The 144179-nt window shown below is 41.6% G+C and overlaps 2 protein-coding genes and 1 long non-coding RNA gene across 4 annotated transcripts; 1 reads left to right on the top strand and 2 right to left on the bottom strand.

Annotated features, from left to right (window-relative positions):
* Positions 1 to 12754: 12754 nt before the first annotated feature.
* Nkx3-2 (NK3 homeobox 2) lies at positions 12755 to 15214 on the bottom strand. The gene is made up of 2 exons (XM_076865157.1): positions 14749 to 15214; positions 12755 to 13290 (listed from the first exon to the last, which is right to left on the bottom strand). Exons 1-2 carry the CDS (start codon positions 15212 to 15214, stop codon positions 12755 to 12757), a joined length of 1002 nt encoding a protein of 333 aa, XP_076721272.1.
* A 20519-nt stretch (positions 15215 to 35733) lies between these two features.
* On the bottom strand, positions 35734 to 88338 carry Bod1l1 (biorientation of chromosomes in cell division 1 like 1). The gene is made up of 26 exons (XM_076865336.2): positions 87997 to 88338; positions 82273 to 82397; positions 78154 to 78344; positions 76378 to 76992; positions 75691 to 75840; positions 72541 to 72707; positions 70958 to 71069; positions 70203 to 70341; positions 68815 to 68887; positions 60887 to 67004; positions 58445 to 58509; positions 56755 to 56821; positions 55569 to 55612; positions 54247 to 54307; positions 52517 to 52563; positions 51849 to 51921; positions 50727 to 50806; positions 47351 to 47435; positions 46916 to 46989; positions 45844 to 45919; positions 45715 to 45749; positions 44630 to 44675; positions 41817 to 41866; positions 41635 to 41719; positions 41088 to 41241; positions 35734 to 37038 (listed from the first exon to the last, which is right to left on the bottom strand). The coding sequence occupies exons 1-26, from the start codon at positions 88231 to 88233 to the stop codon at positions 36921 to 36923; spliced, it is 9087 nt and encodes a 3028-aa protein (XP_076721451.1). The 5' UTR covers positions 88234 to 88338; the 3' UTR covers positions 35734 to 36920.
* A 251-nt stretch (positions 88339 to 88589) lies between these two features.
* On the top strand, positions 88590 to 108854 carry LOC143406116 (uncharacterized). 2 transcript variants are annotated; one of them, XR_013092172.1, is made up of 4 exons: positions 88590 to 88987; positions 92107 to 92180; positions 95079 to 95184; positions 108557 to 108854. It is a non-coding gene; the product is annotated as an uncharacterized LOC143406116 (long non-coding RNA). The 2 variants fall into 2 exon arrangements; XR_013092171.1 differs by lacking the exon at positions 92107 to 92180.
* Positions 108855 to 144179: the final 35325 nt, after the last annotated feature.

The raw sequence follows: 144179 nt of genomic DNA on the forward strand, positions 1-144179 counted from the left end.
ATTTACTGCCTGTTACTTACTAGTCATGAGATCTTGGGCAAGTTGCATTCTCCTCTGCCCCTGTGTCCTCACTGAATTGGATCCCTGAAGATACACCAGTCTCTAGGACCCTTTTCAAGCTTTGGTTTCTGCTTTTGGTGATAGGGGGCCTTTATGTTGACGGGAGGGGCCAGAGGTTGAGAAGCCCCAAAGTCAGTCCATCCAAGGGCCCCTCTGGCTCCACCCTCTGGGAGCCACTGGCGGGTGGAAGCTCTGGGCTTCAGGACAGCTACACTGAGCTCAGAGGGGAGACCGCTGGCCCAGAGTTCCCGCCGCCACATATGGTCTGTGGATTTAGGTGTCAAAAACCGGAGAATTAGAAATGGTAATTTTCCGTCATTATGGCTGAAATGCGATCTGTCACAACAACTGGAACATGTCTCCGTGCTAGCAAAAATAATGTTCGTGATTAGGAATCATTATGCACGTCAAGCTGAGTCCATTAAGTTGTAGGGAGAAATTAGCCTTGACGGGCGGAATCAAACTACAAATATACAGGCCTCGCCTTCAGGAGGCCCAGCAGCCACCCTGGGGAGGAGGCAGGCTACAGTTCGGTGTTTTCTTAGTAGGAAACTGCCCAGAGAATTAATACCCCTTCCCTGACCCCCGTGGGAGTCTCCCTTCCTCTCCCAACTCAAGTCCCCACCCTAGGAGTGGGACAGGGGGCAAGGCATTGCAGCCAGTAACTAGAGGCTTTGAAGTGGCACAGGCCCCCTGGCCAGTTCCCTGCCACCACTTCCAACTTGTGTGACCCTGTCCAAGTCACTTGACCCCCCTGAACTTTGCTCACTGGTCTGTAAAAGAAGGATAATCCCAATCACCTCATGGGGGTTCTCATGAGGAGTCAATGAAATCAGCTGTGCCCAGCACACAGAGGCATGAGAATCTGCCAGACTCCCTTCCCTTCCTAGAACTCCTATCTCTAAGCTGGGGGCCCTGGTGAGAGCATGAAGGTGATGAAGGCAGGAGTGTGTGTGTGTATGTTAGGGGCCAGTGTTGGAATGACTGAAACACCCCATCAGGTCCTGAATAACAGGACCAGAATCTGTGCAGAATAAGAGGGGTGATCTCAGAGCCACCTATGTGACCCACTTCTCCCTCCCAACCCTGGCAGGAAAAGGGGCAGTGGGTCTCCCACCCTGCCTTTCTCAGCCTACTCCCAGCTGCCAGCCTACCAGGATCCTTGATGTCACCAGTAAGCTACACTGTCACCCAGAAGGTGGTCCATAGTAAACAGAGCAGGATGAAGAAGCCTGCCTTTTCAGGCTGCTGCCCATGTCCCCTCTGAAGACTCAAGGTAACTGATTTTCCCTTGATGCCTCCCCAGCATAGAGTTTGGGGGAAGAGTCTTTCCCCAAAGACACCAGGATGGAATCTAGAAAGTCTTCTTCCTTTCAGCCTTGGGTGCTTGAGAACCTTTTCAGAGTTTGTCCTGCACCAAGCATCAATCCCAAAAGACTTTGCCTTCATCATCTCCTTTTATTTCCTTTGTTGCATGGGACAAATGAGAATCAGAAGTTAGGCAGCCAGACACGGATCTGATCAAGCTGGTCCTGCCTTCAACAGCCTTTCCTATCTTTCCTCCTTCCTAGTGGCCTTCCTGATTTTTTGCCTCTCGGGGTGTGAAAAAGAAATGAGCTAACTAGTGTGACCCCCTCTGCCTAATAGCTTTGGGATTCATTTATTCACTCGCTCTTATGCCTCATTTTTCTCTTCCATAAATAGGATCTCACCTCCTCAGCATTCCCGGTGGCCAGCGCCCACTTGTTTGAAGCCAAATAATCTAGGTTTGAACCCCAACAAGGCCACAAATACCTCAGCAATAGGGCCCATCCTCAAAGCGGGAAAACAGAAATCTGAGCAGCTGGGACAGATGAATCCAACTAATTCACCAAAAGCACTACTGCCCGGCGCGGAAAGAAAATGAAGCGTTAGATAAGGCGCTGGTTGCTCAGGTGCAATGATTGGAACACAGGTTTGGAGAAGTGCAGCTGGCTGAGAATGAGAAGTTGCCCCCAGTCCCTTCTGGAAACTTCTGAGGGTTTCTGACATCTCAGATCGCTAGTTATCTGGAATTCCGGTGCCCCCTCTAAAGGTGCAGGAGATTTCGGGGCTGCCACCCTTCCAACGCCTTCTAGTCCTCCTTCTGGCCCGGCGGAGACACGGAGCTATTCAGAAAAGGAGGCGGGGGCATGGTCTCCCCACCGTCCTGCTTTTCCAAACACAGAGTAGGCTCAGAGAGGGACCCAAGTGAAGGGACACGGTGGGACAAAAGTTGAGCCCAGAAGAAAGAATCCTTCGCCAGACAGGGAGGCAGTGATGCAGCCCCAGCGAGAGCGCACAAAAAGCGCTCTTACAAATAGTTGCCGTTCCAGTGACCTTCCTCCAAATAATACTCCGCACTAATCCGAGACATGCTTTATTTTTCTTTTCACATAAATATCCTAGTCTCCTGCTAGACGGTGGACTCCACCACAGCGGGACTTTTCTCCTGTGAAACCCTGGCAGAGAGTAGGTGTCCAAGAGATATTAATGAATATCCGAACAAATACACAAATGAGTGGGAAAGGATGAAGGAGAGAGGGGAGAGCGATTCCACAACAAAGATCCACCCCCCCCCCCCGCCGCCATTTAAAAGCATCTCTAGTTTTATGCTTCCCCTAGGAGCGAACAGTTTAGATTCTCCTAGGCCCGCAGCTTCTGAAGACTCCAGCCAGCCTCCGCAGGCTCTGAGGCTCTTTCCCTGGCCGTGCTGGGGCTGGGCGCTCCACAGGACTGAACCTGGCAGGCGGGGCTCCGCTTTCCTCTAGCCAGAGGACCAGCATGGCCAGGAAGTGCCTAGCCACAGGCAGCCTTGTGTGGACGATTATTGTAAATCCAATAAATACAGACATCTTAAGAAATAACTAATTTTAAAGGATTTCTGCAAATTCTTTTGAACAGACAGAATGCATTGGAAAGTGAAGTTCCCCTTCGACGTATTTCATATATATATATATATATATATGAGCATATATATATATATATATATATATGAGCAATTGCACTTAAGGAAATATACATATTCCTCACTTTTTTGTTTGATTTTTTTTTGGTGCTGGCATAGAACCCAGGGCCTCATGAGTGCTAGGTTGTTTTAAAACCACAACTGCAAATGCAAATGATGTGAGAAACTTGTTGCTTTGTAAAAGATATATATATATATATATATATATATATATATATATATATATATATATATGCCTGTATATATAGATAAGTATCTCTACACACACACACACACACACACACAGAGAGAGAGAGAGAGAGAGAGAGAGAGAGAGAGAGAGAGAGAGTGTTCTGTCTATGGGAACCCAGGCCTTGAGTAAACACTCTTCCATTAAGCTACACCTTCAGTCCCCTATTGAATTTTGTTTGTTTGTTTGTTTTTGTTGTGTGGGGGATTGAGCAATTGCACTTAAGGAAATATACATATTCCTCACTTTTTTGTTTGATTTTTTTTTTTTTTTTTTTTTTTTTTTTTTGGTGCTGGCATAGAACCCAGGGCCTCATGAGTGCTAGGTTGTTTTAAAACCACAACTGCAAATGCAAATGATGTGAGAAACTTGTTGCTTTGTAAAAGATATCAAACGGAGGTTAGATTTTTTTTTTTTTTTTTTTTTTTTTTGGTTGTTGCTGCAATCGCTCAGTGCTTCCTGTCCATTCTTTACCATCTCTATAAATTGTTTAAAGTGGCACATATTCCTCATTTAGCTTTGCAAACTTATCAACTAGGCTATACTTATCTAGTAACACCAGTTACTCAAGGAGCATGTGATTCATTCACAGCACATCTTTAGGGTAATTATTTTCCCAAGAGAGTAGTGCTCCCTGGGGTTCCCTGAAAGCCTGGCTTCAAAGCCAGTGGTTGTGCACATGGGAATTTTGGGGATGAATAGCTCACTGCCTTCCCTCTGGAGGGCCAAGAAGACACCTGACCTGAATCTCTGGATTGTTTTTCCAAAGGATTGCTCCTAGCCAAGTCACCAGCTTCTTGGCTCCTGTGACCTCTAATGGAACCAGACCCACCTGTCTGAAGCTTAAAAGGAAGTGTAGAGGAGTTGGTTCTTGAAATGTAAAAAGATCTACTATGTAGATCTTCCATCTAAAAAAAAAATTTATTCCTTAGTGTGTTCCAAGCCCTACACTGGGAATCCAGAAAGCATGGGCAGTTGCTGAAAAGCAGCTATCCCAATAAGGCGGGGTTTTTTTTTGTTGTTGTTGTTTGTTTTTGTTTTTGGTTTTTTTTTTTTTTTGGTGGAAGAGACCTCCAGGGATGGAACCCAGCCTTTTTAGAGACAAGGTCTTGCTTAATTACTGAGGTTGGCTTTGAATGTGAGATACTCCTGCTTCAGCCTCAAAATCACTGGAATTACAGGTGTGTGCCACCATACACTCAGCTCCCAATAAGTCTTTTGGTCATAGCCCCAACCTAGCACTAGATATGAGCCATGTGAACCTGAAACAAAGGTGTCTGGACAAAGGTACTCTACTAGGACCCTCTGAAGTCTATGCTCCCTAAGGGTACTTCCCACCATCTGGTTGACCACTGCTACCTCTCTCAAGGTGTCTTTATTCTCCTCTGCCCAGTCTCTGAACTCTGTTAGCTAACTGGCTCACACCACACTGGAGCATCTATCTAATTTCAAAATTGGACTATTTTCCTCTATGACAGGGAAATTAATAGGTTTGTTTTTGTTTTGGTTTTTTTTTTTTTTTTTTTTTTTTCAGGGCCCTGGATTTTCCAGCCCTTAGCTAGTTTGGGAAAGTTAATGTGCATTTTGATATGGCCAGGTATGAGATAGAGGATGGAATGTTCAGTCCAGTTTGCTGGGGTGGAGCCTGATGACTAGGCACGGAAAGAGTCCTAATTGCTGAGGCTGGAGCACTTGATCCTAAGGGAAGCCCACCTCTCGCACTAGGTTTTTGCCTAGAACCCATGCCCAGCTGGCAGAAGGAACAAGAAGGAGGGTTGGGCCTGGCTTTGCAGGCAACCCGCTTTGCCAGTCTCCCAGGCACTGGGAGTCTGAGGTGGGAAGAGTTGTTTTTTGTTTGCTTGCTTTGGTTTTTTCCAGGACCCACAAGGGGAAATCTGGAGGATCCTGGTTCTCATTCATGAGTCTTTTCAGCACCTCTTTGAAGCCAATGAGCCTCGGGGCCACTGGTAGACGCTAGAGCCACCCAAAGGCCCTCCCAGTCTGGTTTTCCCAGAGGTCGGCGCACAGCCACTCACAGATCATTCTGTCACTACGCCCAAGTGATAAGAGCTGGGCCTGTGGACCTACCCAGGAGGAAATTTGAATTCAAACTTGGTGTATGGGGGGACCCAGGCAAGATCTGAGAAAACCGCGAAGAACTTGAACTTAACCAGGCAGGCTCTCTTTTCTTTCTCACTATCTTTGTATGCTGTGTCTTTATCTTCCTTTCCCACGGGCCAGGGGTCCAAAGGTACCTGGCTCCACTCCCCGGATGCGGGAAGCTTCCCGGCCGCCTCCCCACAGGTCAGTCGCCCAAATGGCAGGGGTTCCTGGCTGCCTCCTGACACTGTTAGGAGTACGTGGGACACATGCTGGAGTGGAGGTTTTACTATTTGGCTTTCGCATCCTCAAGAGGACCGATTCCTTTGAAGCCTTTCCAAAAAAACCTAAGCATAAAGTTAGAGTGGGCCCACAGATTCCTCAAAGCTAGGAGGACAATTTGGTACCACCCGAGCTCCTCCGGAACCTTTGAATCCGCGCCGACTTCTAACCTGCGGGTCCACACAGAGCGAGGCTGGATGGGTGCGGGACGGGGAAGTCCGGAGTCGGCGCTGTGAACGACCCCAGCGGTTCCCACCAGACGAAGTCCCCGCTGTACTGAGAGCCTGGCACCCGCGCGCTCACGTTTGTGGGTGTGGATGCGCAAAAATTCCAACGGCACAGCTCGCCGAGTCTCCCAGGGAGGCCTCGGCGTGCACAAGGGAAGGCATTCAAAAATGTTAATAAGCTCATTAAAATGAGCAGCTTTACTGGCTGCCGTTTTACAGGGAGCCGCCCACCCTTGCTTTCTGGCTGACCGAGAATGCAAAAGCACTTGTGACATTCTCCCCCGCTTAACGCATTTTCCATCCAAGGACAAGGTACTCTCCAGTAGTTCAACGCGGTCCAGAGGTGGAATAGCCTCAAGTCTCCTCCCTCTCTGAGCGCGGTGGGTGGGGAAAAGGAAAAGCTGGACTTTTCCACAACAGCTGACCACTGAGGCCATGAAAGGCAAAGCAGAGGCGGTCCAGATAATGACATTCCAGCGGAGGCCTGCAGGGCAGCAACCCAGAACACCTCAAATCCCTAAAACAAAACAAAACCTCCTTCCCAAACGAAAACCAAAATTGCTCTGGAAGGGAAGGCGTTGTCCTTTTACCTTCTTTCCAGCCAGACCTGATTGTGGATTCCAGTTACTTAAGGGCCTTTCAAATTTTTTTAAAAAATTCTTTAAGATTCTGCAACTCAGCCGCAGGCCTGTGGAGTCCAGACCTCAGGAAGCCTTATTGTATGGACCAATGGAGCCATTGCGACTCCATCCGCCTCCCACTCTCACGTGTGCAGGACGCAAGCATCTTATCTCAAGCATCCTCCACCTGACATCAGGACACATGTCCAAGTCCTAGAGAGAGAGCTGAGGCCTTACTGATGGGTGACAGGATTGGAACCAGAAGAACTCATCTAGAAGCCCCGCACAGAACCTTGCACTAGATCTTCATTTCTGGGGGTTTAAAGATGCAATTACAGGGTTGGGGATGTGGCTCAAGCGGTAGCCCGCTCGCCTGGCATGCGTGCGGCCCAGGTTCGATCCTCAGCACCACATACAAACAAAGATGTTGTGTCCGCCGAAAACTAAAAAATAAATATTAAAAAAAATCTCTCTCTTATAAAAAAAATAAAGAAGCAATTACAGAAAGTACGGGATGAAGCAGGCGCTCACAGGAGCCCCTGAGGTCTTATGCAGAGATCATCACGCTGTTGTCCCTGGGGGCGCACAAACCGCTGGGCTGCGCCCCACTCGGGGACTACTGGTTGGGACAGGAAGGGGAGAACAGGGTGCTTGTGCGAAGGAGCGTGGAGAACCAAAGAGCTCACTATGCACACCCACTCAAGCTTGGAGGAAACGTTTTAAGTTGGGCATCTAGCTTACCAGAGGCTCCAAGGAAGGTGATGCCCTCGGTGTCAGGTGACGCCCCGCAACTCACCTGCTTTCCGTCTGAACTCGACTTTCAGACAGAACGAAGAGGCGCTATTCGTGAGGACCACAGATTCCAGCTGTGCGAGTCCAAAGTCCCCACTGCTGCCTTTCCCTGATGGCCTCAAAGCAAAAAGTCTTTCTCTGGAGGAGGGGCTAGGTGCGGCCCGCAGGTCTATTTCCCAGTTCTCACACTAGCCAGTTGCCCTTAATATAGATTTTTCCCATTTCCTTCACAGGAAGTGTAGCTAGCCTCACACATACACTCAACAAATTTATAAAAAGTTATTCAACTTAAACTTGTACCCTACACAGGACCACCCCTGCTTGCAGTCTTTTCTTATAAATGCTTTAATGATTTTACCAAGGCAATTTATTTGAATAATTCCTATGTGCCACTATAAGAAAAAAAACCAACTTATTATTAGATGATGTAACCGCTTACAATAAAACAATTTTTTTTTTTTGCAATCCTGCCTTGGGATTTTTCCATTTTTAAAACATTTATATCAGGAGACCAAAACCTCTGACAGACCCTAAGTTCAGCAGACCACAGTGCACTTAGACTCCCGCCCCTGGAAGTATGTAGGAATTCAGATCAGCAATTCAGCATTGCACAGAGGTGGTAGTAGTAGTAGTAGTAGTAGTAAATGTCAATAATAAAAAAGGTCCTACCAGTCATACAGTACTTAATGGTTTTCAAAGTGCATCCACACTTCTGTGATCCAACCTCTAGAGCCAAACCTGGGGAATGCCAGTGCTAAAGAACAATCTATTCATCTATTCGACTACCATGAATCCTAAAGCATGATTTGAATCCTATAATAAGGGCTTTGAATGACCTTGACTCCACCTCTTAGTGGCCTATGATGGTAGAAAAGTCACATTGCCTCTTTGAGCCTCAATTTCCTCTTCTGTGAATGGAGGGCAGGTTCACTAGGCTACAGGCAGCTTCAGTGAACCAGAACAGGATACAATTTGGAGGCACTTCTTCATGTATAAAGACAAATGAATGGAGTTGTTGTTGTTTTGTTTGTTTGTTTTTGCTGTTATTGTCATTCTTCTAAACATTGTTAGGTTATTCCTTTATTCCTTGTGACTTCCTTGGATTAGAAGCTCTGCTGTTTTCTTCATCGAAGTGGCTTCTGCAGCAGCAGAGTGCCCTCCCTGAGTGTGTGCAAACACCCATGCTACAGCAGCTCTTTCTGACTTACAAAGTGCTTTCAAGCATTTGCTGCCTCTCGCAGTTTCTGCATAGCTCTGTGCCATTCCCCATTAAAATAGTTGGCAGAGTGAGATTGGTGGACTACAAGGTTGAAGCCTCAGAGCCCCTTTGGCAGCAGACTGGGCCCCAGCATTTTGCTTCCCCCTAAAGAGTGCTGCCCCATGCCCCCTGATTGTCCTTTGGAGCCCAGGGCCTCCTCCACCACTTTCCAGGTTTCCCGGAAATATCTGATTCTTCCTATAGCTTATGCTCTGTTGGTGATGGCTTTCCCTTGAGCAAAGCAGGCTTTCTGTAAGTGGGCTGAATTCTGTGGACTTTGCAGGTGGAGGACAGATTCTACATTTTCCTCCATAACATCAACAGAAACTTGGGTAGAGAAGAGTGGATGTTCAGCTGTCGGTAGAGAGGTCTGGTGGCTGGTCAGGAAATTAGAGTCACAGGACCCTTTCCTGGAGGGAGGTCTGCAGGTGTGGGATGAGGTTCTATTTCTCTGCAGTATTGGCCTGTCATTGCCAGGCTTTGCTCCAGAGGTCCCCTCCCTCTGACAGGAGGGGACCAGGAACTAGGACCAATACTTCATCCTTCACTCCTCAGAAACCCCAACAGGCCACTCCTCCAGCCAACCCAGTCTCTTTAGGTTCAGGTCATGGACACTCCTGAGTCACTGCTTGGAGGTATCAGGACATAGTGTGGGAGACCATTTCCCACTGTCTCCAATGACATTAGATTAGCCATCACCCTCTCCCCTTTCTCAGTGTGGAGGTCGTGCAAGGATGCAGAGATTCACTACAGCCAGTAAGCCATTTGTTTTTGAAAACAGAATCCAACCTCAACCTCCAAACATTCTATAGAGAGGCACAGAAACCTAAGCTCTTGGAATGGGACAAAGTTTGAGATAAATGAGGCCAGCAGACCCAAATGCCTTCCTTTCTCTCCCCACCCCCCCCACTCACCAGTGACATTTGACAGCTATTGATACCAAACTTGCTGCCAGAGTGAGATCTGTGGGTCAACCTTGATCCTTGGGACTCCTTTCAGCCCCAGTCATAGTGAATTCTGTCTCCTTTCCCAGCTATTGCCCTTGCCTTGGTTTATCTATCTGTAAAGTGGGCAGGTGAGTCCTGAAGATCCCCCAAGGCCAGCTCTAATGCTCACTAAAAGACAAATGGGCAGAAGGATGAAGAAGAGGAAGAACTCAGGCACAGGTTGCAACCCTGATTGCTCTGAGACAGGACTCCAGGAAGAAAAGAGGGCGTGGAGCAGCGCGTCCGAGAGTAGGGAAGAACCCCTGGAGCAGTCAGCAGGGTGTCAGGAGCAGGGCTGTTTTCCAACTGAAAAGGGGAGTGGGTAGGAAAGGGTGGGAAAAAGTAATAAAGTAATGCCGTAATTTCCAACAGAAATCGCATCTGAAGCCCAAGACACGGGTAAAGACACCGGTCTTGTGTCTCGAAATGAGGTAGGAAATCTTCCTAGATCTAGCAGGATTCAGAGGTTGCCTCCGACTCCCGACCTCAGAGCAGTCCCCGGGGGCAACTGGAAGGGAAATTGCTACAATCCTGATCAAACTGAATTCTCTGGAGTCTTTCACCCGGCTGCTCCAGTTAGCCCAACAGGGCCGGCCCAGGCGGGGAGTGCGGGAGTGGGAGAGGGAGAGAAGGGGCGCCGCTCCACCCGGGTGGGATGGGAAGGGAAGGCTGGTGCGCGGGGACGAGGGAGCTGGGGGGTGGGGGTGCGACCCTGGAATTTCGTTCGTTCCTTTTTCTCTTCGAAACTTCCCGATTGTTTCACCTACAAAATTTCCCTCTTGGCACGCAGCAACAAACTACTGCCATTTTCAGAGAGAGCGAGAAACAGAGAAAATCAATCTCCCCTTCCTAAAAACCCACATTGAACGGAGCTCTCTAGGGAAAGAAAAGGAGGAGATTGTAACGTTATCGGAAACGTTCCAACTTTATACAAGGAACATGCATTTATGATTAATTATAAAATTAAAGTGTAATTTTAAAATATTTCAAAAAGAAACCAAATGATTGCAGGAACCATCTGGAAGCTCGCTGGGCTTGGAAGGGAGAGGGCGGGGTGTGCATTTTCGAAGGCCCTTTGCCTTTCACTTTTCGCTGTTCCCGGAAGGGGAAATCTTTTGGTAAAGCACTGGTCGCCACGCTCCTCCTCCGCTGGTACGAAGGGTTGAGGGACTCTTTGCCGCCGGCCTTCCCAATACGCAGGGAGGCCGGGAGGCTGGGGAAGATTGTGGCTGGGGAATGGCGCAAATCAGCCTTTCCCCTCCAGGTGAAGTTGAAAGAAGCTGAGGCCTGGGTTTCCGTGTTTCCGGGCTCTGGAGCACCGAATCGAGGCCTGGGCGCCTGCAATGTGGCATTAACTCTTCGTCGCTCGCCCGGGACCTTGCGGGAGGGCGGTGCTGAGACGAGCATTTTGCTCTGGTGAATTGGGTATTGGGGAGTCTGGAACGCCAGCGGGGCCTGTCCATCTGTAACGTGGAGTAATAAATAAACCTCGCCCAGCCCATCTTCTGCTCCCCCAATGGATTTCGGTACAGAGAAAAACGACGACATGTCATTGAAGGAGCAGAAACGCTTTAATTCACAGAGCACTATTTGCTCCCAGCAGAGAAAAATGCCCAAGGTGCTCCTTCCCTGGAGAATTGGTTCAGAATTTCAAGCTGGAGTGTTTAGTAGCCCGTTTGGGGAATGAAATAAAAACTGGATCACTTAAGAGAAATGCTCCGAAAATCGAAAGCAAACAGGATGGCGGAGGACTGGAAAATGTCCCCAGATGAGAGAAGGGCATGGAAATTGGCTGTGGGTTCAACTATGCCCTGGAGAAAACAAGGATTCCTAGAATTGGCTAAGGGATTCAGTGGGATTCACCCGTGACTCCTACAACTCCCCAAAGTGGCGATTCCCTGAGCTGTATGGGTTCAAGCCCTTCCTACACGGTGGGGGCCGCTCCTGGGGAGGCAAGACCCCCAGTCCAAGAGGAAAAAGAGTCTGGAAACGTGAGCTCCAGCCACTTCCAACCCGCATTGTTGGTTCCCCCAAAGCCAAAGCCGCACCGAGAGTTTCAGAGAAAACACGGCGTCAAGGAGGGCAAGTTAAACTAAAAGTTTATAAATAAAAAAAATACAGCGAATAGTTTCCAAACTTCACAAATCTTTTTAAACATAATACTCTAGTTGAGTGCACAGTGCCCTTAAGGAGGCGAAAAGCGGCGAGGTTGACCAGACAGGTAGGATCACCTGTCTTAGGAAGAGGTGTGGAGTAAAAAGGGGAGTCCCGAGCCAGAGCGCAGAAGTCCCGAGGGGGTCTGGTAGAAACCAAGGGCCAGGCGGCTGGACTGCGGAGGAGGACGCCGTGGGAAGGCTGGCCGGGGATATTCACATTGAATACAAAAATAGCCGTTATTTGATTACAAACAACTGAAAAGTGCTACAAGTCTTAACCTCCTTTGAAAAATAAAAAGAAAGAAAGGCAAGTTTCTGCGAAAGGCAGCTCAGGGTGTGCTCTCCTCTCATTGGGGGCTCTCACGCACTCCCCATTTGGGCGCGGCCCTGAACTTCCTTGGGAAAGGGAAAGTGTGGGGGCTTCCTGACCTGCCCCACGCTTAGAGGTTCCTTTTCTTACATTCAGCACCCTGTAGGGCACCCCTGTCCGTGCTCTGGAGGGATGGGCGGAGGCCCCCCCAAACCAAACCCTTCACAGTTCAAATCACCCCCTGGCCTGGGGCAGCCAGGCTTCCGCACTCCTTTGTCACAAATGCAATTTTCAAAAATAAGAGATATGTAGATACACATAGATCTGTAGCATGGATACCATGAACTAGTGTGGCCTAGCGCACGAAGCTCTCGGCAGGCCTGAATTTCCGGGGATTCAGGCTATGTGGTCTCCAGGAGTCCTCTCCGCTCCGGGGAAACACCATCCCCAGGCGAACACAATCCAAATCCGAATCCAAATCCACAGTCGTGGTAATAAATAGTGTCCCGAGGCTTACAGGCAGGTGAGGGGCAAGTAGGGCTCCTAGGCCATGGGGTGACTCTGTTCAAATTAGAAAAAAAGGTGCCCCCTCTGGGCTGACTTAGTTCAGGTCACACGTATTGACTGGCGGAGCCAGAGCTGGACTTGATTCTGCACTTGCCCCTTGGGTTGAGCGCCCCTGCACAGAGTACAACCTGCACAGAGGTCGGCGCTAGGGCGCAGGAATCACTGGGTGATTCCAGGCGGCTCACTGGGTGCCTGCGGCGGCGGCGCACGTGGAGAGCGCCCAGCCCGGGAGGCAGTAGTAAGGGTAATAGTAGGAGGGCTGAAGTGGCAGAAGCGAAGGTGGCCTCAGCACTTCGCCCGGCAAATACTGTCTCTGGTCGTCGCGCACCAGCACCTTTACAGCCACCTTCTTGGCTGCGGGCGCCGAGGCCAGCAGGTCGGCGGCCATCTGCCGGCGCTTGGTCTTGTAGCGACGGTTCTGGAACCAAATCTTCACCTGAGTCTCGGTGAGCTTCAGTGACGCTGCCAGGTCAGCGCGTTCGGGCCCGGACAGGTAGCGCTGGTGGTTAAAACGACGTTCCAGCTCGAAGACTTGCGCGTGGGAGAAAGCGGCCCGGGAGCGCTTCTTTCGGGGTTTGGGCGCTGCGGGCTCTTCCTCCTCCTCCGCGCCGCCCGCCGGCCCGCCGCTGCCTCCGCCGCCCGCCCCGCTGCACAGCCCTGGCAAGCGGGCACCTCCGGGGCCAACACCGTCATCCTCGGCTCTCGGGCTGCGGTCGCCTGCAGACCCCGAAGGAAACAAAAACAAGAGGCCGTCACATTGATGAGATTATGTGCGTGTACGAATGTGCCTCTATGAATCACACTATTCTATTATGCACTAGAAAAGAAATTAAACAAGAGAATGACAGAGTCGCAGAGTGAGTCTGGCTCAACTGCAGGGGCCAACCAGACTAGTTGGGGGCTAAATACACTTTGATCCCACCAAAACGGAGGTGAAGTTCCGGAATCCATGGGCTCCGGACCCATGTCTCAGAAGCCTATCCCATCCGCTTCTCGAATCTAGGCCTCTTCTGGTGAGGGTAAACGAATCAGCAACTGTGCCAACGCTGTGTTTCCCGTGCACTCTGAGCTCCAGGTTCCCCTTAGTAACGTGTCCCCTTAACGTGGGACGCTGGGCCTGAGCATCCCTGCAAGCCCTCGGCTCACAGCATCGAGCCTTGGAGGTCTATGCTGCGTTTCTGTGTCCCTCCTGGGGCTCACCGCCTCCCCACAATCACACTCACAAAAGTGTGTTGTCACAGCACACACGCATTGGCTACACGTAAAGGGAATGTCAGGGGGACAGATCTTGGAACCAGAGGTAAGTGGACTGTTCTTCCCCGATTGCCTTGGATTGCAGCGCCAAGACTTAGGTGGGTTTTCCGACTCTCTTCCCGAGAAAATGAGAAGAGGGATTGAGTGGTGCAGCGAGGTGTCTTTCCCTGGCTCCGGTCCTAAGTTTCTTCTCCCGCTCTCCCCGGAGCACTCCAGTACAGCGGTCTACTGTGCTTGCCTGCTTTGAGCCAGGCTAGGCCTACAGTAGCTTGCACTGGGGTCAACTTCACACCAAGAAATGCTTCAGCTTCTGGCTGAGGAGTCTCCTCTCCTGGGTGCCTTAGTTCTGACCTCAAACTCACCCTCTTCCTTCAGGTGGCTACTGAGTTTGCTCCCAGCTCCTGCTCTCCCATCCCTAGGGCTGAAAAACTTAACCAGTCTCCCCCCCACCACCCCCCAAGCCCCTTTCTTTACGTCCTGGGCTCTGGCCCACTTGGAGGTGTCCTTCACGATTTATTCGGATTAGGTAAAGGTTGAGTCGATATCCGGACGTTAGGGTATTTGGGCCACCGCCAGATCACTGTCTACCTGGGGTCTCTGGTCCCCTTTTGCTGACTTTGAGGATTTGTGGACAGACACAGCTAAGGCACTGACAATCAACTCCGAGCTCTTCCAGCGCAGAAAGCAACTGTTCACTTCCAACCCGGTCCAGGGCACACTGGCTCGAGGAAGCAGGGCTTTGAGGAGTTCCTCAACCTCGGGGATTCCAGTTCCCAGAGGGTCAGGGAAGCCCTCGCCAATGTGCAGAACCTTGGGACCTGGCCAGAAGCTGAGCCCCCAGGCTCAGTTTGCCGCAGCAGGCCCACCCTACTCCCCACGGTGACCTCCTTGTTCAGCCCCCTTCCCCCAAAGCCAGCAGACCTGAAACGCTGGCTGACATCTCGCTGTCGCTCCGGCCCGCGGCTTCCTCCTCCAGGTCCTTGGCGGCGTGCAACTCGCAGACCGGCTGGTCGAGGCCCAGGGTCCCCCCGGCCACGCCGGCCCCGCTGGCTGCCGGCACGTCCGCGCAGCGCCGCCTGTTCTCGTTGTCCTCGCTGAGAGCAGAGTCCGAGTCCCAGCCTCCCGGGGTCTCCGCAGTCTGCCCCGCAGCTGTTCTGGCCCGGGCAGGAGACGCTAGCAGTGAGTCCTCGGCGCCCCCCAGCGAACCCGCGTCCGTCTCCCCAAAGAGCCGCCAGCAACAGACAGCGGGCGCTGCGGCCACCGCCACCGCTGTGCTCCCAGGCGCCGAGCGCCCCTCCGGCACAGCCACCCCGCCGCGCTCCTCTTTCTTGTTGAGGATCGCCTGGATGGAGAAGGGCGTCAAGGTGTTGGCGCCGCGCACAGCCATCTGCGCCGCGGGCCGGAGCGGGCGGCCGGCCGGGCGGGCAGCAGGGGCGCGGGGCAGCTCCGAGCCAGACAGAGGACGCCAGCAACCCGAGCGCGAGTGAGCCGGGCGCGCCAGGCCCTCGCAGCCCACTACTGCGCAGCTCAGCAGCCCCCGCCCCTCTCTATCCAGGATCTGCTTCGACCCTCGCCCCCACCTCCGAGGCCCACCCCGCCTGGAGACCTCCGCCCCCTGAATCCAGCGCCAGACGCTCTCCTTTCCCGGCTCAGCTGGATTATCTCATCGCCTATCGCCCTTAGGGGCGGGCCAGGGTTTGCCCCCTCCGGGGAAGTTGGGGAGAATTGGTGGGGGCCCCTCCGCAGCTTCAGTCCCTAGTTCCACCGGGGCGCACGGCCCAAGTCACTTTTCCTTGGCGCCTCTGTCTCTTCCCCGCCTGCAGGATCGCACTCCTGGTCGGTCCTCCCTCTTCCCCGCTGGGCTGGCTCTTCCGGAGGCCACCCCCCTGGCGCGGCGGCGGCGGCGGCGGTGGCCTCTGGATTCCGAGAGGAGCGGGACACCTTTTTACCCTCCGCCCTGGTTTTATCTGTTTCTTCTCTCCTTCCCCAGCGTTCCACCGAATCCCCCTCCCGCCCGGGTGTCATTCCTCAACGCTGAGTGACAGCTTCAGGTCACACCCCTTCACTGGGCTGTCCGGAGCACTCCGGGCCGTCGATTGGCTGGCTCCAGCCGAGAGACGTTGACTGGGAGAGACAAAACTGGGCACGTTGAGCTGCTGCAGACCGAGTCGGATTTAACCTCTTCTCTCCTGAGCCTGGTCCTCGAAGCATCCCCCAGTAACGAGGAGGCTCACCCATCCCGAAACTCACTTTGGCAGATGTGACCACCTACTCCAGGGCTCTTATGGAACACTGATGTGAAGTTCAGTCAAAGTCTGCGGCGAAAATCCAAGATAATGCAGTTTCAAAAACGACTCGGAGTTTCTGTTCTTTAGAAAGGATCCCAAAGTCGGGGGAAAAAGTATCCATAAAGTATTGCTGCTTCCTCTGTGCTAACGCTGTTATCTGAAATAATCAGTTAAAATCGTTTGGGACATATTTTCCTTTCCTTGTCGCCTTTGATTTGGTTTGACTTCTATGGAGGAATTGATTTTTTAAATCGTATAGTTAGAGCTAAAGTCAGGCGGGAAATTGGAAGGCATCTTTGGGAGAGTTTCTGGAATTGTCCAGTCACTTCTCTGGGCAGTGAACACTGAATTTAATTGGAGCTTAAGTTTTACACCAGGAAGAGAAGAAAACCTTCCAATTCGTTATTTAAATATTTTGTTACTTGTGAATTTAATAGAAACAGATAAGTGTTTGTTTGAAGGAATATCTGGGAATTACCATAGTAATGATCCAGAAGTGACAAAATTTAATGCTGTTTAAAAAATAAGAAACACATTGTTTTTGGAGTAGAAGAAGCCAAGTAAGAAACACAAATATTGTGGATATATTAAAACATGTTGTTTTTATTCTTAAATAAAAACTTGTTCAAGAAACATTTTACTGTCTTCTACAAATTATACCAGAGGTTTAAGAACATCAAATACACAAACTTGAACCGTTAAATACATTTAAATAACTGTCATTTAATGATTTGCTGGGATTTATGTTTTAATGCCATTAAAATAAAAATAAATTCCTGTTTATTTTTTTAATTGTCTTGTTCTGTTTTGCAGGAAGAGATACATGTACAAGGCATAGTTTTCAGACCCAGAATGAGGTTTCACATTATCTGGACTTCAGCATTTTATGCACATGATTTTTTTTTCTTTGTTCAGAATCTGTCATGTACCTTGGAAAAAAATTCCCATTTGAAGAGATCATTGCCATTTATAACTTTTTACAATTATGTCAGTTTTGAAGGAAAGGTCTTTAAATTTGATGTCAGGAATTTGCATAAAAGCCAGGGACACTCTTCACCTCAGGGAGAGAACATAACATATTGCTTGCAATGTTTCTAAAGAAAGTGGCCTTTCTCTCCCTACAAACTCCCCCTATTTTTTTTTTTTAAAAATTGCCACCCCTACTGCCCACTCTAGTCAGGGGTATAGGGAGGACATAAAGTACTTTCGGAGCAGACTGAGGACGAGGTTGACGTAGGTTCCCAGACGGTAGGAGACGGGCAGGTGTAGACTTTGTACCCCATGGCGTTGTGAGTTTGTGGGCTTAGGTCTTGGTTGGACAAGGAGTAGAATGTGTTTCGGACATACAGGCGGGCCGAGATGTTTGGAGGGTGAATGTACGTCTACTAGAATAAAATTGAGAGCTATATACTTACTGGAAAATAAGAACTACTATTTAGTTGACCCCCCAAAAAATCTTTAAAAAAAAATCTATCCAATCTCGGTTGCCGCAGATTTGGGAAGAGGTTTTCAAAGCATGAAAGATGCGATCCGTGATCTTGAGTTGTAGGGGCATTTTGTGTGCCGGGAGTAGAAGAAAGTGCCTGCATTCCTCGTCTCAGCCGCCGCGACGGAGGCTGCCGGTATCATCCAGGGCAACTGCGGCGGTGAGTCGACCTTTGGCGAGTGATTGCAGGCAGGCCAGGGAGGTGGGTGTTTGGCCGGGAATAAATACTCAGATCTGGACCTACAACCAGAAGCTGCTCCTAAATGGGGGTTAGGTGGAAATGAAAGGCTTTTGGGGACCAAGAGTGGAGGTAGTCGAATGCAAAGAGATACCCTGGGGTGTATCTACGGAGTCACAGAGTCGAGGCCGAGGGCGAGGTATGCGACTGGAGCTCAGGAAGTCAGCGCGCTTTTTAGGGCCGTGGATGCTGGGCACCGCCGAGCATAAGAGCTATTGCGCCGGGAATCCCGCTCCGAGCCCAAGGAAGGTGACTTCCTCCAGGAGCAGCTCTAAGCTCCGGGTACCCGCAGACGGCGGTGTTGCCTGCCGTTTTGTTAGCGCCGCGCTGCGGCCTGCGATGGCCAGGAGTCGGCGGAGCTGGGGAGCCGGGCTGGGCGGTCGGCGAGGCTTACAGGGGGCGTCCAGCTCGCTCGGCGCCCGCGCCTTCCTCCCGGGCCGCGCCCCCTTCTCGCCCCTGGCCCGGCTCTTCCCTAGTCTTCTCCTTCGCCACCCTTTGCTTCCTCCTCCGGCGGCCTCCTCTCCTTCCAGTTCTTCCTCCTCTTTTGCCCTCCTCGGGTTCCCCCTCTGCAGTTCGGTTTCTGCGCGCCTCCTACATGCTGCGCCCCCGGATCCTGGAGATGGCCCAGGCCTCGAGCGCCGCTGGGCGGTGACGCTTCCGCCTGCAGCGGTCAGAGAGTGGGATCAGGATGGGAAAGAGGTTGGGGCCGCCGAGCTGGGAAACCCGGCCTCCGGCGCGCGCTCAAGCTGCTGCGCACGCCTTCGCGCTCCCAGGAGCCTAAGTCCGCTGGGCATTTTCCTTCTGGGTCACCGTGCGAAGCGTTCTTTCTGTCCGCCACCTGCATCCTCCCTGGCCGCTTCGCCTGAGAATGGAGACCAACTTCTCGGCCACGAGCGTCCGCAGGGCGCGCACCGGGAGCTACCCGGTTCTGCAGGCCTTGCAGGTCTCACCACTCAGTGTCGGCGACCTTGACTGATGTCACTTGTCTTCCTTAGTTTTCACGCCTTTAAAACGAGGGTTTGGATGTGGTGCCCTGGCCGCTGCAGAGCTGCTCCAATTAGGGGGAGTGGCGGGGGGCTGGCTGTAGGCTTGCCAGAACTCGATCTAGGCAGAGGTCCTGCCCGGACTGTTTCGCCATCCCGAAGGCTCTCCAATCAGCCGGAGCAACTCAGGCGTCAAGCCGCACGCTGCTTTCCCGCCAGCAGACACTGGCTCCTGCGTTCCTAAAATTATCAGCCTATGGCTGGGTTTTCCGGGTACATAGACCAGGTGTATTAGTGAGTCTGTAGGGAGAAGCTTTACTCTGACCGGCCACAGTTTTTGACCGGCCAAGGTAAACAGATACTGCTCGTCGACAATGCGCTAGAAGCCGAAGGCTATTCTGTTACTTCGTGACACTAACCACCCTCGGGATGCAATGAGTAGGAAACATTATTCTCATTTTACAGACTTGGGAACTGTATGAGTAGATGGCGGAATCAGAATTCAAATCTAGCCTCATCTAATGTCAAATCGAGTCGAATTTCCCTCTCTAACCGGTTTTTCTCATTAACTTCCAGGTGTATTCTCATTCAACGTTTTCCATCATCATTATTATCAGTTTCTAATTACTCATTCATCAGAGAAAGAACTTTATTTGCATTTAAGGAAGTCAAAGGAAAAAACTAAGCAGGCAAATTAACCATTTTTTTTTCTATTCTACGTATTTGAAAAAAAAGCACTCTAAGGCCGGTGGATCGGAACCTAAATTTCTCTTTAAGGAGAAACACACCATTTTATTTTAGTCAATAAACAAAACCATGCGTAGAGGGAGGCAGCCAAGTGATGGAAGCTCATTGGGTTCAGAGATCAGATTAAGTGTGTGAGTCCGAGATGTAGGGAAGCGACCTCAGGAAGACACTTTCCCTTCGGAGCTTAGGTTTCTTGCTTGTAGAAAGCCAGGGTGGGAGATCAGCTCTATGGGTACTAAAATTAAAACACCGGCTCGGGAACCCTCCTGGTACGTGGAGAACGGGCGCCACCTAGTGGAAACTCCTTCGGGATGCATAGTGGACCGGTATAGAGAAGTACCGAACCTAAGTAGAGGAGACAAAAAGAAGAGGTTGGTTCCCCAGAACAGAATATTTTTGCTCCCAGTTTTATGTTTCCACAGCCTTACGTGGTCGGTTATCTAATAGCAGAGATGTTCGATTTTGAAAACTCTCCCAGACACAGAATTACACTTAAGACTGAGCTCATTCAAGGGTAGGGGGAAGCGATTGGGGGCAGGGTGCTCTTGGGTAGGAATCAGTTCCAGCCCCGGGGGGTGTTGCAGTGGGGCGAACCTAGAGACCTCTGGCCTCCTTTCTAACCCATCTTGGATTCATCTGTGCGAATCTCGCAGGCCTGCACAGCTGTGGGTGTTCATACCACTCTCCCTGGGTGATGATTTAGGGCACCTGCAGCTTCGGGTTTTATTGGCGCCATAGGGATTTTTTTTTTCAGACTAATTTATTCGCAATACTAATGAGTTATTAGCTCTAAATGGAGGAATGTTCAGGCTCTACAAAGCCCATCTTCTCCGCAGGGTATTATTTCTCATTTGGGTTGTCATCAGAGGGTGGGTAGAGGAAAGTGCTATTTGGGCCAGGGAGAGGGAACTCCGAAGGGGAGCAGGTTTGAAACAATACAGAGAAAGGTGTTTCGTACTGCTGGTTGTGCTGAGTTTGAGACGATTCATTGGGTTTCTGTCTCTCAGAAATTATCCTGGGGCCTCCCTGTGTTATACCAGGGTCTCTTGGCAAGTCTCTCAGCTCGTGCCTACTCTCAGGCACTGTGCCGTGTGTTTAGGTTCAAGGCCTTGGAAAACCCTACCTCGGACAGTTAGTGGGGGTGGGGGCGGGGGGATGCCATCAACAAACAAGTGTGCTTAACACAATGGAGAATACTTCAAGTGGTGAGAAGTGCTATGGAAAAATTAAAACAGTGATGTGATAGAGACAGTAAATACTTTGTATGTAGTCAGATTCAAAGCAGAAATAGATACCTTGACAAGACTGAGGAAGTGATTTTTCAGAGAGAGGGGAAACTAACACAGAGAATATTCAGGTGGGAACAATCTTATTGTGGTTTAGATGTGGTGTCCCCCCAAAGCTCACATGTGAGACAATGCAAGAAGTTGGAGGAGAAATGATTGGGTGCTAGCCTTAACCTAATCAGTGAACTAATCCCTGATGGGATTAATTAGTGGCAACTGGGGGTAGGTGGGGTGTGGCTAGAGGAAGTGGTTCATTGGGGGCTTGGCTATGGGGTATATATTTTGTATCTGGAGAGTCTCTTTGCTTTCTGATCACCATATGAGCTGCTTCCCTCCACGTTCTTTCTCCTTGATGTTCTTTCTGCCTCACCTGGGATCCTGGAGGAATGGAGCTGGCCTTCTTTGGATTAAGACCTCTGAAACTGTGAGCCCTTAAACTTTTCCTCCTTTACAATTGTGCTGGTTGGGTCTTTTAGTTACAGCAGCGAAAAAGCTGACTAAAACAAATCTGTGATGGTCTGAATTTTTGCATCACCCAGTTCATATGTTGAAACTGTACCCCACAATTGATGCTGTCAGGATGTGGGGTCTTTGGAAGGTAATTCAGTCATAAAGATGGACCCCTCAGAATGGGATTAGTGCCCCTGTGAATAGAGACAGCAGAGAGTTTGTTTCCTCTTTCGGTGAGTCTTTGTCTCTTTTTGCCATATGAAGATATAAGAAGGCATCTGTCCCCAAACACTGGATCTGTTGGCATGTTGATCTTGAATTTCCCAGCCTTCAGAGCTGTGAGAAATAAATGTCTGCCATGTAAGCTCCCCCGTATGTGAGATCCTTGTGAGAGCAGCCCTAACTGGTGAAGGCACTATCCTAGTGTGCTCACGGACCCAACAGCATGCTCCTGTGGCCAGAGCACAGCGGAAGACAGGCAGAGTGCAGAGTGCTGGGGTCTCAGAGCCACCAGACCAAGCAGGGTTCTGTAAGCCACGTGGGGAGTGTGAACTTCACTGTAGATATGATGGGAAGCCATAGGAAGATTTTAAGCAGAGGTAACTGAATCTGTCTTACATTTTGAAAAAGAAGACATTGGCTGTTACATGGAGCAGGCCAATTCAGAGGAAGTGGAATGGAGGGTGGGGGCATAGAAGTGAGATTTACTGTTTTAACAGATTGTCAGTTTCATGAGGTGAAAACATTCTGGGGATGGATGGTGGTGAGGATGTCACAACCCTGTGTAGGATCTTAATGCCCTAAACTGAGTATTTTAAAATGACTTAAATAGTAAATTTTGTTGTGTATATTCTACTATAATTTTTTTAAAATTAAGAAGACTGACAGATACCAGATCTGTGGGTCGCCTGCCTCTCCAGGAGAACTACCTGACCCAGGCTCAGATTCTTGCACAAGCTTCTGGTTGGTCTCTCTGGTTCTCCTTTGGTTGCCCCTACCAACTTTTTGCCATGGAACAGCCCCTGAAGATGGCATTTCAAGATGTCAAGCCAGGGACAGAAATTTGGGAGCTATCAGCTGAAAGGCAGACCTGGATGGTCCTGTAGGAGAGACTGGGCTGATCCTAGAGAACTCCAGCTGCAGCCACCTGGGCCCCTCAACATCTGCAGACCCAATCACTGAGGGAGAGTCGCCAGAGCTGGAGGAGTCCCCAGTTCAGTAGGAAAAACCAGGAGAAGTTGGCACTTGAGACCAGGAGAAAAAAATGTCACACATAAGGAAGTGGTGAACTGTAAAGTGTGCTGCAGTTTCACAATAGGAGACAGAGGTATGGCCCTTGCATTTAGCAACATGGATGTCATCGGTCACGTTACAGGATCTTTTTGCAGGGTGACGGAAATGGAGCACATGTCAGGAGGAGGAGGTGGAGCTGATGGATATGGGTCACTCTGTAAAGAAGTTTGATGTGGAGGAAGCAGAGCAATGAGGCAGAAGATGGAGGGGATCCTACATCCAAAGATTCATTTTTAGGTAGAAGACAGTAGGGTAAGTGCATATCCTCTTGTAAGCACCCAGCAGAGAGCCAGTTGAAGATGCAGGACCGAGGAGGAAACTGCAGTGGTGTGAGAGGTTTGGCCTCTAGCCTGGGGAGCCAGTCCAGGGCCTACCAACTGGTAATCGAGGTGACAGAGAGTGTGGTAATAATAGGGCTGGCTGGCATTTACTGAGTGCTGACCAAGGGCTTTAGGCACATTAAATTCTCTTTCCAATTATCTCAAGGAATATGAGGTCAGCTGAGCCATAGTACAAAATGTTCTTTTATACATTGGGAAAGGAAGAGATTGGGGAAGCACGGTAGCATAGCTGAACACTATTCAGGGTGCATTCAAGCTTCACATCCATGAATCAAAAGCGTGAGCAGATAGCACAGGTGTGTGCTTTTCTCCAGTAAGGATCCCTCCACCCCTGTGGTGACGGGTGAGTTTTGCAAGGTTGAGGCACTGCTGGGCCTTAACAGAATCAGACCAGTAGGGATTTAAAGCTGTTGGACAGGGCGGAGGGTTTATTGTCATGGGTCCTTGGGATCCGAGGTGGATTTGAGCAAAATATAATGAGGAGAAATTTGAGCAAAAATAAATGAGGAGAGGGATTGAGAAGAAGGAGGTCCAAGAGATTAGAAGTCCTGGAAGAGTACAAAAACCAACAAAGATAGCAACAAAAGAACCAACCAAATAAAAGCAACAAAACTCGCTGGCGCATGAACACCAGGGAGAGGAGTTGGAAGGAAGGTGTTCGGAGATGCTCGGGACATCGGTGACACTGAGGACAATGGTTGACAAAGTGAGCAGAGGAGCTGATTCCTGAAGGTGCTCCTCTCTTGCCTCCTGACTCCTACCCCGGCCAGGCGATTCTCTGGTGCTCATGTGCTCATTTTACAACCTGGGCTCCTGCTTGTGCGACCCACGAGCTGTCCATCTTGTTTCTCATGTGGGAATCTCTGACTCTCATGGTCTGGCAAAGAACTTGGACAGGAGCATGTGGCAGGATGTACAGTGCTGTAAGGGGTGACATTGTAAAAAGGCTCTGTCCTCTACCTCAGGCTGATCTCATGAATTTGCTTAGCTCGGGGTCCTTCAGAGACTCCCTGACCCTTCCTTACTGTAACCCTTCCTTGAGCACACCCAGAGCTGTCGAGTGAGCTGCGTTGTGCCCAACCTGGGCATCTTGCCTTTCAGAAAGTCGACCAGTGGAGGCAAGTTGCCGGCCACCATACTATGACAAAAAAGATGCTTAATTCACAAGTGGAGGTTTTATAGAGTAACATGCCCTAAATTGCAGTCTTTGCACACCAATTTTCTACATTTTTGCCTCCTGTATGTATCCACGTATCATCACGATGTGTTTAATACCTTTATTTAAATGACTTATTTTTTTTTTAATGGTACAGAGGATCAAATCCAGGGGCACTTTATCAATGAGCTATATCCCAAGTGCTTTTTACTTTAAAATTTTGAGGCAGGGTCTGGCTGAATTGCTGAGACTGGCCTTGAATTTGCCATCTTCCACCTTCAACCCTGCCCTGCCCTGCCCTGAGTGGCTGAGATCACAAGTGTGAGCTACCACATTGGTATGACTCAAGTTTTAAAACTGTGAAAAAACTTATAAACTATATGTAGGCAATATAAACATGTCTATAAATATATAAATAAGTGGAGCATTAGTAACCTTTTGCCATCTATAATCTTTCCTATGTATTTTGCAGACAGAGCCATGTTTAGGAACTCTAGTTAGATGCGGCAGGATGAGTTTGGCTCTCTGTTGTGAGGACACATTGACAAAGGCCAAAAGAGAGGTTACAGCATGCTAATGCCAACCTAGGACTTTCTTTCTAGTTTAATCAAGAAGACTGAAAGGGAATAGACCCCAAAGAAAGGCAAATAAGTCCACCAAGAGGTATACCGGAATGTTCATAGTCATTACCATATATATATAATATATATATATCCAGCAGCCATATGGATGAATCTCATAAACTCAGTGTTTTAAATGACTCACTGTAGTGCCCCTAGTGCGTGGAATGGTCCTGGAACATGGTAGACTTGTAGAAAGTATTCACTGAACACAACCCTGTGAGATGAGCAGGGCAGGTATCAGAATTTCTCTTTCTAGATGAGGAAACGGAGACAGCGAAGCCTAATAATTTGTTCTTGGTCACTCAGAACATGGCTGCTCCCTAGGATGAGTGCTCCAACAGCCTGCTCCGTAGGACGTGTGCTGGCTCACCATCACTCCAAGTTGCATAGTGGTTCCCTTAGCCTTTTAGCACAAATAACATATTTTAGTTTCTTATGTTGGTGTTAAATCATCTTCTGAGACCTAACTTGGAGATGTTTGTTTCCATTATGGGATATTTTGGACTGGGTTCTGAAAGGGAAAGGGCCGGAGGGCTGTGGTTCCAGTGAAAGGGGCTTAAGGTAGGGGAGAAAGCTCTCTGGAGAGATTTATGTCAAGGAATTACAGCAAATGCTGTCATTCTGTCTGAATAAGTGTGGCTAGAAACAGGAAGGGGAAAACAGGATATTGTGGTAGCGAGTCGGCTTAATGGAATGTCAGAAGAGCAGATGGGACGCGCCGTCCTGGGAACTGTCAAAGGAAGTAGTTTGAGGAGGCTTCAGAGGGATCCCTGCACAAACGCAGGTGAACTAGGGATGGGGACATGTGTTTCCTGTAAATTCCAAGTGGGTTGTTAGTGAAGCATTAAAAAGACAAGCAGAGGCACCTTTTCTTCAGGTCATCTCTAGAATAAACCCATGTTCAGGTCAGAAGGAAGCAGGGGCCCAGAGTGAAGGGAGGCAAATGTATCCAGGCATGGCTTTTGCTGAAAGGATAGATGTACTTTTTAATTTTAAGAATCTAAAGTGATCAATTACATCCTTTTAAACTCTTACAGTGTTTACTGGGAAAAATTTTTTTGAAGGGTCAGAGGACCCCATATGACAAGAGTTTTGTGAAATTAACAATGTTTGAGGTTTTTGGTTGAAAGAAGTTTCAGTTTGACTATTTAGAGCAAGACTTTTGGAAGATCAACAAATTGGTTTCCACAAACAAAAATAGCTCTATCTGTTGATGGTAAACTTGTTTTGAAAAGGTGCCATGTTATAACAAGATCATGGCATTTGCAGGGAAATGGGATGGCATTAGAGCAGATTATGCTAAGTTAGCCAATCCCTAAAAAACAAAGGGCGAATGTCTTCTCTGATATAAGGGAGGTGACTCAAAATGGGGTAGGGAGAAAGAGCATGAGAAGAAGATTACCACTAAATAGGGAAGAGAGATGGGAGGGAAAGGGAGGGAGAAGGGGAATTGCACGGAATATGGAAGGAGACTCTCATTGTTATCCAGAATACATGTGTGAGGATGTGAGGGGAAAAAAAAAGAAGTGTGTCACATTAGATTGGGTAGAGAGAAGTGTTGGGAGGGGAGGGGAGGGGAAGGGGGGATAGAAGGACAGCAGAATAAAATAGACATTATTATTGCTGTGTGTATATATGTGACTGTATGACCAATGTGATTTTGTAACCTGTACACTCAGAAAAATGAGAAATTAGACCTCATCTGATTCAAATGTATGATATATTAAGATCACTGTACTGTCATGTGTAACTAATTAAAACAAAACCAAACCAAAAGAATAAAATAGCAATAGTGAACAAATCAAGATGTTCTATAAATAATTTTATTGTAATATGATAGGAAGTCAAGATTAAAAGTCCAAGTTAAACACACACAATATATATATATATATATATATATTCTCAAAAAAAAAAAAGAAAAGAAAAGGTGCCATTTTAAAAAAGGATTCTGCTGGTGGTCACAGGGGAATGCATTCATTAAAAACTGACTGAGCCTGATCCTTTAGGTAATGGAAACAGAAAATGAGAACATAAAATTTCCTTAGAGAATCTGCAAAATTATGCTTAGTTTCCACTTTGGATAGTATGTCACACTAGGAATCTATAAAAGCCCTCTTGCAGGGTGACTCCCAAGTGCCAGATTAACTACTTGTTTGGTCAGCCTGAGGAGCACTGCTGAGCTTATCAGGGATGAAGGGAAACCCAGTAGCCATAGTGGTTCTTGTTTATTGAAGTTTAAATATCTAGAGGAGGTGAGATGGATGTAAGGGGTCAGAATGTGACTCATGCCAATTATGAAGCTATTATCTCTTGCTTCCAAGTCCATCTTTCTTCCTATATTCTGTTTTTCAGTGGCAGTTCAGGGTCTCTGGGTCCTTATGAAGGGTTTCTCCAGAGAAACGGAATGAATTGGATGTATATAGAGAGATGAGAGTTGCTACACTAGGGCATTAGCTCATGTGGTGCTGAAGGCTGAGTCCTTTGACAGCCTGTGATGCAGGCTGAGGACCCAGGGATGGTAGCAAGGCTCAGTCCAGATCCAAAGGCTTCAGAACTAGGAAGGCCTGAGAACCTAGGGGGCCCTGGTGCAAGTCCTGGAGTCCAGAGACCAGGGAGCCAAGCACAAGAGATTACCTCCCAGCTTGTGGAAATCAATAGAGATAGCCACCTTTTCTGTTTTTATCCCCCACCCCAGTCAACTGGAGGGTGCCTTGCTCAGATGGAGGGTGAATTTTCCCCACCTAGTCCACTCAGACTGACATGCAAAATCCTTCTTAGATATACCTGAAAAGAATGCTTTGCCAAGTTTCAAAGTTTTGCTTAATTCAGTGAAATTGTAGTACCACTGGTTATCCGTGACGATTTCTGCTCCCTCACATGCTGAAGTTTGAGTATTAGAGAAGCACGCCGAAGCAAGCATATAAAGCAGGGATTATTTAAAAAGGGGAAACATATACTTCTCCTGGGAGGGAAAAGGGGGCCTGTTGAGATGGGCAAAATATGATGTCTGCAGTCAAGGGGAGAGATGAAAAATGACCACATGCTTTTGTCCTTTTCAATGTTTTATTCACTCAAATCACTCAATACAAATCCTCTCTATAGGTTCATAATCAAGGAATGACAATCCTTAATGCTGGACATTGCAATAAACATCAATTCAAAGCAAATGATCCTAAGTTAGGGCCCTAGGAGCCATGAACCTTGACCACAGGACACAGTAATACTAAGCACTGCAAACATACTTAATCATGACAGACGTATTGCAGACATTCCCTCTGCATGCTAAGCTTAATTGCTAGATTTAAAGTCTTAAGTCTCAGGTCTCAAGTCCAGCAGATGCACACTCACTCAGACCACAGCCATCAGGTCAGCAATGGCCGGAGGCTTCTTCTGGAGTGAGTTGATGGCTAGTTGAGGAGGTGGTCATAAGGAGACACTGCTGTTCTCACCACAGTCAAGAGGCTGCTGTAAAGTTTGAGAGTGGTGAGGGTGATGCAGAGGATCAGGCAGATGATGAGAAGAGTTGGGATGTCAGTCCTGGTCCTCATCAGGCTCTCAGCGTGAGGGCATCAGTGTCGGCTGGCTGAGTGTCTGTCATTTGTTCCATTATTTATACTAAATTTTGGGAGCTTCTCCTTGCCCTTTGGGTCCCTATCAGCTGTTACCCAGCTTCTCAGTGACATTTTACATCTTAGAGAGGATATATGGTCTGGTAGTCTCCACCCTGATACCCTTCTGGCTCTTGTCAGGGTTGTGGAAAGTGACTGACTTTTATCAGGCTATGCCTGATTGACGTATTGCAGGGCTCTGTGGCTTGCCTGGTGAGCCTGCAGGTTTATCTTAAGATGAGTTTTAAAATTAGGCTAAAGCCTAGGGCCATCCTTCCAGGACCATAGTTGGTATCCTGGTATCCCAAGAAGTGCGAGTGTTCTGCCTTTTTATAGGTCTTAGGCTTCCTTTGCTCTCCTGCCTCTTCCCTTTATTTGTCTCCTTCCTGCATACGTGACTAGGCCCAGGAATGCTTACTGGGGTGGCCAAAAGGAGAGAAACAGGTGGGCTGAAGGGGAGAGGCAGGATGGAGCAGCCCAGGACACGTCAATCAACAACCTGGGACAGGTTACCTTAGCAACAGGTTGGAGTAGGGGCAGGTTCTTGATAAGGGTGGAGGAAGGGATTAACATTTCAAACCCTCAGGGGACAGTCTCCAACTTCCTGGACTCAACTCAAAAACTAGCCTCCTTGATCTGACCTGACTAGACTTCCCTATTTATGTTGACCGCCTATCTAATTCTGGCTTCCGTTGCACCTCATCAACCACTATGGGTCCAGCTGTCCTCAACTTGGCACCCACGTGCATCTCCTTAACCCAGAGTTGATGTACAGATGAAGACGACAGTGGCCTCAGTCTCACCTAACATGACATAGCCAAGTGCTCTAATCCCTCCCCAAGAAGAGGAGGTGCAGCCCTGAGGTGATGTTCGCTCAGCTCTTCTGATGTCATCACTTAAATACTGTGATGTCAAATTAATAAAACTGAAATACTGATATGAAGCCAAAAAATCTTATGTTACATGTAAAAGTACCAGGAGAGGAATGGAAACAAAGATATTTGCTTAATAGATGTATAATATACCGACACAAATGAATTCTTAACAAACTAGGAAGAAAATACTCAGACGACGTAGTCCTCATTTCTGTAGCCCTTCATGTTCTTCTAGGAGCAATGGACCCTGACTACAGGACATGGTAATACTGGCCATGCCCTAAGAGATCTCCTGTATTCCAGACCTACTCTTCCTCACGTCCACTGTGGAGAAGCAGCCCAACTTCCCCTTGGTAGTCTGGATCAATCACCCAAATAGCACACCTCCAACTTGGTCATGCTGGTCATCTTTTGATCCGTGATTCAAAAATCAAACCAAACTGTTGGTGTGCTTCCTTACTTCCCAAGCTGTAACATGAAATATGGAATCTTTGCTCCAGTGGTGAGCCAGTACTGATAAATTTGGCCTGATACCACTTTATGTTCCTCCCACCACCATAATCCCACACCATTAATACCCATTTCTACACATTGTAGGTCTGCCAGGACTCAAATCTAGTTATAAGTTTGGAAGCGAAGAAGGGTGTTGGGTGGGTCCTGAGGAGAATCAACATTGCCATGTCTGGCAATTGGCTGGGGGGTGGGCATTACCATGGTCTCAAGCAACGTAGAATTAATCCCCTCAGACAGGTGGAAAAGCCACCACTACTACAGGTGAGCAGCCTCTGGCAGTCAGTATGGGAGTGAAGAGGTGACTTCTAACAAGCAAGACTCATCAGAATTTAGAAGCTCCATGCCTATGGCCTCATCAGGGTCTTCCCATCCTCGCTTGCAGGATCCCATTCTTTCCCAACCCAGGGCTTTGCTTTAACAGAAGATCCTCTGTGAGCCTGAGTTCCACTTTGGTTGTATGTAATTCAGCCACATGAGAGGGCTTGGGTGTAATTTTCAGCAGTGTTAGCTCTGTGGCTACTGGAGAGAAGATTCTGCCTCAAGGCAGGCTCAGGAACGCTGAGGTGATTTGTACAACCATAGCTCTGGGCTTGTCTATTTCCTTCCTCACTTTGCCAGTGCTGTCACTGGGAGCAACCAACCAGCGATGTCACATTCCTCAATCTCCCACAAATAATCTAAAGGATAGGGTGTAGATCACCAAATTCCTTGCCTCCAGTGAGTGGCAACTTAGAAGTACCAAATGCATTTATTTTGCATATTTCTATGTGAGAGAAATGGAAAACTTCTCAGAATCAAAATGGCCTCACTTGTGTTAACCCTAACAATAACAAAAGGTAAATAAAGTCAGAAGATTTTGAAGAAAGGCTGATATGGTGATTGCCTGTTAGTAACTATCCCAAAAGACTCTGCTGGACTACAGGTTTGCACAGAGGCCACTGCAACCTTATGCATAAAGCTCTTGTACTAGCACATTTGCCCAGCAACTGTCTGTCTGACCTTGCATTGATACCACCCTTGAATTGTGGCCAAGGATTATTTTCAAAATTTTGAAGTAATCTTCCTCACTTTTGCCTTTAGAACTTTCCCCTTGCTCACCCTCCTTGAGTACACAGAGTTCCCCATGGCACACACATTCCAATGAAGTGCTCTGCTCTGCTCTGCCCATTGCAATGCTTTTCTGAAATACTATTATTGTTTGGAGAATCTCTGGTTGAGTTTTCAATTAACAAGTATAAAGTTCGGGGGGCTGGGGAATGTAGTTCAGGGGTAAACAACAAAGCAGGCAAATGATGTGAATCAACACTTCTCGAAAGAGTACATACAAGGGCTGGAGATGTGGTAGAGCCCTTCCTAGTGAGGCCCTGGGTTCAATCTGCAGTACTGGGGCAGGGAAGGGGGAGACATACAAAAGTACATGACAAAACTGCTCAATATCATGAAAATACAAATCAAAACCATAATAAAATATCCTCTCACTCTGGTTAGAATGGTGATTATCAAAGAGAAAAAAATAATAGAAGCTGGCAAGTATGCAGAGAAGGGGGAGGTTTTATACACTGTTGGTGGAAATATAAATCAGTGTGGCACTGTGGAAAACAGCAGGAGATTCTTCAAAAAACTTCCAAAAATAGAACTGCCATATGATCCAGCAATCTCACTGTTGGGTATATGTTGAAAGGAAATGAAATTGTATTAAGGAGACACTCTTGTTTGTCTAGTAGCACTGCTCACAATAGCCACCATAGGGGATCTATCAAGATGTCCTTGCATGGGAAAAATGATTAGATAATGCAAATATGGTGTGCATGCACAATGGAATATTATTCAACCATAAGGAGAATGACATCTGTGACAACATGGGTGGGCTTTATGCTAAGTGAAATAACTCTGACACATACAGACCAATCGTTTATGGTCTCACTTGTAGGTAGGTGCCCAGAAGTGGACAGTACAATGGGGATCACCAGTGGCTTGAGGGTGAAGGCGTGGGGAGATGACTGTCCAAGGGTATGAATTTCCAGTTGTAGGATGAATGAGTCCTGGAGATCTACTGTTCACATGGTGACTACAGTTAATATTATTGTAATCTGTACACATATATTAGCTGAGTGTAGATGTTAGCTGTTTCCACCACACAGGCACAAAATGGTAACTCCATGAGGTGATAGATGTGTTAATTAGCTTGGTTTGGGACATTTTGCAATGTTTACTTATGTATTATCATCACATCATACACCTCAAATACATATAATTTTTTATTTATCAATTATGCCTCTCTAAATTATATCATTTTTTCCCTGGGGGCAGGGAATAAAGTGGCTAGATGGCCAGATCCTCTGGGGAACAGGGGATTTCCTCAAGCAGCAGCCAACCTTGTCCTGCTATTGTGTCTTTAGTGTGCCTTGTCCTTAGTGCGCCTTTTCATGTCTCACATTGTATGTGAACCATGATTTGAGTAAGTTTTGAAAGCTCTGCCTTACAGAAATTTCACAGAAATGTTCATAAAATTGTTAACCTGAGAGCAAGGCAATGACCCAGCCACAGGTGAATGGCTCAGTCTATAAGGTGGGTATGTGGAATACTATGTGGCAGTAAAAATAACCTATCTGGAGCTACATATAATTAACAGATTAATTTCAAAATATAATATAGAAGAAAAAAGCAAATATTAAATAATTTGTATAAACTGACTATATAAAGCACAATGCAAAACTTCATGTTTGGAGATGTATACATATGTAGTAAACTGACAAATGCCAATAAAAAAAAACCCCTGTATTTAGAATGATGGTGGCATTGTGGGGAAGATGAGTCAAATGCCCGGATGGGAATGGGCGTGTCAGAAGTTTCATGGTATTGGTATGTTCTGTCTTAAGCTGAAGGGTAGTAAGTGGGATTTCTTTTTTCTTTTTAGTAAGTTGGATTTCTAACAATGTGTAATATTTATCTTTTGGATATTTCATAAAATTATACAGTATTTTAAAAAAACAATACAAAAGGGTAGATATGTTAAATCCCCTATTGTAAAAGAAATCTATCTACATATTATATTAATTCAGAGACACAACTCTAGAATAACTGTCACGTATTCAAAGGTGTCTTAGAATTGCTGTGGAGTAGGTGGCAGTCACCACATGGTGAACCATGTGGTTCACCACGTTTGCCATGATGTATGAACTTGTTCAAAATTATTCATACTGATGTCAATTTAAAAGGCATCATGAGTTCTACATAATTTGATTTAAAAAACCAGTTAAAAGAGTGTACTGGGATGATGCTAGGCATGGTGGTCCCCGCCTGTAATCCCTGCAACTTGGGCGGCTGAAAAAGGAAGATTGCAAGTCCGAGGCCAGCCTCAGCAATTTAGCAAAACCCTGTCTCAAAATTCAAAATAATTAATGAAAAGGGCGAGGATAAAGCTTCATGGTAAAGCACCCCTGGGCCAATCCCTAGCAAAAACAGCAACAAAGTCCATTGTAGTTTGGCACCAAAACAAAATTACTGCACACTCAAAAGCACAGATACCTGGCCGTATCCACCCCAACCCTCCCCAATTCCTGGTCTTCTACTGGTCTACCTTCTCCTCATTTCTTCCCATGATTTCTTTCTTTCTTTCTTTCCTTTTTTGTAGTTATAAATGGACAGAATGGCTTTATTTGTTTATATCTTTTACATGGTGCTGAGGACAGAATCCAGTGCCTCACACATGCTAGGCAAGCGCTCTGTCACTGAGCTATGGCCCCAACCTGATTTTTTTTTTTTGGTGTGTGTGTGTGTGATGCTGAGGATGGAACCCACCGCCTTATGCACATGAGGCAAGCACTCTACCAACTGAGCTATATCCTCAGGCCCCATGATTTTTTAATGAGTCAATGTACACAAGTTTTGAGTGTGAAAGTACATCTCTTGGGAGGGGTTTGCTACCTAGTTATTGACTTGGTGTGACTTGGTGGTAAACATGGCACTCATGGTCTTCAGTCTATCCTGCTCTTCAGCTTCCATGATGCTCTCTTCTCCAAGTTCCAACCTTGTTTGAAACTCTATACCTATAAAACAAATATCCCCCACCCATCTTGTCTGCCAGGAGTTAATCCTGTGTCCTAACTTCTCTCAAAAGGTGATTTTCTCTCCCTTGCCATTTTCTGTGACCAGACTTGAATCTCTGCTGCCCAGTTCTTTACTTCTGTGGCTGTCATCCCTTGACACTTGGGTTCATATTTATTCCTAGTGTTGGGCACAGGGCTCAATAAATATGCATCTTTATAGGACAGCACTTTCAGTGAAAAAACTGTGGCTCTAAAGCTATTTTCTATTTTATTCCTGATAAAAAGTGTTCCTGTCATTGAAATATGAAAAAATCTTGTTCTTGATTTAGTTACACGAAGATGCAGTGGTAATTTTAGAAAAATGTAAGGTATTCTTGAACTTAGGAGGAATAATTATAAAAAATAAAAAAAAAAAAAGAAAGTAAACTCCTTCAGCATTTCTTCCTGTTAGAATCATCTCCCCTTATCTCCCATCAGTTAGGTTTTACAAGTTGGAGAGGTGCTGGGGGCAAGCACCTACCTGACCATGGCCCTAGGTCAGTGAGCATGCTGGGGAGGTAGAAGGATCAATGCTTCTCTCCCAGGGGTAGCGGACAAACCCTCTGGGCTGCGCTAGAGACAAGAAACAGCTCAGGCTCAGCTTTGCCATCAGCTCACTGTGAGACCTGGTGGAGAAGGGGATTGTTACCTGCTGGTCATTCTGAATTGGGGTGGATGTAGTGAGCCTTAGTAGGTTCTAGAATTTAACTCCAGTGGTATAAACCTGAGGAAGTGGTCTTTCTCTGGGAATGGGAGGATGATTGTGTCGATTACCAAGTGAAGAGGAATTAGCCACCTTGCCCTGGGTTGTGGGATGGTCTTCTACCTTCAGTATGTCTCACAGGATTGTGGCAGCTTTGTCTCAGCTCTGTGATGAGGAAAGCAGATGGCTAGGGTCCAGTGTGCCCATTGAGAAGTACTGAGGCAGTGGCAGTGGTGATGTCAGGAAAATGACAAATGTGGAGAGGTGTTTCTTAGTGGGGTTAGTGGGGGAACCCTAGGTTTGTCCCATGAACTGTAGGAGGTTTCACATTCCTGACCTGTTTTTTTTTTTTTTTTTAAAGAGAGAGTGAGAGAGAGAGAGAAAGAAAGAGAGAACTTTTTAATATTTATTTTTTAGTTATCGGCGGACACAACATCTTTGTTTGTACGTGGTGCTGAGAATCGAACCCGGGCCGCACGCATGCCAGGCGAGCGCGCTACCACTTGAGCCACATCCCCAGCCCCCTGACCTGTTTTTTTTCTAAATGCTAGCAGTATCAAATCATCATATCAACCAAGAATTGCCCCCACACATTCCCAAGGACCCTATGGGAGGGACCTGCTCTCTACTCAGGTTCAGAACCACTGGAAGCTGAGTGGTCTAGCTGACTTCCCCACTTGGAAATTCTTCATGCAGTTCTATTTAGTTTTGATTTAATTATGAGGCAGCCTTTCCTCAAAAACCAACTACTGAGTCCCAACAAGGTCATGCCCCACAACAGGATCTCTAAACTGAGGACAGTTTCATACTGAGAATATATTTTCAGGTCTGCACTTCTACTAAGCAATCTAAAAGTAAGCAGTGCAAAGACTGTACAGGACTGAGAGCCTTGGAACCTAGGCAGACTTCTAACCTTGGCTGACTTTAAGACAATTCACGAGATTTTTGAGATTTGGTTAAAATTCTCCCATATAAATAAAAATGAGAAACTCTCATGTTTCTGGTCTGAAGATTCCTTCTAGGTCTAAAATTCAATTCTATCGGCCATTACTGACTCATCTTTGAATATGAAAATTCCAATTACTTGTAGAGAAGAAATGGTTTGCACAAGAAAAAAAATTCAGACACAAGAAGAAAAATTCTTACCACTCAAGTTTTAGGGAAACATTTTATAATTTATATATAAAATCTCAGTAAGAAACCATGTAAAATGACAGAAATATCCACCTTACATTAAGCCAAAAAACAAAACAAAAAATAAGAAAAATCCACACATACTGAATGTAAATTTTAATTATAAAATAAGAATATGAACAAAACATTTTAAAATAATCTCAATTATTTGGCAACTCATCACATCATTGCAAGAGACAAATTTGACCTTAAGAAAAGTTTATGAAAAACTTAAATTGGACAGTTTGTTCATATGGGAGTTAAAACATGTTTAAAAAAGAATCTGGCAATAAAACCAGTTTCTATCCTGAAATAATTGTATATAAAACATAAAATCCTGAAGCTGAATAGACAGGAGTGATCTAACATTCAACGCATTTCTCTTCACTGAAAAAGATAGGGAAAGAATATTGGTAGAAGCTTTGAGCAGCGGGAGAGTGGAATGGACACCCAGAGGACCCCACTGCAGGGGTTGGGGGGGCATGTCACTTCACCTGACCCAGGTTCTCCAGCGTCAGCGGGGCTGGTGGTAAAGTCACGGATGCAAATATAATCTAAAAATGAGTTAGGTTCTTAAAAACAGTCACGACTGTGAAAAGAAAAGCAGTGGAGACCCTTCTTCAGCTCAGCTACTTTACTTGGCTACATGCGAGCGCCTGTGTTTCCTGCCAGGTCAGGTTCACACAGTCACAGGGCAGGCAGAGTCCTAAAAATTTTCTACTAATGACTGCATAGCATTTAAAACCCTTTTTTTATTAAAAAAAAATAATAAAATAAAATAAACAGATATAGTAAAGTTCACGGATAAGTTTTCTCTGTAAAATAAATAAAGTGTTCATTGATTAGCATCATACATAGAGTAAAATACAACCTATTTTTACATGTTCATATACTATACACAGATCACCAGTAGGCAGCCTGGTGTCTGATGGCTGGAAGGGTTTGCATTAGTGATGTGTCACATTGGGAAATCCCAATTTTGAATGTTAAAATATACAACTCCTTTGTTTTGAGTTCAGATACAAAGTAAACTTACTTTCCTTTATCTGAAATAAATGTACATAATATCTTCTATGAACAATAGTTTATAAAGCTGTTTAAAACATAACAAGAAAAAGCTTGCACCTAGGAACTTACAGCACATGCATATCCTTTTCTTGGTTGGGGGAAAAAAAGCCTACGGCCCACGAGGATGATCATCGCCTCTCCACTATGCTCCTCAAGCCACCAGGGAGGGTCAGGTTACCGCTTCGCCTTTTTCACAGGAGCTTCTTCTACTCTTTGCTGGCCTCTTGTCCGGGCCCCAGGAGGACTGACTTCTCTCTTGCGCTTAGTAGAAGGGGAGAGCTGTGTCTTTGATCTGCATTAAATAAAAGTCAAGGCAACAGTGAGTTAAAAGCGCTACTTCAAATAATTTGGGAGACCTTCAAAAAAGGGTTTTTAACTGGACTGCCGAGAAAAGCCCAGTGGAGTTTATATAAGAAAAAGAGCTTGAGATAACGGGACACATTAACCCAGAGTACTAGAGGAGTGTGGAAGCCTCTGGTTTCTGCTCTACCACCCCTAGGTGCTGACCTGGGCAGGCTGGCTTCCTTCTTTGGGCCTCACTTCTAGCTCTGAAACAAAGAAGTCAACTGCTACTCCTACCAATACATACCCTGTCCCAAAGTGAAACAACTACCAAGAGCAGGACTGTAACCCAGGGTCTATCCTAGTGCAAAACCATGTTTCACAGTACAGCATTACAGAAACAGCTGGCAAAGGAAGAGCAGGATGATTGGAAGAACATGCTGACACTCACAGCATGTCCTCTAGTCTGCCATCAGAACTGTTAGGACTCCAATTAATCATGTTATTGTCCTTAGATGTATAAAATCCTTGTTGGCTCTCTGAATTTTCGGGAAAAGTTAACCAGAGTACAGTACACAAAATCTTTTATAATCAGCCCTCTATTATTAACAAATGTTTTATTTATATCTTCATGCTTTGACATGATTTTTTTTTTTTTTAATCACCTTCTACCTCCCATCTGATCAAATTCCTTGGCTAAGGTCCAGTTCAAAAGCCACTCCTCTGGGAAGCCTTCTGTATCACAGAACAAGCTGTGCCTTCCTAAGAAACCCCACGGTACTTTCTATCTTCATAGAGCATTTGCCATTATAATTTATCTGTGGTGTTTATTAAAATTTCACGTTACAGTCAGTATTGTAAAGCAGCACATTAGTAGAACATATTAGAAAATACCACTGATATTAAATCTATTTAGTTTTACTCATGCAAACTTGCCTCAGCTTCTACAGCAGGAATGTTAGCACCAGATATACTGCAAAATATATTTTACTGTGGGTTGTTGTCAAAAAAGCATTCAAGGGGCTGGGGCTATAGCTCAGTGGTAGAGCACTTGCCTAGCATGAATGAGGCACTGGGTTCGATCCTCAGCACCACTTAAGAAGCAAATAAATAAAATAAAGTTATATGTAAGACTTTGAATGCTTTTTTTTATATCTTTCCCAATAGATTAGATGTTTACCCAGGTTGGATGTTAAGATTTATTAATTTTTCTAACTCCAATGCTTAGTACAATGCTCCACACAAGGAATAAGCAACACATTTCTGCCAATGAATGAAAAGACTAGGAAAGCCAAAACTGCAGAATAGGGAGAACTGGAACTTTACTGGCATAAAAAACAGTTGCTTATAAATTTTAATATTGTCTCAGACAATATGGTTCTGGCATGTTTCCTACCCATGCATAGAGAATAAGAAGCAGTGTTTGCTAATAACTACTTCAAATTGTGTCCAGGAAAGACAATGATCACATGTGATCAGAGAAGAGCTGTGAGTCAGACTGCATCTTCCTTCTGTGGGAGTTCAGTAGGTCACCCACACCCTTTCTTTCCAATGGAGAGTGTGGTCTGTGACCAGTGGCACTGGTTACCTGGGAAACTGTTAGTCAGATAATCTTAGCCTACCCAAGACCTAGAGAATTGCAATCTGTATTTTCACCAGGTGATTCCTCTACAAATTCAATTTCAAGAAGTATGCACCCAGATCTTCCAGGAGATAATGAGAAAATCTGCTTTCCTTTGTAAGACACAGGGATAAGAGCATAAACATGTATGCAAGTATTCTATGAATATCAAATTGTGGCAAGAGATATCAAAATATAGCAATACATTTGAACAATCTTTTGTTCTTAAATGCTATAGAGCACACAAAATAAGATCTCAAGGAAGAAATAGCCCCGAGGGGGAAAACAATGCCATGTCAGCAACTGCCCAGTACTGACTGAAAGTACAATAGGAAGGAGAGAAGAGAACAGGCTGAAGCATGTGCGGAGGGCACTCTGCAGAAGAGGGACTTGAAGAAGGGGAAGAACCTGCTTACTAGGGGGACCTACCTTATCAGCAGTGGGGACAAACCTGCCAAGGCACAAGCTAGGGCAAAGAGATAGGACTTGGCACAACCTGTGAAGCTGGGAGATCAACCAGGCTGCAGTGGAAGGTGCAGCTGGCAGGTGGCTGTGTCTGAAAGTAGATGCTTTGTCACCTCTTAACCTCTGCAAGGCTCTAGCTAAGCAAGATGTATGATGCTCCACCACACAGTGCGGATTTAACCAAGCACTAGACCTGGGGCCACTTGGAGAAAACACGCCTTGCCTTTGGTGATGGTAGACGGGAATCCACAACAAGGCTTACAAGTGTAAAGGATGAGCCTGTGTAGCGTGGCCTGGTGGCAAACCCACTGAAGACACCTTCTGTAGCCGTTCTTAGTCTTCTTTGAAACCAAGGATCCCCAAAGACAGTTATTTGGAGAGACAAAAATTTGGAACAAAGCATTACTCTACCAAAAATAGTCTCAGGGCTTAAACATGACTTGAAGCGTAAGCAGGGAATCACCTTCCTAATGGGGGAGGGTCACTATTTTGCTGGTAGATAACTTCTCTTTTGCTAATTTTTGGTGATTTCTAGGAGAAACTGTTTCTGGGCTGCCAAGTTTGGAGGTTGCTCGTGTAGATGGCTCTCTATGATGCTTTCTGAAACAGATTATAGAAACACTGGCAGCACTGAATACTCCCATCCTTGGGACTATCTAGAAAGGATGAGGCTCTTTGTGCACAGGAGAGTGGGGAGGCAAAATGGGGATCAAAAGCAGAAAAACTGTTGGCTTTCCTGACCATCGCTATTAAGTAGACCTTGATGTCACCCAGGACCAACACTACTTGCATGGCTCTATCCTGGCTTTTACTGTGCATGATATTTTGTCATGACTTATTTTAAGATGAATCTGTGAAAAATAGAAAATATATTGGTTGATAAAATAGAGATACCAAAACAGCTCACTGGAGTAGAATAATGGGCCTAGATTAATGAAAGCACAATTGAGAGGGCTAAGTGTTCAGGTCTCCAAAAGTCAACAGCATAAGAAAGAAATCAGATAATGGAAGATAAATTACCAATAAAAGCTCTAAGAAAAAGAACTTGTTTAGGGGGGTATGGTTCAGTCTGAGGCAAGTACTTCGTATGCATACTGAAAAACAGAATTCACAAGATGGGACAATCCTCTTCTGAATTCACTAGACCCACTTGGTGTAGGACATTTGCTTTAAATAGACTACAAGTAGAAAGGAGAAAACAGGGATAAGGAGGTTTAAAATAAGAAGACCTGGAAGTTGCCCTTAAATACTTAAGAGAAAATACTACAAGGCCCCCAAAGAACTAGAACAGTAGAAGCTACCAGAATACCAGCTTCTACTGAACACAAGGAAGAGAATGCTAAGAAGGAAGTGACTTCCCCTGCCTAAAGTATGTGCAAGAAAAGGAAGACCAAGAGCAGAGAACTGCTCAAACAGTGGTTCAGCCACTGAAGGCCTAGGACTCGAGCACCATTGAGAGCCCATCCCACCTGATAATCTAAAATTATGAAGACGACGCCATAGCCTTGGAACCAATCAACTAAAGCCAGGTAATCTAAGCCAAAGAGAAAAGAATCCATTTATAAACTACAAGTTCCTTAAGTACATTGGGAAGAACAGTGATTATCCAGGTGGTTTATCCAGATTATATAAGTTAAGTATGAGTTTTAAAGAATTACTTTTGGTGAGGGGTACTGGGGATTGAACTCAAGAGAGGCATTACCATTGACTATATCCCCAGCCTCTAGAAAAAACAAACAAATAAATAAATATATATAAATAAAGGGCTAGGGATATAGCTCAGCAGGGAAGCACTCTGGGTTTAATCCCCAGGACCAAGAAAAAAAGAAAATGGGTTCTTCAAGAAGGTGCAGAATAAGAGAAGGGTGAGATCATGTGCCCTCTGCTGAAGATAAAATGAAAGAAAACTAAGAACTCTTTCTGGGTGGAGAAGCTGGTGAAAGTGCCTGGCAGCTCTTAGCTGCCCCCATCACCTCTGAGCCTCTGATCTTGTGGTAGATCTTGTGGTGGCTCCAGGGGGCTCATCCTCTTCCTCTTCTTCCTCTTCCTCATCAGACTCCTGATCTTTTTTGTCCTCAGTTGCTTCAGAAACTGATTTCTGGCGTTTTCTTTCTGGTTCTGAGAATTCTGTTCAGAGAGAAGGATAACACCTGGATTGTACAATTCCCAAAGACACTTCCAAAGGAGAGTCATGGAGTATAGAAGTTAGGATATTGGGGACTTGGAGGCAAAAGAAGTGGTTTTCCACTTCCTTTTAGTCTTAGCACTTGCAATTCACAACTGTTTAACTTAATCTCAAACACATTTGGGATAGTTTACTTATGCAGCTCACAGCCAACATTCATGAAAAAATCACATATTCTGAGAAAAGCATCTGGGATGTACCATTTCTGACATGGGATCAGAGCCATTTCACACATATTTACACAATATTAATACAAGCTGTACCCCACTGGATTTTCCTTGTTCAAGGAAAAACTCTTAAAAAAAGGTGATTCTGAAGTATAATTAGAGACATACCAGCATCATCTGACAGCGTGAGCGAACGCTTGGGCTTCCTTCCTCTCCGACGTGCACTTGCTACAGTTTTCTCATCACCATCGTCCTAGGAGTAATAAAATTAAAGTTGAAAGGATGGTCAACTGATCATTTAGTAAGATTTTTCCTAAAGGATGCATCTTGATAAGAAAACTAACACTTACATTGCTTATACCTCTTTCTTGTAGGTTAGCTGTTTCTTTATTGGATTCATCTTTAAAAAAAGGAAAATCTTTGCATTAGTATTTTATTACTAAAAATTAATTTTAATAGTCTAGTTATTATCTGTTAATGCACCAATGCTATTTAATGCACTGTTATACAATTTATCATTATTTTATACCAGTTAGATAAAGCATCAGAACACCTAGCAGAAAGCATGTCAGAATGTAAGTTAGGAAAGCAAAGTTTTCATTTCAGATTTGCAACCTATAAGTTGTGACCGAAGCCAATTATTTACAATTTATGAGCCTCAATGTTTTCATATGTAAGATTGGAGTTGGGTTAGACTATCTTTATGGTTCCTTACAGTAAACTCATATGCTCTGAACCCAGAAAGGCAGGAAAAAAAGGTGTGTAGGGAACCTCTAAGACACACCAGGAAATGCATGCAATCCAGGATCACATACAGGATAGGCATTCCTTATCTGAAATGCTTGGAATTAGAAGTGTTTTCAGATTTCATACATAATGAGATATCTTGGGGATAGGACCCAAGTCTAAACATGAAATTCATTTATATTTCAAATATACCTTATACATACATATATCCAAAAAGTATAGAATTTCATGTTTCTTCAAATAACATAATATAAAAATGACAACAGAGGACAAAAAGAAGCATTGCAATTTGAGGATGAATTCCTAAAAGAAATGCCATCTTAATGCACAAATTTCTCAAAATATTATTTATTATAACTGGGGAAGACAATTTTATTTGTGAAGGCCATATTGATAGAGACAACTATGCTTGTGTGTGGGTTTTTAAAAGTGATAACATCAGGTGTATATAAGAAGCTAGCTGGCAGTTTTACTGATATTTCTTTAAGGTAAGTTTTCACGCGCTTTCTCCTTTCTTCTAAAGGTAATTTTATGCATCATTTTTAGTGCACCTGTGTTTTGACTGTGACCTGTCACATGAAATTAGGTGTAGAATTATCCACTTATAATGTCATGCCAGCACTTGAAAATTTTCGAATTTTGGAGCATTTCAGATTTCTGATTAAGGATGTTAACAGCAATTAAAAAAGTTATGCATTACAAGCCTTTTTGTAAGGTTGTGTATGCCTATTCATGATGCATTTGTTTTTGGTAAATGTTATGATTTTCTGAGAATGTACTTTGGTAAGAAAAATGAAGATTTAGCTCATGTACATGCTTTGAAGCTACAAATAAGGCATGTTTTTAGATGACAAAAACTCAAAGGTACTTAGTAATTATGAAGACTGTATTAATTGCCTTTCTCTGCAAGTTCAATATATTATATTACAAAGAAGAGGAAAAGTTAATCTGATAACAAGGCCAACAAAGAAGTCTGTTTTAATTTGGTCATCACTACCCAGATTCAGAAAACTACTGTCAAATAACAACCTCACAAAGCTTAAGTTGGTCTTTAAAGAACATTCAAGTTATGAAGATTTTTTGTATGGATTTAATATATTAATTATAAATTAAAACTGGTTAAAAACCAAGCATAGCTGGGTGTGGTGATACATGCTTGTTATTCCAGATACTTAGGAGGTTTAGGCAGGAGGATCACAAGTTTGAGGCCAGTATAGGAAATTTAATGAGACCATGTCTTGAAATAAAAAGAGCTGGGGATGCAGGTCAGTGCTATTATGCTTGCCAAGCATACAGGAGGAAGAAATGAACCTTAACTTACCAAGAGACAAGAAAAATTGAAGTATAACACAAACTCACACATAGTTGAATGTGGAAAAACATTTTATACAGGTATTATACTTTGCTTTATCTTGCTGATCAGAATACATACGTTCCTAAATTAGCTGATATAAAATAGCTGTCCCTCTCATCCTTTTTGCTTATGTCAATGCTTTAGAGTCCACCAGTGTTCTTCTTGCATAAAAATACAAAATTTTAAACCATGAAATTAATGTATACTCATTTTAAAGAATCTGGAAAATGTATGCAGCAGGCTAAACAGTAAGGAATGTTTTCCTCATTCTACCATGTGGAGCTAAAGATTGTCAAGATTTTGGAACATTTTTTCTTCTTGGAATGAGGGCAAAAATATTTCTAACATTTTATCTCTTGTGTCCTGGGCTCTGGAAATTGAACAGGCTGCTTCAAAATTATGATTCCTCTGAGATCAGCAGGCTCTTGAGCTGAATGTGTGCCTTTCTGGTAACTGCCCAATCCCAGGCAGCTCATCTATTTCTTCCCTATACAAATCCAACACATCTGGTGGGATCCTTCAGTACAGGCTCTTCCTGTGGATGCAGTGCCTCCAGTGTTTTGCCTTCAATTGCCTTTACCTTCCTCTAGGATGGCCCTCCAGGGTTCTTAACACAGAAAGACTCAGATCAAAGAAATAGACCATAAGTATATTCTCTCATGCTATACAAACAATTATTTTTACTAAGCAGCCCACTCATTTTACTGATGAACAGAATTAAAGTCTAAAGCCTTTTCCAGAAGCCAGCCTTCCTGCTCACCAAGGGAAAAACATTTACTTAGGAAATCAGTTTGAAACTTTCTGTGAAAGAGGGGCTGGAATTGTGGCTCAGTGGTAGAGTGCTCTCCTAGCATGGGCGGGACCCAGGTTCGATTCTCAGGACTACATAAAAATAAAGACATTGTGTTGTGTCCATCTACACGTAAAAATAAATAAATAAATAAATAAATAAAATAAAAAAAAATTATAAAAAAAAGAGTTTAAAAAAAATTTTCTGTGAAAGAACTGAAAGCATACCAATTCCTTGCAGCATACACAGAGCTAGGTGCTCCAGGTACATACCTGTTTGTATCACTTTCAGTTTGCTGCTAGGTGGAGATTGTTCTACCTAAGTTTAAACGAAGAAAAAACCGAAACCAGGAGTTTATCATATAGAAAGGCAATCTATAATGGAAAGAAGATTTAAACTTTCTACTTATTACACAGATAGAATGTTTGGGACCCATTTTCTGCAGCTAGATGCCCATGCTTCCGAACACAGTCTTGGCAACCAGTCCCTTCCCCAGTCACCCTGCTGCAAGCTGAAGAATGGGTACTGCATGCAACCACAGTGGCCACTGTGGTTAATATTTCCTAGAGTCAGCAATTCATTTTCCATGTTGGTAAATACATTCACATTGGTTCTCTGGTTTCTTTTCATTTTATTATAATTCTATGAGAAGTATTGCAGGTATCATTGCATCACTTTACAGCCAAGGAACTGCATTTCCAGAGGGTCCCCTGACTGGTGTGAATCATAGGTCTGGTATGATGAGTGGTAAAGCTGAGCTGGGCATTCCAAGTGTTCATGTTAGGTCAGTGGCCATGTGTCTATCCTCCTAATAGTGCTGTCACTGAATTGCATACAGTGAGATCTTGACACCATGATTTCAGTGTGCATACACTTTAGGGTCAAAGATAAAAAAAAAAATTCAAAAAGATAAACTATTGCTGAGAATTCTTCTGCACTGGAACCAGTATACATTTTAGTATAAAAATAATTCCACAGAAAGCAGTAAGATGGCAAGACATGTCAGAGATCTTCATAAAAAGTTACCATCTCAAAATCATAAAACAGCAAATTTCTATATTTTAGCTAAGGGTAACCATAAGAAGCTAAGTTCCAATATATAATTTTCACATGACCAAACTCTTTAGGGAGGAAGGAATGAAACCAAAGAACAGCTAATAAAACCCCATTTATATGATTCTGCTACTAGCCAAAACATTTAAATGGTTGCCCATGTTTAAGAAAATCTTTTAAAGCTTTTCAAATACTTAAAAAAAAAAAAAAAAAAAAAAGTAGTTCAAAATACTAGATATTGAAGTGTGCCCTTTCAAGGCCAAGAGCCTTGAAAAGTTTGTTTTTATGTTTTATAGGTACTTACAGTGGCAATGCCAGTATCTGTTTTGGAGTCGTCTTCTAAAGAAAACAAAACAAAAACCAAAAATATCCATTTAACAGATGTGTTTAAGAATTCACCCGTGTATGAACTTAAAACACTCCAAATACCTACTCGTTTTTAATGCTGTTTCTACAGGGTATTTACGAGGTCTTCCTCTTTTCCTTTTAATAATTATCGGCTGATCTTCCTAAGGGAGAATTAAAAAAACAAAACAAAACAAAACAGCAACAAAAGAACAATTTTATCCTCTATTATACAGTTTGTTTTCTCAACCTGAGACTTAGAGTTCCCTCCTAAGAGTGTTTAAATTTCAACTTTGTGATGTGAAAGAGATGTGTTGGGTGTAGTGTTTATTTCTCTCATTGTAGTTCCCTCACCGGATTCTGATAACTGCCTTGGGATCCAGAGAGAGGTGAGGATGTTGAGAGGATGAGGTAATGGAGATAAGTGCTGGTATCACCTCTTACTTTTGTAAAAGCTATATAAATCCCATTTGAATTGCGGTTTAGTTCAAGTTACTTGTGAACAAATTTTATTTCATATAAAAAAGAAAGGGGTCCACTGAATTTCTTATATGAAAGTATGAAAAAACAAAAGGAACTATTAAAAACGAGCAAAGTCAGCAATGGTTATCTAGACCTGGCTAGTGTACAGACTGTGTCCTGGGCTTAAGGAGTTCTGTCTCATGGGCTCCCTGAAACCTGATGGGCCTATATAGAAGATAGGGCTGATGTGGTCTGTCTGCTCCTGTATCCTCCCAGGACATTGCTTCATAAAACTGGGTCCCCCTTGGCCCACCCTGATGCTGTTCCCATTTCTGCCTGGCTGGATTCCATGGATTTGGAAACCTCCTGCTGCTGCCCTGTCCTGGTACCTGGCCTGGCAGTGTTAAGCTTCAGGGCCAGAAACTTTTCATTGCCACTGTTGTAGTGCTGGACTGACCCTATGTGACCATGACAAAAGTAGGTCTTACAAAAATGTTCTGATGAAACAAAGATGAACAAAATTAATCATAATGACACTGATAAAATGCATGCTATGTAATGGTGTCTCACTGCACTAAGAAAGTAAAGCTCTTTCAAAAATACTTAGGAAAAACCCTTGGTAACACTATTCTGCACATTCAATCTGGTTTTAGTACTTAAACAATTCTGAGCAAATAAACATGAAAAGCATTTCTCACCTCCTGTGATTTGATGCTATCATCTTCATTCTGCTCTGTCTTTTCACTAGTAGCCTCACTGCTGCTAAGTTCATCTGCAGAAAAGGCAGGGCTCAGTACAAGAGTCAGCCTTTACCAATGCCCACAGGGGTACTCATCCAGGGGACCTGCACTGTCGTGGCTGCACGCGCGCACACACGTCATTTACATGCTTCCACTATCAAAATCAATAAGCCTGAGTTTGGTTAAGAGCAAAGCATTACACTTTGGGTAGAGCAGGATCAATTTAAAAAAAATAATTCCCAACCTTATTAACCTTAAGCATGAGGTACGGTATTACACAGAGAAAGCAAATGAGCAAAATAGACATTTTTGAGGGGCAAAGCTCAGTGAGAAGATGCCGGTTGCTTTGAAGTTTTAATCTCTCAATTTATCCCAGTATATGTTATAACTCACCTTTTTCTTCTACGGCCCTTGACGCACTGCTGTTTGTCTTGAAACTTGTTCTGGATAATTCCTCCAAGTCTCCAGAGTTTTCTTCCTATAGAGAAGTTAAACAAGAGGATTCATCTTCAAACAACTCTGCTTCCACTCATCCTCTCCAAAGTTTTCCTTTCTATTTCAAAAACAATTTCCTTGATGTTTTTTAGGACAATTAGTTGGAAAATGGCTTTTAAAAAGCAACTATTATTGATGCTAGTGAGATTTTAAAAAAAGAAATAGATTCTGAAGGCAGAAAAGCATGAGATCAGGCTCAACCATAAAATAGCAAGGTTGTATTTCTTTTCCCCTGCAGAATGGAAAATGCTGTTCTCTTTCCTTTGAGAGAAACTACAAAGAAAGAACACATAGAAATTGGCAACAGCTTTTTTTCTTTGTGAAGTGGTGGAGGAAAGGATTGTGGGGAAGGGACAAATTGTAAGGTGCCAAAGGGATTTCTGAGTATTTCAAGGTGCTAACATAGAACAGTGATATACCCTTAACCACAAAAGGTTTTGAGCATGAAATACCAAAGTGTTTCATTCAAATAAAACAAATATAGTATGCAAACAAAACTATATAAAATAGGATGAGATCAGGATAAATTTAAAAACTAAAGCCTTAATTTTATTTAACAGTCCTTACAAAGAATTATAAATCTTCATTTCTATTTATTATTATTATTATTATTTACTTTTGGGACTCAAACTCAGGGCCTCACACATACCAGGCAAAGACTCTACCCTTGAGGTTCGCCCCTGGCCCTCAATTACTTTTAATATTACTTATTTTTGAAGAGGTTCTCCTGATTAAAAATACCAAAGGGTCTACAAAGAAATGCCCTCACCTGACACTTCCCTTCAGAGATTTTCAATGTCACTGGGTTTTGATTTAGCCAGCATTTGAAGGGGTATAAATATGAAAGCAAATACATCCATTTAACATCCACATTTCACACACTTTTCCTTAAACATTTGAATTTTTTTTGCCTATTTCATGCTGGTTCTTTGTACCTAGCATTGACGATGACAAAGAGTTTCTGTTACTTCCTAGTAACACTAAGTGTCAGTTCAGCCATTTCTCTTATGTATTTGTACCTGTGTTATAAATGTTATTTTTGTCTTATGGTTTGTCTTGCAGAAATCTTCATTCTGTGTCTATTTTGGAATGGTCAGTTCAATTAAAACTAATTTTTTTTAAGGTGGACACAATATCTTTTTTTTTAATGTGGCGCTGAGGATCGAACCAAGTGCTGCATGCATGCTAGGTGAGCACTCTACCACTGAGACACAACCTCAGTCCCTCAATTAAAACTAATTTAACAGATTCTGCAAATTCCTTCAACTGAGCATCTGTAAACTATCCAATCATAAAATGTTGAAAGTGAATAAAGAACTGAAGAAATTATTTTCAAGTCCTCTGTATTATGGAGCTCCCACTTTCCTTATGGTACCTTGAAAGTACTACATCGCCAGGACCAAGACATGCAATTATGGTGCATGACTGACATGATATCAGAGATAATGTTGCTGCAAGTGAGGACATCAGGTCCAATCTGTACAATAAATATTATTAGAGATTTGTTTGTTTTTGAATAAAAGGCTGATATAAATAGTGGTTCTACCATTTTATCATACACCTCAATGGTTCATTCTACACCATCCTTGGAATGATATGGTTTAGAGAATGGAATATCAGTCCCTAGGGAAAGCCAGAACTTTACTATTTACACTAAATGTGATATGAAATAAATGCTATTACAGACAGCAAATTATTTTCTCTGATCTTATAAACACTGACTAAGGCACATTATGATTTTCAGTCTAGAATTTCTTTAAGCAAGAGAGCAGGGATGGGGAAGAGTGAGTTTGTGGGCTGGGGATATAGATCAGTTGGTAGAGTGCTTGCCTCACATGCACAAAGCCCTGGTTCAATCCCCAGCACCAAGAAAAAAAAAAAAAAGTGAGTTTGTATGTTGGGGGTTGGAGCAAGCAGGAATTTGGGGGATTCCTGCTTTCAGTGTAGCAAGAACACCTACAGTATTTTTATGTCCTGGGTTGAAGAAGTTCTGCCCAGAAATTTTCAAACCATTGAATGAACTGCATTTCAGTCCTTGAGGTGGTCCTTTTAAGACCCAACCTCTGGCCCCTTAGGACTTAATCAGATCCTGAGGACATGCAAACAACTCACTTTTATTCCCTATTATGACTTCTCCAATGCCTACATTTTTTTCACATATTCAATTTCAGTCTTCTTTTAGTCTTGGCATACACATTTTAGAGTAATGATGTTATTCCTTTTATAAAGAGATACATTCTGATTATGTGGAAAGCTATAACAGGAATGATAAAATCACTCCCAACCTAGTATATAAAAATTACTATTAACACTAAATGTGATATGAAATAAATGTTATTACAGACAGCTTTCCATGTAAGAAACATTCTAATACTGAAAATATTATCTGTGTACACAATTTTTGATGAGACAAGCTGACTTATTTTGCTTAAATTTAAAATTAAAAAACATACGTGAAACTGAAGGAAAAATAAAGAGATACCCTTTCAATCTGCATCTCTTCAAATTTAGAAGTATTATCTCACAATTCCTCTTCTGGAAAGGGCAGTAAGGAATGGATTAAAAGTTGTTTATTCCTTCGACTATAATTCACCAGGATTTATGAGAATAGGCCATTTTCCTTTTTTAGTTGGGAAGTATTTAATAATGATCTGACTTAAATACTTTTGTAACAAGGTGGAAGAAAATAGAGAAAGAGAGGAGGAGATGGAGCTAGTCTGAATACACAATATAAAGTTTCAGAGTAACAAGTCTCAGAAATGGAAAAATACCCTAAATAAAGATATTGTGTCTAGCAGGAAGAGGGGAAATATGGGCAGAAGCAGAAATAAAAGTTTGTGAACTTCTCTTGAGTCATAAGAGAAAAACAGGACCCTAGGAAAAGGTGGTAAGGAAGCTGACCTTGGGGAAATCCCTGTATTTTAGGGGCAGGAGGCAAGCAAAAGGGAAGGTATAATATTAACATTTAAAGTAATACACACATCACTGTATTTCAGTATTTTGGTACATCTGCAATGAAAGCACCTGGAAGCCTTAAGAAATCAATAATATTACTGAGCAAAACCCCAAACAACCATTATTCTGAACTGTGACATTAACATAATCTTGCAATTTAAGAATTATAAAGTATAACATCTGCTCTTTTTTTGTGGGGGATTATTGTTAGGTATACATAAAGTAAAAGGGATTCAAGAATGAAACAATACTACCATAAGTATTCACAGTGATGTAATTAGGCTATCCCTAACTTAAAATTAATATGTAGAAAAAATACCTTTGTGTCTTGTGGTTCCGCTCCAGAGCACTGTCTCTGTGCTGTTTCTATTCTGGAATCCAGGACATCTGAATTATCATCTGTAAATCAGTTTAGACAGAATCACAAAGGAATAAAAGCTAAATGAAAAATGACATGCACAGTTCTATTTTAAGACAGTTCAAAAGTTCTTTTTTAGGCTTGGGACACAATGAAGTAAAAAATTATTCTGAATGTATTTACAATGTCATGTGATTTCAGCATCAAGCATTGGCCTTTGGCCCTGGCAAAGTAAAATAAATAAATAAATAAATAAATAAATAAAGCATAACATAAAAAATTCCTAAATGCTCACAAGGTATCAACAAAGCAGCAGTTCTATGGAGAGGGTTAAGTGCACACACAGTTCCCAGAGATACCTTAACTTTAATTTCCTGGATGAGTTACCACCTAAGAGGCACAGCTTAGTGGTTGGGCTCTGGAATTGGATTTGGTTGGTAGAAGTAAAGTTAGATTCTCAGAACCTTAATTTCTTCTTTATTAAACGGCAATAATACCTAACTCACTGAAATACTATGAAAAATGGGAAATGTACATGATAGTACCTGAATATAATATGAACTGAATAAATCACTATAAAATAGCTAAAAAAGCACTTAATTATCATTTTTTCTTATAGTCACTGAATAAGTATTTATTGAATTTCTACTTTGTGGCAGGTATTTGAGTAGAAAGGTCCCTATACTGGCCAATAAAGTTAGTCACATGTAGCTACTAAAATTTAAAATCAAAAATTCATTCTTTTATTCACACTAATCACAATGATGTGCTGAACAGCTACATGTGACTAGTAGCTCCTGTACTAACAAAGTAAGCATGGAACATTTCCATCACTGCAGGAAGTTCCAGCTGATGGCACTGTTATGGACATGAAAAAATCAACAGTTTGAAGCAGAGGAGCTAAAGTGCTTCACCAGCCTGTAGAGATCCTGGCAGTGTAAAGACACCACTAGCCTCCAGAGTTGTGAACTAAATAGTTGATACCCTCAAGGATTCTGTTATTGGCTTACTCTTTTGACTGCCAAATAATGTGATTTTTTAAAAGATGTCTATAATATATATATGTATATATATTCTAAATACCCAGTTCATCTTCTGAGGAAGCATAATGCTTCTTTCTTTTTCTTTTAGGAATATGCCTTTCTTCCTCTTCGACCTGGAATTAAGAATGATTATATTAAAGGCAATAGCATCTTGACCAAATCAACTGACATGGAATAAACTTATTCCTTTGGAATAAATTTCTATATTAATTTTAAGAAAAGAACCTCAAATAGCATTTTTGGCATCTAGACTTGAATTACACTAATTTTCTAATCTTCAGTCTTTCTGGTTTTGAATGTAAATCCATATAGAACATTCAAATATGGCTGTGGTAACATATTACATTTCAACAATTCTAAAATAAATTTTTAAAATTTTCTTATTTTATCATTTCTGAAGATAAGCTATCTCTTACATCAATGGCATATCATAATTTAATTGACAGGGCCCATTAAAAATGGGCTTCTTGTGGTTGATGAAAGACAGCATATGAAGACAGATTTTGACCATATAACATGGATGTGTCCAAATAATCCTGAGACCTGTGAAATTACCTAAATATTTTAACAGCACACAGATACAAGTGATATGCAGAACCTGTATTACATCCATTTAATATTATAAATAATTAAAACCTTTCTAACACTTTTGTGTACAGATGAAAATATTACATTTAAAACACGAGATGCTTTATTATGAAAACATACCTCTTTAGAGTTTGCTTCTGTGTTATCTTTCCCGCCACTGGATATCCCTGAGTGATAAATACAACAATGAAGAAAATATGTTAAATACTTACATATTTTTCATTCTAATACTTATTTTAGGGGTATATGTGGGGGATGGGGTGGGGAAAAAACTGACTTGGAAATTTTACAGAGTAACAGTAATGTTATGTAGCACTGCTATAGTTCACATATAATTTTTGATGCTGTCAGGTAAGTTCCAGTTTCTGCCATTGTTAGACATCAGTAAACTGGGCTCAAGGAGGGAAGTAACATGTCCAGGGTAACAACACTGAATTTTAACATAGTCAATGTCAAGGCCTTTTCCTTTCAGTTTGTGTTGCAGCAGCGTAATATCAGTACACAACCTGGACACAATTTAGCATACTCAGTACACTAGAGAGCTGCCTGTAAGAGAATAGTACCATGCTAGAGACAGAGGTGCACTGCGTATATTCTGAGGATCAAGCCCAACAGTAAGCAAAGCAGCACTCTCTGTATTTAGAAAAATAATGGAGAACCTAAATGTCTACCAGCAAAAGAAGCAATAAATAACAACGGCATATGCTGCCCACAATGGAATAGTAACTAGCAATTTAAATAACTAGTGTTACATAAGTAAATAGGAAAAAAATCTCAGAACATATTGCCAAGTGAGTAAATAACATGGAGATGGTTTATATAATATGTTACCATTCAATTAAACAAGGCAACATATGCTGCATATTATTTATGAAACTAGAAATTCTTTAAATGCAAATAGTGCTTCCTGTTAGAGTGCGATAACAGGGAAAGACACTGTAACTGGGAAGGGGTGGTAAGGGGATTTTACTACATTTGTAACATTTTTAAGAGATGTGGAAATCAAATATGCTACATGTTAACATTGATTAAACTAGGCTCTGGACATACAGGTGCTTATAACTATCACTGCATTATTTTTGTTTTAAATGATATGCTATAAAATTTGTGTATGATGAACAGACCCTTCCTTGTTCCCCATTCTCAGAGAACCAATAAAATCCTATCTTGTGGTTGAGAAGAAAATGATCTCTCTGGAGTTGGGGCCTCTACACATTGTCTGTAATGAGACCTCTGGGAGAAGATCCACATAAATGTGATGTCCTTGATCGGCTACTACATTTGAGACTACCTGTTAGAAGTTAACAAATGTTCTGTTGAGTATATAGGACAAAACTTCTAGATTTCTATGGTACAACCAGAGGGGACTATGGATTTTGTACCTTGAGTCCATTGTGAGATTACTGGCAAAATTCAAGTAGCTACTTAAGGCAAGATACCACACTTCTAAGCTGTGTGGCTTTGAACAAGTCAACAAGCCTTAGTTTACTCAATGATATATGCAATGCTTAACATTCACTTCAAATGATTATAAATTTCAGTGAGAAAATTAGTGAAGTAACTATTACAGAGCCTGTCACATAGAAGGCTCTCAAAAACTGGTAAATATAATTAATTTGAAAATGACTACGATAAGCTGGATATAATGGCATATGTCTATAATCACAACTACAGGAGGCAGAGGCAGGAGGATTTTAAGTTTGAGGTCAGTGTGAGCAATTCAACAAGACCCTGTCCCCGCCCCACCGCCCCAAAAAAGGAGGGCCGGATATGTAGCTCAGTGGGTTCAATCCTTAGTACTCGGGGTAAGGGAGGGGTTGGGATGACAACTGTGAAATTCATGAACTCACCTGATTTTATGTAGGATTCATTCTGAACTTCTTCATTTGCTCTTGATCCTGAATTTTCAACCTAAATATACAATATAAATGGTTACTTATGGATAGTCTCAGTAAAAGTTTAAAAACAAGAAAAAAAAAAGGTGGGTGTGGGGGATATTTAAATAATCTGGCTGTTTGTGCAAACAACAAAAGGAACTGGAGTATATGTTCTTTTTAATTTATTCCTAAACTGTTTCAGTTTAAAAGCTCTCATCTCTCAGTGTTTATTCTTCTGTCCTTAAAATGGCTTTGGCAAAAGAGTAAAAAATAAAACATTTTCTGAATTCCCTTCTCTTCCAAAGAACTCTCAAGGTATTCTTTTTTTCTTTATTTAAAAATTCTGAAGGATTTTGTCATAATTATTTGTCTAGGTAAATCATGCCAATACCACTTTATTTATTTTAAACTGAGAGGAAGGTCTCAAAATATCCTACGATATTCCAAGTTGTAGCTACAGAACTTTGTGCCTGTGTAGAAGTTTTGCTCACCTGGGGACAGGATGGTTGCTAAGTCATGGGGAATGGACGACACAGGAGGGAGCACACACTGGCGAGTTCTGTGGGTTTCAGTCTCATTTAGAATCTCTGTAACTTTTGGAGGGCAAACCTGAAGTGTGCTAGTGGGGCTTTTCTGTCTGCCCTTCCTTTTCTTTCCAGCACACTGCGTCTGAATGTTCAGTCATAGAACAGGAACACGTTATGATCCTATGAGGACTGACGGTAACTAAAGCTCTCCCAGCTCCTCTAAGAGCCTTGGGAAGAAGGTGGCTATCAACAATTTACTAGTGTTTTAGAAAATGCTCACCTCTGGAATGATAATAAGGTTTTCTATAAATATGTTAGGGCAAAAAATGAAAACAACAAATAACACTCTTTTAAGAATGAAAGGGGATTATGAGCCACATCTGGGAAAAAATATGAATGTATGGCAATTATGGTTTAGTACCTTCAGACAAGCTTTCTAAAATCATAAAGTGAACTTTAATTCTCAAACTAAAAACTGTTTGTCTATAGCACCAGGATGAATTAAGACATCGCGATACAATTTTCATTCCACTATAATTTTAAAAACCAGTAAGTTCAGATTTCTTTATCGGTGGTTATAGGTGAACAGGGAAAAGAAAGTAAAAAGCAGCTGGCAGTAGGTTGAACTTTAGTGGTAAGCATGTTACCAAATGGCCTCCTAAGTCCTCAAAAAATGCACAGACAACCCCTCCACTTGGTATCTGTTCCTCACTCTCAAACAAAATGGAATAACTACCACCATCAAAATCAAAACCATTAGTTACTTACATTTAGGGATTCATTCATCAATGTAGGCTCCTTCGGTAGTTCAGCTGTTCAAAAACAAAAATGAGACATAAGAAAAATAGTTTCTGAATTACAGAGAAACAAATTTAAAGATTTTCGGGGTAATTAAGATCGTAGAGTGGCCTTCATGAATTATAAAACTTTGACAAATTATTTTCTAGTACTAGAAAAACAATGGAAATTAATGTTGTCTGCCTTTTTGTAATGATGGCAATGGTCCTTTAAGTCACTACAGTGATTTAACTATCTTGGTGATCTGAAACTTAGGAAAAAGGTGGAGACTTAATGCAACTGTTAAGCTGCAGAATAACACTGGTTCATTTAAAAATAATGGCATCAAATGACAAGTTAGATCCTATCCCTTCAAATGGCAATGGTCTGTTTATATTTGGAGATTCAAAGTATAAGGTCTGCTGTTTCTACTCAACAATGACAGAACACACATTTTTCTTTTAAACAACTTCCTTTTACGTAAATACATCTCTTATTGAATTGTAACTAAACACAGAAAAGCAGTCAGAAATATAACTGTGGGAACAATGGATTTCAGAATTCAAAAATGTTATCTTCTCGATGATTAATAAGAGATGTTAATTATCTGAACTATGAAACACCCATATACATTTTAACTAATGTGTCTGTCCAAATTTTGGATTAGACATCTTCAGCATGAATGATATAACAAGTCTTCATGTGGTCTTCCAGGACTGCCTGATGTCATCATTATTTGGAGACATCAGATATAAGCAATTACTTTAAATAAAATTGATTGATATCTAAAAAAAAACAAAAGCATATATTAAAAGTGAAACAGTAAGACCCGGTGTGATGGCACATGCCTATACAACCAGGTACTCAGGAGGCAGAGGAAGTAGAATCACCAAGTTTAAAGCCAGCTTTGGCAGCTTAGCAAGATCCTATCTCAAAATGAAAAATAAAAAGGGTTAGGGATGTGCCTTAGTGGTAAAGCACCACTGGTTCAAGTCCCAGTACCGAAGAAGCGGGTAGGGGAGTAAAGACTCCCTCTAGACTGTTTTAAAAAATGATAAGCAAATTCACATAGCCTGTCAGAGTTTTACTATGGATCAGCTATTGATTTTAAGATGCAATGAAAGTAAAAACATATGTAAGGAAAAGTCAATATGAACAACTGCTAAAAGGAGCTTACCCCCACACACAGTTCCTGGTGGTGCCAGAATGTCCTGATGTTTCTTTTTCCCTGAAGGCACAAATGTCTAAAAAATCCAAAGCACCATAAAAATAAGTTAACTGAGGTTTTTTACAACAAGGAGGTAAAACTTGCCTCAAGTGAATTAGATAAAAAACAAAAACAAAAACAAACAAAACCCCAGAATCTTCAAACAATATAAAAACCCACTTTCAAGTTCATATAAAACTGAAAAATGAATATATCAGCCTTTACAAACAAAGCAAGAAAGAAAAATCAATCTAATCTCATTTTTCACCCATCGATGGTTTTCCTACTGCTTTAAAAGTAAAACTCCAACTTAGCACAACACCCAGCCTTCCTGATCAGGTTTATACCTCTCCACAGCTCACCCCAAGTCACTGAGAGCCTGGGAGGCCACAGGCCCCCCCTCTGAATCTAGAACATAAACTCCCTTTGCCTGGAAGGCTCTTCCTTTGCTTTCTCTTATGGTGAGCATCTATTATACTCTCAGAGTTCCCACTCAAATGTCCTCTTGTAAGCCCTTCTGTCTCTGGCCCACTGTTTCTTTTGGGTAGGTTATGCTCCCTCTGCCCTGGTAACCCCTACATTCACTGCTATCTTGTCATACAGAGTTGGAGGGTGCCACAGAATCAGACTGGAATGGGGCATGGAGACTAAATTGTATAAGGTATCCAGGCCACAATTAGGGAAAAAAAGAAAAAAGATTTTGTTCTAAGTGTGATGTGAAGCCACTGGAATTTTAAGCAGAGTAATGATAGGATTTAATTTTTTGTTTTTTCTTTTCTTTTTTTTTTTTGGTACCAGGGATTGAACTCAGAGGCATTCAACCACTGAGCCACATCCCCAGCCCTATTCTGTATTTTATATTTAGGGGCAGGGTCTCACTGAGTTGCTTAGTACTTTGCTTTTGCTGAGGCTGGTTTTGAACTTGCAATCCACCTGTCTCAGCCTCCCAAACCGCTGAGATTATAGGCATGTGCCACGGCACCCGACTAATTTGTTAAGACAACCCACACTGCAGGAAATAGTAATGTACACCTTTAATCCCAGCTACTCAGGAGGCTGAGGCAGGAAGATCTCAAGGTTGAGACTAGCCCTGGCAACGTGGGAGACCTTGTCTCAAAATAAAAAATAAAAAGGGCTAGGGTGTAGCTCAGTTGTAGAGCACCCTGGGTTCAAATCCCAGTAGCTAACTCTTTAAGTTTTAAATTTGGGTCTGCATGAATTACAGACTGGAGGAGGGGCTAGAGTAGAAGCATAATGAGTGGCTACTGAGGCAGTGGCTCAGATGAAGGCAATAGCTATAGAAATAAAAATAGATGGTTCATGTTCTATTTGGAAATGGAACTTATAAGAATTGGCAATGGAGTAAACGTGGTCGACAGAGAGAAACTGAAACTGACTCCTTCCTGGGTTTCAAGCTTGAGAAAATGGACTTAATGATGGTAATATTTATTGAGATTCTTAGCCATCCTTCCCCATAGGATATGGCAATAATGGTACTCAGTGTCAGAAATACAGGAAGAATAGGAGCAATATGCTGCTTAGGTATGTATATATTTGATATGTATGTGTATATATACACATGTATACACACACATGGATGAATATATGACAAAATGGCACATAACCACTAACAGCTCAATAATCAAATTATCAGCCATACCTCAGTTTTCAAGTTGGTTGCCAGTTCTGATCCTCCCAAAACTTTTGGTGGAGACTCTTCATTATCTAATGAAATCCAAACCATTAAAATAATTTAAGAATTTGATTGCAAAATACATTCTAAATAAAAAACAAACAACAATGTTGTCTGGCAGACCTTCCTTTGCTGGTTTATTTTATAGTAAGTACAAAGCAACAGAAAAGAATATGTTGAATGAAAAGGATCTGGATGAAAGGCAGGGTCATTTACTCATTTTGAGGTAGTAAAGCTTTCCTGCTTGTATGGTAAGATGGCTGCTCAGAAAAAATGAAAAATATTATTTGTGGAGACATCTCTTTTCCCAGTACTTTTATGCAGTCATCTTTATTGTTTGTTCTACACACACACAGACACACACATGTTATAAACTTCTCAACAAAGAAGGTAGGATTTATGAATAGATTCACTTTACTTGTATCATGCTGACACAGCAAAACTGATGGTAAAGTTAAAAAACTGAGGGGATTAAGGGGGAGACAGAGACAGGATGGTAAAAGGGAGAAACTGTGAAATAAAACTTACTAAATTTTGATATGTCCATATATGAATATATTGCAGTAAATTCCACTTTTATAGTTTATCTATAAAGCACCAATTAAAAAACAAAAAACAAAGACCAGCGGACTAGAGGAACGAGAAGAGCGGAGAGAGGGACAGAAAGAGGAAGTGCTAATGAATGAAGTAAATTTCATTCCATGCATGTATGATTAAGTCCAAATGAACCCCACTATCATATATAAATATAATGCACTAATAAAAACATTAAAAAAAAATCCTGCAAGGCAGACAAAAAAACAAGGAAAAATTTCTCAGGTGGAAACTCAATTTGACTCTGGGTCTTGCCTCTTTCTTTTCTGTCCCTGTCCTTCTGTGCCTGTGGTTTCTTCAGTTTCCTTCTCCGGCCTCACACATAAACTGCCAGAGAAACCTTTTCTCCAAGAGTTTGCAGACTTTTTCTTGCTAAAAGTGCTTCTACTTTTTCTCTTTGGGGGTGGGGGGAGGGGAGGACAGAACAACAGACTAGCAGTGACTGAGTCAAAAACTTCCAGAGTATTCAATTTTCTCCAAGCTAAATTCAATGAAAAATTTTAAAGTTACTTATTTCAGCCCTTAATATCACCTGTCTGAGTCCTTATAATGAATAGGACTAAACCTACTGGTCTCAGTTTCCTGAGGTTACATTAGATGATAGCTAAGGTTGGTTCCAGTTTAAAAGTCTAGGATGCTACAATTTATACAGCCTGAGTGGAAAAGAAGTCAGTATGCCCTGAGCCTTCAAGTCTAGCCCATGTGCTTTCTTTGAGTTCTCAGTACTTCACCGTATTCTATGTACTTGTCACCTCAGTGTCACTGCCAACTTGGTAATGATATATGGCTGAATTTGTAGCTGTCTTCCCAGATTCTCTATTTATCTTTGCACGTCCAGAACCTAGAAAGTAGTATTTTGTATAAAGTATCTGAAACTGGATAGTATGATGAATGTCATAGAAATTACCTCTGAAAGTTATCAACTATTTCTATAAGACCATCATTTCCTCTCTGACAGGAGGGAACATGTTTCCTTTCTCTTTCAAACATATTCTAAACAAACTTGAAAAGCAAACTCAGTTAAAAAATAACAGGGGCTGGGTGGAAGAGTGCTTGTCTGGTATATGCAAGGCCTGGGGTTCCATTCCCGGGCTTTCCAAAAACAAGTGCTCCCTTAATTAGGAGTAGACAATAACTGAATCATACTACAAAACCTATAATTACTGTTATAGATTATAACTATTTCTATTTCCATTTTACACAACAGAAAGGCTCAAAAGTTCACATATTTTTTTTTCCTAAGGGACCCCCAAGTGCCAAACAAATTATTTAAATCTCTGACCATATTTCTTCATTTGTAAAATGGGGGTGGTAAAAACATATGGACCTCAGAGGGATCTGGTAAGGCATTCTTCATTTTGATTGACAAGAAACCTGAAGATAGGGAGCTGAGGGTGTATTGCTCAGTGGCAGAACACTTTACTAGCATGAATGAGTTCAATCCCCAATATTGCCAAGTAAAAACGACAACAAAAAAGAAATCTGGATATGGAGGATTAGCAACTTGCAAGAGTCATCACGCAAAGAACACAGTTAACTGATTTCCTATACTTCAGCCTCCTGCCTCTTCTCTCCTGATAACATGAGGTGTGGGTCTATGGTCTTAAACTTTTAAACCTGAGTATATTTTTAGAGAAGCTCAACCTTCAGGTCTGAGAATTATTTAGCAACATTCTCACATGAGGGAAAAATATATTGAATTATCCTTCTTTTGGAATGGAACCAAAACTATCTTTTGGAAAACTGATTTAAGTGAACTGTTATATAACCATCTTTGTAAAATGCTAAAATACGAAATTACAAACAGATTCTCACCTATGTCACACACATTGGGTTCAACAGAAACAGTGTCCTCGAAGTTTCCTTCCCCTTGCAATGACCTCCGTGTGCCATTACCACGTACTGTTTTCTCAGCAGAAGATTCCACAGCTCGCTTGCTGCTACGATCACTCTTTGTGGTCAAGTCCTTCTCACATGTTGGAGCTGATGACTGAGCTACGTGCCAGGCAGCTGGAAGGTTCACTGAGTGGGAGGAAGCAATTTTTGACCCTAGGTCAGTAATACATTTAGTGGTGGTAGTTTTCAAGTTGTCCTTCCTCTCCTGTTGGTTGGGAGGATTAGAAGAATACTCTGGGGCAGTGTCTTTGACAGGTAGCATGTCATCAGCTTTTTTAGCACCAGTATTTACTGCTGACAAAGAGCAAATACTGACAGAGATGTCTCCAGCCATCTGCTGTGGTCCTCTTGAATGGATGGAGGAACTGGCGCTTTTCTCTACACCCCTTTCTGCTGGAGAACAGCTGGCAGTGCTACTGCCTCCCACTGTCTCTGTCTCTGGGCTTCTGTCTTCTCTCTGAATGGAGCTGCTCAATATCTTCTTCTCTTCTACATTTATGAGGTGCAAAGTACTCTCATTTTTTCCTCTTGCTGAAAATGAGCCCTGAACAGGACAGTCCTTGTCAAGTCTGTCTTCCTCTTCTGTAGCCACAGCCTTTGGCTGGTCTTGCTCCTTGGCAGGCTCACAGACTGACAGCCCATTGTGCCCTTCCTGGGTGCTCACCGCCAATAGCGGGCCAGCTTCTTTGCCTCCTGTGAATGGCCCAGGACATTGACAGTTATTCTCAGCAATGAGGCTTGGCATGGGGATCTCACCCCTGCTTACCTTTGTAGCTGGCAGGTCATCATTACCTTCTGGTTTGCTTGCAGCCAGCTGACACTCCTTGGGTCTGTCTAGGCTGGTGACCATCAGCACACACTCGGCTGTGCTGGTGGAGATGACGGCAGCATCACCTGAGTCTTCCACTCTTGCAATGGTGGCCTGGTCTTCATCTGGGGGGACAGCACCAATCATGACTGCCTCCCACCCTTCAGAAGTGCTTGTGGAAATCATGGCAGTGTCACTTGACTCTTCCACTGGTGTGATCAAGGGGCGGACTTTCTCCTGAGGGATGGCACTCGACACTGGGCCTTCACAGTCTTCCACAGAGCTTGTTGAGATAATAGCACTCCCATCTGTAACAGATGGTGCATTTTCACTTACACCAGAAATAGAGGCCTCACATTCTTCTGCTATGCTGGTGGAAATGAGAGCACATTCATCTTTGTCTTCCTTGCTGGTTGAGGCAAAAGGACATTCAACTTCCGTGGGAGCACTGGGCATAGGAAACTCAAAGTCCTCAGTGCTTACCAACACTGGACGTTTAGCTCCCTCTTCAACTACTGCAACTGGCTGCTGACTTTCTGCACATTTGATGGTTGTTGCACTAGAAATAGGCATTTCAAACTCTTCCCTTATACTTGTAGAAATCATGGCACACTCATCTTTCTCTTCACAATTCCTAGTTGTGAGTTGGCTCTCATCACCAGAAACTGCACTGGGCATGGGGGCCTCAAATTCTTCCAAGTTTACTCTGGTGCCTTCCAAATTTTCCTCAGTTTTCAGGGCACTTGAATGCCCTTCTCCCATGTCTACAATTGTGCTCACTTGAGGGGTATAATCATTTGTTGTACTGGGGGAAATCATCAAGCCTTTGCCTGGACTTTTACCCCCAGCTAAACTACCTTGGTTGGAAATATGGTCACCAGCTGTAGTAGCCATGAGGCCATTACATTCTTCATTTTCTACAGAGGTGATGATGCCCTCATCTTCTTTTTCACTTGGTGATGTATGCTCAACTTCACATTCTGGGACTACCCCAGATATAAGAATATCACGACTGCCTCCCACAAGGCCAGTGGAAATACTGATATCTTCAACCTTTTCTTTCCGGGTGAGTTGACTATCACTTTGATCAGAAGTTGCACTAGTCATGGGATCCTCACAACCTTCTGGAACTGGCACCACTTGACCCTTTCCAGCAACTGCACTGGTCACACTGCTTTCTACAATCCCTTTAGCACTGGAGCAGATCTCTGTGTCTTTGATTTCCTTTTCAGCACCACTCATGCTATCAATGTTACTTTCATTTGCATTCATGATGCCTGCCCCAGCCTCAGCGTCCACATGCTCTACCGTAGGACCAATCTGACTGTCCCCTTCTGCACTTTCACAAATCAAGACCCCTTCACTTTCTTCTCCTATTCCCGTGCAAGTTGAAGCATGTCCTATTTCATTTCCTCTTCCGGTACTCGTCACAATGCCTTCCCCCTCATCATCCTCCTCTTTTGCGCCTGTGCTGGTCACAATGCCTTCATCATCACAGGGACCAGTAGCAACTAATGGTACATTAGTGACTTCTTTAGCTACTGTGCTATCCATTGCACCCTCTCCATTTTCTTCTGTTTCAGAACTTATAGCACAGCCTTCACTGCTGTCTTCTGAGCCCGTGCAGCTTGCTGGCCCTTCTCCATCTTCTTCAGTTATGCCAGTGCTGGTAACTGCACTCTCACCTTCAGCACCATCATTCACAGAACCATCTCCTTCTTGGTTGGCACTTGTTCCCGGGGGTGTGTCATTATCTACTAGGACCACATCTGCCCCTGTAACCATGCGCTCCTCCTGGGGCCCTGCCTCAGTTACTGAGCAGATAGAAAAGTTATCACTTCTGCCTTCTGCTCCTGTACAAGTCACGGTGCCCTCTGTTTCTTTCTTGGGACCCATTCTTGTCCTATTTCCCTGGGACCCATCAATTTCTTCACTGCTCACAGATCCCATTCTTATTTCTGTTCCGGCACTTGTAACTGCTCCATCACTTTCAATTTCACTAATAAATGTACCAGTTCCTTCAACTATTTCAGGGTCTCTACTTGAGGAACCGTCACATTTTTCTTCGGAACCTGCGCTGGTTACGGCATCATCTTTTTCCTCTGTGACAACACTGTTCATGCTGGCTTCGCTTTGAACTGTATGAGCAGCCACAGGACCTGCTGCCCTGTCTTCTGATTCAGCCACAGAACACTCTCCACTTTCTCCTTCCTTAGTACTTGTGAGAAAAGTTTCACTTGCCGCAAATCCTTCTGTGACAACACCCCCACCCTCTTCAGCTGCAGCAAAAACTGTACATTCGCTGGCTTCTACTTGGCCCAGGAGTGGATTGTTTCTGGGGCCGGCATCTACTATGAAACCTTCATCTGCCTCAATGCTGGTGCAGGGAAAAGCCATCCCACATTCTCCTGTTTCTGAAGAAGTGGTGGTGGCATCTCCAGCCTTTACTGGATTTAAGGTAAAGCCTTTGTCCTTCTCCTCAGTACTAGTGGCAACCGAAGCCCTTTCTGCTCCTCTAGTCCTAGCTGCCACACTCTCAGGTTTTCCATTTCTCTGCTGTAAAACAGATGATGCAGCATTGCCCCCAGCACTGGTGTCTACCTCACTGATTTCACTCCTTTCAACATCAACTGGAAGAGTTTTAATTTTATCTGGGACTCTATTATGCTTAAGTTCCACAGTTTTAGCATCTTTTCCTATACTCATGTCTGCCACAAGACTGACAGCAATGCGATCCTTCTTGCCATTTTCTACTGTAGTTTTGTCTGCCTGCTTTAAACTGGGCTGTGTACTTAAATCACTTTCTTGCTTGGTTGTGTGTATCAATCCACTTTCTTTTCTGAGATTCTCAGTTTCCACAATCATGTCTGATGACTTGCTAGAAAGAGATGTGTTCACCTTTCCTTGTTTGCTGCCTAACAAAGTGGCCTGGTAACCTTCTGGAATGTGTCTTTTGCTGGCCACATTTGCTTTTGCTGGTGTATCTACAGTGGAACTTTTACCACCTTCTTTGCTATCACCTGTCCTGGGGGCTTCTGATTTTCTAATAGTCAAACTTTGGTTAGGGATATCAGAGCGATCTACAAGGGAAGTGCTGGCTATGCTACCTTCTAAACCTGCTCTGTCAACTACAGGAATTACAGCTGAAACAAGAGATTCTTTTTGAGGCTTGACAGTCATTGAACTTGAAGATAATGAGGAGTCCAAATCTGTGGAATGTTCAAAAACAGCATCTCCTTGAGCAACACATTCTTCGGTGGGTCTGGCTGTGCCTTTCAAATTCTTTTGTGGCCTCTCATTTTCTGATGGAACACTAGGGAACATTTTCTGACTTGTTTTGGAGTCCACATTCACTTCGTGAGTTCCTCGAGTAAGCTCTTTCTCCCCAGGATTCAGTTTGGATATAGCACTTTGAATATGCATTTTCTTAGTCAATGTGCTTTTATGGTCAGCATGCTTTTCAGAATTGCTAGTAACTCCTGTTCCACGCCCTGATTTGCAGGCTGTAAGTGCTGGCTTTGAATCTACTATGGAAGTTCTTAACTCATCCTTTAGAACCGTGGTAGTTGATTTTTGTTTTGTACCATTTTCAGAGTCAATGTCTTGTTGGGAACTACTATTGCTGCTGTCCTGGGTTTTAGACACTTCTGATACATTTTCAACAACTGCCTCAGAATCGATTTCCATTGGCTCTTGCTCAGGGATTGATGTGGTGTCACCACATTTTTTTGGTCTCTGAAGGGAGGAACTACTAGGAGTGCCCAGTGTGTTTGCTGCTAATTTTTCTTCTCCTTTAGTCATTTCTTGTGATAAGCTTCCTCTTCGATTTTCATACAACCTTCTACTCAATTTCTTTTCCAGGACTGAACCATTTCCTCTGGCCTTTTCATGATTACTGTCAACTTCTTTACCATCCTTGTCATCTGATTTATTTTCTTCTCTTTTTTTCATGTCTTTGCTGCCATGCTTTAAGCTTTTGCTTTTGTGCCCATCTGATAGCTTCCTGTCAAGTCTGGAGGAGCTTGTGTCCCTCTCCCCCTTAGGCTTCTCTTTTGCTAATGGTAGCTTAGCTCGGTGACTAGGGTCTCTTTGTGAACTATGTGCTGAAGCAGCAGCACTCTCTGATACAGGTTCAACACCAGTTTCTTCTACAGGTTTTTCTTCAACTTTAGACTTGCGCTGTTTTTCGGAGTCATTTTCTTCTGTGTTCTTCTCCTTATCTGGTTTTGGAGTCATCATCTGTTTTGTGATGTTTTCTTGTAATTCTGTTTCAGCAATTTTTAATTGTTTGCCCTGACCTTTTGATTTAGACTTCAACACAAGTTTCTCTTCCAACAAATTCTTTGTTCTTCGCCTCTCCTTGTGAACCACCTCTTCTGGTTTTATACTGCTATCTAAATTAGTCGTGTCTGTATCACACTTATCTTCTGAATAACTTTCACTTCTTCGCTGTAAAGTGATTCCATGTTGCTTGGAACCTAGAGAATCTTTCTGAATTTTAGAATCACTAGATCTTCTTGACTTGTGTTCTGCCTTAGTTTTCTCAGTGGACAAGTGTCTCTCTTTTTTGTTGTTGTCTTTCCGTACATTTTCATCTGTTTTTATAATATATTCAGAAACTGGCTTTCCATCTTTGCCCAAAACTGATAATTTCCTTTCATTTCTATGTTTACTTTTTCGTTCAGCTTTGTCATCTGAAGAAAGTTTTATTTGTTGACTTTGCTTTTGAGTATTTTCCTCTACTTTTAAACTTTTCTCAGAAGAGTGAAGTTCAGTCTCATCACTTGTTTTATGCATACTGTCACCTTTATATTTATGTTTTGTAGATGACTTCTCTTCTGATAGAGTTTTCTCTTTTTCTGGCTTCTCCTTAGAGGATTTCATGTCTTTCTTAGGAAGGCTTTTCAAATGTGGTGTTTCAGAATCATCTTTCTTCAAATGCTTTTCATTTTTAAGTGTGCTCTTCTGTTTCTGGGATTCTTCCATGGCAATTTCTGAGCGTTCTACTTGTCTTTTTCCATCTCTTGTGTCAGTTTCTTCTGGTGCTCCTTCCATTACCACAGGGGTAGATGTCCGTCTTTTATGTTCTCTTTCAATTTTAGATTCATTCTTGTTTTCATCAGCTGAATGCAAAGACTCTGAAAGTCTTCGGGCAGGTTTACTTGGTTCACTTTTTGCATAAGCATGCTTCGGCTCCTTTGAAGAAGATGCCTTTTCCTTTTCACAGTGCTGTAGGAAATAAAGGTTAAAATGTGAAAAGTACCACAACCAATCTTTAGACTCAAATTTAATATTTGAGCACACTATATTAATATGTTGAGTGCTGGCACATATGTGATACCTCATTTAATCCTTGAAACAGCCTGTGGTAGGTACTATTAATCTCGTTTACGCATCAGGAAGCTTAAGCTCAGCATGACTCAATAACTTTACACTGAGGCAATGAGTACTTGTGCTAGCAGCGAGTTTAGTTGGTTTTGCTGAGTCTTGCTCTTCTCTACTGTACTGTAGGCAGATTTGCAAAGACTAGTTACTTCTCCTGAAATTTGTCAATGCACTTAGGAGGCCTTCTTCAACTCTAAATTGTTAGAACTCGCTAATGCTCAGTAGTCATTAATAAATGTGAACTGAATAAATGATATTCCAATTTTCTTTTCAGTCTAAAAATATAATGCATGCTGATGAAAATATTTTAAACACTTTTACACTGAAATAAAGGTTTCTTATATTTAGAAAACCAAATCATTTAGAGAAAAGCCCTTCAATTTAGATTATTTGTAAAATATTCTACTTATGAAGTTTCATATATACACACTAACTCATAGCAATAATACCAAACATATGTTATGTTTATGTATTTAGGGGCAGATACTAAAAGATAATAACATCTAAACCTTCCTCCCTACTCCATGTCTTGGCACTGAGTAAATTATTAATATTAATCAGTAGATGTTGACCAAACCCACTTCAATAAAGATCTGCTTAATACCAGCTATAATTATTTTTGTTCAAATAATGGGGCCAAAGCCCTGTCTTCAGAAAGTCATTTGTGTCTCTGGGTCAGTTTAATACGACAACTCTGCATGTTTCAACATAAAGGTTTATGTACTTTAACTAATTCATGGACAAAGACATAGGAAGACCCTAAGAACAGGAGTCTGTTATCTATCTGATTGTACAATAAATAACTTTAAACAATGTCAATGAAATTTTATAATCCCCCCCAAAATTACATAAAATAAACACTTAAAGATATGCCAGTAAAATGTCAGGATGTACTTCTATACATGCCTCTAATTTCTAGATAAAGAAATATAAAATACTTATTGTCTATGAACAAATAATTACTGAATTATTAGTTTTCTCCCCCGGAAATGTTAAGATGTTTCAACTAAAGAACTGTAAAAATGGCTGAGTAAAGAAGATCAACGAAAGCCAAAGTTTGTCCTGAGAAAATAATCCAAAATGGGGAAGAAATGTATTCATTAAATATAATTTTACTACTTAAAATGATCAAATCTCAGATACAACCTAAGTGCTCAAATATAAAAAATGCTTAAATAAATTATGATGGATCCATTTATTATACCACAATGCAATCTTAAATAATTACAAAGTTTGCAAGGTAACATCAAATGACTAAAATGTGAAAAACAGATTACTTCTACCCTAAAATATTATGTGCACATGTGATCAAGGAATGAAAGAGTAAAATGGATTGTTATTTTATCTTTTAGTTATCTTCCCTCTTTATTCTTTCTCATTATTATTACTGGCAATTTTGTTATTGCCAATATAAGAAACAGTGAGGGGAAGGAAGAGGAATAGCTATTACTTAGATATAAGTTCATATAAATCAACTCACCAAAATGAAGAATTCAGGCCATAATATAGAATGAGGATTCAAGACTGCTTAATGTGAGGGATTTTTAAATTTAACATGGAAAATATCAAATCACAGTCAAATATTTACTACAAAAGACTAAATAATCTACATCTAACAAAAGAGCACTTGAAATGGGGTTTTATAAAGACACACCTCATTTGTTTTGAGGGTTTCTTTGGAATCTTCTTCAAACTGCTGTTTCTTTTTGGAATTCTCTTCAACATTCCTAAGGGGGAAGAAAAGTCAAACATTAACTTTGAATCTAAGGTAAAATTTCTCAGGAAGGTAAGAAAAAAAGCTTTCCTTTACTATAAACACTTGATCTAGAAATGGGACTTGCTGTACTTCAATTTAAATCCTATTCTTAGTCAACAGAGAACACAATCTGAAATGTGATATAAAATTACTCTTGGTGCTAAAGAAAAGTACAGCTAAAACAAAAATTCCTGATTTGTTGCATAAAGAGAAATAATGTACAGGCCACATTTACATTTCGGAAGTCTTACCAACTTTTGAGTCAACAAAGCATTCTTTTTCATTCAGATGAGTAGAATGAGATATAGTAATAAATCTGACAGCTGACTCACGAGTTTCACAAATTATTGATTCAGTTAGCTCCAAGTCCATTATTAAGTTACATAATTCTGACTTGATAGAGCAAAGAATTGTAGCCCAGGGCTCACATGTCCTTATGGCTACTCTCAGAAGTTTTTCTGGCTTTCTCATTCTTATAGAATTATAATGCAGTATTAGAAAAGAAATAGCTGGGCAGAGCGGTGCCGCCTATAATCTTAGCTACTTGGGAAGCTAAGGCAGGAGAACTAAAGTTTGAGGCCAGCCTGGATAACTCAGCAAGACCCTGACTCAAAATAAAAAAAAAAAAAAAAGAGCTTGAGATGTAGCTTAGTAGTAGAGCACTTATCTAACAAGCATGAGGCCTTGAGTTTGATCCCTAGCACCACCTCCCAAAAAAGTAAAAATAAAAACTAAAAAAAGAATCTGGTTCAGGGTCTGGGTTAGGGGGAGAAGCAAGGACAATGGTAAAAAGAACTGAATGAGTGCAATTATTGTAAGTAAGTGGCTACCAAATGCCCAGAACATGGATACTTATAGAGTATAGTCATGGTGTCCATAAACTCTCTCAAACTCCAGGGATAACAGTATGTTTACATATGTACACTATTTTTGAGAGAAGCTTTAAAGCTTCTATGAGATTAGAGTAAAAGTACTTAAGATTGAGATACATTACTCTAAGGGCTGGAGATTTATGTCAGTGGGAGAGTATTCGCCTAGCATGCATGAGGCCTTGAGATCAATTCCCAGCGTCACACACACATATACAAAAGATTCATTACTGTGAAATATTATAGATCTTAACACAAGAATCACCCCTGAAGACAAAAATGAACCTTTAAGGTACTTCAAAACATGCAGTGACATACACTTTCAGGGCACAACTCTTTACTACATTTTCAATGTCTCTCTTCTAAAAGTATGCCAAGCAAGTGTTTGAATGAAACATAGCCAGAAAAAATATGTACCTTGAATCCTTTCTTCTTTTTTTGCTTAAGGCTACTTTTTTCTCTAAAACTTTCCGTTCTTTAAGGACTTCTTTAATTCTGGGGGCTTTTGGTTCCAAACTCTTTGCTGATGATTCTTCTAAGTCCACAGGACTTTTCCCTAGGGAAGAAGCAATCAATAAAACATTTCAGAAAAGAATTTTATAAACAGTGTTATATTTCTATTTCATTAAGGTTTATAATTACTCCAAAAATGTAACATGACTTTAATATTCTTAAATGGTGCTGAAATAACATAACAGAATTCAATTTTGTTTTAATCAACATTCCAGATAAACATTAACTTAAGGAGCTGTGGGTATAGCTCATTGGTAGAACATGTGCTCATCATTTACAAGGTGGGTTTAATCACAGCACCAAGAAAAAGAAAAAAAAAAAAAAGTTAACATAGAGAATAGGTTAACCGCATTATTATCTGCAGAAAGACTTGATTACTTATGTGTCAATAACCCATTTTCCAGTGATAATTCAATCTACCATTACTAGAAAATAAATTGCTAACACATGGAGGGCAACCACTGGTATCCTATGGAATGTTTAATTTACTTATAAAATACAATAAAAGAAAAATAATTAAACACATCATATTAAAAAGGAAGGAAATCTTCCACACTTGAGAATATATTTTACATTATTATGTCACAATTAATTGCGCAATTAGAAAATAAGAGAGTACATAAGAAAGCTTAAAATAAAAAAAGTAACATCTACTATACCTTGACTTTTGGCTTTGGAAGACTTTGTCTTTTCTGCTTTCTGTTTTCGCTTTTCTTCAAGTTTCTCTCTATTAATCTGCCTTCTTAAAAGTCTCTCTTCTTTTTCTTTAGCCTAAAACCACAAAATACCCTGACAGATTATCAGGCAAAAGCAAAAATTACTTTGAAATAAATAGGAAAAAGTCTTAGTTTGCCCTCAGATTTCTTACAGTTTAATGGGCTTTGGAAAAACACATATGTACTAAACACATATATATTATATATTATACACACACATATATACAGTATATATGTATGCATACAGATAATATACATGCACACATTTGTGAGTGTGTATGTGCACATATGTATGTATGTGTATGTTTCAATTTGGAAGTTATCAGAAGAGATAGATGTAAAGGTTTTCCTTTACTCTTAGGATGCCACTCCTTTACAAAATGGGAAAAGTGTAATTAAGATTGTTTAGTTTTACCTGGCAGTTTTAATTAAAAAGATAGCAATGAAAATATCAATAATTTTCAAGTAAATATAGGTAGGAAAAAGTTGGAATGCTGAGTTAATGGGTTGGTTCTAAACAGAGGTGACCTGATGGTTACACCCTTGGGACACAGGCTTTGGATTTGAAACTTTTTTCTTTCATATTTTTTTTGTGGTGCTTGGGATTGAACCCATGGCCTTGTGCATGCAAGGCAAGCACTCTACCAAACTGAGCTATATTCCCAGCCTTCTTCTTTCATATTTTAAATGAACAATTCATAATCACATTACTCTCACCATGCCTTTCTGACCAGAGTTCAAAGCAAAGCACCAAAAGTCCTAAGCAGGGACAACTCCTGACCATGTAACCTTTATGAGACAAGCCTAGCTGGTTGCAGCTTGAAATCCCAGGGGTAAGGCAGGAGAATGAGGCAGGAGGATCACGAGTTCAAAGTCAGCCTCAGCAAAAGTGAGGCACTAAGCAACTCAATGAGACCATGTCTCTAAATAAGATACAAAACAGGGCTGGGGATGTGGTTCAGTGGTTGAGTGCTCCTAGGTTCAATCCCTGGCACCCACATGCCACCCACTGCCCCTCTGAAAAAAAAAAAAAGAGACAAACCTGGAAGGAAGGCTATCCATTAGTAACACTTTAGTGTACTAACTTTTCATATTTTAATGTTTCTCACACTCTAAGCCAACTTAACCTGAAGCACACATACAATGAGACAAGAATTTTCTTTAAAAAGCTTTTGTTAACTCAGTAGCACAGCTCATATTTGAAAGCATTTTCAAATCCAGGAAATATGTTGACTACATTTTTCTCTTAGTATTATGGTAACAGCTGCATATCATATTTTTCTATGACTTTATCCATATTGATCCACATTCTACACTATGAAACATTTAGAGTGTTACCAGTGTTCACTTCTATTAACAACAATGGCACAAACACCTCTGTCATATGTATACGTCTATGCCACCTGGTTAAAGGCAGAGTCAGATGTCTCTGCTCTAGATGTGCATCAGTACTGTGCACACAGACTATTCAAGTTTGTCAACCTGAAGCAGCAAGCTAAAACACTAACAAACCAACCTGGACTTACAATAGACTGTCGGCGTTGTTCTACAGTAAGCTCATCATCAGAATCACTATAGTACTTTGAGTAAAGGTATGGTTTGTGAACATAAGCATGCCGTACACTTTTTGGTTTTCCTTCATTAGAATCACTAGTTTGAGTTTTTGTTTTGTTCTGTTTGTTCTTCTCTTCATCTGGAAGAAAGTCAACAGAAAAAGAATGTGTCTATGAATTAGTAAGAAAATCAATTTGTACAAGCAGTAAAAGCAGTATCAATATAGTTCAAGTGTATCTGGTTGTGAAAATTCAGAAATTGAAAATTTTACAAGTTATTATTATTCATCTAATTTTGTAACAATCATATTCTCACCAATAAAGAAAGGAAAAGAAAAATTAATCATTACATTTGCTTATGTTGTTAAAAGAAAAACTTCAGACAGATTAAATTTAACAGAGTTTTTTGTTTTTTTCTGTTGTGGGGATGGGATCAAGGGCCTCATGCCCACTAGACAAGTACTCTACCATGGAGCCACACCTCCAGCTCTTCATTCTATTTTGGCAAAGAAATTTCCTGAATCTGGCAAACTCAGAACCAGAAGAGGTTCAGAGAACTTCACTTTAAGCTTAAGAAGGCTTTTATAGATTGAATACAGAAGCAAATTACTTACAGGGATTGGTGATGCCCTTTGCCTTACTTGGTATGGTCAGATGGCAGTCCCTGGTAGAGGTAAGTTGGTGGTTTCTGATGGGTTAAGTTTAAGTTTCATTTTACGATTTACATTGTTTTGCTCCTGCAAGAACCCAGAAACCTGAGGCACTGGAGTCATCTTAGCCTAATGCTTCATCCTTTTCCCAAGTTTTTAAAACAATGTTTTTTTGACAAATGGTTAATTCTTATTTGTCAGTGAATTTGATATGAATGCTTACCACAGTTAAGTTGAACAAAGTCACTTGAAGCTGTATTTTAAAAGAAAACTTGAACATGCGTAAATATGAAATAACAAATACCATCATTATGTACAATTAAAATGTACCAATAAAAAATGTGAATTAAAAAAAATTTAATGACCACTTTAGATTTCAAGAAGAGGCAAGAATAAATAATGGTTCATACACCAAGTATACACTACTCCATCTACACTAAGCAGGTGATTTGCTTCCATTTGGCAAGAAGGAAAGATAAACAAAGTTTTTACTTCTCACCTCTTAGCCAAAACAGCCATCTTCTTACCTTTTAGACATATAAAATCTTTCTGTATTAGAATCTTAGTTAGGGTAGAGTAAGTGGAGTGTTCACAGAGAGTGTGGCATTCTTTCAGAATGGGCACTATAGAACTGGTCTCATGAACACAAGCATGACAACTAGGAACACTTTTTTTTTTTTTTTTTTAGATACAAAGACATAAATAAATAATGGGAAAGACTGAGAAAAATATCTGTATGGTTAGAAGGTTCTACTTTGTTCTCCTGATTATCTCCATAGGTATCCTATCCAAAGTCAGCAACAAATTTACCAGATGCTATCTATAGGGAATGGCAGATTTACTTCAGTATTTTTGATTTTTTAAAACAACGTCAGAAGACAGACTTTAATCATGGGGTGAAGAACAGAACAAGGTACTGGTTAGAAGCAGTTTCAGGTTTGAAATCTGCATTGATGCTCACTAGCCATGTGACTCTTGACAAGACACACTCTCCCAGTGACTTTGCTTCCTCTCCTATACATACTTTTCAGGGTTGTGGCAAGGACTCTAGGAGTTATTACATAGAAGTAATGCAGTCCTTGGAATATACTAAGTACTTAGGAAGGGTTCACTGGAAAACAAATCATATAATAAGGAATTCAGCCTCACTCAGAGAAGTTTGGCCTTGGTTTCTGGGAAGTATTTCTAAGTCTTGGGAATGTTGTGATTGACTGGAAGGTTTTTGTTTGCATTGCATGTGAGTCAAACCAAATAGTCTAGGATGTGGTTGAGGGTAGAACTTTGGGTTATGGAGTTTTATCTTGGACAAGAGAGGTCAGAGTCTAAGATCAGCTTCATAGGCAGTCAACTATGACTATATACTAGAGTTCCATTAAGAACTTTGGAAACCAAGACTGTGATGAACTTCTCTGGTTGACTGTACTCTGTGTGTATTATCAGACATAGATGTCAAGAAAGTAAGGCTGTTCAGAACTCCAGAGGAGAGGGCACCCAGAAGCTTCCTGTTTAGAATTTTTCTAGACTCTGCCCTGTGTACCTACTCCCTTGGCTGATTTTAATCTGTGTCTCTTAGTTGTGGTAACTGGTAACTATGAGTATACCACTTTTTAGTGAGTTCTATAAGACCTGGTAGTGAATTACTGAATCTAAGGACAGTCTTGGGGACCCCTGAATTTGCAATTAGTACCAGAAAGAAGGATGGTCTTGTAGAATGTGCTTCCCTAAACATCACACACACATATACAAAAAGCATCTTTATATACATTATCTTGCTGGGAGCCATTAGTCAAGTAGGTATGACAATTTCCTTGCCAGCGTACCCCATGTTGCTTAGTGGAAGGACTCGTGGAAATAGGACATTTTGCAGTGACATTGCATGTAAGGTGACCTTGCTCTAGGACCAGGGCGGATCCGGGTTTAGGGCGTTCCCGGTTTAGGACAATCTGGGTTTAGGGCGTTCCCGGTTTAGGAAGGTTATTCCTGCTGGGAATAGGGCGTATCCTGCTGCCTAAGTTCCTCTTGAGTTCTCACGGGATTCAGACAGTATTTGTGGGAGACAGAAGCCCAGTGGAGGTGTGAATTTGGGCAGAGAACGTGGATTTCCCCAGAACGTGTTTGTAGAGGTCCGGTGTGAGATCGGGAATAAAGAATTGCTGTTTGAATCTACAAAGCTGTGAGTGGCTCATGATTTTGTGCCCAGCCAGACTGTGGCATTATCTCATTTGAATCTAAAGACAGACCTAAGGGATGGAGTTCAGAAAAGGAGAACCAAGGCTTACTTAGGGCTGGTAACCTTACCAAGCTTGCTCAGACAGTCAACATTAAAAGCTGGAACTAAGAAACAAATCTTCCAACAACAAAATCCCACACCATTGCCACAACACCACATTATTTCCCAGGACTAAGCCATCAGAATATGCAAAAAGTTCTGGATAGAAGCTTCCCAGAAACTTTAATAAGTAAAATGCTTTACCATCTGATGTAATCTCTCCTTCTTCCATGCTATCAGACATTACCACTTCTTCCTCAGTGTCTTCTTCAAAAGATGAAAGGTCACTGGTATGGACAGAACTAACTGTGATGTCTGTAAGTCCATCCACATCAGAATCTATCAAAAAGCAATCTCCAAGAAGAGAATAAAACAGAAAATAAGTCACCTCATTACAAGAACATACTCAAAGACCAATTCCTAAATTTCACTTAAAATTTGCTGCTTTAAATACATGTCAAAGAAATTAAACCTTCAAGTAGAGCTGTTTCCAGAAAATATAAAGGCAAACTAGTACATTGTAAAAAATGACTAAATATTAATTTATAGTGTAAATGATAAACACAAAAGTAAATTTCAAGTAATTGTACTAGACACCTTACAGCAGTTAGGATGTATAACTATGAATTAAGTTGCTTGGAATAATGCATATGATGAAAGTACAAGACAAATTACAAAATTATAGTTTTTCTGATACTTTTCTGTAAATACATTAATATGAAAAGAAATACATAAATGCTTATTGCTTTCTTTTAGCAAAGGGAATAAATATATTCATAGTTTTGAAACAAGTCTCGAAAAACTAAAATTTGGAGGCAAATTTGATACTCCCCTTCCCCAATCGATGCTGTATCTATACACTGCTGCAGGTTTTTGCAAATTCTCAAGTACCTTCTCTTGCCCCTTCAACAGTGTTGGCTTTGTTACTGTTCTTTTCTGAAGGAAGTTTCATACTCTCTACTTCTTTTTCTTTTACTTGTTTTTCATCTTTTATTTTTTGTGTATCTTCACTTTTTTTTGAGTAATCAAATTTCTTTTCAGTCTTTTCTTTCTTTTCTTTCTTTCTTTCTCCTTTCTCAATGATGTCTGATTTCTTTTCACCTTTGTCTGTTGATTTATTTTTTTGATCACCGTTTTCCTGCTGAACATCCTTATTGAGTAGAATTGAGCTACTGTTCTCTTTTGTAGAGTTTTTAATTTCTTCAACTGGACAAGGGAGATCACTATGCTCTTCTGACTTTGGGGCTACTTCCAGTCCTTCCCCTCCAGTGTCAGGTGTAGCTTTTTCTTTATCAGTCAAGTCCTCTGAAGTTCTCTCTTTGTCAGTACTAATGTCACTGCTTGGCTGAGATGAGAGTTTTTTTGATTGTCTCTCATTGGTCTTAGCATTGGACATTTCTGTTGAAGCCCTGGCAGCATTAGCTTCCTGGTTAAGAGAAGTTATAGTTTCCAAGATTGACATGGCATCCTTGGCTACATTAGCACTGGGACCAGGAGCAGGGACACCTTAAAGGAAAAAATAAGTTTTAGAGTACATTATGCAGACCATTTGCATTCCTTTAGGTTTTCAAATACCAGTGCTGGTACACATATTCAGAATGTTCTACTTCTTTAACATATTGGGAAAGGCACCAACAAATCCCAGAATAGTCTATTTCCCAGAAGAAGAGTATCTTCTCTATTTTAGTTACTCCCTCTATTATAATTTGCACACACACTCACAATTGCTAAAATGCTTATCATTTTATATTAATCTCAAAAAAATATTGCTTCAGTTGAGGAGTTTGGCTGATACTTAAAGTAAGTATAATTTCACTTGAGCAGCCAAGTAGGGCAATATATTTTTTAAATTGTTAATTTGTTTTAATTAGTTATACATGATGGTAGAATGCATTTATGCACTTTGATATATCATACATAGATTGTATATAATTTCTCAGTTTTTCTGAGTGTACATATTGCAGAATCATATTGGTCATGTAGTCACATACATACATACAGTAATAATGTCTGTTTCATTCTACTATCTTTCCTATCCCCACATCCCCTCCCATCACTTCCCGCTACCTAGTCTAAGGTAATACTATTCTTCCCTAGTGCCTCCTGCCTTATTGTGAATTAGCATCCACATATTAGAGAAAACATTAGGCCTTTGGTTTTGTGGGATTGGCTTATTTTGCTTAGCATGATATTCTCCAATTCCAACTGGCAAATGCCATAATTTCACTATTCTTTAAAGCTGAGTAATATTCCATTGAGTATATATACCACATTTTCTTTATCCATTCATCTATTGAGGGACACCTAGGTTGGTTCCATAGTCTAGCTACTGTGAATTGAGCTGCTATGAACATTGATTGGCTGTGTCACTATAGTATACTGATTTTAGTTCCTTTGGGTATAAACCTAGGAGTTTGATAGCAGAAATTAAAGGGATACAAATAGGTAAAAAAAAAAAAAAAACTCAAACTGTCACTATTTGCTGATGACATGATTCTATATCTAGAAGATCCAAAAAAGTTCCACCAGAAAACTTCTAGAACTAATAAATGAATTCAGCAAAGTAGCAGGATATAGGGTAATATTTTAAAGAACCAAATATCCCTAATTTGATACTCAGTTCAAGAAGAAAAACAATGAGACTGACCAAGAGTAAAAGCAAAGCACCTTGTGTAACAATAGAGGAGTCTGGTTTCTCGTCATCTGGAGCTGTGCTGCCACTTGATTCCTCTTTGTGATTTAGTGTGGCCAAAAACTCATGCACGGCTTTTTCCACCTGAGGTCTGAATGTGTGGTTGATCTTTGGATCCACAACCTGAGAAATAATTCGGTCGATACCAGACTCCAGCATTCCTGATCTGAAATAACATAATTTAGAGTAGGGTAAAAAAAAAAAAAAATCTTGTATTATTTGCACTAACTACTTTTAAATAAAACTGTACCTCTTGTAAATATGTTTTTAACCTTAAATTGTCCCAATCCATTTATCTGATTATATAGGAAGTGGAGAAGACAAAATAATTTCATGCTATAGTGATATTTTACTATACATACAAAAAAGTATGTAAACTGCTCGTCATTATACCACTGGTTGAAAACTAAAACAGACAGAACAAAAACAAAATATTTTTAGAACTAGCCATAGTACCAGAGCCCAGGTATATAGGTGATTCTTTTCTCGCTTCCACTCTGCTCATGGTACACAGGAATAAAGAATCACTAAAGTTGAGTTTAGTGTCTTAAATCAATGAACTCTATAACTTTTATTTATTTTTTTATAGAAAACATAAGCTTTTTCTAAGTCTCCAGGAAAACTGAAGAACACATGCAGAAAGTATTAGTCCATCAAATTATTAAAAAAAAAAAGAAAAAAAATACAAATAAAACTTAAGACTTTTGGCTTTTTATTATCTTCCTGATATAGAGACATGATAATTTATTCATTCAATAATCATATTACAATTGTCTTCTCCATAACAGCTGCCATATGGCTACCCAGCAGTGACAAATCAGACCTGACCTCTGTTCTGGTTGGGGAGCAGACATGAACAATTATAACACAAATGACAAGCATGTGTGTACATCAGGTACTGCAGGAAAAGAGGGGTGAGTAGTCATTTGATATGTCCAAGGTAACTTCGGAATGCTCCACAAAGGAGACATTTTGAGTTGAATGTTGATTTCTACAGAAGAGAAAGTGAAGAAAGGAGCTTCAGGTTGAAGAAATATCACACACAACAGAAAGATGAGTGGGCAAACAATAGTATCTGACACAAGCACCTTGTGTAACGATGGAGGAGTTATCTGAGCAAAAATAAGTGAACATAAAATTATTTTAAGAAACACACTTTCTTCATAAAACAGAACTGGAGAAGTGACTATGTTGGGAAATAGAGATGCGTGCAGGTCATTTCCAGGTTTTAGGCCTCAGTCTCCCTCTACAAAGTGGGTGAGAAGACGTTTCTCTTTACACTTGACAAGACCTATTTTTGAGTATAGCTCTGTCTGGAGTGGAGGATGGATTTTATTTTCATTTCCTGAGGCACACTGCTACCATGTGATACTATAATTCCACTTAAGTGGGCCATAGAGAAAAATGAGTCAATACAGCACAAAGTAGGTTACCCGCTTTTTAAAGTTCTAAGATTGAAAAAAAAGAAAGAGAGAAAAAAAAAAAACCCAATGCAAATCTTGCAAACCCTGCTGAATTTAAGGTGTCTTGAAAATGCAGGAGGAAGAAGAGAAATAGAGAGGCAATTTTAAGAATGTTTTAAGACATAAGTACAAAGGCATAAAATAGAAAATAAAGTCTACCCATTACAAAGCTATCACTTCTATGTCTGTTCTGAGAACAAAGAAAACACATTTACATTAGTCCTCTCTCCCATGGATGTCAGCTTTGATCTTAAAGAGGAATAGAGTCAGTGTTAACAATCACATTTCTCTGAGTGGGCTCAATGCTTTGAGCTGTGGCCACAGCTGCCTCACAAGAGTGCAAAGAAACCTCAGACCAAGGTTCAAGGTCAAAGCCAAAATGTTAGCAGCTGGCATTTGCCTGGTTAAAGTTATTTCCTTGTTTTTCTTTGAGATTCAGTTCAGTTAAGATCATTATTCAAAACTATCTGAGATTTTCAAATTCAGCAGTACAAATAAAAGCATATATAGAATAAAAATTTCCTTCTGATAAAGTTGAGATGAGCAATCAAGTCAAGTCATCTGAGACTGCTGATATTAGAACATTTCTGTAGAACAAAAATGGCAATTGCAGATAGCTCAAACTTACTAAATAGTACCTTAATCTCTCAAAGTCCATGCATAAAAAACTGAAATTATATATATCTGTAGAAGCTAATCTATCCCTATACCATTAGTTTACACACAACTAAATCTCTCTCTTTAAGGAAGCTTTAAAATGTTATTTTCCCTATAACAGAAAATTTTACTAATGATATTTAAGTGAAAATAGTATAAATAAATAACATAAATAAGGGAAAATTTTTAGATGTCCTAGGAAGAGCAATGCCTAAGTTATCCAAGAAAAGACAGCTGTTTTCTGCTCCAGATTTCCTCAGAGAACACCTTACCCCCTCTCCAAATGCAATTTTGTGGTAACAATCTCTCATATTGGTACAAATATTTTAAGTGTCTGATTTTCACAAGCACAAGGTTCAGTTCCTTTAAATAAAATATAATAAAACATTGTTTCCTTATGTTACAGATTCTGTATGCTGAAAAGTAAATGCAACTTCAGATACTGGCAAATGATATTAATCAAATTGTATTGCTATATAATGTGCACATATGAATATGTAACAGTGATTCTTGCTTAAGAAAGAAGTTTGCCTTCCATTTGATATTCTCAACATATAAGAAAAAGAATGCAAGAATATATAAAATATGCTTTAAAGAAGCAATGCAATCATTTGTGAAAAGGAAGGCAGCTAGTCAAAGTATTAAATGAAAGCAGCATATAACTAGTACAGCTGTGCATGAATGTAGGGGGGACACTGCTAGGGGGGGGACACTGTCCCCACTTGCCCAAGCCCCTTTCCTGTAGCTTATTTTGGTACTGTTCTGAAGGTCTTTTTGGAAATGAATAGCCCTCCAAGTCTGTCACCCAACAAATGTCTTCTGTCTCTTTTTCCTGCAACGGCTCTGACTTTTTACCCCAACGTATTATGATGCAGTCCTCTAATGAAATCTTTTGATCTCACCTGGACTCTCTTACAGGTTCCTCAAACATCCTTTAAAATGTAGACAACAAAGCTGTTGTTAATTTTCCTCTTCTCTATTCACCAAGAGACACAGTTCAAGCCCCCAGGCTCCTTTTCTAGTATTACCTGTGACTAAATGCATCCTTTAGTTACGGTGTGAATTTTTTATTTCTGGGGCTTCCTGTGGCTTGGAACTATCACACTAGACAGGTTTGCAGTTCCTACTGAACTAGAGAGAATTAAGAGGTAGCAGGTGTAAAATGACTGTTTAATTGTTTAAAAGCCAGATTTAATTTTCAAAAATTAAATGTTTCTGTGTCTGAATGTATCTGTCAAGGCAGGAAGACTAGAAACTATTTAAATAACTTACCCTTTTGGGGTGAAGAACAGGGATTAAAAGTCTTCTTGTCTTCATAAATATTTAAATTCAAAAACAACTATGACACTGTAAATCAGGTTTATTTGTTTGTAGTAAATCATTTTTCAGGCCTACCTAAACATTCCAACTCGTATTCTCTTTATTTTGTGTTCACTCAAAACACCTCTGACAGATCAATACTTTTTTCTCCCTTTCTATATCATTAAAAAATAGTAGAGTTAAAAGTCAATAAAATGATAAAGAAGACATGGTCTCAAATTATGTGGAAATATTTTAATTTCAGTGATCTTTAATGTTTATTTATAAAATAAAAATAATAAAGACTACTTTTTCGGTGTCGAGAAAATATTTGTAAATGCAGCTCTATGACATTATGGCATTTACCAGCCGTTAATATTATATGTAAAAGTTTTATTTAAAAATCATATATTATTTCCTTTCTTCACATATTTTCATATGTCAGAGGCAAAAAACAAACAAATAAAATAAAATTGTTAAAACTAATGGGAGAAATGTGAAGCAATTGGACCATATTCCAAAATTATACTACATCATATGGAATAGCCACACCAAACCTGATAAAAACTGCCAACAACATCAGGCGAACAAACTCCTATGCAATGTTTCAGCTCTCAGGCAGAGCAGGTTATTGCAGTTTAAAACCTGCCAAGAAATGCCAATTTTGAGACTTACTTAAGGACTTGTTGCCGAATATTGTTTCTTAGTTGGTTCTTATTGAGATGGGGACTCCATGTATGAGTGGCCAAGTGGTTTGCAACAAAGTTGTCAACACGCTGTCTCAAATTCTGATAGGCAGGCTAGAATGAGAAACAAACAAACATACATGTTAAGAAATCTCCAGGGTTATACAATATCAGTATCATATCAGACTCAGGAATTTGTGTATCTTTAGAAGTGTTAATAGTTCTTATAGTGTTAGTAATAAGGCAACAAAGTTTCACAACCTATGACAATCCTGCTTGTAACTTATACTTACTCAAATATTGCCTAATTTATCTAAGACAAGGTATTCTGAGAGGAGGAACACAAAGTAGAAAAACACCTTCTACACACAAAGGACTAGAAAATAAATACAAATATATTTTAATTTAGATGATGTGAAATAAAGGGAGAAAGGCAGAGGAAATAAGCCCTCACGGAGAATGTGGCATTTGAGCTACAAAAAAATCAATTCCAAAGGTTCACAACGTAGCTAGGATAAGAACCACTCTCTTTGAAGATACAGCCCACAATATAAGCAAAGAGCAAGTAGATAAGAAATTGCAGGGTCAGGAGCATTTATTTGGGGGACCCCCCCCCAAATTAATGATCCAATTTGGATGGAGAAGAAAATACAAAAAGCAGAAGTGATACTGGAGATATAGATTGGGGTCTGATGCTAGAAGCCTTTGGGCACCTGGACAAGAAGTCTGAGGTTACAAGGCTGAGAACAGGAATGCACTATACAAAGGAGCACAGTGATGAGATAGTGGTCTTTGGATGATTATTCATTCTACAGTCAAAGAGTAAAAAGACACAAAATGTATTTAGAAAAGCATGCAATAACTAGAGTGATGAAGATCTGAGCCAGGGTGGCAGAGATATGGCATCAAATGTGATATAAGGCAGTGGTTCTCAACTGTAAGTGATTTCAAACTTTCCCCACTCCCGTGGTCAAGGATAAGTTTGGCAATGTCTGAGACATTTCGTGTTGCCACGATGGAGGGGGATGCTATTGGTACCTAGGGAAAAGGTGAGAATGCTATTGAACCTACCATGCACAGTTCTTGCCCCCAAGCAAGAACTATCCTGCCCAGAATGTCAAAAGTGCTAATAGAAGGGGAGCACAGAGAGAGAGGACACATACTAGGCCATCTTCTAGAAGGAATGTGCAACCACTCACTCAGTACTGCCCCCAATCCCTAGAAGTTGCCCCTGCCACTGAAGGTCTTTATTTTTCCTTCCTATGGCTCTTAACAGAGATGAGTTTGAGTATCCTTGAATGATATTAGGAAAAAACAGTACAGCCTCCCCTTCTGCCATTTGCTACCTTTGCTTTTCAAAGTTTAAACTCCAGCAATAAATCTCATGCACCTACCAGTCCCCCTATTTGTCTGTGTGGGAAACTTCTCACCTTCAGAGCTCAGCCTAAACTGGGAAGTCATCATGACACCCAGGGTAGGCTTACGTTGCCCTTCTTCCATGTTCCTACTGTCTTCTATACATACAACATTTGAACAATCCTTCCATTGCACAGTATTTTGGGGAAGGGGAACTATTTACCTCTCCACATGGGTGTAAGCTTACTCTCTCCTTCTCTTAATCTTTGTTTTCATATTGCTTAGCAGATAAACAATTAAAAGAATTCTTAGATACTGGTTAACTATCTCCACCACAGAATGACAAAGATTGCATACCTATGAGATGTCCTTTCATCACTTCCAACACTCAGACTTCGGTTGATGCCTGTTTTCTACTCTACAGGAATGTCTCATAATCATTTCTCATGCTCCTCTCCACTTATTCTATGAATGTGAACTAAACTAATATTTCTTCTGCCAAATGATTCTAAAGCATAATACTTTTTCCCAGTATTTCCAAATCCAGCAAACATCAGTCTCAGGTATTCCAATGTATTTAGCATTATAGTATCTCCAAAATAAGCTCATTTTTTCCCCCTCTTATTTCCAAGTCCTCCTTTCATGAGCAAATGCCAACAGAACTAGCATCAGCATACACTCAGATACTGACTACTTTCTACCATCTTTCTGCTACCACTCTGGCCTAAGGAATTCTCATCTCCTGTTATGAATTCCAGTAACTGATCTGCCTACCCTTGCATACCTAATGTCTATTTTCCAACAGAGTACAGTAGATCTTCTTTTTTTTTTTAAGAGAGAGAGAGAGAGAGAGAGAGAGAGAGAGAGAGAGAGAGAATATTTTAATATTTATTTTTTAGTTATCGGCAGACACAACATCTTTGTTTGTATGTGGTGCTGAGGATTGAACCCGGGCCGCACGCATGCCAGGCGAGCGCGCTACCACTTGAGCCACATCCCCAGCCCAGTAGATCTTCTAATAACCATATAATTCATTGTCTAAAGTAGAAAATGAATGAGCATAAAAGGGTATGTTATTAATAATTACCCATGGTCAACCTTCCTAAAATACAAGTTGATTATGTCCTTTTGCTCAAAACCTGCTAATGGTTCTCAGTTCAAGAAAAAGGCAAACCAATTAGGTTGGTGTCTAAAGCTTGCAAATCTGTGGAGGGAGGTGAATCTTTTCTCTCACCAGGTTCCAAGACCTCTGATCTTCTACACTTGCCATGTCTTTACTTGGAATGCATCAGTTCCTTCAGGGAGAGCTCGAATATCAACTAATTGAAACCTTCCCTGAATGACTTGATCAAAGTAAAATGGTAAGTCTTTTCTCCTCTAGTCTTGCTTTATTTATTTTTTTCCCATAGAAGCCTTCATGCATTATTTATTATCCATTTTTCTCTGCTAGGATGCAAACTCCATAACAGGGGGACTTTTGGTTTACTGCTGTATCCTGGCACTGAAAATTATGCCTGGTATGTAGGTGTTGCTCAGTGAATGTTTCTCGGGTTAATAAATTGATCAGGAGCCATGTAAAACTAAGAAAAATCCCCCAAATCTGCCTTTATAACTTGGGGAGAGAGGAGACACACTTAACTGTTGGAGAGCTCACTGCCTAGGTCACAGTGATGGGCCTCTAGATTGTTTCTCCTCACCCTCTTCAGTTGCTAATCAATATAAAGGAGTCATAGTGGGCTCACAATCATGAGGCTTGCTCCAGAGATCTGGAAACTGGAGTCTACAATGAAGAAATCCTAGTAGTAGTTGGATCTTTGGGTAAATCAAGGCTTTAATTCCTTGCTTGGAAGAGTTGATTTATCTGCCATAGTCAGATCTCCTTGGTTAGGGACCTTCGATGATGACCCCAGGATAGCTTTTTGGGGGTTGGGCAGTTTTCTTTTGGAAAGCCCCAGGTAATTGTCTTGATTCTTATGTATGTATATGACTAACATATATTGCTGCAACCCTATATGCTAGTGGTAAGATTTTTTGACAAAAGGTCAGTCTCTTAGGGTCTGTCATCAAAAGCACCATATTGTAAGTGGTAGATGACAATCAAGGAAGCTCCTCTGCTTGGATAGGCCATCTTATTTATACTTTGGCTTAGTCATCAAATTATTATGAATAGTAAGCTACAATGAAGAAAACTTTTTTGTAGTACTTTTGATATCTTTAAACTTACTTTTTTTCCAAATAAGAAAAGGAATGCAAAATGCTACTCAATATCATAAATAAAAATAAAATCAACAAAACTGCTAAGGAAAAGAAAGAATAGAAGGAGAGAGTATCTTCAGGAGAGTTTGTGACAGCATATGAGGAGCAAGGGAAGAACTACAAGCATACCCAGAGAATTCCTGCTTTTTGCAAGTTCTACTCTTATTTTGTGATTCCCTGAACACCCACAGATTTGGTTGAACCACATGAAGTGACTATACCTGACCACTTTGAACTATTAAAGCAGTATCTTAATGTGTATATGTGTATTTTTTCTTGGGAGAAGGCCCTAGCATTCATTATACTGTCAAAGCAACTGTGCCTCCCCTCACCTCCAAGAAAGGTTTCAATAATCCACTTTCAAGGGTCTGGAAGGAATATTATAGACACAATAATAACATTTAATGGGAATGGGATAAATAAAAATTGAATTTTAGATATTGCAGCTCTTTCCAATCCATGTATTAAAAATTTCCAGTTGCATACACAAGTAACAACACACAGATTTGTGGGTTTCTGAGAATAGCAAAGTAAAATCTCTACTTACTGAATAATAATCAACTCTATGTGGGTATCATTTATCTGGATATGTCTAATATTTTTCCATTAAGTAATAATAAAAAAGCAACTGGTATCAGTTTTTTTTTTTAAAAAAGTGTAGGTTGGCAAGATCCCGTCTCAAATAAAAAAATAAAAAGGGTTGGGGATATAGCTCAGCAGTACAGCAATTACCCAGAATGTCCAAGTTCCTGGAGTTAACCCCCAGCACCACAAAAACAAAACGAAACAAAACAAACCATAAAGAAACAAAAAAGATGCCAGTGTAACTCTCCTGAATAAATCAAATTCTCTTTAGTTCTACATAGTGGTTCTTACAGGGAAAGATACAGCCAGATTTTCCAGAGAGCTTTTCCTAGAAGTGGTGGAACTGAGTGCATTTATCTCAAAGGCTGGGAAGAATCTGCAAATACTGCAAACACCTTTTTTTTTTCCCCCCTAAAGAAACAAGTTTTCTCAGACCAGCCAAATATTCTATGAACACACTCCAACATCACCAAAACACACCAGAATTGAAGCCAAAAAAATAACAACAATAACAGTTTTCCAATATGCTTCCAGCTTCACCTGCCTCCAGTTCTAGGTTCTGTTTTTCCATTCCTCTCAGTAATTGCTCCTTCCTGTTGTCTTCTGTTCATTCTCTGCCAAACCCTGTAAGTTCACCCGTTCCTGCTAAATTCCCCCTTTACTCTGACATTTGGAACAAAGTCCCTTCCCTTCCCTACCCCACCTTTTTGGGCAGAGAACATTTTTGCCGATCTTTCCGCCTTTCCCCTTATTCTCCAGAACTCACTCTCTTCTGCTTTTCCTCTCCAGTATTTGCTGTCACCTCTTCTCCATCCTTTCCCCAATGAATGGCGCCGTTCTCTCTACCTGTCCCTCACCTTAGAGAAATGACTTGGCCTACTCCACTTTAGCCAGGCAGTCGTTGCTAGACACAGAACTAAAAATCCCATCTCCTCACCCAACTTTTCGCTGCCTGGGTTTGCCTCCTTGCCCCCGCCCCCAGTGTTCAGCCAAACACACTGCAAGTAATTTTCTCAATTATCAGAGTGATTTCTCCAAAAGACAAAGACAAGGCCCTGACTGCCCAGGAACCTTCAAGAGAGAAGACGAATTAACTTGGATACAAAGTAAACCAAGGAATAAAATTGTCAAGAGACAAGAACGAACACAAAACGGCACTCCCGGCGTTAGTGCTCCCAAACCGCTCCCCCTAAGAACGACGACTCAGTCTGGCTCAGCACAAGGGCGTGACTGCACAGCCCAGGTCGTGTCCGGCAAGGAGCAGGCACTTCATAAACACGGTCGGTCAAGGGAACAAGGACAGGTGAATGAATGAACACACCGCGCCTGGCGGAGCGAGCCACAGCTGCAGCTCAAACAGGGAGCGCTGCAAAAGGACTCGGTGAGAGGCGCACTCGGGGGAGCCGGGCTGGCCAAGCCGGGGCTCCCCGGCCCCGGGGGGGGGTGCGGGACAGCACCCGGGAAGGCGCCTCCAGGGCCCCGGCCCCGCCGACCCCAGCCCCCGCGCGCCCCGAACCTTGGTGTCCACGTCGGCGAGGCAGTCCCTGCGGAACTGGTCGAAGAGCCCCTGGCTCTTGAGGTGGTTCACGATCATTGCCACGAGCTGCGGGTCCCCGGCGCCAGCCCCCGCGCCGCCCGCCCCTCCCGCTCCCGGGCCAGTCCCAGGGCCCGGCGGCGGCGGCGGTGGCTGCGGCTGTGGCGGGGGAGGCGGCGGCGCCGGAGGTGGCGGCTGCGGCTGCGGGTTGGTGGCCATGGCGGCCTGGGCCGGGGAGCGTGCGGACCCGGGCGAGCGCTCCTGGAAGGCGGCGGCTACACAGGTCCCGCCGCCTGAGGGAAGCCAACGGGATGTTGTTACGGAACCAGCGGATCCAGAGCAACCCCGGAAGTGAAAAGGAACCGAGGGAAGGAAGGAAAAGACGGTGATAAGAGTAGTGCAGCCTTGCTACGGGGGCCGCGAGGAGCCAGTTCCGGCCGCGTCCGGGATCGAGCGCCCTCTGGAGGCTGGGCTGCGACGGAAGCGGTGGCGGCAATGACCCAAAGGCCCAGCGGCGGCGGCGGGTCACAAGTCTGATGCAGAGACCCGAGTGTGGACTTCAGGAAGATCGCGAGCTCAACCTGCCGCACTCCTAGGGACTCCAGGGGCCGTCAGGGCACCTGGTGGCCGAGGGCCGGACCGCGGGGTGGGGCGCTGGCCGGTTCCGCCCACCAGGCGTTGCAAGGGCGCTCTTGCTCCGGTTTCTTGAAGCCACCGAGACCGTGGACGTTTTTGGAGCAAACGTGTGCGTCAGGCGGGTCAGGTCATTTCAAACTCCGCGAGGCTGCGCTCTGTCTCAGCCTGCGGTCCTGCCCCGTGCTCTGCCCCGGAGGTCTCAGCTGAGTCCCCCCAGTCCGTGCCACCCGGGATGTGTGCCTGCGAAAAGACCCCTGCCCTCCATCCCTTTCCCGCCGGGGAAGACACCCCCAGCTCTTAGGGTGAAGGGTTTTGCTCTTGATTACCAAAATAACAGGTAAAGCTCACGTAGCCTGCGCAGTAGGTCAACTCATCCAATCTTCAGAAAAATGCTAAGGGCTAGGTCACATTGCTATCCCCAATTCACAAACCAGGAAACTCAGGCCCAAAGAGGTTGAATTGCACAAGGTTTCACAGCCAGCAGATCACTTGATTTTGGGCTGAGTTATCTTTAAAATTATTATTAATGCCGTATCAAAGCAATATAAAAATTACAAATTTTCGTAACTATTGAATAGAATGTAAATTTTATTAGAAAATGTGCATCCATAAGATGGATATTGTTCCTTTTAAAATTCATGCATCTATGGATGAGTATTTCTTCTTCTTAGAGGGGAAAAAGGGTAGAGCATCAATTCTTTCCCTTTTTTTAACTGTTATAGTTGTATGGCCTGAGAAACCTTGTTCACATACGCAAGTTCTGAACTAGGAAATGGATGAATTTTGTTGTAGCAAGGTCATTTATTACAATCTTAACCTCAAAAAATTATTTTGGTTATTTATAAGGTGAATATTCAATTAGGTCCTCCCTCAATTTTATTGACAGCGACCAAATGAGAATCAACTGGCTTACCAAAGGATTTGTTTACCTAGTCCTTACTCTAGAAACTTTTTCAGATTCTGGAAGCTTTATCCAATACCAAATAACTATAAATTAAACGTTTTCAATGAAATATGCCTTGTTTAACTGGATATAATTAAAGTTTGGTGAAAATGTAAACATTGTTCATTTTTAAGAATAGTGTTGGATAAACGTTTTTCATTATTAGACGTTTAAGTTATGTTTTTGTCAAAACTTTTGCAGCATTGATTTTGTTCATTCAAGTTGCAAATGTTTATCATGTAACCTAATTAACAGGACCTATTTTCATGTAAATCTGCCAAATCAGATTTTTTTTTCCCCATCAGAGTCCTTTTGACTTCATCATTTCAACTTAAATATTGTCCTGTGTTTTAGGGAGCATAGTGAAGACTTGGGGCTGGGTGCCGGGTGGTGGGGATGGGAAGGAGAGAGACACAGGAAAGGGAGGGAGCAAAAATCATGAAAGTAGTCTTTAAAGATTTTTAACTAAAAATAGTCAAGGTTAAAGTAGTGTAAAATATTACACTATTTTCAAAATTAGTTTTGAAAATAAGATGAGACTACAACATGATTCTCTTCACTTAATTGACCACCAATGGGGTACAATATGTTGCAAAACTTCTGTTATTTATCAAGTGTATACTATGGAAAAGGTATGGTATTTCTGTGGTATATGTGGATGTGTATATCACGTTTATTCATCCTTTTGAGAATAACTAAGGATTGTCTGTAAGGCTTATGTAAAATTTCATAAATTTAATTAGGCATAATGAACAAACTTGGGGGAAAGGCTGGGGAGTTATATTGGCCATATTATATTGTTTGCATGTATGAATATGTAACAAATTCCATCAATACGTACAATTACAATACACCAATAAAATAACTGAAAAAAGAAAATAGTCAAACAATAAGGGATTTTCTGCCAAAACCAGAACTTGTTTAGTAGCTAATAAATATTATTATTTTGTGAATAGCCTGTAGGAAAATTCTCAAAAGTTTTTCAAAATGTGTTAATATGAGAATGATTATAAACAGATAAGGGATACCTGGCTTGTGATAGTTGCTTTATTGAATAGCACAGTCTTAGGCTAAAAGAAATAGCACATTTGTACCCATGAGTTCAAGTTACACTTGTTACTGGCAATATACTAAACACAGTGTAACCAGAACAATGTTGTAGCCTTGAAAAACATTCTGGATACATTGAAAAGAATCAAGGTCACTGATATGTACTTCTTTGGCTGTACAAAGTTTCTTTTTCTTTCCATTTGAAGATGGGTCCTAGGGATGAGCATTGCAAAATACCTGGGGTGAAGGAGACACATATTTAATTATTATTTTATTATTATTTTTTGGTACTGGGGATTGAACATAGGGACACTTCATCCCTGAGCTATGTCCCCAGTCTTTTTTATATATTTATTTTAAAATTTATCCCTTTCACATTTTTTTTTTTTTTTTTTTTTTTTTGAGATTGGGTCTTGCTAAGTTACTTGAGGGTTTCACCAAATTTCTTGAGGCTGACCTTGAATTTGTAATCCTCTTGTCATAGTCTCTGGAGTCACTGAGATTACAGACTAGGTCACTGCACCTGGCTAAAATAACTTTAAAAAAATTTAAATGTGCTGGATGCAGCGGTACACGCTGGATACAGCCTGTAATTTTAGTAATTCCAGAGGGTGAGATAGGAAGATCCACATTTGAGCCCAGCATCAGCAACAAGGAGAGACCCTGTCTCAAAATTTAAAAATAAAAGGGGCTGGGGAGGTAACTCAGTGGGAAAGTTCCCCTGGGTTCAATCCCTAGGACCAAAAAATAAAATAAAATATAAAATGTAAAAATTTTTGACTATATTAGGTCCTGGAAGAGGTGAGGTTTTCACACAAAAAAATAATCTCCATCATACCCCTACCCATCTGTATGTATGTCCTGAATTTAGAACATCCCAACAAGTCCTAATACTTCTTCCCTGAACATGATAAACTCTCATTTTGTTTCCCAAGTGAGATAAGGTCACAGTTAAACAAATTTTAGCAATACTTTGGGAATGAGGAGGCAAAGGTAGGTTTTTGTGATAGCCATTATTGGTAGCTGTCTGTGTCCTTGTGCACCCAGCTCCTGCCGTGTAGTTGGCTCCTGGGATTCCTCTTTGTCTTGCTGTCTAGCCTTCTCACCACCCCACTCAAGCCTCCCAACACTGTTTCTGGGAGGATATCTAGTGAAAGTCAAACGTTGGTGATTTCCCAACCCTGGGGAGCCTGTCTGGTTTCCAGGCAGAGTTATTTGTTTCCTTCCTTGTATCCTCACTCTGTGGCATCCCCATCTTGACTAAGTCTTTTGTTATAAAAAAGTGAATGACTGTCATTTTCTAAGCAACTCTTTATCAGTCTAAAGCCTGTAGAATCTTTTCAATGATAGCACAGGCAGAGCTCAAAGGGGGATAAAAAAGGTGTGTCATTTGCCTCTATGAGACAAACTACGTGGTCATAGCTGTTTTTCAATTTCAGTTGTGTGTTTTTCTATTTCACCAGCTCCACTTTCACAGAGATTGGGCAGAGCCTTACACACTGGTATGGGAGAAGAGGAGAGGCAACTGGAAGGGATGGTAAGGTAGGGAGGGAGAGAGGTGATTCCAAGACCTGTGACAGAGACTGTAAACCTCCTCACTCCCTGTCATTCTGGAAGAGCCCGAGAGGAGGGTGCTTGTGAAATGGTGAATGTGTGTTAAGTGGTGTGAGCTTGTGTTACTTAAGAGCTGCAGAATTCAAGATAGTGACTGAGTCCCAGCTGTTGAGAAAAAGGAAGATGGGTCTGCAGCTGCATGATAGCAGTCACAACCAAAATAGACTAGGATTTGGTTTTGTAATCCCCAGCATATTGGGGTAGGAGGGGGATCATAAAGAGGGAGGGGGAGGGAGGACTTCTTTTTGAGGTCAGACATATTAACTACTTTAGTTGTTAATATTTTAAGAAGGTTCTCTGTGGGTAATGAGAAAGTTATAGTGTTACTCAAATTTGAGCTTGCACCAGAATTTCCTAGAAGACTTGTTTAAAGACACAGGACCAGGCTCTTTCCTTGAGACTCTGATTTGGTAGGGCTTGGGAAGGACCTGGGACTTTCCATCTTTAACAGTTTCTGATAGATTTTTATCTGAGGAACAATGAACTGGACAAATTATGGCCCACAGGCCTAGTCAAATCTACCTATTTTTATAAACAAAGTTTTACTGAGACAGCCACGCCCACTGGTTTTGCTTATTATCTATACCTGCCTTTGCTTCAATGCCAGGTTCAGGCAGGGACTGCATGGCTTGCAAAGCTAAGAATATTGACCTATCTGGCCCTTTCAAGTTTGCCAACTGCTGGGTTCAAAGGAGGCAGCAAAGGTGTGTTTGTGAGAGTGATGAGTCAGAAAGTATGTGAGAATTTCTGCCTTTACTAGGTAAAAATTTGCCTCTCTGAAAAGTGGAGATTTGCCTAATTCAGTTTTAGAAGATCTAGGTCAAGTCATATAAATGACAGTGTTTATAGTATGCCCACTAGATGAAATGAATGTTAACCCAGAAAGTCCTAAGTGTTCAGTTCTGCAAATGTTTCAACAAACTTGAAACAGGTACATTAAAATAGCCTGGAAATAATAATCTAGAGTCTATATATGTATTGTCATTAATTTAAAAATTGTTACAATATAATTTTATTATTGTTAAAATTATTATAATTATGTTACTATATATTATATATAATCACATAAAAATTTTATAGATATTCCATATCTAGAATGATGGGACAAGAATGAGTGAAATTTGGACAAATAGAAAAAAGAGAAGATTTCCATGTTGAGGAAAGAACAAGGTTAAAGGAAAAGAGTGAGACCATTTGTTATAGTCTCTGGTCATGCTGTAAATGAGAATAGAAACAAAGTCCCTTGTATGTTTTGGGCACACATTATCTGCTCAGTAAACGAACATTTACTACAGTATATTTTATATCTATTGAATTGTTCTGGTTCAGCACATGGGCACCCACCTGTAATCCCATCTATTGTGGGGGAAGGCTGAGACAGGAGGATCACAAGTTTGAAATCAGCCTAGGCAATTCAGACCCTGTCTCAAAAAAAAAAAAAAAAAAAGTAAAAAGGGCTAGAGATGTAGCTTAGTGGTAGAGTGCCCCTGGATTCAATTACCAGTACCACCACCACTAAAAAGGAAAAACAAAAAACTAGTCTGTGATCTTGCCCATTTATTAATAGTAAACTTAAACTTTCCATTAACACACATGCAAATTTACTATGTTGTGAAAAAATTATTTCTGGCTTTGGTGGCTTGGCGAGATCAACTTCTAAAATCTGAATTTTCTCATCAATATTTGGAGAACCCTGATTCCTGATGGCCACTTATGGTTCATTTAAGTCTTTTTGTAATATTTTTATTGTATTCTTTCAACTTTGAACATTTCTTTTTATAAGAGGCTATTCCTTTTATGGAGTTAGTATTTCTCTTTTTCATATTTCTTTGGTTTTAGTATTAAAACTCCTACTAACAATAGCAATAAGGTTTCCAAATTCGTCTTTATTGTGAATTTAGATGGCTGGTCCCTATTAATACTAGTGATTTGTGCTGGGAGTATAATTCAGTGGTCAAGCACTTGCCTATCTACCTAGTCCATCCAAGGCCCTGGATTTGATCTCCAGCACTGGGTTGGAGGGTGTTAAATATTACTGAATTGCTCACTAGTTTGAAAACTGGGATGGTACTATTGTAGATGTCATGAAAAAAAAGATATCCCTTTATATGCTTATTAGAAAGAAGTTTTACATTTGGTTCTCAAGAAAAATATTTTTGTTTAAAAATAACCTTACTGTATATTTCCTGAATATTTTAGTTTAATAACCATTTAGTGTATAAGAAAATTGTTTTGGTTTTTAAAACAGTTTTTATGTATGTTTCCTGAATATTCTACATAGTACATGATGGCTTGAAAACTAAAGCCCTACCTACAAGAATGAATTTAGGAAAAGTAGAAATTGAAGTAAGAGTTGTAGAAACAATATTATTTGAATACCCCAAATTTAATCCAGGGCGTTCAAGAAGAAATTCTGAGAGATATGACCAAATAGTGATTATAAATAAATAATTAGATATGTGAGTCAAAGTAGTTTGATATATTTGAAGAAAGAATCCTTTCAGAGGGGAGATTGCATCTATGAAAGGGAGGAATCCAAAATGAGAGAACTGGCATGGTCTCTACAGAGAATATGCATTAGCTGCTGGGTGCCAGCCATTAAAATCATCTAATTAATTCCTTCTCTGACTGTATGGTCATTAAGTACTTTTTGGATTACATTTGGTTTCACATTTGGAAATGCCTGTAGGAAGAAAAAGTTCTGATCATTAAATAAATGAAGCTGTCTACTTGGAGGTTATATCTTCCCATGAGTGATTTTTATGCATATGACTCTAAGGACTTGGAAACCAGCTGAGATTCAGATCCTCCCTTTGTGTAGACAATCATCTCTGACATTTTAAGACTGAAGATTGAGCCCCACGTTGGTCACCAACTCCAAGTATTGCTGTGGGACCTGTTTGGGAGACCCAACTATTCTATCTCAGGTAACAACTAATTGAATTGGCCATATTTTTTATTGAAATTGTTAATGGTTACACCAGTGACAAGTTCCTTGTAGAAAACTAAGTAAAGGCAAACATTTATTGATATTGGTAAATAATCTGAAGATGAGCACAAGACCCAAACTGGACCAATCAGAACTCTTTCATGGGAGTTCTGAAGATAATTGGTAGCCCACTAATGTCCATGCCATAAGTGGAAGTCTGGAGTAGTCAGCAGCAGAGCCTTTGCTCTCTGAACAGAGCCAGTCTCAATAGGAGAAACATTTGTGAAGCCACTGGAAGTAGGGTGGACAGCAAATGCCCTGCCTGCACTCCACATGTTCCTGAAGCCCAGTTAGACTTGTTCCTACACTTCATTTGATTATGTGGAACAAATTCCAAAAATGACCCAAACTGATAGAGTGTTGTTGAATTGGAATGTGCACTGCTATGGTAACAGAAGGGTACTAAATGGCAAGGGATTGTGAGGAATGGTGCAGCATGCACAGGGACTAATGAATATCAACATTCCTCAATATTTACCCATTTGTAAACAAACCATAACCTTGGCACTTCCTGCTAATTGATGCCGGCTTGCACCAGAATGCCAACACAGAGCTGATATTCCTCAAGCCAGATGGGTTGCTCTTTTCATAACAGTGCTTCAGTTACTCCAGGGAAACCATGGATTGGGGAGTGGCATCTTACAAAAGCAAGAACTTATTGAAGAATGGTTTCTGTGGAATTTAGTGGCATGTCTCAGTGGGAGCAGTTATTTGGAAAAAGAGAAAATGGGGCCACTTCTTAAAAGAAAGTTGAATAAAAATCCCCTTTAGTAATTATTTTAGACAATGGACACCAAAATGACTATTGTACTTTCCTGGACCTAAATGAGGAACTTGTATTTAAATGTCACTACTCTGTGACAAGAGTATGAGATGATTACTAGGTGAAATTTAGATAAACATTAAAAAATCTGAGTAACAGCAAAGATTCTTTTTGATTGAACATACATTTGATATATTTTACTTTTTATCAAATTTTATTAGAATGAATGTATTTATTCTAATAGAGACTTAGCCCAATAAGTCTTTTCATAGAAAGTCCAGGGGGTAACTTTCCAGGCTTAGGATAAATCTTTACAAGAGGTGTTTCTAGGGTGGGCATAAAAGAGGCAGCCCCCTTGGTCTAAAAATTTTACTCCCAAAGAAAATTAAGAAAAAAAAAAGTAGGTTGAAGCAAAGACAAAATCCTCAAGATCTAAACAGAGTGTTGCTTGGCACCTTCCTATCTTGAATTCTCAGCCTTCTCACACTGGCTGCCTGCTCCACGTTTGAAATCAAAGGTATCACTTTTAAATCTAAACTGCTATAAGATTTAGGTGATCTTATTTGTTACTTAGAGTAAGACATCAACTATAAATAGATTTTCTTTTATTGAAGCTTGTCTAACTCTGTCTTTAGTATTTCCAAATCCTCCTAAAATACTCTGTATAAAGTCTTTGTGTCCTATTTTAAAAAGTGTAAGTTTTCAGTTGCACCTAGATTACTTGAAACCTCACGAATATTCTTTTAATAAGAGACTAAGACTTCTATTTTGCTTTTGCTTGAAGAGTTCAAATTTGGGACTGGGCTTTTGGGGGCTCCAGGAATGCCTGGAAGCAGGAATAGATGTATCAGGAATGAGGATGCTCATACTGCCAATACTTTGGAGTAAATTGGCTCATAAAGTACATCAAAGATACAACATGGGTCAGAATAAAAAGTCCCATCTTGGTGGAGACTCATAAGGTACCCTAAGATCTTTAATATCATAATTCTCTCTTTTTTAATTTTTACAATAACAGAAGAAAGTCATTGGAGTACACAATTAAAGAAAAAAAAAGAAATTGATGTGGCTTGGTTCCAATATAAATTAGGGAATGGAGATTTACTCTATAAATGGGAAGAGAAATGTACAAGATCTGATTATCTATTTAGCTTGTTTTCTCCCTGCTACCTTTTCTGAGAAAACTGGTTATTCAAGTATTATTACCTCAAGCAATCCAAGGGCTAACTCTCAAACTCAGTTGGGACTAAAGGACAAAGAGGGATCTTGCCCTTTAGAAGTAGAAAATAAACAGTAGTGATGATCAAGGCAGATTTGCCTCATGAATGACAAGTGGCCACCTGAACCATTGATTCACTGTCAGTTATAGTTGGAAAACATGGCCCTGGATGTCCCCAACTGTACAGGCCTCCATGTGTCTGTGTTCCCTATGCTATAATCTATTTCTCACATGATAGACATTTGTGACAGGCTCTACTTTGGTTTCTGGAATTCTAAATCTGGTGCATGGTCTGTTTAGTAAGCAGACTAGATTCTAGTGTACCTAAGGGTATCTGATACCTGGTTTATGCAAATTTAAAGACCAAATTTTTGTTTCTTTGTCTTTTTCCTTCTTCTGTTTCCTGAGAAACTTTCTTTCTTTCTTCTTTGTTAAAGGGGCTACCTGGTCCATTGGTGACTCTGGAAAGAAATGTTTCTGTGCCCTAGAATGAATTCTTGCTCTAGCCAATACATTAAGCACTAACAAAATGAGTCGTAAAAACATTATTGGGTAGAAATCTAATTCAAAAAGCTTTCAAAATATCAAAGGAGGCATTCCTGAGTTGGTGGACATAGTGCTCTTTGTCCTACTCATTTAAGTGCTACATTGGATTAGAAAGCAAGTAAATAGTTCTCTAAAATATAATTTTCTTAATTCTTTACAAATTTTTTTTTCATTTGTAGGGTCTACTCTACTGAGTAGTTCATAAAATAGGAAAATATATTAAATTTGCATAAAAGTCTCCTTTTTAAACCTTCTGCTTTCACTGGGCTTTTGCCTATGCCTTTCTTAGTGATATTGAGATTTTGTATATGTAAAATTTCTACCTTGCTTCAACTGAATTATATCTTTGGAAGTACAGATATGATATTAAGGATTGCTTGGGGCTATGATAATCATCAATAATCTAACTTTTTGAAAACTGGCAAATGGTGAATCCAAATGCGAGCTGTAAAATCTTTGTTTTGTCTTTTTATGTAAGTTTATGTATATATGTGTATACAGTATATTATGTGTACATGGCACCAAATTGGCTTATAAACAAAGGAGCACTCATAAATTTAAAAAGACATAACACCAAATGCCTTGTAGACCAAGTGACTTAAATATATCTTTGTTATATATCTTAAGTTAACTCAAATTTGTGGGCAAGATGAAAGTAAACTTGTCTTTAAAATTATTAATACACATTTTTTTACTAAGTTATTAGGCAATTGAGACTGTATTTTTCTGTTAAGATGTTTAGATTACAATGTCCATTGCTTTTAGGGTTCTTCCTTGGCAGGAAAAATATGCTTAAAATGATAACTATACTTGTCTGATATCTTGTTTTTCATTGGTAAGCTAAAATTAGCTGTTTAAGTAGGTAAATTAGGTTTTATAGAAATGGGATAAGCATTGGTAAATGTATTGGAAAAAAACCTGAGTCATGTGTAAGTTAAAATTCTAAATTGTCAGTCATTAACTATAGATTCAAGTACTCTTGACATCTTAAATATTTTAAAATACATATTTGGGTCTATTAATAAATGTGTTTTTATAAATTGTTGGTGTATGAAAAAAAAAAGAAGTTTACTATTGCTCTGTAAAGTCCCCTAAAATTAATTTCATCTTAAGTTCTGTTCAAAAGGATAAATGTTTGGCATAAACAATATTACAATTCCAAAATTGATATAATACAAAATTAAGTATGAATTTGGGTGAGTATAATAGGAATTTGAAAGTTGTAAAAGGATTTTTAAAAGGAAATAGAACTTGTAAAAGATTTTATGTGTGACTGAGTTGACAAATTATGGATTTTTGTATAGGCTAAACAGTCATATAAGGTACTTTAATGTTATAAAATTATGCTTTTTGGTTCAGAAATATTATACAAACTGAATATTTTTTGCTATTATTAATTTTATTTTGTATTTTATTTGTGAAATTGTTGCCTGGTAGCATTTTGCAAAAGTAAAATTTCCAACAGAAAAACCTGAGGTATTTTGAGACAGTGAGTCATCACCTACATGACACTGATATGAACTGACTCCCCAAACTAATACTGACCCTGAGGTAATGGAAGGTGTAACTGTAAAATGGCATATGTTAAATTAAAACCTACTACTCCCAGTTCATGACTGGTAGAACTGACCTCCCAGGTATTCAACAACTGAGACATGGAGCTGAAAGCCAAGGAAACAACAGAGCTAAGGAAAAATAGCCAACATTTGGGTCTTCCCTTCCAAGGTCTTTTAGGACCTGAGGAACTATGGGACCCCCCTGAAGGCCTGTCACTTTGGTGAATCACCTGACCTACTGCATAGGGGGATTTGAGAACAGGAAGTCAATCAGTGTATGTTCTGCATAGAGGAGGGTCGTTGAAAAGGAAAATATCCCTAAAACTTCCAAGGTAAGCCACATGGTCAGCAGGTCCCTGACCCATACTGACAGATGGCCCAACTGGAAGAAGAAAAAGACTGAAGGAACCAGGAGACCTCCACATGTTCCTAAAAGTAACTCCCAGGGAGTCTCAGGTGACCTTAATAGTAGAACAGAAAATGATTAATTTTTGACCAACACAGGGGTCATGTATGTGATCTTGAATGCCCAACATGGAAGTATAACTGAAGACAAATATACTCACATAAGGGAAGAAGAAAAGTGAAAGGACGGTTATGTAGGCATGAACATTTAAAAGGAGAAAGACAAGGTCCTTGTAAATATAACTTAAGATGTACACTTATGTCAGCCCTACAAAAGCCAAAAAGGTTCCGATGTATGATATGTGATAATAACTATCAAAAGAGACTGTGTTGAAATTACAAGTTTATTCTGAGTTAGCTTGATTCTGATTTAATAGAACTGCTATTGAAAAATTCCAAATCTTGAGATGTATACAGATGTAAAAGGTATAGGTTTACTTGTCTAAATTCAGACGGTTGTTACCACTATTAGGACCTTTGGTTATTGCTTTAGTCAGCTTTTTCACTGCTGTGACCAAAAATCCAACAAGAACAATATTAAGGAGGAAAAGTTTATTTTGTGGCTCATGGTTTCAGAGGTCTCAGTCCATAGATAGCTGGCTCCATTCCTAGGGTCTCTAGGTGAGGCTCAGCCTCATAGTGGAAGAGTACAGTGGAGGAAAGCCGCTCAGGACATGATGAGGATGCAGAAGGAAAGAGCTCTGCTCAACAAGGACAAAATACAAACCCCCTATGCATGTCCCCAGGAACCTTCCTCCACACCCTTCCGTCTTGATGTCCTGCCTCACCTCAGACAGAGTGATGGAGTCAGCCATCTATGGACTGAGATCTCTGAAATTATGAGCACCAAAGAAACCTTTCTCCTCTAAAATTATTGTCAGGTCTTTTGATCACATCAGTCAAAAAACTGACTAAAATTTAAATTGGTATCAAGAAGTGGGGTTGTTGCTGGACTAACCTGACCATGTGGTTCAGAAGCTTTTGGAGCTTTTTAAAATTTGGGAAGAAATTCTGAAAAGTTTAGAGATTTAAAGCTGGAAAAGTTTTAGATTGTTGTAAGCAGAGCTTTGTGGTGAGTGACTGTAGTGAGAGCTGGGAAGACCAGAGTGCCAATAGGACTGTGAACGGTGAAGTCTGAGCTCATGAGTTTTCAGAGCAGGAGGAGGACTCTATTGGACATTGGACTAAAGGTCATTTGTGTTATGTTCTAGCTAAGGAGTTGTCTATAATTTGTACATGTCCTGAGACTTTCTGTTAGACTGAATTTAAAGGTGATGGGGTAATTAATATGGTGGAGGAAATTGTAAGACAGCCTTCAGGACACCTCCTGAAGATATCCTGGATGTTGCTGGCATCTTTTAGCCAAGTTTATTCTAGTAATTAGGAGCAGAAAGCAAAGCAGAAAAATTTGAAGAACTTGTAGTTTGGCCAGAGAACTGTGAGTAACCATGGGCTAGGGAAGGTGTGGTAGTTAAAAGACATTATAGCCACTAAAGAAACATTAATTACTTTACCTAGGAACAATGGGAAAGATGGATTGAGGGGATTGCAGGAATCTGTAGAACCTTACCCATCTCAGGCTCAAAGGTGTAAAAATAAAAATTCCCTTAAGCAGAGACCAGTGAGGCGTACTTACAGAGGCGCTTAGGAAGTTGTTTCACCGTGCTCAGCCATCCAGGTACTCAGAGGTTGCTGCAATGAGGGCCCCAGGAGGCTTGACTACTGCTTGAGGAGGTGGCAGACCTTGGCATCAACCATGTGGTGTTGTTTCTGCAGGAATCCAGGGCATTGGAATTAGGGGGTCATGGAGGCTTCCACCAAGATTTCAAAGCAAGTCCTGGGATTCCAGGCAAAGTGCAAGAGAGTCAGAGTCCCTGCAGGCAGCTCCTGAAAAGGCAATGTATGGAGCTATGAGAAGGAAGCCAAAGATGCATTTGGGACTACCAAGATTAAGAAATGCCAGTAATGTGGAAACATGCAGGAATCAAGCAGAAACAAGTCGAGAGAGGCCATGTGGGCTGCAACCATCAAGGCCATAGGGGCAGAGCTACACAAGCCTTTGAAGAAAACCTCGTGAATCCATGGCTCCAGATAGGGAAGCTATAGAACTTGTTTGCCCAGCTGGATTTCAGTCTTGTTTTGGGCCTATCTCTTCTTTCTATGCTGCTGTTTCTCTCTGTGGAAATGTTTACTGTGTGCATTTTGATATTGCATATGTGTAACTTGCTTTTGGTTTTAATAGGGGCTCATGCTAAGAGTTTGCCTTGAATCTCCGTGCAGACTTTGGATTTGGACTTTTGGGTGAATTTAGAACTGTTGATATTTTGGGACTCTTGAAAATGAACTAAAGATATTTTTGCGCTGTGAGATGAGCATGAGCTTTTGGGGCCCAAGAGTGTGATGTTATGATTTAGATGTTAGTGTTCCCCCAAAAGCTCAGATGTGAGAAAATACAAGAAAGTTTATATGTGAAATGATTGGGTTATGAGAGTCTTAACCTAATAACGCATTAATCCTCTGATAGGGATTAACTGGGTGGTAATTGTAAGGAGGTAGTATGGGCCTGGAGGAGGTGGTCACTGGGGGCGTGCCTTTGGAATTTATATTTTGTCATGGCAAGGAGAGCTCTCTCTCTGCTTCCTGGTATCCATGACCTGAGCTGTTTTATCCTCCACACCCTTCTATCAAGGCACAGAGCAATGGAGTTGGCCATCTATGGACTAAAACCTCTGAAACTATGAGTGACACATTTTTCCTTCTCTAAAATTGTTCTTGTCAGGTCTTTTGGTCACAGCACTAAAAAAGCTGACTACAACAGTCTTTGACTGGAATTTGCTGAAATTTTTCTCCATTATATTTTCCAAGGACTCCACATGTTCTAAGGCAAGTCCCCACTCCACTCTTGGAACTCCTTCAGACCCTCTTCCCAGTGACACGATCACTGAAGGATGCCAAGAGGATCTGGATTCTACTATGGATGGGGAAGGCTCTACTTCTAATTAAAAAAAAAAGCATTATTTTTTTGTAGAATGGAATCAGTTCCAGAGGTGAACGAGAGCTGGCTAAATCAACTCAAATGCTAATTTTTTAGGAAATTTGTGAAGTAGGTAATGCCAATTTTGTACCTACAAGTTGACCGTCACAGTAGTATTTATAGGACAGAAATTGGCAAATGACACAAATCAGCCTTTCTCTTCCCATAGGGCTAGTTTTTAAACACTTAGTAGTACAACACTGCAAGTGTCCCTCTGGTTCTTCCTATTTTATTCCTACTTATAAACCCAGGAAAGGACATAGAAAGACAGAGGGAAGCTACCAGGGCAGACTTTGGGCTGGTTTCAGTTTCCTGGCTGCATTTTTCCCTGTCACAAATTGCCATAAATTCAAAGTTAATCAGACCCCATATCCCTAGTAACAAAACAAATTTTTTCTCCTAAGATGGAACCCGAGCAGCATCACGGCTTGCTGTGTGGGTTGGACTGTTCTGTTATACATGCCGCTAGGCCTTGGCATCCTCATCACTGCCAGCCTCCTTGGGTGTGGACACAGGTGTAGGAGGCCAGTGAGAGGTTTACCTTTAAAGTCTGTGCTTAGGACTTGGTGCATAGGGTCTCCATAAACAGGAGTTCTGATCATGTTGTGTTTTTACTTATTAAGTATTCAGAGATACTCAGAAGGCTCTGGTAAAGCACTAGTTCATGGGGGCCTCTTTGGTGAGGTCTGAAGCCCCAGAACAGCCATCTTACATGGTTTCCCCCATAATGTGTGTCTGTCTCACTCTTTGTCTCTGTCTGATCTCTCTACCTCAAACTAGGCCTGTTCTTCACAACATGGCTACACATTATAATTACTTGGGGAGCTTTTCAGAAATAGTAGATTCCTGGCTGTACTCCAAAAGACTGATTCTACTGGACTGGATTTCAGCCCAAACATCAGTCTGTTTTAGAAGCTCCCCATGTAATTCTGTGTGCCGCAAATGTTAAGAACTTTTAAGATCCTCTTATTAATTCTCTCTGAGTCTCAGTTGGCTCACATGCTCATAATCTGGAAGTCCCTGGACCCTAACAGCTCACATAAATATAAAAATGTGCCTTTTCTAAGAGACACTTTGTGACAAAAATCTTCCACTTGCTCAGCTTTGTGGGTACCCTCCCCCTATGGCTTATTGTTAGAAGCCATTTCACAAAATGCCAAAGAATATTCCCTGGTGTTCTGCAGATGAATAACAATTCTTTGGATTTTCTTTTCTTTTCTTTTTTTTGGCCTTGCTGAAACTGAGAAGTCCCTCGTAGTCTGGACAAATGCCAGCCCTTCCAGAGCTTCCTCAGAGAACAGTGGACACTGGTCATTCTCTTGGGTTACCGTTGCTTAAGGATACCATTCTCCACAGTTGGCCTCGGTTTTCAGGGACACAGCCTTTAAGAGATCAGCTCCTCCACTTCACACAGGGCAGCCATGTTTCCCAAGGCAGAGCCCAGCACCTGAGGAGCAGCCTCACAACAGACTGTAACATTTCCCCTCCCCACCTAGTGTAGCACTCTGCTCCCACCACCTAAGCCTGGGTTACCAGCCCATGCTCCTGGAATGTTTCTGCTCCATCATTCTTCCATTTCTTTTTGCCACCTGGCTTCAGGTAGGTCTTCTCTCATCTATAAGATGTGTCTTAGTAAATATAACAATAAACACCAAACCCTCTTCTCTCAGAAGTTTCCTTTGTTTCTTCTTTATGTGTGTAGGGGTTCATATGTATAAAAAATAAGAGAGAATACCTATTATCATTTTACCTACCAGCTTTTTCTGAACCCAAGCTCTTTCAATGCTCTATTTCCAAGTCCCATAAAAATGTTCTTATCCTTGAACCAATGGGTAGGGATGATCTTACTTTCTGTAACTTATAGGGGCTATTGGGACGAGTATTTCCAGAACAAAAGAACAACCTGCCCTAAAGCTAAGTTCAAATTTTCACTATGAACTTATAATACCCAAGTTTTCTTAGTTACAGCCAATTTTAAGTTTTATTGCCCTAGTCAACTTACTACATGACAATTAGATTGGTATGAATGTTTTTCTCACAGGGTTGTTCAGAATAATAAATGAGATAAGATGTGTAAAGATCAATTCAAAAGGACTAATTATTGTCACTATCATTAATTAGTTATGCTAATTAATATCTAATCAGAGTTGTTCCTTTGGGTTGTAAGAGTCCCAGGGCTTCTTTCTCCTGCCCCTGTATTGAATTCAGTGTGGTGAATTGTATTGACACCCAGTCAATACAATCCAGTGGATTCCAGGTTGTCACCACATCATCAATCAGAGGAGTCACCCTGACCCAGTGATGAGGCCTGTGCATTGAAGCACAGGGCTATGTGCCCAGGAATCCTTCCTCACTCTCTTCTGTTCCTGTGAGAACAACTCAAGAGAATAGCTCTTGGTCAGGTGGTTTGGGGTTGCTTCTTGAACTTCTGTTTACTTCTAGGTAGACCTTTAGGTCTTCAAGGAATAGGACAAAACTGGAGTAAGTCTATATTAATCTATGCTTTCAACACAGTCATACTAAGGCACTAATATGGGAGTTGTTTGGTACTTGCCTGCCTTTAGGAATACTGTGTCTTGATTCTCTCACGGTTCTTTGGGTCTGCTCTTTATTAGTTAGGAATCTGGGAAGGTCATGGCTTGATCTTAGCATCCCTAAACCTACAATAGTTGTCTCAGATAGAAAGCCATGACTCTTCCACCCTAGGGTTTTAACCACCATTGATGTTTTAAGAAATGTGTGCATGTCCCCCAAAGAGAAGGACAGTTTTAGACTTTTCTTGGTTACAGCCATGGATGATTTGGGTAAGCTTACCTAACTCTGGCTTATTTCTACCATGGGCAGTCACAAAAAATATTTAGGAGGTGGTACTGGTGGTACTGACTTGGTGGTCAGTGGATGAAGCAGGAAAGGAGAGAGGTATTCAGGTTGACAACTTCCTCTAGAGCAAGGTTAGCCAACTACATCCACAAGGTCACATCTAGTCTGCCACCAGTTTCAGCTTTTTATTTTGAAATAATTTTAAGACTCTACCTGCACCCATTTTGTAAATAAAATTTTATTAGAACATAACCATTCTTATTTGTTTATATATCATTTATGGCTTCTTTCATGCTTACAATGACAGAATTGAGCAATTGAAAATGAGAACATACAACTGGTAAAGTCTAAAATCAGTATTATTTGGCCCTTTACAGAATAAGTTTGCCAATTCCTGCTTTAGAGTCAAAGATTCTTCTCAGCCCAAATGCTTCTCCAAATGACCTCAGATTTCATAATTCTCCTCACTGTGAACCAAAGGCCACAAGAGCCCTGAAGAGGCAGAGAATGCCAAGGTTGGAAGTGTGCATTAGTGGTCATCTAATGCAATTCCTCATCTGTGTAGAATCTTCCAATGCCGCCTCTTCATGCCCTCCCCTCCTGGGTGAGGCACACTGTGCCTGAGGTACCATCACTACTATGAGCCAGAAAGTTCTGCCTGTTGGAAAATGATTTCTTGTAACAAGCTAAACTCTAGTATAGTCAAGAAACATTGGCAACATTTTTAATATTTATGACTCCCTCTCCAGCCTTTGCAGGAAGAAGACTTCATTCCTGGCAGGATGGTTTTCTCTGCCCGATAGGTAGCTAGGTGGAGGAGACTATTTCTCAAGTAAGAAATAGTAAGATACACCAACCCACAGATGGAATGGCTCTGTAGAGCAGCTCATTTCTTCTACATGGGAACAGATGCTGGGCTCCACTGGAGGGCAGATCCCAAGTAGGCTGCTGGCGGGTGTGGCTGGAAGGTGAGACAGGAGGAACTACAGGTGAGGAAGGAGTCAGAGGTGTGCAAGTCTCAGATTATTCTTCAGCACTTCTGGAGTGGCCCTTGAGTATGTGATTGTATTTCTAGATGCTGTCACTATTTGAAGTGTCCTTTAAGGGAGAATAAAGGGACTCCAATGATCCAGAGGCATTTCAGCTGTGAATTTGAGTTTCATTGATGTATTGGTACTATAGCTTCTGTTAAAAGATCTTTCAGTCATAATTGTCCAATTTCTGCTCACTGCCTTATTTTCTAACCCTAGGTTTCCTCTTCTCTGACCTCAAATGGTGCTTGAAACAAGCAGGTGTATGATATATGTATTGAATTATCACAATGTACTCCATAAATTTATACAATTATAATAATAAGAAAATAAGTAGAAAGTCATGAATCCAATGAACTTGATAGTATTTCTCAATGTATGGTGCATTTCCCAAGAGAGCTATATAAACTGATACTGATACTCAGGTGGACATTTTAGTATTCGGAGTTACCGTTTTTTTAATGTCTATTTGGGAAAAAGTATGAAAAATATCCAGTGTATGATTTCATTGATGTTACTCCCTAGGAAGAAACTAAACTCAATTAAATAATAGTAGTGATGGTATAGAAATAAGGAGCATGGCTGGTATTTAGGAAAGTAGGCAAAAGGACCTTCTGATTGACTTTCTAGAATTCCTCCCCTCTTCCCTGTCTTTTCTCCTGTTTCCTCTCTGTGGCCATGTGCTGTCCAGGAGAGGGGGTGGCACATCTATATTCAGATTCAAAACAGTGACCTTGACTGTTGAAGTCTGTGCTTAAAGGGTCCTCTCAGTTCTCCCAAGAGTCACCTCTTCTTTGTCAGGTGCAGCTCTGTTTTCCTAACTCCAAATTCTGATGAGGTACATGGAACTGTAGGGGGAAAACCAAAATGAAAACAAGAAAACCAAAGTCCTGCAGAGAATATGCATCCATACTTTACTTGGGATTGCAGGAGGTGTTCTCTAACTACATTGTCAGAAGACAATGTGTTTGAAAAGCAAATCTGCAGAATTAACAGCCAGTAAACAATCTTGAAGATTGCAGATTCTGTCTCACTTATTTTTAGTGTAAGACCTTACTTATTTTTGTTCACTTCTTGGCATGAAGATATCTATAATCTGCTCTTTCTAACTCACTGCTAATGGGTTCATGCATGTCTGCTTTCCTTGATCTGGATTCTAGATGATTTGTCCACAATAGTGGAGGGAAGAAACCAGCCACTGCATGTTTCTTTTCTGATGTTAGAGGTTACTGAGTGTCCAAAGTTGATAAAGCATGGCATTCCAAGGTGGACAAACCTGGATTTGAACTTGTCTTAGCCATCCCATCTGTGAGTTGGTGTTTCTTACTTAAATGGGTCTCACTTTCTTTGATTGCTCTGCAAATTACATTTCCCGCCCCCGACAGGAGTTTTATTGTAGGGATTTAAGAAGTATGATACATATAAAAAAATTCTCAGCCTGAGTGCTGTTGAGTTTTAGATGCTAAATAAATATCAGTTCTTTTTTCAATATTTTTATGAGCTTGACAAGTGCTAGAACTAGATGCTACAGACAAGGCAAAGATGAATACACTCAGGTCAGAGTGGCAAATTAGTCTTCTTTCATGTGCCAGCTCTCAAGAAGTGATGCAGACTCAGGGAGAGCTGCTGTGAGAGGGATTTGAAGGGTGAGCAGAGAAGAGTGTCAGTCACTTAGCTATGTCTTCCAAGGCTCAGGAAGGGGCATTTGGGAACATGAATGTCACATATGCCACCTTGGGCACAACCCTACTTTTAAGAAGTCAAAGCTAATACAGTGTGATATTTGTCCAAAACAAAAATAGCTATTGCACAAGAAGACGGAGGTAGGGGTGCCCACTGTGTCATGTCTTGAGGCCTGTTGGCAAACCAGAAAGGAATGAACAGTTCTTCAGGTGGCTTTGGACCAAACCAGTTTTTCCTCCTTTCTTGCCTGCAGGTCTCAACAATAACCAGAGAATGTCCTGAGAACACAGCATCCTGAGATAAGGAGAGACAGGCTGGACAATCTGAGCTCTGTTCCAGTTGACCTCCCCAGAAACAGGATGCCCTCTGCTATGGTTTCAATATGTGTCCCAAAGTTCCTGTGCCGGAAACTTGGCCTTCAAGGCAACAGTGTTGAGAGGTGCATCCTTTAAGAGATGGTATTAATGGATTAATCCTGTTATCATGGGCAGGTGAGTTATTGGTAGAAGTGGGCTCTTGGTAAGAGGATGAGTTCATCTGCCTTCTCTTCTCTCTCCCCATATGAAGAATAGGAAGAAGACCCTTATCATGTGCCATCTTCTAGCTTCTAGAAATCCCAGTCTTCAAAACTGTGAGAAATAAATTTCTTTATACAGTGTCCAGTCTGGATTCTGTTATAGCAACAAGACATGGACTTGGACACTGCTGATTCAGCCCAGTGTTTCTGGTGTTTGGCTTGTTCAGCACAACCCAAGGCTGCTTTCAGGATCCCTCAGCTGCTGTGCTACTGAGGACACACAGTTGAGACTACTTGTCCAGGGCAGTTTTCCTGAGCATTGGGGAACGGGCTGGCATGAATCCAGAGTATCTGTTGTCTCTTAACTGTAAATATTAAATATGCTTCATGTAAAACATGCATGTGTGAAACTTCTTGTTCCTTCTGCCATGTGAGAACACACAGAAAGTGCCATCAGTAAGGAATGAGCCCTCACCAAGCATCAAATCTGCTGATGCCTTGACCTTGGACTTTCCACCCTCTAGAACTATGTTCAGTAAATTTCTGTTGTTTACACATTACCAATCTATGATATCGTGTGAGTGTGTGTGTGTGTGTGTGTGTGTGTGTGTGTGAGAGAGAGAGAGAGAGAGAGAGAGAGAGAGAGAGAGAGAATAGCTGTGGGGTGGACTAAGACACAAGGCTTTGTTTTATTCAGGAGAAACTCCATAAAGTCAGGAAGTCAGTTCCTGTTATTCTCTCCTGTATCCCCAGAAGCCTTGGCAGTACCTGACTCAGAGTCAGTGCTAATAAGTCTTTTGGGAATAACAGAATATATTTGCAGAGTGTACGTCTTGGTCTTGGCTTCGTATTGAAGTTGTTAAATTTCAGCGAACAGAGCAGTCAGAACCTCTCTCAGAGTTTCTGTGCCCAGAGTTCCCCTTTTAAAACAAATATTTTATAATGCTTCTTGAAATGTCTTGCAATGATGTTCACAGATCATGTAATTTGTCCACAGATGTATTTTTTTAAAAAGTCAATATGATATCTTTGCCATTCTTCAAGGGAGAAAATGAAAAGAAAGTAATTTACAGTAAGGCAATGAATATTTCAACACACAAATGCCTACTCCTACTTTTAAAGACCCCATGAAATACACAGGTATTTGGAATTATACACAAGGTAGACAGAAACATGGAGAAAAAGTTGATATGTTCTGATAAGTTGTATCATGTGTGGAATTTTCTAAATGGTGACCAATGCATGGCAAGATCTCTCATAAAGTACGAATCTCCCCTCTGTTGAGTCTGGGAAATTCATTATATTAAATCTGCACAGAACTGAGGATGTAACTCAGTGGCAAAATGCTTGCCTGGCATGTGGCCCTGGGTTCTATCTCTAGCACTGGGGGGTGGGGGCAACAAAACATAAAATACAGAAAAGAAATTATATAAAAATGCTCCGTTTTTAGATGAAAAAAGGAGCTGGAGCCTAAGTTCTGACAACTTTTTCAACTACCTGAATACCTGTGGGTTATATGGGTGTGAAGCCTAGTCTTTATGGAGTGGATAGCTCCGCATTATAGTCATAGGGTACTCTGCTTGGCCCTCACCCATGAAATGCCAGGAGTGTCCTCCTGTCATGGAGCCCAACATCCCCATACATTTCCAAAACATCCTTGAGGTTGGTACCACTCCTACAAAGCACTCATTTTTTATTCTATGAAGGAGGGATGCACTACCTCCGGAAAAAAAGAATAACTCCCTAGAACACATAGGGTTTTAAAGATAAAGTGTGGACCAGAGCAACAATCTGCTGAATTCTTAGTCCAAACTGGGGTTCTGGTTTGCAGTTGGAGCTGAGGTTTGGAGTCATGTACACATAGTTTCAAATTCTGACTTTGACCTTGGGCAAATGGCTTCCTCTGAGTCTCTGCCTTCTCATTTGCAAAACCGAGATTAAAAAATAGCATTTATCTTAAAGAGTTATTTTAAGGATTGAGAGAATGTGACTGAATTCTTAACAGAGAGTTCTCAGTGAATGATAGCTCTTATCACACCGTTTATTAACGTTTAAAACCTACTTACTTGAGTGCCAAGAGGAAGTTTTGTATCATAATCCTGGAAAACTTCTTCTCCATTTGAATCTTTCTCTGAACAGAAACACGTGTTGATCTTTGTTCTTTATTTCCAACTCTTCAGTCCCTTTCCAGAACAGCTCCTCCTCCTGCCAACTCTGGGCCACCTTCAAGGATAAAGTGTCTTGGGTAGAACAGTTCCAATCACCTTATCAATTTGACTCTTAAGAAATGGAGAAAGGAACTATGTGGCTGCAATTCGGTTTGCAAAGGTGGAAGGAAGATGACACTTTCTGAGTTTTTATTTTGTACCAGATGCCTTTTGGATGGTCAGTTCCCCGCGTCGCCCATTCTCTCAACATCCTAAGGCATGTTTTATTTGTTATCTATCACCTGCATTTTACGGGTGAGAAAGTGAGGATTCCGGAATGTTGAGGCCCTTCTTTCAGGTCACTCAGAGCACGGACTGAAATCGGGTCTGTTAGGAGTTGTTCTGATTTGGAGCCTTTCAAAAGCAGGCTCTTGCGACCTAGATCTGAAAGTGGTCTATTCCGAAATTGCTGTCAATTTTTGGTCTCAGCTTGGTACCCTTCAATATATGCTCTGTGGCAAACAAAAGGATTCCTTTTAGGCTTTTCTCCTTTAAAGTGAGCCCAATGTTAAGCTTTCTCAGTAGAGGGCGCTGTAGGACATTGCACCCGGAGCCGGGTCCCCGCTGTCTCCGCGCGCACAGGTGTGAGTAAAGGAGGATCGCTCCTTCTGGGACAGAGCAGCCTCCGCCTGCTGATAACCTTTGTGCATCCCCCTCGTCCCCGGGCATGGAAAGCAGAGCCCCCAGCACAGCCTGCGCTCCCTGAAGGGCTCCTGCGCTCTCCAGTGCTCGGACTCCCTACCTGGCTGCACTCAGGTGGGTGGCGGCCTCGCCCCGCAGGTTCCTGCGTGACCTGTGCGGGGTAGTGGGTCGCTCATAGAGTTGCCGCTCCTACAACGTCCTGCCTCCAGCGCCCTCGGAAGGCCTCATGCTCTGACCTGCTCCGGGATCTCATCCTGATGGCACCCCAGCCTGCACTCCGGATGCTGGCCTAGTCTCAGTGGTTCCAGGCCACCTGCGGCCCAGCCAAAGCAGCTTCTCTGCTATCCAGTGGGCTGAACCAAACCTTCCCCTAGAAGTCTGGGTCCTTCTCAAGTTTGCTTTTTTTCCTGGGTGCTCTCCCTCAGCCCAAGAGTGCTTCCTAGTTATCGATTCTTTGTTCTAAATAATGATAATAAATAAATAATGAATAACAGGAGACCAGTTACCTTACTGTGAGGCCTCTGTCTTCTAAGGACCAAGATTATTGTAGGAGACTATCCCAGGAAGAAAACAATAAGCAGTATGCGAACAGGGGAGTCTCTACTGTGCACATTTAGGGCTCAGACCCACCAGAGTTCCTCTGAAAGTCTCTGCATGCCATGACCTTTAGCCTTGCCCTAGTAGGGGCAAACAGAAGTAGCTCATGGAAGGTTGCTCTTGGGGACAACTCCCTGTCCTGCCCTGCATGCCTGGACTGTGAAGAACATACTTCTGAGGCCAGAAAAAGCCCCAGGAAGAGAGAAGTAATTTCTTCCTGGTAAGATGTCTATGTGCTTGGGAACTGCTCACTAAAGCTGCAGTGACCTCTGGAATGGGGGTCAAAAGGATGTGGGTGGACAAGGGCCAGTCTCTGCAGACATGTTGCAGGATGCTGGGTGACTGAAGGAACTGGTCAGCTGGATGCTGATGAGTGGCTCTGATTGATTTGAGGGTGAATTTTCTGGAAAAGATAGTTGCAGAAGATCAAATGTTTTCCTGACTGGTGTAATTTAATTGTACAGTCGGTGTTTGCTGTGTATAATTGGATTTTTCTTTGACCTTGACAGTCTTGCTGGCTCACTACCTGCATTGGAAGACAGTTTTCTAACTCTCTCAAATATAGCAAGCCACACCTGGCTTCCATGGAGGACTGGCAGGCCTGCCACTGTCACAAGGTGCCAATGGCTATGGCAACCAGCCAATAAAGCCAGTGGTGTCTGTATTTTCCATTTTGCCCTTTATAGGCACATTTCAGCTGGAAAAAAAAGAGTGATTTTTCCTTCACTTTGAGCTTCTGAAGAGAAATCTTGGTGACATTCAGTCCTTTAATTCTGTGCACTCTGAAGTTCAGTGATGTCGCAGCTCTGTTCTTCTATGGAGCACAGGGGGTACCAAGATGGGAGGTTCTAATCAGAAGGTCATCATAAAAAAAACTAGGCAGGGGTTATAGGGAGTGTCTATCTGTGGGCCCAAGGAGGTACTTCTACCTTAAAATGTATAAGTCATTCATTTTTTGCAATAAACAACTCACATGGCTTCCCAATTGAAGATGTGTTCTTTTCACATATAACAAGATCATAAAAGAAAGAATAAAGATGCTTACTCTATACTGAAATGGAAAAAGACTCTGGAATCTGTTGTTAAGTGACAAGAGCAAAATAAAGAACAGTGTCCTAAATAAGTGTTGTATGTGGGGGGGTACATAGTAACATTTCTTTATATGCATAATAATGTGATAAAAGTATCTGGATGTGGAAAAGGAGGGCAAAACCAAGATTTTCCAATTCATAACTTGTGTATCATTTTGATTTTAAAAATCCCATCAATGTATTTCCTGTTCAAATAAAGACATAAGTACTGAAATGCCTAGTGAAGAACATAATCATTGTAATAATGTCCTATCATCATTCTTACAACCTTTGAAGGAAGCTTTAGATGGGAAAATGCATTGCACAACATTCAAATGTCTGCACCTGGTGAATCCTTTGCAAATATTAGGGGTGGGGATGAGCGTTTTCAGAGGATCATGGAATTTGTTTTTACATCAATGCTGCTATTTGCCATCCAGGCAGCAGGGGGAGGTGTTTCTCTGTTTTTCTTTGCACCTTTCTCCATCTCCCCAACTTGGTATGCAAAATGGACCAAGAATTCTTTAATTCAAATCTATGCACAAAATGCACCACATTTGCTAGATTCATGTTGTTACCCTCTCATCCCCCAAATCTTGAGGGGACTTGGAGCTTCCAGCAGGCTGCTAATGATTATTCAAAAGGGGCTGATTGTCGGGTTTGCTTGTATAAAGTCCTTCTTCTCTCTTCTTTCTGCCCCTCCTTATCATTCCACTCAGCTCCCATACAGCACTTGCCATAATCAAGTCACAGAAAACAAAACTTAAATTATGGAAATTCACAGCTTATTTTTTCATTGTGCAGATGAGACTCAGGATTTGGAAGGCAAAACAAACAAACAAATAAAAAGAGGGTTGATTTTGGACCTCTGTGGAGGGTGCCAAAGTTTAAAAAAGAAAAGAAAAGAAAAAAAAAAAGGTAAAAGGGGAGGAGGCTGAGTTCTTTTGGAATGTTTATCTGTGTCCTGGCATTGTGCCTGCCACAATTTCTTATATTCTAATACACCATGGTGCACCAAGGTCACTAAAGCCATTCTGTTAAGGAGGAGATTAAAGCTCAGATGGACTGAGGCACTTGCCCAACTTTATCTTGTTGGAAAATGGTAGAATGGAAATAGGAAGGCAGACCATGTTAAAAGCTGAAACATTTAAATACTTTATCCCTACACCCTACTAAACAAGTGGAAGGCAGTACCTCCCTTGTGGGTCTGTCACTTGTCTGTCTTCCCCTGGCAGTCTCTGGCTTTCTCATAAGGGTGTTCCACTTGCTCCCTGCTCTACAGAGTATCTAGAGAGAGTGAAAAGGAAGACAGGGAAACCAGCTCAGAGCTCCCCAAATGCTCAATGGAAACTGCCCCCTGTTGTATGTGGGCAGAAGTTCCTTTAGGAAAGGGAATAACATAGAACTGCCCAAGTTCAGAGATTCCTAGAGCTATGGACTTGGGGAAATGCCAGGGAAAGGACTATGTTGTTCAAAACATTGTTTGAGAGCACGTTGTACTCTTGAGTGTGCCTGCTTCTGAGCACTTTCCAATCCAAGCTTCCTGGCAATGCCTGCAGGGGAAGTACTGTGTCAGTTTGTGAGCACTGGATGAACCTAGATCACAACAGTGAACCCAGAGAACCGTAGTGACCACATTGCATCAAAGAGAAGTTCTTGGGGGTGATCTCGGGCGATATTGGGTTTCTGTATTAAATAATATCCACGCCCTTGGGGAGAGAGTGCGGCTGTTTCTGATTCTGATTAGGATAAGAAACAAGTCTCCTTCAGTGCTAGTGTGACTGTGACTTCAGCACCTTTTAACACTTGCTGTGTCAAAACAAAGTCTGTCATTTCAACAGAGAAGACAGGCAGCCAGTGGGGGTCTTCTGGCAGTCTGATGTTCCTACTAGAACTTTCCTACACTGTTTTATTGTTCTTTATGCATTATTGCATTTGTGGTAAATGATCATGGTTTTCTGTTTGTGATAGTGATAAAATGTCCCATTTAAATACATGAATTTAAGTAAAAATAAATAATTTAAAGGATAATAGTTAAATGAATGATAGGATAGTGGTATGTAAATATGGCAAGAATGATGAAGATGGCACTCAAATGATTGGAATGTGGGAATATTGTGGTGGATTGTTTCTAAACATGTCTTTTATCTCAGGCATTTTTTTAAAAAATTCTAACATCATCATTTGGGAATTAAGGGAAAATTGGAATTGTACAATTGGAGGTTGAGAAGAATGTGACTGGCCTGAGGCCATACAGTGTCTCGTTGGCTCACATTCTGTGTGTGCACGCGTGTGTGTGGGTGTGAGAGCGCATGTATGCAAATGCAAGCGCACATCCCGGTGGGATGGAACTGGAGCAGGGCAGCACATTGGCCCAGAGGTCAAGCTGCTGGGGACTGTAAATAGTCAGGTTATCTTGGCCTTGTGGAGGGAAGGAAGGAACAGGAGGAGTAGGGAAAGAGGGAAACAAACTTTTGTCCAAAATAAGCACTCAGACATAAGGAGGAGGGGAAAATCATCTAAGCCTCAGCTTCCAGGCTTGCTGCAACAGCCAGGGCAAGAGCTGGCTGGTTCCCCCAATAAATGCATCTGCAGACTTCTGTTGAGGAACGTGGCGTGAAGCACGGTAGGCCAGCATCAAGCTTGAACAAATTCCATGACTGATTAGGAAGTGAAGGGCAAGTCGGGGACAATGCATCCCAGTTGTGCTGGTTTTCAACACCCCTGCTGGACTAGCAAAGCTGCAAGCTGTACTTGCAGACTGCCAAAACTAGACCCAGATGTCCTGGTCCTGAGGCAATTTAATTCTAGCCTGGATAGTCAACCATGAGAAAATCAGGAGTCAGAGGGAGAAAGGACCCATCCACACTCAGAGCCTGCTCTTGGGGAGCCTCACTCAGCCTCCTGCCTCCTCCTTGCTGTGATGCCTGCTATGAGTCTTGCTTTCCTATAGACACAGTGTGATCACAAAAGAGGGCTATAGCACAGGGTTATGGACAGCACGTCTTTGGGTGGGACAGTGGAACCCAATGAATGGCCCAGAGCAGGGATTTAATGCTTATTTGTGAAATGAATGATGAGAAGCCTGGGAAAATCATTAGATCCTGCATGATGGTTGGTGTAGAATCAGGGTACTCGAAGCATTAGTCTCTGGTTAACCTTTATCCCTGTGTCATCAATTCGCTAAACTTTCTCAATGTCAAAATTTCTTCATTCCTTGGAAGCAAATTTTTACCACACATACATGAGATAGAGCACTAACATCTAGGATATATAAAGAACTCAAAAATCTTAACACTAAAAAAACAAATAACCCAATAAATAAATGGGCCAAGGGACTGAACAGACACTTCTCAGAAGATGATATACAGTCAATCAACAAGTATATAAAGAAATGTTCAACATCTCAGAAATGCAAATCAAAACTACTTTAAGATTTCATCTCACTCCAGTCAGAATGGCAGCTATTAAGAATATAAACAACAATAAATCTTGGTGAGGGTGTGGGGAGAAAGGCACACTCATACATTGCTGGTGGGACTGCAAATTGATGAAAACACTTTGGAAAGCAGTATGGAGATACCTTGGAAAACTGGGAATGGAACCACCATTTGACCCAGCTATCCCACTCCTCAGTTTATACCCAAAGGATTTTAAAAAAGCATACTACAGTGATGCAGCCACATCAATGTTCATAGCAGCTCAATTCACAATAGCTAAATTGTGGAACCAACCTATATGCCCTTAGTAGATGAATGGATAAAGAAACTGTGGTATATACACACAATGGAATATTACTCAGCAGTAAAAGAAAATAAAATCATGGCATTTGCAGGTAAATGAATGGAGTTGGAGAATATTATGTTAAGTAAGCCAATCCTAAAACACCAAATGACAAATTTTTTCTCTGATATGAGGATGCTGATCTATAATCGGGATGGCGGTGGGGAGACATGGGAGGAATGGAGAAACTCTGGATAGGGCAAAGGGGAGGGAGGGGAAGGGAGGGGCCAGAGGGGTAGGATAGACCATGGAATGGACATCATTACCCTAAGTACATATATAAAGACATGAATGGTACAATTCTATTTTGTACAGCCAGAGACATGAAAAATTATGCTCTATATGTGTACTATGAATTGAAATGCATTCTGCGGTCATATGTAACAAATTAGAATAAATAAATAAATTTTAAAAATTTCTTTATTCCTCAAATTCATAATAGAAATTGTGTCTTACATATGTTCTTGGGATAAAGATATATGGGGGAAAAGTGATTGTTTTGGTTGTTTACTTATTAAGATATTGACTAATTGAATCATTTATTTATTTATTAATAAGTACTTCTTAAGTACTTATTGAGAAGGTATTGATTTAACTGACTTCAAGGAGTATACACTTCCTGAGCACCTCTAAAATCCATGTTTTCATGTCCATGTCCCCTGTTGTTTGGTGAAGGCCACCATGTTGCTCATTGGGTGCCCTTCCGGCAGGCAGAGTGGCATGACAGCACCTGGAAATGACAGTCAGGTTGGTTAAATGCATTCTTCCTTGTTGACTTTTTCTAGATGTGGTTTATTGTTATCCTCTGAATATGAAGGACACAGGCTCAGATCTCCAGATGACAGTGCAAGGGGTATAAACTTGCCACTATGAATTCACCCAAGGAAGGGTAGGCTGGCTATCTCTTATGTTCCCTTAAACACTATCATGCTGCTTACTGTTGGAATGGAGCAGAAATGACCTCATGTTGGCAGCAGAAATGAGAACAATCTCATCTATTTACACAGCACAGTAAGTTTCATAGCCTTTTACCTCCAATCTCCCACCTGGTTCTCCAACAACCTTGTAAAATGGAGCTTTTTATGCACGATTGAGAAATCAGAGAAGCAAAGGCTGAGCTGCTTCAGAAGTTTAGCCAAGGTCATACAGCCACTCAAGACAAAGTCAGTACTGGCGCTTTTCATAATGAAAGGCCTGTTCTTCATTTGACTGTAAGCTATAGGGATGTCTTTTCTTAACTAGGAAAAGAATCACCATCCTAACAACCATTTAATTGTATAATTTACCCTGAACCAGTGTCTTGGTCTGTTATGGCTGCTATAACAAAATACTGTGGCTTATAAATAGCAGAAACTTATTTCTCATGGTCTGGAGGCCGGGAAGTTTAAGATCCAGGAGCTTGCTGATTTGGTCTCTGATAAGAAGCTCTTCTCAGATGGAATCTTCTCATCACATACTCACATGATGAGAGAGGTGAAAGATCCCTCTTGGACCCTTGAGATTAAAGACACTAATTTCACTAATGAGAACTCTGTCCTCACTAGTTAATCACCTCTCAAAGGCACCTACTCCGAAATACCATCACCTTGCAGGGGTGAATAGGATTTCGATATGTGAATTTTAGTGGAACACAAATCTTTAAATCATAGCAATCTGCCCTAGGTTAGCCCAAGTTTATACCTTTCTCACATACAAAATACCAAACAGTCCCCAAAGTCTTCATTCATCCAAGCACCAACTTTAAAGTTTAAGTCCAAACTCTTGCTGAGAGCCATAGCCAAGTAAAAATGATGCATGGCATTTTTGGTTGTAAGGTGAGGCCAGCAAGCCATTGAGTTGATATGATTATGTTAAGATATGCATTCAATTGGATATCAGACCCCTGCTGTCCCCCTTGGCCTGCTTAGGGACTCCTGGAGAATTCCCATTGGTTGGGGAAGTGCGGTAGGAGGGAATTCCGGAGGAGGGATTTCCTGTTGGTGTGTGTGTCCGGGAGAAAGCTGCGTGTGTGGGTTGGCATATTTCCCGGGAGGATACAGGGCATTGGCGGGAGTTTCAAAAATAAAGTTTGTTCCTGTTTGAGTGGCTCGTGATTTTGTGCTCAGCCAGACTGCAGCAAACTCTCAACTAAATATGATTATATTTAGATTTGGATATGGGCGAGAGTCATGATATAATTCACTTTGAGACAAATTTCCCTCTGGTTATGAACCTGTGAAAGCAAACAAGTTATGTGCTTCCAAAATACAACGGTAGGATGACATAGAGCTGGTGTTCCTATCCCAGAAGAAACAGGGAAGAAGAAAGGAGCCACAGGTCTGAACTAGTCCAAAGCCTTTGGATTTGAGAATAATCTTTCACTCAAGGCTCTTTGGCATAGTGGCCCTGCCCACATGGCTTAGAAGTCCTGCCTATGGCTCGGCGGAGAATTGCCCTCATAGGGGCTCTGCAGTGGCCTCATCCACACAACAGCCTTCTGCCTGGGTCAGTGCCTAAAGCCCTGAGCAACTCCATCCTTCTAAATCCAGATGGAAGTAGCCAGGCACCCATGGCTCATGCACTCTGTGCTGGTATAGATGGCAGCTCCAGAGTGCTCTGAGGTTTATCATCTGTGCCTTCTGGAGGCGTGCCACATGGCCCATGCTGCACTCGAGCCTGGTGACTGAGGAGGGCTGCCTCTGAGTGTGGGAAGAACAGCACTGAGGAGGTGCCAGGTAGCCAGTGCTAAGGTCCCATGGGAGTCTCTGTGTGCCTGTCTTTGACCTTGCTTTGTGCTCCAGGCCTTGGAACTCTGGCTATCAGAAAGGGGCAGCCCTGATGATCTTTCAAATATCTTGGGTCACTCTTCCATTGTCTTGGACAATAGGTCTTGGATGATTCTAACTAATCTTTTTATCAAAAGGTTGCTTGGCCTGAATTTTGTTCTCTCCTGAATACAATTTTTTTTTCAGTGTGGACAGGTTGTGAATTTTTTAAACCTTTAAGTTTTGCTTCTCTTTTGATTAAAAATTCTGTCTCTAAGTAATTTTTCTCTTCTCATATTTTATTATAATAAGTTAAGAGATGCCAAGCTGCACATTCAACACTGCTTAAATATTTCTTCTGCCAAATATCCTAGTTCATTATTTGTAAGCTCTACCTTCTACAAAATACTAGGACATGAACCCAACTCAGTTAAGTTCATTGCCACTTGTTACCAGGAGCGGCCCCTCCTCTGATTTCCATTAACAGATTCCTCATTTCTGTTTGTAACCTCATCAGAATGGCCTTTACCATCCACATTTCTACCGACATTCTGTTGGTGACCACTTAACTATTCCCTAAGGAGGTTGAGGCTCTCTCTATAGTTTTCCTCTTTTCATCCGGGGTCCTCAAGACAATCCCCTGACAGCAGTCTGTTCATAGCAATGTGAACCTTACCCAGCCTGAAACTTTCAGCCTCTTCCCATTAACCAGTCCCAAAGCTCCACCCTTGTTTTTAGGTATTTGTTACAGCAGCCCTCCCACCTCTCAGTACCAATTCTGTCTTAGTCTATTTGAGCTGCTATAAAAATACTATAAATTGAGTAGCTTATAAAATCAAAAGATATTTTTTAAAGTTCAGAAGACTGGGAGGTCTAAGATCATGGTGTTGGGCAATTCAGCATCTGGTGAGGGTCTGCTCTCTTCACGGATGGTGACTCCTTTCTGTGTTCTCAACTGGTAGAAAAGGCAAGGAATCTCTCTTGGTCCTCTTTATAAGGGCATCAATACTGTTCATGATCTAATCATCTCCTCTAGCCCCCAATTTCTAATACCATCACTTTGGAGTCTAGGATTCCTACATGTAGATTTCAGGGGGACAAAAACATTCAGACCACAGTAGCCAAGTCCTGAACCAAGGGCTTCATTTGTGCTCATCTGTTCGATCCTGTTACATACTGCATTTGTCACAACGTTCAGCAAATGGTAATAACTTCATTAATGTTAACTTATAAGACTACTTTTCTTTTGGATAAGAGGAAACTGAGGACCAAAAAGGTGAAGTAACCTGTCCAGAGTTGCACAGTAAGGAAGAGATGGGGCTGAGATTTGGGTGCAGACCATGTGGTTATGGGTCTAGCTCTTGTCTACGGTGCACAGTGCCCACTTACATCATGGTTGGGTCCTCAGTGCCTCAGTGTATGTTTTAGGCAGTGCATTCTGAATTTTAGACTTTTGCAACTTGTTTTGGCAGCACGTAGAGTTTCTTCAGTTTTCATTTGAATTGCTATTTGAAGACATTTCAACTGTGCATCTTGTGCTCTGCAGAGACTGCTGGGGCTGAGGCCCACACTGTGTTTTCTTTCTAGACTATCCTATCTCCTTTTCACTGAGGAAGAGCTGAGGATCTGGGGCACAGGAGGAGCCTTTCCCCTGTGGTGCCTAAGGGATGCACATCTCTTGCAAGAGTTGGTAGAATTCCATCCCTGTGAACACAATAAGATTTATAATCAAAGTTGTAGGGTTTACTTTTATATTTTGCCAAGTTTTCAAACATAAAGCCATTTCCTAAGTAGACAATGTCTTGGCATTTCCCCATCTCTACTCCAGGAGGCAACTTCATATTCTCTTTGCTTTATTCCACTAAGATTTTATCTTTCAGGTTCTGGGCTCAGCAACACAGGGAGAGTCAATTGGGTGCGTGTGTGTGTGCGTGTGTGTGTGTGTGTCTGGATTCCATTTCCACATCTCTCAGATGTTGCAGAGAAAGGGCAGAGGATTTCCAGTGGAAGTTTCATCAAGAAAGCAGAACTTTAGCCAGGCCTCGAAAGATGTTGGGATTTTAACCGAAGGACAAGGAAATGCATCTGTGAAAGCCAGAGGCACCTGAACTCAGGCAAGGGGATGAGGAAGGTCAAGGTGAGGCAAAGGACGATTTCAGACAAGCCTGAAGTCTGTGTCTGTAGCCGAGGAAAGGACGGCTCTGATGCTCTTCCCTCATGGGAGGTGTCTTCCTCATGGGACACTCCTTTTGCTCTTTCTGTCGGAGATCACTTTGGGGAAGCTACACCTGCTGCAACTACACAGAGGTTGGCTATTTGTGTCTCATGAGGTCAGCCATGGGAGCCAACATTTATTGTGCACTGCAGTGGCCTGTTCAGGCTGCTATGAGAAAGAACTCCAGAATAAGAGGCTGATACACAATGGGAGATTATCCTTCGTGGTTGTGACAAGTCCAAGGTCAAGGTGCTGGCAGATTTTGTGTCTAGGGAGGGCCACTTCCTTCTTGATTTATAGATGGTACCTTCTCACTAATTTCATCTGGCATAGGGTGCGAGGAGCTCTCTGGGTCTTTTATAAGGGCACTAATATCATCCTTGGGGTAACACCCCTTTAACTTAATCACTTTCCAAAAGCACATCTCTAAATACCATCACATTGGGGTTGGGAATTCAACAGAAATTTGGGGGCAGCATGAACTTGCAGTCTGTAACATGCATCTACTGTGTGCCAAAGACAACGCTAATGTCACTGCTTTTCGTTAGTGTTCATTACTCTCAGTTTTGTGAGGAGGGAACCCAGAGTCTCAGAGAAGCTTTGTCCCCGGTCACAGGCCTAGCCAAGCACTGGGGGTGGGTTGCAGCTCCAGACTCGTTGGACTTCAGTGTTTGGGCCCCCTTCACTATGCCTTGGCTCTAGAGAGGGATTTTCCAAGGGGTGGCTTCAAAGGCAAGAAGGGGGCTGTGGTCGTCACTTCCAATTGAAGGCTTGAGAGCAGCCCGATTTGGCTAAAAATATGACACCAGCCACATAATAGTCCTGTTAAAAAGGAAAGAAGCCATATGTGGAATTCATTTTATAATGCATTTGATTTGTCTGAGTATATCCAAAAATATCATCTTTTCACAGCAATCAAAATGAAGAATTTCTAAGGAGATGTGTACATGTATGTACTTTTTGTGTCAAATCCTTGAAATCCTGTGTGTATCTTACACTTCAGGTGCATCTCACTTTGATTAACCATGTTGCAAGTGCTTAGAACACACAAGACCGTGGCTGCCATCCCACATGGCTCAGGTTTAGAGGAAGCCAGAACCATCTTGACAGTGACAGCTAAGGACCATCCAGCACTTAAGAACTGCTGGCTCTTGCATTGGTTTTTGGGCTGCCACAGCAGAAGACGTCCGTTGGGCGCGGCCGAAGCAACAGCAGATCTGCTCAGAGTTCTGAAGGTGGCAAAACCAGGACCCAGGAGGAGGCGGGTCTGGCTCCCCGCAGTCGCGCTGCCCACCTTGCAGAGAGCTGTCCTCTCTCTCCCTGAGTCTGACTCATGTCTTCCCTCTGTGGCAGCCCCTCCCTGGTTTTTCTCTCTGTGTCCAAATTTCCTCCTTTTATAAAGGTATCAGACAGATAGAATCAGGGCCCACTTCAGTGGTCCTGTTTAAACTTAGCCTATTCCTCTAACTCTAGATACATTCACATTCAGAGGCTCTGGGGTTAGGACTTCAATGTATAAATGTGGGGGAGGGGACACAATTCAAAAGACACCAATCTGAACTTTTTCTTTCTCCTTGTTAAAATTTTTTTCTTTTTTGTTTTCTTTCTTTCTTTATTTGGTGGTACTTTCTCACTGATACATATCCGTATACCTTTTTTTTTTTTTTAATTTTTTAAGACAGGGCTTTGCTAAGTTGCTGAGGCCATCCTCCATCTTTTGATCTTCCTGCCTTTGCCTCCTAAGTCTCGGGATTACTGGTATGTGTCACTGCACTTGGTGAAGCTAAACATTTTACATGATCATTTTAAATTTTCACTGAAATCCCAAGACTAGTACTACTAATAACTTCATTTACAAATGTAAAGTCGGAGGCAAAAAGAAATCAGGATCTTTTTTTAAGGTGACATTGCTGGTGACACAGAGCCAGGATTCCTCTGTCCCCAGGCCCATCTGATGAGTCTTCATTCTTACCACCCAACCTACCTAATATTTGGGGAATCCAGGAGCCTGTTCCACTGCTATGGTTTAGGTTTGTCCCCAGACCCACGTGCAGGAGGTTTTAATTCTCAGTGCTACAGTGTTGGGAGGTGGGTTCTCATGGGAGGTGTTTGGTTCACGGGACTCACTGCTATAAATGGACTAAGTCCTTTCTCATGGGACTGGGTTAGTTCTGATGTGAGCAGCTGTTACAAAAGCAACCTTTCTTACATCTGCTTGCCTGCCCATCTGCTTTTCCACAGTGTTTTGAAACAGTACGAAAACTCTCATCAAAAGCTGGTGCTGTAAACTTGGACTTTTCAGCTTTCAGAACTAGGAACCAAGTAAACTTCTTCTCTTTATAAATGATCTGGCCTGTGGTATTCTGTTACAGAAACAGAAAACAAACTACGACATGCACATTATTATCAGGTTCTTCTAATTACACATGGAAGACACCACCAACAGGGAAGGATCTACAGAGGCAGGAGAACTTTTGACCACAGGCAGGTGTTCATTGTTTCTTCTAATAGTGTGATCTTGGAATGGAGATCGGGTCTGGGAGGTGTGGAGCTGGTTCCATACATGAGGTTGAACCATGGGATCTGGCATCATGAGACAAGGTAGAGCGTGGAAAGGGTGGTGGCTTCTCAGGCTGGCTTCATCCCGAGGATGGATGAGTTACTTTTTATGAAAAGCAGCTGTCCAAAACTGCAGGAATCTAAAGGGAATCTGGATGGTATTGTGGGTTGAATTGTGAAGATATGACAGAGTCCTAACCTTGGTACTTGTACATATGACTTTCTTTGGAAATAGGGTCTTTGCATATGAAATTAACTAAGAAGCAGTCACACTGAGTTAGGGTAGCCCTAAGTGTTTTGATGGAAGTCTTTATAAGTCTGAGGACACAGAGACACACAGGGAGAACACCATGGGAGGGCATGCAGAAATCTGAGTGATTTACATGCAAGGAACACTGAGCATTTCCAGCGACCACCAGAAGCTGGCTGAGCAGCCTGGAACAGATTATCCTGCTGAGCCTGCAGGAGGGGAGCAGAGCTAGCTGATGCCTTGATTTTGCACTTCCAGTCTCCAGGCCTTAGATTCTTAGATTTTCACCATTTTAAGCTACAAGGTTTGTGGAATTTTTTTTTTAACAAAAACCTTAGAAAACTAATACAGATGGGAAGGGAAAGCGATTCATGAAAATAATTGCTTTGGATGCTAATACATGTGACTCAGAGAAAGGAATGAACGTTAGCAAGTATCTGAGGACTTATAGCAAAGAAAGATTTCAGAGGAGGGTGGGAATTATGGTCTTGGAATCTCCATACAAATGGGCAGCCCAAGAAATAAAAGAAACGAATGGCAAAGGTGGTAGCTGTGATATTTTCTAGTCGTCAAGAGTTGGCTGGAATTCAGCATGGCTCTGAACTGAAACAGGCAGTACAGCCGATCTCTAGACCCACAGTATCTACATCTGCAGCATCAACCAGCCGTGGATTGGAAATACATTAAAGAAACTGTTTCTGTAACTGAACATGTACAGGCTTTTTTCTTATCATTCATCTCTTAAATAATACAGCGTAACGGCTGTTTACATAGCGTTTACATTGTATTGGTGATTGTGAGTAATCTAGAGATGACTTAAGGTATGAGAGAGGATGTGGGTGGGTTAGGTGTGAATCTTCACCATTTTACATTTTACAGGGTGGGTTTTCATATGGGGAGGGGTTCCTGGAGCCGGTTCTCTGTGGATATCAAGGAATAACCATACAGATATTAAATAGGAAAATATTTTGACATTAAAAAACAAACTCAGACAGACTCACGGTCACCTGAGGTCTTGAGGGTGGGAAACAGGCAACAGAGCTCAGGGTGAAGATATATAAACATATATAAAGATTCATGGGCGAGACATTCTTAAAGGTATAGAAAGGATTCTTGTGAATCTCCAAGAGAACTGATGTCCTTCTTACTGAGGCCACAAGGGTGGTGAGCAGCTGTTACAGGTAGCATTCGGTAGTAAAGGAGCTGCCAACTTTCTAGATACCTGCTCCACGCTTCTCTAACTGAAAATGTTTGGTGTTTGTTGAGCTTTACTGGCTACTTCACTTCCTGGAGGTAGTGACTAAAGAATTTCCACTCGGAACCTAATAATGAGCTGCTAATTGGTTGGTGAAGTGGAAAGCACAGGGGTGTTAACATGAAGCCAGATGGGATTTATCCTTTGGGGATGACCACAGCTTCATGGAGTTTATGAGTGCCAGGGAGAAGAAAAGAAATGCAGTCAGAGTTGTACCCTGGACTTTGGAAGGACAGATTTAAAAAATAGGTTGGGGGACGGTGGGATACCAGCTCAGTGACAAGGGTACGTACTTGTCTAACATACACAAGGCTCTGGGTTCCATACCCTGCACCACCACCACCAACAACAAAAAAATACATTTAAAAAAAATTCACAGAGTATCCCTTTTGTAATTCCTATCGATGAATTATGCAAACTTGCATAGGCTGTCTGCTTCAGCCAACTATTTTGTTGTTGGGATTAAAAGACCAGACAAGAATAATTTTAGAGGAGGAAAAGTTTATTTGGCACTCAGGATTTCAGAGGTCTCATTCTATAGACAGCAGCTCCATTGCTCTGGGTCTGTGATGAGGCAGGACATCATGACAGAAAGGTGTGGTACAGAAAAACAGCCCAGAACATAGTGCCAGGAAGCAGAGAGAGAGACTCCACTCACTAGGGACGAAATATACTTCAAAGTCACACTCCCAGTGACCTACATCCTCCAGCCATACCCTATCACCCAGTTAATCCCTATCAGGGAATTAATGCACTGATTAGGTTAAGGCTCTCCTAACCCAATCATTTCACCTGTAAACCTTCTTCCTTCTTGCATTATCTCACACATGAGCTTTTAGGGGACACCTAATATCTAAACCATAGCACTCTCCTTCTTTCCTTCCTTCTATCTTTCTCCTCCTTTCCACAATTGAACACCATGTATGTCTACTTTTGTGTGAATCACTGGGGGGTTAAGTTTGCATTTAAAAATTGAAATTCCCCAGGACTGGAGTTTGCAAAGGGGGAAACTTGGTGCCCAGGCAGACATCCCAGGCACGGCTGCCTGCAGGCATCAGGCTCTCCCTCTGTCTTCTGGAAGGACTCAGCACATGCCATCAGGGCAGTCTGTTAGTTGTGCTTTTCACAAGCTGCTATTCATACTTATTAAATATAAATGACAGTCTGTTTTGTTTCATCATTAGTTTCAATAGTTGCACATTCTCAGATAAACCTTATGGTATTTTGTTAGCATCATTGTAGGAAATGAAAATATTGGCATCACTTATATTTTGAAACTATTGTTTTGTTTTAGTCAGTTGTTTTGCTGCTGTGACCAACAGAGCCAGCAAGAACAATGTCGAGGAGGAAAAGTTTATTTGGGGCTCATGGTTTCAGATCGCAGTAGATAGAGGACTGACTCCGTAGCTCTGAGTTCAAGCTGAGCTGAACATAAAGGTGGAAGGGCTTGGAGGACGAAAGCAGCTCAGAACATGGCAATAAGGAGCAGAGCAAGAGAGAGCTCTACTCACCAGGGACCTTACGTATCCCACAAAAGCACCTCCCCAGGACCTACCTCTGCTAGCCACACCCTACCTCTTTATAGTCACCACTCAGTTAATTCATTCAAGTGAATCAATGCACTCATTAAGTTATGGTTCTCACAACTCAATCATTTCACCTCTAAATGTCTGTGCATTGTATCATACATTCTTTTTTTGGGAGACACCTCTTATCTAAACCATAACAGTTCTTCGATATCTATAGTTTAAGAGATGTAATTCTGAGAGTTAAAATGAGCAATAACAACTGGCTATGGTAAAGCAAAGATATACATTAGCCTCATCAACCCAAATGTTGTATGGTACATGGTTTGGTGCTAACCTTAGAAACAAATGACCAGTAGGGATCATGATATTGCTCAAGACATTTGAACCTCATTTTTTCCCTGTAAAATGAGAATGTTAATACCTACTTTAGTGAAGATTAAATGGCATCATGCATATACTGTTTAGACAATGCCAAAAAATAGTTCATATTTACTAATAGTTCAGGAGTGCTTATAGTTTTCTGTGTACAATATAAAGTACCTTATATATGCTGTTTTTCAGAAAACCCCATAAAGAAGATGCTACTATCATCCATGTTTAATTTATTTTTTTGTATTGGGGAATGAACTCAGGGATGCTTTACCACTGAGCTACACTCCTAGTCCTTTTTTTTTTTTTGTTTTTTGTTTTAAACAGTGTCTTGTTAAGTTGCTGCAAGGTTCACCAAGTTGTGTAGGCTGGCCTCAAACTTGTGATCCTCCTCCATCAGCCTCCGGAATTGCTGGGATTATAGGAGAGTACCACTGTGCCTGGCTAACATCCTCATTTTATCGATAAAGAAAGCAAGAGGCATAATGCATTTAGGAAACTCTCAAAATTACACAGATAGTGACGTCATGAGAATTAAAACCCAGGAAGCTTGGTTGTAGATATCTTATTGGTAACTGCCACACTGATAATACAGTATGACACCTGCTTCTTACCTAAAGGGGTCATAGAACAAGATCTAGGCCAAGTGCGTGGTCTTCGTTCATTTGCAAAATACCTCTCTGCTCACCTCCTGTGCACATCAGGAAGGGCTGTGTCTTGCTCACCCCTATTCCCAGCATTCAGCTCAGCCCTTGCTTACTGAGTGATATAGGGACAGCGATCCATCTCCCCCATGACCTTTTCAATACTCATAGTCTTTCCTGATGATTTAATAAAGCCTTGTTCTGTCTGGGAGCATCACCTGGAGTGAAATCTTTCTAGATCCACTTTGAATCCAGTGCTTCTCACTTGATTCTGAGGTGAATCTTATTGAGATTCCATGAGCTTAGGCTGAACACATCAAAATGTTGTTTCCACCTGTGCTTAAAATTCACACAGCTCACTGACTATAGATTTTTTAGTCTTGAAATGAACCTTACATGAGAAAAAATAGGTATCCAAAGATATGAGGTTACTTTCTGCAACTTATGCAGATGGTTGGGGCTTGATTCAGCAAAAGTTCGGCACAACTTGGGTTTCATTTTGCACATCAAACATCAAATAAGTGTTTTATGAAAGATTTAAGGCATTCAAAATATTCAAAAGTGTATTTTGTGGGAGTCTCTAACCATCTATGAACCAAACTAGACAGCACTTTGGAAAAACTCAAATTATTCCACTAATGGAAACATTAGAAAAGAAGGTTCAAGTCAAGGGCTCTGTTTGAATCAAGATCCATTAAAATATTATTTTAATAGATGAGCCATTTGTGGAATTATATTTTCAAAGCAATGGCTGGTCCATTTTTCAAAATGAGTAGGTTTTGGTTATACTTGAAAAGGAAGAAATTTGTGAACTTAGGGGATAGATACTTTCCTAAAGACAATATTAAGAGTGATCAAAGCTAATAGTGATTATTAGCTACTCAATGCCAGGTATTTACTGGTATTCCTGATGCATGGCCCAGGTACAATCAATTACTCCTTCCTCAGAGCCACTTTTGTCCTTTGCTTATATTTCAGGCAAGGCAATAATCTCTCAACCTTATATTGCATGTGGCTTGTGTGTTAGGTATGAGCAGTGACTGTCTCTTTAATTGTTTTTAACAGGTGAGGTGAGTTATTTAAAGCCACATATGACGTGTATGTGCACGACAGGTCTAAGATCAGGTCCAGATCCTGAGTCTCCAAGTTCTAAGGAAATAAGTAAAGACCAAACAGATGAGTATAAGTGAAGGCTCTTTGTTTGGAGCTGCCATGGCAAGGAAGGCAGCCCTGACATTTGTGTTTTGGTACAAACTTACAGGTAGGCAGAGGAGCAGGAAGTGGACAGAAGTGGAAGGAAGGGTGGGTGTCAGGGGTTCCGGGGCTGGAGGTTGTTGGCCGGGAATGCTGGTTTTTGGTCCTCAGTTGGAATCAAAGACAAGAATCAGTTAGGCTTTCAGTTATTAACCAAGTCTTGAGTGTTTGGGGATGATTGTAGGGGGCCAGGGAGTCATTGTTGGTTGGCTTTCTGGACCAATTGCTGGGACAGTTGTCTGACTTCCTGGAATAGCCTCAATCACAGACAGCAGGCCGGGTTCCTGGGCGGATTCTAAAGACACTGGACGGGTTTTCTGGGTCGGCTGCTCCAGATTGTGGTTCAGAGTTCTTATGGATCCATGAAGGTCAGTTTAATTTCCCATCTGTCCATTGTGTGTGCATTCAGTCTGTCAGTCTGTCTTGTTCCTTCCAGATCAGGCCTCAGCAGGCATTCTGTAAAGAGCCAGAGAGAAAGTATTTTCAGCTTTGCAAGCTGTGCAGTCTCTGTGGCCATCACTCAACTCTGGCATTTAGCATGAAAGCAGATGCAGGCAATAGGTAGAGAATGGGTTTTGGCTGTGTTCCACTAAAACTTTATTCTCAAAAATAAGCAGTAGGTCTGATTTGGCCCTACTGCCCTAGTTCATTGACCCTGTTCTAAAATAATTTCCACAAAATTTACAAATGTGTGAGTAACAGCTGTCTCTTGTGTTGTGACTCACGCTCTCCTGACCTGTTTCAGTGCTATAAAAGCTATGATCATTGTGGCCTATTTTCTGAGAGGTGACACATTCAAAAAGCATAATTCAAAAACCAAAAAAATTTTAGAATTTCATTATTTTTTCCTTTTTCTCAAAAGATATTTATATTACTCATTTTATGACTAAAAGGACACTTTGTATCCTGCTGTTACACACCCCCATTTCATAACCTTGGTTACCAAACTCTTCTTCAGTCCCCTTGATGCCCAGTGACTCAGCACCATCTTCCCCTCAACACATACCAGGTAAGAGCAATACCGTCAGGTATTGCAACATGGCTGCATGTCTCCAGGTATACCAGGCAGAGAGAATGGTATCCAGAGGAAGCAGAGGCCATTTCTTTTTCTGTATCCCCTTGAGAGTGAAGAGCCTTCTCCCACGTGCCTCCCAGCATACTCACCCTCAAGTCTCATGGGCTCTATAGCATCACACCTAAGTTAACCCAGGTTGGAGCAAGGGGGCCTCTATGACTGGCTTAGGTCAAGCCAGGGTCACCTGCTGAGGCTGAGAACACATCTTGTGGGGAGGGTTGACGTGAATGAATGAATTGGAGGTTCCACAGGAAGGATGGACAGGGGATTGATATGAAGAAGCCAACCAGCTGTGGGTTCAGCAAGAGGCAAAGGGGTAAGCAGAGCAGCTGCTGTGCAGAAAAGGCAGCAGGAGAGAAGAGAGGGCTGTGAAGAACCCATCTCCAGGTTTTTAGCACTCCTTAAAGTAGCAATGGTCAAGATTCCTCGTGGCAGATGGAAGACTTGGATTTGTGGGTAAATCGTTGGTGCTGACCTTCCTATCGGCATATTGCATGCTAGGCAGGAGCAGGTACCAGCAAACTGGCCAAGATGGTCTGTCTTCCTTATCTCCAGTCTGATTTTGATGTCTGCTTTTACACTTTCCACAAATCTCACCCTCTTGTGCATGGAGAGCCTTGCACACCCCACCATGAGTTCTTTGAGCAGGAGTGCAGGAGTTCTTTGGAGAGGGAAACACGGGCGTGAACTCTGGCTTGCCTGTTCTGCTTGCAGAATTGGACAAGTTACCTGGCCATGAAGGACAGTGTCTACCCCATCTATGAAGAGGGATGCCGGCTGCCTTCCTAGCTCAGGTAGTTGTTGTGAGGATTCATGTATAAAATAGATTTTCAGGAAGTACCTGGCCCCTGGTTTTTCCTTTGGATGAATCAAACCTATTGATACTCATTGTTCCCTGAATCACTTCCTTCTTTTGTGAGTTTCTACTTCATGCTATTTCTTCTTCCTACACTGCCATCCCCGACAGCTACGATGACTCTCCCTGTCATCTCCATCTGGGATCTTATCTACTGAAGCAGAGCTCATATTTATTTTATTTATGGATTTACCAATTACCGCCAGCTCATAGCATATAACCTGGAACAATAAATACTTGCTGAAAAATGAATGAGCGGAAAACAAGAGAACATATGTGCAAATGTTTGTAAACTTAGGGAATGATGCGAATGCAAAATACTCTGTTCTCTCCACCTCCAAAAGCTTAGCATAGACCTCTCTGGAGAGTAGGCACGCAGCTGTGGTAGTCCATGAGTCCTGGGTGCAAAGTAGAGCAGAACTATGAGGCTGTTTTAATCAAAATGTGGAATGTTTTAGAGCATGAGAAGACTTGTCTTGTGTCTGACCATTATCTATCTTGCCTTGAGGTTGTCCAAGGTCTAATGGCAAACAGATAATGTCCTGCCTCCACTTGCCTCCTTCAAAACTAAGATGAACACTGTCAATTGACCATGATGCTGTCCCACAGAGCCTGGGCATAGCTTCCACATTTTTTTAGAGCTGTTTTTACAGGTGGCTAGTACCAACTGATCAGAACTGGCCCTTAAATTGAAAGTTAAACTCTATTAATTCCAGAGTATTTTTGCGGGGCGGGGGCAGGTTCCCGGGGATTGAACCCAGGTTGCTTATTGCTTAGGGTCTCACTCTCGCTAAATTGCTGAGGCTGGCCTCGAACTCATAGGCCTCATGCTTCAGCCTCCCCAGCCATTGGGATTGCAGGCATGAGCCACTGCACCTGGCCAGAGTATTCTTCTTTTGCTTGCTTGTTAGTTTTCTACCAATAGAGACACTCTCCTGCTGATCACTTCTTAATTCTCCTCCTTTGGCTATTAGAAAGTTCTTATTTCCAAATACAACCTCTCCTGTGGTAAAAATGTGGCTGCTTTTGCCTTTCAGCCAGAACAAGTATCTCAAAGAAATATGATTTGTTTTTGTTTCTACAACGTAAGAGAAATATCAAAGGAGAAGTGAATCAATCCACCTCAGTGAGGTTTCTGTGAAATGTAAGCCCCCATGCACTCACTGGGCCGCACCTGGAACACCAGATTCACTTTTAAGTGCACCGCTGTTTCCACAATATACTGCTCTTATGCACCCTTCTTATCACTTAAAACACTTTACGAAGTTTCCTAATTGATTTATTATCCTGGAACTGGTTCAGAACCCAGCAAGAAGAGTTATTAAAAAGCCAGAGGAACTGATTTATGATGAAAGATTAAGAACTGAATAGGATCTGAACTCTGACCAAACAAGGGTCTATGGCAGATACCTTAGCTACCTGTAATTGCCTGGCAGTGTCTGAACTCCGGAGAAAGACAGGGGTTATTTCACTTGACTGTTAGAGGTTTCAAAGCAGAAAGATTATTTATTTATTTATTTTTTTAAGTGAAGAAAAATTCAGTGAGGCAGATTGATTCCCTAGGGAAGTGGGCAGTCTCAGAAAGCTGCACACTCAAGGTTGCACTCAAGGTCGATCAAGGTCAGAGTAGGTAGTGATGCTCTTGTATAGTCAGGAAAACACAAGCACCTCTTCTAACCCATTTTTCTTGTCCCCCTCTCCCTAACAGCTGATCTTTTTAAATATATGATTTTGGGAGACTTTATTATACTTGTGTCTCTGGAAATAAATGGAGAATCTGCAACACTAAACCAAAGACAAATGACTCTCTAATCCACTGTGGAGAATGCTCTCTGCCAAAAAGATTGTGTCTGTGCTTATAGGCACCAAAAATGGGCACTGATGTGGTTAGTCCCTCCAGGTAGCTGACTTAGAAAATCTCAAGTTTGCGGAAAATGTATAATGATAATATCAACAAAAACGGTTCATAGGTTCTTTATGTTTCAAAAAACCCTTTGAATTTTATTGTTTTAAAGATGCATGTCTTTCAAAGATAAATATTGTTTCTTTGCGCCACATAATTAATTTATAAACACACTCACTCCCAAAGCTTGCATGACTATTTATGATGCACACTATATGAACTAGCTAATTTGGGGACAAAGAAGAGTTTTGAGGAAATTGAAAGCATCACTCCTCTCTGAAGGGTGATAATGGTGGGGACAGCTTTGCTTCTCTGTGGCTGAATTCTTCTCAGGGGGGACAGGAGGCCTGGGACTTTAGTCACCCATAGGGTCTGTGTTTCAGTCCTAGTCAGATACGGCTCCAATGGAAATCAATGCACTGCCCCAGGTGAGGCTGAACTTCAGAGTTAATGGAAAGACCAAACTTTTAATATTCCAGAGCCCAGGGTTCACAGAAGGAATGAGTTTAATGCAGTAAATTTGTTCAAAAACATGGGCAGATCCAGAAGAGAGTTTGAGGACTGTCCATGAGTGAAAGGATTGCAGGAGGGGGCTTAAAGAGGGTGGGAGAGAAAGTGAAGCAGTTGCAAAGACTCAGGGTCCCTATGACACAGCTCCAGGGAGTCCCATTCTCATTGCACTGAATCTGAGTGGCGTCCCTGGAGTTGAGGGACACAGAAGAACAGAAGAGGCTTGAACAGAGACTTGCGGGATGCAGAGGAGGAGATCGGAAGTGCTCTTCAAAAGCGTTTTCAGAGCTTCGGAGGAGGTGACATTTAAGTGAATTCATGGAGATGTGGAATTAACTGGAAGATGGGATGAATTAAATTTCAGGCATAGGAAAAAGTGGTTGCAAATCTAAAGGGGTCAGGAGAACATGGGCTGTCCTGGGCCTGGACTGTGGAATGGAAGGAGGACACACTTGGGTAGAGAAGCAGGCATGGCTGGGAGCAGAGCTTATCTGTGGAGAGCGCGAACGGAGGGTGAGTGTCATTCTGCAGGTAGGGAGAAGTGGCGGCAGAACGTCATAGCAAGGTCCTTGATCAGAAAGTGATTTGGAAAGATCACACGTTCAATAGTGTGAAAGATGGAGGTGGGTGAGACTAGTGACAGAGGACTGGTTAGGAGGTCATTGAAATAATCTGGGCAAGAAATAATGAGGGTCTCAAAAAACCACTGAATGGGGGGGGGGGAACTGTGGAGGTAACAGGGACAGATCCTGATGGCTATTTCCTTCACCTCTTGCTTATGTCTGTCTCCTTCCAGATGAAATCAGGTTGGGTGTCTTTCACATTTAGGTCACTGCTGGCTAGCATGTGGAGATATCTAGAAATGATTTAATTTTCACTTGCTTAGGCACAGAGATTGACAAATAACTGGAATAATAGAATCTGGCATGTTCTTTTAAATCTGAAAAAATAGTTCTGCTTTATTAATAGTGGGATGCTGTTCAAAACCCCTTGCCACGCTTCTTTTTTTTCTCATTGATATTTTAGTGTGTTTTCATTCATATTTACATGAAAATATGTAGTGTAGGTGAAATGCATATATTTAACAGAATTGAGAATACACTGAAAAAAATGATTTTGCATTCTACTTCTTCCCCTTCATCCTTTTCCTATAAATATTTTCCAGTCCACAAATAATTCTTAGTAAACATAATTTTGAATGATTACATAGTTCCTTTTATATTGTTATATTACTACTGGAGTGAGTAATTGTGGGTATTTAAGTCGTTTATGCTTTTTAGCTATTATTCATAATGTTATAATGCACCTTTTTTTTTTTTCAAGAATGTTCATGACAGTTTTAAAAATAATGGTCCCAAGTAGAACATAGCCCAAATAGGTATCTGCAGAAGAATAACCGAATTGTTGTACATTCTCACAATGAATACGAAGTGATATGAAGGAAAAAAGTACTGAAACACAGAACAAAAATGAATCACAGAAATATTACGTTGAGTGAATAATACTGGGCACAGAAGAGGGCATGTTGTATGATTTCATTTACACGTAGCTCTGGGCAAACAGAACAATGGTAGGACAGATCAGACAAGTGGTTTGGGGATACAACTGGCTGGAATGGGCTGGATGGAACTTTCTGGAATGATGAAAATAGTCTATGTTTTGAATGAAATGAGGGTGATGTGCATGTATACATTTGTCACAGTTCATCACACTCTACCTTTAAAATCCATGAACTTTGTATATAAATTATGCCTTAATTTTTAACATTTCTAACACTTCTTTCTCTGGATTGATGAAATTTATGCAATTTCTAGTAGTATGGAAAGGTTGTATTAAGCATGTCCCATAGGTTGAAAACCACGGATTTCAAGTCATAGACTCTGATGTTGCAGGGAACAAGATGCAAAAAATATGACAGCAAGTCTCAAGCAGTAGGCCTACCACAATCTCCTGTGTTTATGGCCCTCCCACAAGATACCTAACGTACGAGACTGCTGTGCAGGGCTATAAAAGAACCTGCACAGTCTATTCTGAGAAACGGTTACTTCAATAAATAAGATAAGTGGAAGAACAAGGATGTAAGAAATTTAAAAACTTTTAGAAGGTCAACTAAGCCTGGGGAGATAAAACTCAATAGTATAGGGACAGATAGAAATGGAATGGAGTTTTCTGTGTCTTAGATAGAAAATTACAAGGCGCTGCTTGAACTTGTAGCTGCTATTAGAGGAGGACCTTGCAGGAGGGCAATTTACCAACCAGCTAGGATCCTGATCCCACCTGCGTAAAGAAAACTGATGGACAACTTCCTTTATACTTTTTTTTTTTTTGTACCAGAGATTGAACTCAGGGGCACTTGACCATTGGGCCACATCCCCAGCTCTATTTTGTATTTTATTTAGAGACAGGGTCTCACTGAGTTGCTTAGTGCCTTGCCATTGCTGAGGCTGACTTTGAACTTGTGATCCTTCTGTCTCAGCCTCCCGAGCTACTGGGATTTCAGGCACATGCCACTGGACCTGGCTCCTTTAGACTTATCACTGTGATGAGAAGTGTCCCTTTCAGCAAGGGAACTAAATGATGGCCAGGTCAAAAATGGTCTGCCTTGTTCTGGATGGTAGCTGCCTGGGAGTATACAATCGTTAAAACTCATAAAAATGAACATCAAAGACCAGTATATTGTATTAATATCAGTATGTCAATAAAAATCACATAAATAATAAAAAAGAGAAGAGCAGAATAAATATTTTTCTCCTCTTTGCTACCATCCCAATGGCAAATTAACAGCCATTAAGTAGTTGGGCAAATAGTGCTAGAATTGTCAGAGTCAGAATTAATGTTTGGAGGAGTGGTCACATTTATTTAATGCATCTGGGAGGTCCAGGTCATCAGCGAGGAGTAGATGAACTGACCAGAGCAGAGGCACTGGAGCATGCTGTTGTCTCCTCTGGCCAGGAACAAGGCCGAGAAAGTCCCTCTGTGAACTTGGATCCCAGCGTGGGGATAACAAATAGGTTTCATCCTCTCTCATCCATGAGTACTACAGCGAGTAAATGAGGACACCAAGACCTCATCCTGGTTCAAAAAGGAGACTCAGCTTTGATTGGTGATGTCTGTGAGGGTGTGATAGGGTAGGCTGGAGGCATGTATGCCGAATATTGGCTAACTACTCTTGGCCCGAGGTTTCACTTGAGGAAATTGGACGGGGGCTGGATTCTTTAGACTACTAGAATTTTTTTCTAGTGTCATGAGTTTTGGCTATGGTGCTGCTGGGAATATTCAGGCATACTGGACTGGAGAGACCAGATTCCATTTCTTCTAGAAACTTTCAAAGAGGAAACTGATTTATCCAAGATGAGGCTTGGCAGCAGTGGAAACCAGGTCCATGAAATGGTGACTAAAGTCAAATAAAATGGGGGTGGGGGATGTGAGTGTGGCCTAATTGGGAGGCCCCGGATCCCCTACTGGATGAGGGCATAACCCCAGGGGATTTGTGGGAGGGTCACTGTTGTCATGGTGCAAAACTGGTTTGGACCATGAATAAAAAACTATGGATTGATGAATCCATGGCTCTTTTATCTACCCTCCCCACATAGAAGACAGGCCTGGTATCAGGACCTGGAGTCCAGAGGTCAAATGTTATCCATTTCTAATCCCTGCTCTGGAAGTTTCCTCTGGGTTCTTCCAAGTCTCAAACCTCCTGCTCTGGAATAATCACTATGGTGACAGGTTGTCACAGCTTGCCTGAGAATGGCGTTGCTGGAACTGAGAGATTTACTGGAATGTGGGGGTGTTAGGGAAAGCTGGGAAAATCCTGGGTAAAACAGGACAATTTGTCACCCACATCCCTTCAGGTCTGACCTCTGTCATCACTGATTAACTTTGCTTGGTTTTGAACTTCATTTCATGGAGTCAGACTCTATGTACCCTTGCATCTGGCTTCTGTGATGTAGCAGTGAATCTGTGTGAGTTCAGCCCAATCAATGGATGTAGCCATAGTCTTTTTGTCTTTTCTTTTTCTTTTTGCTGAAGAGGATTCTCTTGTATGAACATACTTCACTTTGTCCATTCTCCTGTTGGAAGATTTCTGATGTGAATTATAAAGAAGAAGTGCTTCCTTACGAATCTATCAGTACTTTCATCTTTAATATATGCTGATTAGCCTACAAAACACACTTGTCTTTACAGTAAGTCTCCTCAAATTCTTAGGATTAGGAGGAGGGGTAAATCACATTTCTTAGTCCACCGCACATGATAGAAGGCATGTAGAGCTCCTGAGCTTATTTTGCAAGGGCACTAATCCTTCATGGAGTCTGCGCCCTCATTCCCCAATCACTCCCCAGACATTCTACCTCTAAGTACCATCAAATTAGGGTTTGGATCTCCACCTAAGAATTTGTGGGAGGGCACAAAGGTTCAGGCCACAGTGCAAACCTACAATTAAATCAGGTTGGTAAGTAATTTATTTCCTTAAGATAATATCAGAGACTGTGCCAGGGACTAGGTCAAATGTTTAGTGATTTGATTTCATGGTAACTTCTTTTTTAAAATATTTTTTTTAGATGTCAATGGACCTTTATTTTATTCATTTATTTTAGGCACTGCTGATACTCAAACCTAATGCCTCACATATGCTAGGCAAGTGCTCCTATCACTGAGCCACAACCCCAACTTATGATATTTTTTTATGGCAACACCATCATGCCCCATTTTGTAACCGAAAGCGTGGTTCTTGTTTTTGACGCCAATCCAATAATGAAGACAAAGTCTTGAGAAAAAGGAAAAAGAAGGTAGATTGCTTTGCTAGCAAAGGAGAAACACAAGGGACTCCTGTCCCAAAGGCTGTGATTCTTCCCATCACAGGGACCTTTTATAGAGGTGACTCAGAGAAAACGAGATTAGAGAGGAGAGATCAGGGAGAAGTTTCAGGAAAAGAAGATCAGGGAGGAGATGTTTAGGGAAAAGAAGATTAGGAAGAAGGTTTAGGGAAAAGAAAAACACGTAGTCAAAACATCAAGTGAACCCCTGTTACAATTTAACCAATGAGAAATTTGAGGCATAGGGAGGTTGAGTGATTAGTATATTCCAGAGTTAGTATTTGAATCCGGGCAGTCTGCCCAAGAGCTGGTTTTCTTGACCACTTCACTCAATGCCTCTATAGAAATAAAAAGACTAATAGGATACTGAAATCTGTAGGACCCTGTAACCTTAGAGGGTAAGTGCTGGCCTGCCTACTCCCAGGTTATGTATGCTTGTAACTTAAAGTGACATGAAGAAATCAGTAACTGAAGTTCCATGGCTTTTCCCTAAAGATTACCACACCTTGTCCCTGATTCGAATGGGACACTGATTTTCCACGATGTATTCAAGGTGAGGAACATGATATTCCAAGAGTTATGGTAGCTATCATGTTCTGTGTTTCCAACACTGAATGCTGTGAGGACAGAAGAGAGAAAGTAGAGATCCTGATTTTATTAGCAGAGTGAAAATTACGGTTAACCACATTGTGCCTCTGGAAATATCGAGGCTCTGGAAGCTGTCAACTTGGACAGGAGGGAAGTGTTGTCCACAGGTTCCTAGGGCCTGAGGGTCTGGAGAGAAGGGACCTGGGTTTGGTGGAATGGGGTTAATCAGTACCATCTTTAACTGAATTGTTTTCCACATAAACCAAGGGCTAAAGTGAAGTGGGCAGATAACACAAATAATTGCTTTATTTCAAGGGTGAGTCATTTCTGGCCTGGGGCACTAGGTCCAGATTTCAGTTTGATTCCATTGCATTCCTATGGTCACTGGTCACTCCTGCTTTAGCACAGAGATTAATTTATATCCTGGTGGACTAGTGTGACAAAACTACCCTGGTAGGTGTTTGAAAGTTTAGCTATTAAAACAGAAGAAAGCCGGTGAATAACTGAAGGTTAAAAGAACACAGGGCCCTGGTGAGCAATGACGGCCACTTAAAATGAAAAGTCTTCTGAGTTTCCACTTTCCTGTCTGTATTCCTCTCTTACCAGCTTTCTCTTTCTCCCCCTTTTCTTTCTTCTCTGTGGGATGGCTTCCTCTCTCCTTCTCCCTTCACTTTCTTCCATGCATCTTCTCCTCACTAACTGGCTACTATGGGTAACGGAAGCAACAACCTTTGGACGTTAAGAGCAACCCTCAGAGTTCACAGATCAGGAAACTGAGGCATATAAAGCAGGATGTGAAGCAGAGTCAGACTGTAAACCTGCCTCTTGTGATTCACCATCCAGTATCCTTATTTTTCAATTATTTTTTTGGTGCAGGAGATTGAACGTAGGGCCTTGTGCATGCTGAACTCAGGCTCTGCCCCTAAACTATACCCTCAGGTCCTCATGATTCTTCAGCATTTGTCAAGTGTATTTTATGCTAAAGATATTACATGGCCTTTATAAAATATGTTTAAAAACAGAGAAGCCGAAAAGAAAACAATAAAAATTGAAATGCAAAAACGATCTCTGGGTAAAAGTTCTTTTACCCAGAGATAAACATTATTAACAATTTAGGTATATGTTCTCCCAATCTTCTTTCTATTCAAATGAGCAGAAATGACATTTATTTTAATAAAATATATTCTATTGCAGAGACGCATTTGAACCTTGTTTTTCATGCTTGACTCTCTCTTGCTAGCATTACCTCATGTCATTAACTATTCTTGGAAATATGATTTTTAACAGAGGCATAGTATTCCGATTTATGGCTGTACCATAATTAACGTAACCATTTGTGGCACTTACTGAGGACAGTTTCTTGTTTTAATTTTATGAGCAGGTGGATGAGTCGTTTGATATGTACTAAATAGGAGAGGAAAGATCTCCAGCAATCCTACATGTACTCCTTTTTATTCAAAGCTTTAAACTGACTTTTCTCCCAATGGGTTACCACCTCTTACCAGGTGGCAAAGGGACAATCCCATCTCTGGTTGTGTTGCTGGAATTACTTTATTTCTTGTGACTTCCTTTGCCCTTCTGTTCCCATACATGGTACAGAATCCACTCCATGCCGTGCTTCCTTCCTTTGCTCTCCGACTCATCTGGAAACCAATGGCTTCTTCCTGCTGCCATGTCTTATTGCCATTGGCTTTGTCCAATGCCTTCCTATTTTTTGGTAATTCTAAACTTATATTCCCTCTTCCCTTCTTCTATGCCTCTTTTCTTCCTTCTTTTCTTTCCTCTTCTTCCCTCCTCACCCTTCCTCTCCTCTTCCCTTTATTCTTTCCCTCTTCCATTCTTCCTTTCTTTCTTCCATCCTGCCTCCAGCTTTATTGAGGTATAATTGTTAAATAAACATTGCATATATTTGCAGTGTACAATGAAATGCTTTGATATATGCACACAATGTGTAGTGATCACCATAATCACACTAAGGAACACACCCACCGCTTCGAATGGTTATTATTTGGTGGTGAGAATATTTAAGATTTATTCTCAGCAATTTTCACATATATAATATGTTATTATTAACTTATAGTTGATGTACTATATCAATATTCTCTCTCTCTCTCTCTCTCTCTTTCTCTCTCTCTCTCTCTCTGGTACTGGGGATTGAATCCAAGAGTGCTTTACCAGTGAGCTACATCTTCAGCCTTTTTAATATTTGATTTAGAGACAGGGTCTTGCTAAGTTGCTTAGGGCCTCACTAAATTGCTGAGGCTGGCCTCGAACTCACGATCTTCTCACCTCAGCCTCCTGGCTGCCAGGATTACAGGCATGAGCACCGCACCTAGCAATATTCTCTTGAACCAGAAAATAGTGCTTGCAGGGCACATGCCAAATATAACCAGGGAGGGCAAAATAGAAGCTTGTTCATTTTCGGCACTTGGCACTTTACAGTTTATAAATACTTACCTGCCCTGGGAAAGGCAGACATAGACATCCCTGACAGGGTCCATGGAGAGTCTCTCTCACTATTATAATCACAAATCGGACACAGTTTTGGGGATTTTCCAATTTCAAAGATGAACTGGCACAGGTAATGCAGTAGGTAAGAGTGCAGACTTTGAAGGCAGAGAGACCTGGGCTGAATCTCACCTTTGCCCTAACTTGCTGTGGAAGTTTGATAGATAATGCAGGTGAATCAACTGAATCTCAGTTTCTTCATTTGAAATTAAGGAATATAGTGGGCCCTCACTGAAAGGCTTTGGCGAGGACTTAAAGAATAATACACTCAATGCGTTCAGCATGGTAACTGAAGTTCAATTCAGTCAATGAGGGTATAGTGAGACCGTTACCTTATTTTGCTTCATCTCTTTATTCAAGGTCAATGCTTATGTTTTTGATAATAGAAAGTGAAAATTATAGAGACAGCCATAGAATTATTCCTTACATATGTATCTGAATAGATCAAACATCTTGGGTTTAAATTAAAAAAATGGAAACTTTGATTACAAGAACTTGATGAGGAGCAGGAGACTTAAAGTTTTGGGAGCATCTTAATAGACATATGTAGAGCAAAGTACTTAACTTTCCATGTTCTCAACACTATCAGGCTTGTGAGTGACTGACTTTAAGGGTCTGGAGCTGCACGCTAAGCTTTCTGTGTAATGGTCTGTTTCAGGGAAACTGCACAATCAAGCTTCCTGAGTCTAAGCAGGTGGACGGGCTGCCCTTGGGTTTTGGAACTGGACTGGAGCTGTCATTCCACTTACTCAGACCGACGTGACCTTCTTTCCACACCTGAGGCTGTTTTCTGTGAGCCAAATATGGATATGCCAGGTGCAGAAAAGAAGTTCTTTGCTGTGGAGAACAATTTGGAGTAATATCTGCTCATAAACAGAGTCGTTTCCTCTGAAAGTGATGCATTAGCAGCTGGGCTGGCCACTCGGCACTGTTCTTTCAGGCAGAACAACAGAAGGTCTGAATCACCTTCCGGAAGCACCTTGTGGCAATTTGCTAATTATTTTTATGAGGCCAGATCAGCAATAAAGGTGGCCTTCCTTCTTCATTATTTTTCCTAGCCATGTGACAGGAGAGACCATTTCTCAAGCCTGCATATGAGAGCCCAGCCTGCCAGGTGAGGCGGGTGTGGAGCCTGATGGCCAGATTGCTTTGCACCCTTTGCCTTTGCACGTCCTTGTTCTGGTCCTGAGTTTTTGTCCTTCTTGGAGTTGGAAGCTGTGTTATTTTCCTTGAGTTGCCATAACAAAGTACCATACGCTGAGTGGCTGAGTTCAACAGCAATGCTTCTTTCATAGTTGTAGGGGCTCGAAGTCTGAAAGCAAGGTACTTGGCAGAGTCGTGTTCTCTCCTAAGCCTCTAGAGGAGAAGTTCTGAGCTTGTGGTGCTGCCCGCCATCCTCCACACTGTTCCTCTTGCAGCTGTGACACTCTGGTCGGTCTCTACGTTCGTCGTCACTTTGCGTTCTCCCTGTCTGTATCTGTCTCTGTATCTTTACTAATAAGGATGCCAGTCATATTAGATTAAGGGCTCACCCCACTCTTCTTAATGAATTGCATCTGCGGTAACCCTAGTTCCAAACAAGCTCACATTAGAAGACATTGGGAGTGGGATTTCAGCAAATCATTTTTGGGAAAGCAATGGAAGCAGAAGGTATCCAAGGATACCATATTTATGAAGGCTTGGACATCCTTTGTAATTGCCTGAGGTTGCGTAAGAGTTGCTTCAAGTGTGTACTTGGTAGGTAGGTGGAGAGGGGCTCAGTTCCAAGCATATGCTCATTGTACACACATGTGTTCATGAGCATGTCCTCAGTGAGCTACTTTTATTTGTTTAAGTGAACACAGTAATTTAGTAAGATGGTACCATTCAAACCAACAAATAAAAAGAGGACTTCCATCTCCCTTTTGAATCATAATCCATATTTGAGGGTCACCATCATTCCTGAGGCAATTTTTCTGTGACACAGTCCTTGTTTCCTGAGGGAAGG

Source organism: Callospermophilus lateralis, chromosome 8, assembly GCF_048772815.1.
Source record: "Callospermophilus lateralis isolate mCalLat2 chromosome 8, mCalLat2.hap1, whole genome shotgun sequence".
NCBI lineage: Eukaryota > Metazoa > Chordata > Mammalia > Rodentia > Sciuridae > Callospermophilus > Callospermophilus lateralis.

Excerpts from the sequence above, each read along its gene's own strand:
- Nkx3-2 (XM_076865157.1), bottom strand. The coding sequence starts at position 15,214 with ATGGCTGTGCGCGGCGCCAACACCTTGACGCCCTTCTCCATCCAGGCG. Across the intron at positions 13,291-14,748 it reads GATGTCAGCCAGCGTTTCAG|GCGACCGCAGCCCGAGAGCC; the intron begins GTCTGCTGGCTT and ends CGGGGTCTGCAG.
- Bod1l1 (XM_076865336.2), bottom strand. The coding sequence starts at position 88,233 with ATGGCCACCAACCCGCAGCCGCAGCCGCCACCTCCGGCGCCGCCGCCT. Across the intron at positions 70,342-70,957 it reads TTCCAAAGCCAAAAGTCAAG|GGAAAAGTCCTGTGGACTTA; the intron begins GTATAGTAGATG and ends CTTCTTCCCTAG. Across the intron at positions 58,510-60,886 it reads ACCCAATGTGTGTGACATAG|ATAATGAAGAGTCTCCACCA; the intron begins GTGAGAATCTGT and ends GGATTTCATTAG.